The sequence below is a fragment of the Pinus tabuliformis genome, chromosome X, assembly GCF_031772625.1.
Source record: "Pinus tabuliformis cultivar Carrire ecotype Pingquan chromosome X, CPIR1, whole genome shotgun sequence".
NCBI classification, from domain to species: Eukaryota; Viridiplantae; Streptophyta; class Pinopsida; order Pinales; family Pinaceae; genus Pinus; species Pinus tabuliformis.
The window spans coordinates 1,305,813,499-1,305,957,677 of NC_142308.1; the positions used below are offsets into that span (position 1 = coordinate 1,305,813,499).

A 144,179-nucleotide genomic window follows, 5' to 3' on the forward strand; every position below is an offset into this window, starting at 1 on the left:
AGAACGATGGTGAGATTGTGCACATAAAGCTAGTGTTTATGTTGAGACAAACCTTACTAAATGTCTTTATAAAATTATTCTCAAATTAAAAAACAATAATAATAAATAAATAAAGTCAAGTATTCAATTAGGAGAACATAACAATTTGGTGTTAGATCTATTTACATACATGATATATAAATGATACTTGTCTCCATGTATAAGATCATCCTTCAAGAAAAAAGAGACCAAATGAACATAAAAAAATTTGAAATTTTCTAGAATAATTGGTGTTGGATAATGACTATGATTAGAATGAGGCCATTTAGTAACAAGAAGCACTAAGTGGGGATCCAAAAGAATGACACCAAATGAAAATAAACAAATTCGAAATATTTTGGAATAATTGGTGTTGGATTATGAGTATGATTAAAATGAGGCAAATTAGCAACAATAAGCACTAATTGGGAATCCCAATCCTTCCTAACGAGATAAAGTAGAAGATTTGAATATTGAACTTCATTAGTTGAGGGAGGTAGTTGTACTTAAAGCCCCTCTATGTGGAATAAAGAGACTTCATGAAACATATATATATATATATATATATCTTATTCCAATAAGGAATTGATTCATTAAATTGACTCCTTCATAAAATGTGATTTTTCATTTACAATGGAGAAGCTATTATAATCTTTTTTTTGTTTGAAAAAAAGAAGAAGCTATTATAATCTCTTTTTTGTTTGAAAAATAAAATTAAAAAATTGAGAACAAGAGTGACTTAACTAAAAGTATGTATAATACTATTTTCCCAATAGTATTAATTTACCTAACATTGCTTTATAATATTGTATTGTAAAATTTTATACTACTTTTCTCATAAATTTATCTATATACTTATTAAATAAAATAAATATATTTATTATGAAAAAAATATTTTGTAATATAAAAACAATTTTATCTAACATTTTAAATTGATAGTGATAGGAGAAATTTGTCTTCACAATATAAAATAATGATTCTAATTAACTGAATGACTAATGACTAATTATTAACTAAATAAATAACAACCAAATAATTGAAAAAGACAACGCTCTGACAAAAATTTGTTGTAATTATTTCATATCTTATTTTAATAATTATAAATATTAAAATAAGTTTTATAACATTTTTATCTAAACATCTAAAGAAAATAATTTTTCATTTTAACATAAAATGATATATTAATACATATTGATATTTCATATTAACAAAATAAATCAATTAAAAAAAAAAACATTTTTTAATTAACATTTTCTTACTCTTCTTTACATAATTATATTAGAATAATTTTTAAAATATCAAAATTTCGATCTGAAACAGTAACACTTTCAAGTGAGTACCTTTTTAATAATTAAAACTTGCCATAGAGATTATCCTGACTTCTTTTTACTTGTTTTTTAATGATTATAAATATTAAAATAAATTTTTGCCATATCAAAACTTTATTTCTAACGTAACACCTTATGTTGATTGAAAGTCAGATGGTATAAAATTATGTCTCCGCTTGACAACATCCGAGATATATATATATATATATATATATATATTCACCACACAACATTCAATCTAAATGAAAGAAATAAATATAAAAAAACTAATATAAATCCAGGTTAACGTGACCACCAAAATGAAGATGTACATCAAAGGTTTTCTGATTGTTTATGATTTTTTTTTTAATGAGTGTTTTTATAAAAGAGATATTTATCGTGGTTGAAGTTATAGCGGCGTTCCCTATAGATAGAAATACATGATACACCTCCACAATAGAAATTTAAGATTCGTATAGTTTTCTCTGGGAAGAAATAGAAAATACCCAAAACCCAGCCATCAAGCTTTTGTGAGGCTTGATTGTAAATATCATCACATATTGATCACTGCTTGTCTGCATCGATGACAGGCTACAGGTCTTCAAGTCACTCCTCCAGTACATCACTGTAACGGAGGAGGAGCGACGACTTACCTATGAAATGCTTACATTCTTGTAAATATTTTCCAAACATAGAAAAATCACAAATCTCATAAAAATAATTCGTCGAGTTAAGGAAAAACTAGCAGTTGGTTGTTTGATGAGCCTCGGTGATGGCTTGCTCGGTGCGCACTCTATTCTTGCGCTTCTCGACCTCAAGGCTGACGGACGTGGGATATCCGCGGATGCTGTTAGCCCGATGATCAGAATCTGTTCTTTGGCATACATTTTTTGCTGCGATTCTGGATCTTTGAAGGAGCATTTTTGCTCAATGATATTTGATGGCTGAGATTTTAAAATTTCAACGATGACGTCTTTGTCTTCTTAGGCGTAAAGATCCCCCAATTTGGCGGTGCAGAATTCATCCAAAACCTTGCTTTGCCAGCTTCCAACGTGTATATTTTGCAGTACCATGTCGGGAGCCAAAGAGAAAAAAAGCTTCAACTACACGTCTTGCATGACAACGCTGAGCAGGCCCCTGATGTGTTCGACGAAGGTGTCTCTGGACTGAAGCTTCAACTTTCTTGAATGAAAATGTACCGCCGAATTTTTTGAGATGCCGCCGTTTCAATTTCAAATTTCAAACCAATTTAGAATAATGAATGGTCGGGTTCAGTTCTTGTTTCGGTGGGTTTCCAAATTCAAATGAGTGTACGGTCTGGTGGTGGCATTCAAGGCGGAGGCAACCGACTGACCGGAAATCCCACGAGAGCTGCCGGAAACAGTAATTATCATATGCCATGATACGTATGATATCTTTGCAATGTCACATAGGGGTGTATTGAATGCTCAATATTGCTTGCCCATGCTCATGCCCATACATGATGATCTGCTGATAAAGACTTACTGTAAGACTGTAAGGGACTTACTGTAAGACTGTAAGGGAGAGCATAAGGGAGCATTAATGGATCAAAAAATTTGGAAATACGCTACTATGGGACCATGCAGTAAGCCAATCAACAAATGATTGGCTTACTTCATCCCGCTAATAATAAACTCTCATAATTGTGTGGCAAAGATAAACTAGGATCGTGCACATCACTATCAGGCGGCAAAGTTCGTTGCAATATGGTGATATAAATTGTTGGCATGTGGATGTACATCCGGAGGATGGTTTGTTTTATTTAAATTTTGGATTGTGATTCACAAGTTTTATTAAAAATAATTTAAGTTTTGAAACGAAACGTGAATTGGTTTTGATGATGAACTACACTTGTTAGTTCTCTACAAAAAGCTTTTCTTAATTCATTATGGATCCAAAAACCTAAATTCAAAAAATTTAAATTTCGTTATATGTTATTATAACAAAATACAAAATATTTATAACCATGTAATAGATATATTATTGATTGGTGTTATTAAAAAATTATTAAAAATAATTTATAAATTTAATTTAAAATATGGATAATTTTGAGATTTATTTTTTTAGATTTTGTAGTTTAATATTGTTATCTTATTTATTAAGAGTCCGTCTTGTTAAAGTGAAAGAGTCCTATATTAAAGATTATTTAATAGTTATATTAGGTGGTATGGTTTTCTTTAATAATGATGATAAATTAGTGTATATTCCCCTATAACAATGACTTCCACCACTTAATTGACAATTGAGTTAGGATAGGATTTTCAATTATTTGAAGTTTATAACAATGACTTCCACCACTTAATTGACAATTGAGTTAGGATAGGATTTTCAATTATTGAAGTTTATGTTTTAAAGTATAGTTTAATTATTTTATATTTTGTCTTTTTTTGGGTATATTTTTTTCGTCAATTTTGCTCAAAATCAAATGGAGGTTTGTTGGAATGGCACATCTCACATCTCAGTTATATAGTTTACATAAAAGTTTTTCAAGAGGTCGAACTACATCTCAGTTATATAGTTTACATAAAAGTTTTTCAAGAGGTTGAACTACATCTCAGTTATATAGTTTACATAAAAGATTTTCAAGAGATTGAAGTTTTTGATCATTGGAAAATGCAATTTAAATAACAAAAAATTATTAACTCACAAATAATTATATAATTAAATTTTGACAAAAAAAAATAGAGAACATATTACACCAAACCATAATTTAATGTTTTAAATAATTTACCATTAATATAGTTTTTTTTTTTTTTTTTTTTTTCCATTACTTTGGTTAATTTGAACATTAACCTATTTTTTTTTTCAAATACTTTGGGTAATTTGAAGATTAACCTATTAAAAAAAAATTACGAGGGAAAAAGGTTATTTATTTATTTTTATATTTAATTTATTTATTCTATATATAAAAAGTTCACAAAACAAAAAGCAACAGTTAGCAGTTTTAATCATTTATATAAATTTAAAAGTCATTTGGAAACTTTTTTCTTGGATTTTTTATCTAAATTTTTTTTTTAATTACAAAATCAAGTTCTTTAAAAATACAAATCTAAAAAATAAATTCTCATAATTTAAAATTATACAACATTCAATCTATCTAATGCCTTCTAGTTTCTTCAAACCTATTCTAATTTAACACTATGCATATCACACCTCGTCGAATCTATATTTAAAATGCCAGACAACAAATTGAGCATATTATCCAGGTTTAAGCATATTATCAAGGTTTTACTTCACTATTGGATGGGTTATGGTCTAATGATAAGTTGGTTTCATTGATTAGGGTTGATTTTCAATGCATTTGGTATAATTTTATTTAATGATCTCTAAAGCAACACATAAGAGAGTGATCTCACTTAGCAAAACATTAAATCATTTCAATTGAAAAAGAAAAGATCTCCCTTTCCAGAATGCAAATTTATTTAACACTTGTAACTATATTTGAGATTTTCCACATCAACTTGTTTAGAAAGATTGATTTTATTTTAATAAAAAATATGATTTTTTTTTTAGAATCTATATACTATTGTAGCTATAAAGTGCAGAGATCAATTGGTTTGTGTGGGGTTTAGTCCCCATTAGGTCATTGGTTCAAATTTCATTGGAAGGGGTTGAGGATGAGAGCCATCTTTAGTGGAATTAAACTATTCTAAGGGGTGTCCAAGCTCGATGGAGCTTTACACAATCTTAGTGATAGCATCCTAGCATCCTATTAATGAGAAAATTGTTCTTCCATAAATAAATAATCAAATTTTAATCAATATACATTGCAACCACCTAGTTTGTTTGATGATGCAACAATACTAATATAATTTGTTATACACCATGTTGTTTGTTTTATGGCATATTGGTGTTTGTATAAAATTGTTATGCATCAACCCATTCTTTTGGTTTATAAAATTTTTGATGCTCATACACCTAAATACAACATCAAGGCCTATTGAACTTTGTATTGTACATATAAAAACCCTAGTGTCTATATTGCCATGTGCACTAGAGCAATCTGAAATTTCAAACACTCATCGCCATTCTTTGTTATTAAGCACTAGTGCACTATTTTTATGAAATATTATTATAAAAAAATATTTGATTTTGAGATGATTATTTGATTTTTTCCAGACCCATTCATTAAAAAATAGTTCAAATTGTTTGTAAAATTCTTTAACTTTATGAGTAAAAGCTTTACATGGTGGATATATATTGTCCCTTTCATAAGTCAAATTAATATCTTTATGAAAGGTGGAATTTGATAGTGAAATTGCTGTTCATCGCTTGTTTTGGTCATCAAATGACAATTTTTTTATTGACCATGACTTTTGAAGAATGATTTTCGAATTTATAAAATAATATTCCTACCTATTTATTTCTAATCTTAAAAAAAATAAGACATCATTGTAGATTTTGACTCTGTATAATTGATTATAGTCCTCTTTTTTTCTAATCTCTTGCTTTCCAATTTTACCTTTTTTTCTTCTAGTTTTGGTTTTAGCTTTCTGCATGCACTTATATAGGCTTTCATTTTGTCAAATCTTCATAGTTTTATACTTTAATTTAGCTATATTTAAATGGGGTTGTGAGTACCTCTTTTTTTTCTAAGCAGTGATATAAATTTCTATTTTTCCAAATCTTCATAATTTTTTACTTTAATTTAATTATATTTAAATTAAACAACAAATAATCACTAATATATAATTTATTTTAAAAAAACATAAAAAAAAAAAAAACGATTTGAAGAAAGACATATCATTTAAAACTCACAAATACCATTTAAACATCAATAAAACTCTGGTTAAATGAAGAAGATAATAATCAAATACGAACATCAATAAAACTCTATGATTGAATGAATACGATGTTTCACTAAATATGTTTCTTTGTGAGAGGTTAATGATAAAGGGATATAAATAATTCATGGACAATTTATTATTGAGCTTCATAAATAAAGTTTCAACTAGGTTAACCCAACGAAGAGTGCCAGTGGGTAAGTTTTACATTAATATCTTTCAACGAGGGATTCAACATATTTACCACAACACTGCCAGCTCCATGTTGCTCGCTCAACCTGCTTCACATCATGTGAATTAAACCATTGAAAAAGGTCGTCAACGCCAAATATTGAGGACAAATTTAATGCACAAAAATGGCGTGACTTTCATCCTATTCAAACTAAAACCCACGTTGCTCAATACAGGTGGTATATATTCTAATTTATATGAGAAGGCAAATAATGCATAAACTTCGGATCTATAGAGCGCAACAAAAACAATTTTTTCCAAAACAAAAACAATTTTTTTTCAAACCAATGATAACTACAAATAAGAGTTTTATGATCTATAATATTATTAATACCAGAAAATATCACATAAAAAATATTTTTATGTACACGTTTTAATAATATTTTCCAGAAAATATCACAAATATTTTTATGGATGCGTTTTAATAATATATTCCAGAAAATATCACATAAAAAATATTTTTATCGAAGCGTTTAGAACTAATTAGTGTAATTTATCTTTAAAATAAAATGAGATACTACAAAGTTTACCTGCATTGTTACATAATGAACCATGTGAATTGGAAAGGTTTATTTTTGCACACTTGAAAATATGGTAGCACACTTTCCATTCACTCTGCATACAGGTCATGCTGCCAGTGTGTATCTTACTCTGCGCTAACCTCAACAGAAAAATATTTCGGTAATTAGGAACCTTTACCTCGCATTTTATTTACCATCTAGCTTTATTGACTATGTAACAAAATATTTGATTAACCAAATGTCATTGAATGAGCAATCTGAGTACCAAATTGACGAGGCAAGTTTACACGAGCTCACAATCAGATGGATGAGCAAAAGTTGGTTAGTGATAAGGTTACCATCATGTTCTCTTTTAGGTTGATTACATGTGATTATTCAAATTCCAAAGAAGGCAACACTAACTCATGGGAAAGCATCATGACTTGATCCAGGAAGATTTTGCGTAACAATATCCCACTGAATCTCATGATCCCACATTGATCTTTACTGGGGAGATATAACAATGTAATTTGATTTGGTTCAGTTTGAAATCATGAATCATATTTTAATCTTCATCTATATGTTCATTGCAGGAAAAATGAATTTGATTCAATGTCGATTTTCAACTTTTCCAGCAAATATTACCAACCAGAGCAACCAATAAGAAGATCATTTCATGTACCAAATGAAGATCTCTTGTCCACACAAATATGATCAACCACATAAATCAAATATGAAGACTTAGCACGAATCTGGGAGCAAGGGAACGAAGGCCTGATCAAGAAAAATAGATTTGAGACCAATCAAGTGTTTTGACTTTTGAAAGATCATATCCACATCAATGAAGGAATAATACATTTCTAGATGTTGAAGGGAATAATTCAGGAGGGTTTTTGTTGATTATGGTTTTTCATTGTTTTTTTTTTTCAGTACTAATTATGGTTTTTCATTGTTATGAGACTCAAGCATCAAATATTATCCTCATATCTTTTGTGAAAATTTTGTAAATTGTAAAAAGAAAAATTATCATCGAATTCTGGAGGATTTGATAAATGAAATAATATTTATATATTATTGTGAGGTACATCTTTTGTTGTAGGATTCTTGGAGGATTGGTGCAGAGGGAAGATGAGACTGATTACATTATTGTAAGGACTCAAAATATTTTATGTGGACTGCGTGTAGGTCAAAGTCCTGGAGTGAAAGGATCTCAACACTATTGTAGTGTTGTAATTTCAGGATTTTGGCTATCTGTTGAACTAGTAAGAGGAGAATCCTTTAACTATGCAAACAGAAATGATCACTACTATTTGATTATGTTGGTTAATAAAAGAAATCATTTAGCCATTGTTTTATTCTCTGTTTTATGAGTGTGTTTGTTTTTTTCAATACTATTGTTGAATAAGAATTATGCATGTATGTTTAAAGTCATTGATAAGTTATCTTACCAGATTGAGCGGAGATAAACTTATGGCTGAATGTTGCATTAAAGATGATTGATATGACATAAGCTTCTAGCTATCTATCAACTTTATTTCATGTATTTTTCATATCAGTTTTGTATTTTTCTTATAACCTTGTAGAACTATTTTTATGGTCTCACATGATTTATTAGTTGTAGCCCAAAAATCTATTAAATCTGAATACAAGTGCACAAAGATCCTATAACTATTTATAAGATAACTATCTATACCTGTATGCTTAAACAGATCACAAGTCCTAGAACTACTTCTTTGACTTGTATGGTTAATATTACTTCAGATTCAAGCTGGTCCAAGTTTACAATATTGCTCTCGATTGGGAGAAGGATTATACCTTTTCCTATTTAATACAACCTAGGATTTATCTTTTGTTGTTTGCATGGTAGATTGGGATACATTTGCATTTAGATTAACCTATTTCATTTCTTTAAGTCTCCTTTCATATGAGCAAACTTTCATGTGGCTTAGCTGAGCCCTTGTTTCAGCTAACTCAAAAGTATTATCTTCTTCAAGCAGCTGCAAGAAGGTAACTTCTCTTAGGTTTGCTGATAAAAATTTAGTAATATTAAATACAATAATAGGAATAAGACAATGTATATATAGATTATTATATATATAAATTTGTTAGTTTAAATTAACATTAGTTTAGGTTAGTCTTAGGGCAAGGGTAACTGTGCCCATTTTGAATCAGTTAGAATCACCATTCTAAATGGATAAGAGATTTATTGGGGCCTTGATTGGATGATTTCCCCATTGTTGATTTCGGTCATTTTTAGCCATCAACATTTTTAGCTTTAGAAGGAGGGTCACAGATAGATTATCTGTGTAGAGTCTTATTTGAAAAGTCTTTTTTTTTAATTAAACATGGCTCCTGTGTACATTCCTACTTTGGGTCAAGCTGTTAGCTTATGTAGGCCTACCAAAAATATACCAACAAAGCAGCTTGAATCCTTGGGTAAATTGCAATGTGATGGTGAGAGCGGAATTTCTGTTTTAGATCATCTTGATCAATTTATAATTAGATGAAATTCTTTCAACATCACTAATGATAATGAAATTTGCAAGTTATTTACTCTCACATTCCAAGGACGAATTAAAGAATGGCATAAAGCGCATCCAAATAAATCTATACATTCTTGGAAACATTTTACGAAATTTTTTTTGTTAGCTCATCATAACTACAATTATGAAGATTTGTGTTCAGAAATTGGAAATCTTTCAATGGATATAGATGAATCTCTTAATGAATTTTATGCTAGATTTAAGTCACTTTGTTTTAAATTTCATCGCGAAGATTTTCCTTCAACAAAAAATATGTTAGAATGTTTTCATTCTGACATTCTTTTTTCTAATGAATATAAGAAATTAAATCAGAATGAACAAGATATACAAGATTCACTGGTTAATTTTGATTCTTCTACTGATTTTGTTGAACCAATAAATGAATTAGAAAGTACTTTAAACTTACAAACATTAACACATTTTCAAATTTTAGAAAATGATCACATAGACCCAGATCTGAAATCTAAAAATAGATATGAAACATCCCTTAATGATTGCGATCAACTTAGAGAAGGTTCGATAGAAATCAATCATACTCGAGACTTAACTAATATACTTGATTCTGATGAATCTCCTTCAAAGGAATATTCTAAACTAAATACCATTTATTCAACAGATAGTTCATCATTAAACCATAGTTTTGATTCTATTATTGATGCTTGAAATCATGATAATGAGAATCTTCAGAAGGCATATATTTTATTGCACTCTGGTAATCACTAATTTTTGTATCCAAATCTATTTTCAAATCAAAATTCATTTAGTAACGATTTCTATGTTGAAACCTTTCTTGTAACTAGTTCAAATTGTGGTAAATCATTTTTTTTAATGAAAAGGAACATAGTTAGTTCAGTAAATACTTTTCCTATGAATACCCATTCCGAATCTCTTTCTTATTCTTTTATTGATGTTGTTGATTCACATCAGTCATGTGATTTACAAGAAAGTGAATTTATATTTGATTAATACCTTGTTGTTGATGACATATTGTCACATTCAATACAAAGTGAAATAAATTTAGATACAAATCTAGAATCAACAACCAATCATGTTCTTTCTCCATTTCCTATAGCTAAACACAATATAAAATCTGAATATTCTGATATGCTTGCACCTATTTTTCAAGTTTCCGATGAAACTTATTTTCATAATCTAATGGAAGCTTGTTTTGATAAAATTTCATTGCCACTCTTTCCTAGTAAAAATTATATAATGTGAGTTGGTGCAACAATTACCTTTCTAAATTTATTATTACTAAATTAGAAGATAATGTACATATAAAAATTACCCTAAAGAATCAAATTTGTTTCTCCCTTTCATATAGTTTTCAATACCCTACATAGGGAAAAGAAAGTTCTTTAAAGCTTTTGAAGGCACCTAATATGAATTCTTTAGATCCCGTAAAGTTTTCAAAAAAGAAACTCCTAAATTGATTCTTCAAGGTAATTTTACTAATCCATTAAGTTGTACATATCACGATAGAATTGCTTTATAGTTAGTAGAGTCTTATATTGGGAAATTTCCTATTAAGAAGTTTCTTTTATTAACATAATTAGAGATACATGTACATAACGGGTTAAAGTTTTAGTTACTTAGTTTAGTATTGATTCTATTTTTATTAATGATTTTTAATGTACATCTCAATGCAGTAATTAAAGAATTTGATTCGCTACACTAAAAATAATACTCAGCCAATTTTTATTCTTGTAAACTATAATAAAAGTATGAGTAGGATAGTTTAGTTGTTTTCCTTCTTACTTTTTATATGATAGAATAGTTGTTGAATAAGTAAGTGACAATTTTTTTACAAAAGTCTACCTTAATTCTTGAGTAAGATAGGAAAGCAATTATTTTTCTTTTTGAACAAACCACAATATTCATACTGATATTTTACTAATATGCTTATTATGAATCATTGGTGGCTCTCTTTTGTAGGCTTGATGCTTTTGATCGTTTAGATTGAATAATTAGACAATCTTTGAACATATTCAAATTTTGAGGAAAATGCAACTTTTTGTTGCCTATTTTATATATCCTCCATGGGAGAATATCAAGATTTACAAGGTAAATTTGCATTCAAATTCTTCTAAGTATGTGTACATATGTTGATCTTCATCTAATGTTAGTTTTCATTTTAGTCCTCAGTCTCTCGTTTAGTCACATTTTGTTTCTCATATTTTTTGTTCTTCCTCTTGCAGGTCTTCATCTACTTAATTGCAAGACTTGACTTTGGTAGACATATTAAATTCGCTTTAGAATAAATTAGTTGTGAAAAAACTTAACATTGTGTTGATGGTGTTGGACCCACCAAAATTCAAGGGGTCTCCTCGATATGTGGTCCCAATTAGACCTCACATTGTTTGGGATAGGAGCCCCATTCGAAATATGGCCCGGTTGTTGGTTTCTTAAAGATTTTCCTTGGCTCTAACTGTCAGCAAGAGAGAGGAATGAAAATGTGCCTTCGAAAAGAAAGTGAGTGTGCCTGGTGAGTGTTTGGTTGTAAGTGTGTCAAGGTTCTTCTACTATGGAGGGAGAAAAGAAAGTGAGCCTCTAAGAGAGAGGTAATAGTACCACCCTAGTAGAGACACACATAACCAAGAAGGATCTATCTAACATCCAGCAGAATAGTCCACAAAGATGTGATGGTCAATATAACCAATCAACAAGAGAGATTTGTCTAATATCCAGCGGAATAGTCCACAAGGATGTGACAATAATAATAACCATTACAACACATTCTCAATATGATAAGTACTAAAATAACCGAAATAGTTCAACTACTTTAGCACAAATGAAAGAAAACATGAATTACAAACATCCACAAAATAGTCTTACAAATATTCATAATCCATGCATGAAGAACATGTTGGCCATGAGGATTCTTATATTAAGTAAAAGTTCCAAGACACATGTATACAATGAACACCACTGGTTCTAATAGTGGAGTGTTGGAGCCACTCCTCTAATGCCTTGTGGGAGGAGCCAAGGTGAAAAGTCCTTTGATCATACAATGAGGGTGTATATATAACCAATGAGGTGACGCTTCACATTCCTTGTGACTCTTTGACTAACCTCATGACTCTTTGACTTCCTATGACTTTTCGAGTTTACATGACTCTTCACATTTAGAATGTGTCCTTTGGATTTCCACTTTACAATACATTTTGAAATTTTGAATAGATAACTACATAATCCATAATGATGATGTGGAATACGACAACTCATGGCATAACATGACATGACATTGCTAACATAAACTGTTTGATGACATGGCAATGTCAAGCCACTACTGTTGCTCCTTGGTATATGTCTTCTTGAGGATGCTCTTCTATCCACCTCCTTATGGATTAGAGGTAAGGAGTCTTCAATGGTATCAAGTCTTGAGTTGTGATCGCAAAATGGTATCCCTCCGCTTTCTCTTGGTTGATCAGCTTGCATAATAAGCTAAAAATATGTCCTTTAGCTTGTTTCCCTTCTACATCTCCTTTTTCATCATATTCTCATGATATGATAAAGTACCTGCATCCGCGATTCACTCATGAAGAGGTGACATCAGTTCGATAAAACCCCTAGTCTAAGATGGCACATGTTGATCCACTAATTAAGATGGAACTGGGTTGCAGGCTGGAAGAGAGGCTTAGTGACTGTGTAATTTTACAAATCAGGAGATCAGGGTTGAAGCTTGAGCCTTGAGACTGCGCAATGCACAGTAATCGTCAAAAACTATTCAGGGAAGTTTCCTTTCCTTTCTAAGAATTGTTTATTATATTTTAAAAGTTATTGTAAGACTTATCTCCAAATGTGATCAAACAAAGTTTCAAGTTTGTTTTGGAGAAAGATTTGCGAAAGAAATTAAACCTCTATTGAAGCGCTCATATGCAAGTTTTAATCACGTCTATGCTTTAGATTAGAGATTTTGTTTTGAATAAAATGCCTAAATAATAACCTACCATGTGAGACAAAATCATAAAATGCTTAACATAAGGCTAAGAACACAAGAATATATGTACTCTCTTTGTTAATATTTCTCTTCTTATCTCGTTTGGTTATGGTCTTAATTTTTGCATGGCTTATTTCTTTTGTTTACTTCCAAGACCATTCGTTTTTGCGTCACTTTGGTTTTACTCTGCTTTGCTTTAGACTTGATTTTTGCAAGGTTTGTGATGCATTTCACTTGCTTTATGTAATTGTTTGATTTCATGACATTTTCAAAAGTTATACAGGGAATTATTCCTATGTAACAATAGTTGGTGAACATGGGCTATCTCTACTCTATCTTTATCTAAAGGAAATCTATATCAAGTTTCTCTTTTTATCTCATACCAACCATGACCATGGGAAACATTTAAATATGAATAAAAACCTATAGTTCATCCATTAGAAATGAATAAATTGTTTAAAGTGTTTGCTTTGAATCCCTCCCACACCCCTCCACATTTAAACCTCTACATTGGTAGACGAAAAGAAAACTAGTGGGTCAAACTTAACTAGTATCACATATATTCCTTTAAATAGAAAACTTCAAGTACCACCCCACTCTCTTCAACTAATTAATAAAGCAATTTTTCAGTAAAGCTAATAAAAAAATGTAACATATAAGAGAGTTGAAAGCACACATGTGTGAGAAGTGTATGCAAACTTGTTAGCGTACTAAATAGGCTCGCTGACAGTGGGTCAATGCATACATGGTATCAAGTCAACTTCGTTAGGGTACTGAACAGGCCTACTGTTGGGTGAAACTATGTTCATTTAATTCCGTTGTAGTACTTACCCAACTATTTAATTTGTCAATCCGAGGTCCGTAGACTTACGAGACACATGCACTATATATGCAGGACTGAAGTGGAACTAATCTAATCTAATCTAAATTACTGAAATCAAATTAAAGCATTGAAACACTAACTAGGAAAGCAGGAAATTGCATAAAAGAAAAGTGATACAACATGTGAAGAAGTGAATGGCAAACAACAGATATGAGCTCATAACAATAAAACTATGTCAAATTATATTACAATAACTAAATTACAAATCATGAAAGAATCAAAGTTAATCTCCATTCTCTATTATTCCTTATTCCAATGAAGAGAGAGCACTCTCTTATATACATGAGGAAGATAACCTTTCCATAATTACATATCAAATATTCTCTCAAGCACTCTCAACTAGTTTCCCATTATTACAAGATATCATCGCACAAATCTCTCAAACATGATCCCATAAATCTCTCACATATCTTGGATAAGATATGTCTCCATGATTTTCTCCTTAGGATAAGATATGCCTCCATGATTTTCTTCTTAGGATAAGATATGCCTCCATGATTTTCTTCTTAGGATAAGATATGCCTCCATGATTTTCTCCTTAGAAAAAGGCTTGCATAATTATCTCCTTGATATGGTGGAGGAGATATTAATTCTTCACATATTTCCTACACATCACAAAACTCACATATTCTTGAGATATATAAAAATATGTACATTTTCTAATAATTAATCATAAATTCACTTATAATACAAAAATGAATAAAATGGAAAATAAGAAGGTGAAACCCAAATGTATGTATGAAAGTGATATGATAACATGTTAATGGGATGATGAAATGTAAGGAATAGTGAAGAAAAAGGTGGATGAAAATATGACATTTCAGAGTCCCAACATCCTCCCCAACTGAACTTGTTGCATGTCCTCATGCAACCATGCATGGGTATCTTTTAAGAACATTTGGCATATTGAACTTTGGCTTTACATGATGATGTCTTAAATGTTTCCAGGATATGTGAGAGACATTAGTAACAATTTACATTTTCTTATGGTTGGTTCTTGTGTGACAACCATGAGTATGGTTGGTTCTTGTGTGACAACCATGAATACAAAGAATGTTGGTTCTTGTGTTAACAACATTCATTTCATTTTATGTTCTCTTTTCTTCAATAATGTAAACATTCACTGGAAATCATAATGTGCATAAGAAAGCCCTTTCTATAATATTAATGAAGCATGCCAATATTGCGTATGAAACAAAGTGCAACAAAGTATCATTGGAAAATAAATGTTGGTGAATGGTAAATGGAGTGATAGTGGTGAAGAAATGGAATCATGGAAGTGAATATGTAGTGAATGTAGTTCTCCCCCCCTCAATTGAATTGGTTGCATGTCCGCATGCAACTTAACATGGCGCATGAAAGGAAATGTAGCATGGTGAGGGAATTTTCCAAAATATTCAAGTTAGCATATAAGGAATTGCATGATTAAAGATTAGAAAACAACATACCTCTACTTGCCCAAGAATGATGAAGTATGTAATAGGAATGTAGCTGATGTTGCTGCTAGATCAGGAAAATGTGACTGACGTAACTGGATCCTGGAGAATGAAGGAATCTGAACTGCTGATGCTAAATCATGGAAAAGATAAAAGCTGAAAGTGGTACTGTGGTACTCTCATAGATCAGAATGCATACTGCTGTAACTGCTGAGGGAGTCATGAAAAAGTGTATAGTCTTCACCCGCTACAAACCCGATGGTACAATTCTAAACATGCGAATGAATATGTTGATGTCGAGCATGAATAGAAATCATTGGATTACCGGCCATTGATGTATGCCGTTAACCAATGCGAGGCAACTCACCATTGATGTCAATGAGTGCCAAGGTACCGGAGTACATCTTGCAAAGTGCGAATGGATGTGTTGAGGTCGAGCCACTTGCAAGATCTGAAGATCAAGGGACATTGATGTATTCCCATGATCGCCAGCGAGAGAGCTTGCCATTAAGGCATGCAAGCCTCTAGGTACTCAAAATGAACTCTAGTCTATTTCCCAGATAAGGTGCTGAGGTCGATGGGGCAAGACTTGTTGAAAGGTGGGCCTTAAGGAATCCCACATCAGTCAACGCGAGTTTGTACAAAAAGATTTGGTAGGACTATAGATGGAAAGAACTCATGGACAAGCAGTGTGGATCAGCATGGCTAGGAAATCAAGGCAATGTAATCATGGAGAGGGAATGAGTTTTATTCAAAAGGAAAACTAGAAGGCAAAACTAAACTGAAAAGGATAAATGGATGTATGCGATTCAGAAAAATAGGTGTGCATGAAGTCGTGAAAGATAAGGAAATGAAAAATGGGCTTCAACATCAGGATGGTTGATCAGCTTTGAAGGAGAAATGTTACAGTGTCACAGCATGGATAATGGAAAAAGTGGAAATGTTGGTGTATCAGTATGGTCGCTGTGTAACAACAAACATCAAGAGGCGCAAATAGTTTCTGGATAACAGCAAAGGTCATGATGTTTATCACGAGTTACAGCTCCTTCAAGCTGTTTATCAAAGCATGTTTCTCAAAAAGTTCTGTGATCTTTGAAAATCACTTCAGCAGCAAAATGCTATCATTTCCAAAACCTGTCGCCCGCGCTGGTTTCATCATCGACGGCTGTCAAAGTGACTTCAAGAAAACAAATTAGTGTTAAGCGTAAAAACATGCATTCGTATTGTTTTCAAGAATTTATTAAAAAGTCCATTTGCAATTTTCATGGTTTTTTTTTTTTTTTTTAAAGAGAAAAATTAAACAATCGAAAATTTAAATATACAAATAAGGAGGCTGGATAGTTCAATACAAATGGTGGACTGCTACCAAACCAGTGGAATGTTCGATTACTATACTACCGGATTAATATGATGAGAAGCCTACTAGTGCTACTTCTCCTTGGAATTTTCAATATTTGACATTTTATATAGTTTCCTCATTATTAGATCTCTAAGCCAGACTGGTAAATAATACAAGATCGCAGCAAGAGTGGAGTATCGACCGTAAGAAAACCAAGCGGGTGGTTTCGTTTTCTAAATGGCATCCACAGTTTTCTCTGCAAAAACGACTGTTGGAGTGTTGCCAGGCTGTTGAGAGAATTCAATCTGTTCATAGATTGCCTTTGCAAAAGGTTTGTAGAACCTCCACTTTGGATTGTTCTTGTAAACAACTGAAGAATTAGCCCCAATATTGGATTTGATTGCCCCTGGAGCCACTGTGATAACATCTATCCCAAAAGGCTTCAATTCAACTCTCAGAGTGTCGGATAAAGAATGAACAGCTGCTTTGGAAGCGGCGTAAGCACCAGCCCACGGTCCAGGAGTTCGGCAAGGATGTCTATGCGCCCATACTTGTCAACCACGGCCCGCACTGCGTTAGCTACTCCCTGGTCTGAGCGCACATCGACTTCCAATAGGTGCAAACCAGGATGCTTGTCGAGCCGTCCCATGGATGCCAGGGATCGAGCCGTGGCCACGACTCGGTAATTCCGTTGAGCAACCGCAAGAGCCAACGCGTGGCCGATGCCTCCAATTGTGCATCCTGTGATTACAACCACATCCTGTTGCTCTGCCATGGAAAGAAACGATCCGGGTGTGTCAATAAGAAGCAATCCCGTCAATTTTAAATTAGCATCAGCCTTTAGAGTTCATGGAAAATACGTTGCTGCAATCTGCTGAGTGATCCCTAATTAGGTATGAGAATTAATGATGGAAGAGAATCCCAGCTTTCGAAATATGTAAACAAAGAAATAAGAATTGCGCTTTCATTTATTGGTTGCTTATCGTTTTGGTTTTGGTTTGTTGTTGCGGATTGCAGGTTTATGAACAATGGGCGGAGAAATGGGTGGATACTGGTGCATGATGGGAGGATGGTCTCTCCAACGTTTCTATAAACAGGACATTGATGATTTTATCCGTAAAGCTGTAAATATGAGTTTTTTAAACGAATAAATTGGGCATGGAATATATTTTTTCCTAGAAAACTCAAGAGAACTTCAAATGCGGAGATAGCAAAACAGAGAGTGAAAATGATCCTTTTTTCTGACAGATGTGCTGTAACTGATGATGCGAAACGAAAAATCGTCTATAATATTGTGGGTGCACTCTCAGATTTTGTGGAGATTGACTCGGATCTTGGAACTGTCTATTTTGTAACAGTGCCAGTTCGACGTGTAAAGCCAGAGTATCAGGAGTACAGTTATTATTTTTTTTTTTTTTTTTGAGTCAAACCACAATCGATTGGATAAGAATATTCTTCCATGGTGATGCATCGCCACGCTACGGCTCAGCGATAGTTGCAGATTTATGGCATGGAAGGACATGGACATGGACGCTTCTGAACCGAGGATCTTCACTAATTCATAGGCTACCTGAGTATGAAGCTATCTCAGTTTGGTGATATACAGGTTTACAGAACATGAAGTTTGGAGCTGGAATTATTCGGCGAGACATAGAGGTTTCACTCAGATGGAGACCAGATGGAGCTATTAGGAGATACAAATATACATAAATATTTACTCAAAACTTACTATCGACATGGGCGATTTTAAACTGAGGAAATTGACTGATTCACAGGCCTGCTGAGTATCTCCTTTTGGGTAATATGCAGGTTTACATAACAAGATGTTTTGATTGGTCTTTCGGTGCAGTTAGAATTATCCAGCAAGATATAGAGGTTTCCACTTATCAGGTTATTGAATTTGGCCTAGTTCTTTTTCATCAATTAAGTGGCTGTTAGAAGCCGAATTAATTTTGCGTTTCTGGAGCAGTCTAATGGTGATCCAGCGCCTTTCACAAATCATTGATGCGGCAATGCACAGAGGAAGAATCTGCGATTCTTGGTCACTGTCGATGCAGCCTTGAATGTTCTATCTTGAACCTTTCACAAATTCCTTCTTCTTATTTGTTGTTTTAATCTTTGTTTTTTATTGTGAATTTTTTTTATTTTTATTCTTTTTTTTTTAATCAATTAAAAACTAAAATTTAAAAAGAAACTAAACTTTCTTTAAACTTAATTAAATTTATTTTTTCTTCCTCTCTTTTTTTTTTAACAAATGGACACACTGATTTGCGTATTGAAAGATGTTTTTGATCAAGCATATTGCAAAACATGAATTTATTCTTGAAATTAATCTATATCATCCTTATTTTCTGATCCTCAAGATCGTACAGAGACGCAGGAGGAGAGCATACTTATGAAAGCAAATGCTGAAACCTATTTTATGATCCTCGAGATCGTACAAAGACGCAAGAGGAGAGCATACTTATTCTAGGTAAAAGCAAAACTGAAAATGAAAGCAAACACTAAAACTGAAAGCCTACCTACTCTATACTAATTAGAATTTACAAATTAGTTACGTGTAGTTAAACTTCCAATGAAGCCATTCACGCAGCAGTAACAACAATAGATTCAGTAGCAATTTTTCAAATGAAAAATGAAAATATTCGAGAGTGGATGAGTCTAGTTGCTGTAACTGCAAATCAACTAAAAAATAAAAAGATGAATCTAATCTAATACTTACCTGGAACCATTGGTCGATAAAGCTTTGATAAGCACAGTTACTCTCACTCAGATCATGCTGTAACTTCTGTTCTTCTTCTCCAATTTGCTGCTCTTCTTCCTTGATCTCCTGTTCGAATGGTTGTTCGCCATCAGATACGCAGGATTCTTCAGACGTTGAGTCTTCATTTATTTCTTGGGGAGTAGTTGAACCTTTAATTCTTGTCAAGATCTCCTCTTCCAAGGAAGAAGAGATCCCGACTTCTGCTAGGATCTGAGTGAGTAGTTCCAAGCTGAAACTCATTGTTAAATCATGTTGAAAAAAACAAAAAAAATCAGCACACTAAAAATTGAATTAAAAACAAAAGGACCACAGAAATAATCTTGAATTCAATACTCAATTAAACCCTCTTACAAGGACTGCTCATTAATTGAGTAATCGAATGCTTCAATTATAACCATGAACCATGAATTCATCAAACACTCTTCACAGTTGCGAAAATCAAACACACTTGCAGAAATTAAAATTCACACTTGCATAAATGTAAACACACCCTACATGCCCTGATCCATAAGAGGTCGAGCCCATTACGGTATCTCGAATGCGATGCGTAGGCTGTTCCCCACGTCTTACCACCTTAACACCTCGGAGTTAGGAACATGTCTAAACACACTTGCATAAAAATAAAAAAATCAAACTAAACTTCAATCCATCGTGCCTCCCCGGCAACGGCGCCAAAATGTTGGGTGAAACTATGTTCATTTAATTCCGTTGTAGTACTTACCCAACTATTTAATTTGTCAATCCGAGGTCCGTAGACTTACGAGACACATGCACTATATATGCAGGACTGAAGTGGAACTAATCTAATCTAATCTAAATTACTGAAATCAAATTAAAGCATTGAAACACTAACTAGGAAAGCAGGAAATTGCATAAAAGAAAAGCAATACAACATGTGAAGAAGTGAATGGCAAACAACAGATATGAGCTCATAACAATAAAACTATGTCAAATTATATTACAATAACTAAATTACAAATCATGAAAGAATCAAAGTTAATCTCCATTCTCTATTATTCCTTATTCCAATGAAGAGAGAGCACTCTCTTATATACATGAGGAAGATAACCTTTCCATAATTACATATCAAATATTCTCTCAAGCACTCTCAACTAGTTTCCCATTATTACAAGATATCATCGCACAAATCTCTCAAACATGATCCCATAAATCTCTCACATATCTTGGATAAGATATGTCTCCATGATTTTCTCCTTAGGATAAGATATGCCTCCATGATTTTCTTCTTAGGATAAGATATGCCTCCATGATTTTCTCCTTAGGATAAGATATGCCTCCATGATTTTCTTCTTAGGATAAGATATGCCTCCATGATTTTCTCCTTAGAAAAAGGCTTGCATAATTATCTCCTTGATATGGTGGAGGAGATATTAATTCTTCACATATTTCCTACACATCACAAAACTCACATATTCTTGAGATATATAAAAATATGTACATTTTCTAATAATTAATCATAAATTCACTTATAATACAAAAATGAATAAAATGGAAAATAAGAAGGTGAAACCCAAATGTATGTATGAAAGTGATATGATAACAGGTTAATGGGATGATGAAATGTAAGGAATAGTGAAGAAAAAGGTGGATGAAAATATGACATTTCTGAGTCCCAACACCTACTGACAACAATGTAATTATAGGAAAAAGAGTTTATTTAATATTGAATAGATGTAGGTTAATACTAAAACCCTCCTATCTATCATTACCAGGATTAGGAAGAAATATAAAATAATAAATATTCCCTTTTGATCAAATTCATTGTTTTAGAACTAAACATTCTAGTACTTTCACTTTTAAGAACTTATATTATGTTGATTTGTTTATATGCGACCTTAGGAAATGGTTTCATGTGCGAGAATATTTCAAAACTTTTATTTCAATCTTTGATAAATTAAGTCTTATTATCTTAACAATATATAACAACTTCGTCCCTGTGTGTCGCTAAGCGTTGTGGTCACAACATCCCCCTTAATTTTGAAAAAAATATGGGGTCCTCCATATGAATATTGTTAATGTCATTTTTGGTTTTCTTTGCTTTGCTTTAAGTGTTTTATACTTATTGTGATCACCCCATTTGGTGATGCCTCTCCCATCACATTTTGATCACATAAAACTTTCTTGTCTTTGAATGATCTCGGTGATTTTATTTGATGCATGAAATTTTAGTGCATCTCACTTATGATTTGAAAGATTGATTGCTTTTATCATTATGACGCCTTATTTTGGTGATTTCCTCCATTTAATTGCTTGATAAGTCTTTAACTTAGACTTGACATCACATGCCCCTTCACACACATAATAAATATTATGTATACATTATATCGTATTATATATATTATTATAACTTATATATAAATATTATAAAAAATATTACACATGTTAAATACACTACCAATTATATATAAAAACATTATGTATAAATATAAACCTTTAATGCATTATATTATTATATAAACTCACATTGTATGCTTTATATATATTATTATTTATTGTTTCATAATATAATATATACTTTACGTATTATATCCATGTTAAATATGTTATATTTACGTCAAAGGCCTTATTAGTCCCTGCCCTGACTATAGCGTTCGATCGAACGTTTGACCGCCTATTAATCCATCCGTTGACCGTTTTTTTTTATGTTTTCTTGTGTTTTAACCAAAGTTTAATCGTAGCAATTTTGTTCACTTAAATTTTATCCAAAGTTTTAACTCTGAAAGCGCATTGTACCTCTTATTGCAGGCTTCACGTGGCCCGATGCAAGAAAATTGTGGCAATACTATTTTAACCAAAGTTCTGTCATTTTATATACCATGTCATTTTATATACCATTTCCAATTTGTATTTTATCCAAAGTCTGGAAAATTATGGTGACAAACATGAAACTTAGGTGCATGCAAAGTTTATTATATAGCTGCCACCTCTCACGCAGCTTGCTACCACTGTCTGCCACCGTCTGCCACCTCTCAAGTAGCTCGCTACCACATTAAGGTACCTTCCTAATTTCTGAAGGAGGGCTAATGTTTCAGAGCCTTCACAACCTGCCATCTTCAGGCGAGCTTCCGGTGATAAGGTGACATTATTAGTTAATTTCTTAGCTACTTCTTCGCTTCCCTTTCTTTATATCGAATGACATCCGCTCACAAGTAATTGTGTTGCAGGTATGCTCTGCGAACGTTATCTCGTTTTCCCTTGGTCAAGATGCCAGTATGAGGATGGTCTTCTGTGAATGAAGCTTCAGGTTTTCCCTGATACTTTTGATTATTTTCCTTGTAGTTTATGCTATAAGGTTTAACTCCTCCGTTGATGTTATTATGTCTCCAGACCTCCCTCAGCTGGAACGACTCTCCTCAGGTAAGCTAGAGTTCATGTTCAGTCTTTAAATGTTTATGGAAGGTTATGAATTCGGAGTTTAATCCTTTGGTTGGCCTCACAGGTAACCCTCTGTCCATTATTACACTTGGAGCAGTATTACTCTTGGAACGTAGCTGTGAAAGGTAGCCTAACAATGTACCCCTCCGCTATGCCTCCAGGTTGGTCTATTAAGAACCCCCGATGGCATTGACCTGGAACTTCATGCTTAGCTGTTGATCTATGGTTAGATTAATTAAGGGTTTTTACAATTTATGATGGTAGGGTTTGCTGGCTCTCAACACAGCCAAACCCTCGTCACATTACCAGCAATTCCTATCTCTATTTGCTGGATTGTTATGAGGCCCAGACTATGTATTATGTTTTTGATAACATCTTAGTAATGATAACATCTTGAATTTAAGCTATGGATGTTAAATTTGGGCACAAATGTTTGTTGGGTTTTTCAGGTGTGGAGTATATCATATCAGAGCGTTTGTTTGAGGCTCTCCGTGAAGAAGAGCAGAAGCTTTGGCATTCTCACTGTTACGAGGTATGTGTCACTATATCATTAGATGAATTTCTTGTGGCTCCATTTTGTGTATCTGAATATGCGATGGTGTGTAGCATGGCACCAAAAAATACAAACTAGCATCAATTTATTTTAATCTTTAAATCTAATGCGCCAAGAACTCCTGCATTCTGAAACTGCTTGTTAAAATGGTACTAACAAAAAATACAAACTAGCATCAATTTATTTTAATCTTTAAATCTAATGCGCCAAGAACTCCTGCATCTAGAGGAATCTGAAACTGCGTGTTAAAATGGTACTATGTTGTGGCTCAGGAATCTGAAACGGTGTGTTGAAATGGTTCTATATTCTGAAACTGTGTTAAAATGGTTCTATGTTGTGGCTCAGGAATCTCCTCTACCTCTTGCAATGACTTGGTAAGCCACCACGGCTTCCTAACAATCCTTGAAGGTAAAACTATCTCTGTATCTGTACTAGAACTTGGCTGATCTGAATCTTCTCTTGCTGATTGTTGCTCAGCAATCAGGACAACAACTGTTTCTACCTCTTTAACCTTTGCTGGAGGTCCCTGTGACCCTGAAGACCATGCATCTTCATCAACCTTCAAATCTCAACTCACTAGTATCTTCCTCTTAGGTGAAACATATATCTTGTAAGTCGTAGAAAACTCATTATAGCCAGGTAGAATACCATTCAAAATAGAGGGTCCAAGCTTTGTCCTCTTCACCCCTGGAACATGAATGTAGATTGGACTCCCAAACACTTTGAAATGAGAAACATAAGGTTTTTCTCCTATAAAAGCTTCTCCTGGAGTCTTGTCCTTCAACACTTGGTGAGGACACCTATTTAGTATGCAGATTGCCGTACAATGTGCTTCTGCCCAAAGAAACATAGGCAGATTTATGTAATGAACTATGGAATTAGCAGTTTCTACTGTGGACCTGTTCTTTCTTTCTGCAACCCCATTCTACTGTGGGTTGTAAGACGCCATAAATTCCCTTTTTCTCCTGCTTCTCTGCGAAAAGAATCAAAACCATTGGAGGAATACTGTCTGTTATTGGTACCTTGATCTTCCTACATGTGTGGTTCTCAACAAGAGCTTTAAACTCTCAGAACTTGTTAAAGATCTCAGTCTTGGTATTCATTAAATATACCCAGGTTTTCTTGGAAGAATCATCTATGAATGTAACATCATAGAGATTGCCTGTCAATAATGATGATGGCATGGGTCCACAGAGATCTGAATGAATTAGATCAAAGATCCCTCTTGATCGGTAATCACCGCTTGGGAAAACAGCCTTGGCATGCTTGCTGAATTCACATTTCCTTGCACACTTGTATCCTCTCCACCTTGAAATCAGAAAATCCAACCAACATATCCTTCAGAAGAGGCAAGGATCCATAGTTCCGTTGACCAAATCTTCTTTGCCAAAGCTCACACAGATTGTCACTGCTAGTCAACAAGGCTTTCTGTTTCATGTGATTTGCTAGCAGTCTGTAAAGTATGCCTTTGCTGCAACTATTTACTAAGATGGTGTAACTTTTGCATTTGCCTTTTCTCCGTATGGTTGCATGTCATGTATACAGTAGCACTTGCAAAACTCACCACTTTCAACTATCTAATAAAATTTGCCCTCGAATTCATCTGCTTACAAAATACTAAATAGTGATAGAGGAGACCTGTCACACACCTTATAACATGGTTCTGATACCATGCTAGATTTTAGGGGTTACCATAAAATAATATGCACGCTAAACAGAAAGAGACATGCCCAAATAATACAATCTGTTTCAGTACTCAATTGATTATATTTTACAATTCAAGAGCTCAGATGTATACTAGTTTGGGCAGGGCTGCTTACATAACAAACAACTCGCTGACCTAATAAAACCATGGGTGGTAAATCTGTGTGCATACAGAATCATGTGGACAATATTAAACTATTAACATGTCAAACTGACTTTAAATATTCTAACAGCCTAGACACTGTTTTCATTCAAGTCAATTCAATGATTCAGCCTTGCTGCAAATGAGCTCTGATGCTTAAATGGTTTTATTATGTTTCAGGCTCCAGCTGCTTCCTCTGAGTTTTCCTCAAGCAACCGTTAGTTCATTTCCTATGGAGCCATTAAAGGAGCGCACTTTGAGAGAATGATGTTATCTTAATGGACGTCTTAATGCTTGGATTCTAACCCTGAAATTCAAGTCTATTATGACCAAGCTTGTGTTGTTAAACAGGTACATACTCTGACAGGCAGATCAAATTGTGAGTCTTTGGAGATGGCCAACAGTTCATATTTTGTCACTTCATTAAACTAACCTATTTTTCTCTGATATATATTATGATTTTTGTTGGTATTTTATATGTGCAGACTGCAAAGTGAAATTGCTCTATAAATAAGATATTTAAGTTTCTTTTGGTTGCAATTGGAAGCACTTCTTGGGATTATGCGATGTGCATTTACAAGGCCATTTCTTGGGATTATGCGATGTGCATTTACAAGGCCATAAAATAACAGGCAACAGAAGACAAATGGGTTTAGTATGCAGCCTATATATTAAACTCTTTAAGTATAAAAAATATTCATATGGTCACTGCTTAACTATATCCCTCTATCAGCTTTTATTCCAAGATCAGGCCTTGGAAAAACTCTTTTGTCGAGGCAAACAATAACTCAGCTACTCTCTAATGGGCATGCATTCTATTAATGGAATAATCTAAAGCAGTATGTGTTGCTGATGCTGGGAGAATGACATCCTCCTGGGTTTCACATCAGTATATCTGTCATTTGTGAAGATCATTGCCAAAGCTGGGAGGTTCTTCTCTTCAGGTACTTGGCAGGCAAAAATCAACCACTACTTTTCATTTACCTCTACGTGTTCAGGGCCAGTGTTTCTCAGCTAGTGCAAACCTCAAGGTAATTGATAATACTACCTTTCGAAGTGGTTATGCTACAGTGATGAACTGCGGTCTTTTATGGACAGAATAATGCCTTAACTGAAAATTATTTTCCTTTTACTGCCATCCAGTTCTTCTTGTGATTTAAATGTAATATTATATTGCAATGCCTCTCAAAATTTGTGTTTTCTTTAATTTTATTTTCCAGGAAATCTTTGAAGAATCAGACAATCAGGAATCTCTAGAAAGCTGTGGACCAACCTGTGATGGGGAATCTACAGGAGGTCCTTTACTTGTTGAAACGAACAAGACTGAGGGCATTCCATACACTTTGGATAAAAATTTAAATAGTTCAGGCTTAAAGCATGCAAATGGAAGGCTGATGGTAATAGATGGGACAGCTGCAATGTACAGATCATACTACCAGCTGATGGGTATGCGATAAATACATCCTCCATTTTCATCCTACCTTACAACTCGTGTTGTTCTTCACATGAATCAGGACAGCTTTAAGCGTTTGTATTGTATTGTCCCTGCAGACCCCGGCAGGGACTACCGCCACGGCAGTGGCTCCTTGTTTTAAGGGAAGGCTCTCCACCGACCTCCATCGTCCGTCGAGAGCCTATGAGAAACCACCACCTTTTTATCTCTACACATTTAATACTGTTGTTTCTGGGCATTTATCATTGAGTTTTAGATGGAGCCACCACAAAACTGATATGCCTGCACTTGTAAACCTACTCCGTTGACTTGTACTTCCACTCTTGAAACCACTGTCGAGGAAAGACCTTCACTGGCATGCTCACTGGTTCAGTCCTGACTAGAATTTGGTATGATAAGGTTTGGTCTTCATTGACCGGTAAATGTTCTTATATTACTGGCTCTTTAGAGGCTGTCTCTGCTTCCTTATCTACTTCCTTGAAGGGTTGTGCAATTGGCTAACTCTGTGAAGATTTTGGTAGGGTCGATAAAACCACAATCCTTACAAATCACATGGCCAAGCAAAGTACCAAATGGTTTATTAAATTCAGGGATATTGCAAGACCCTTGATCCTTTGCTTGCCCCATGTTTTTCAAGGGTAAAAAGTTTTTGTTGATAGAAGTATTATTATTTTACATAATTAATTATTTATTTATTTTTGTTATTATTTCTTTATTATTGTTATTTTTTGTCAAAATTTTTATTTCTAGTGGTTATTACTCATATAATTCTTTTACAATGAGATCTTTTTTCCTTCTCTTTTATTTCATTTATTTGTATTGAGATGTAATTTTTATTTGTATTTATAATTAAAACTACTCTAGATCCATCTTAACTATGAAGCACCAAGAGAGAATAAATCTCTCGACGTGCAAACATTTCCTCAAGTTTTACACTTAGAAAGAGATTTGCACCTGGAAAGATTTGATTCTTTAGAGCACTTAATAGATCCAAAGTTAAAGCAGATCTAAGATGGCTTTTATAGTATTGAAAAATATATATAGTTTTTATAAAATTAACATACATCTTTTGGAGATAATAACAATGTTAAAAATAATATTAAAGACGTACGAAAATTATTAAACAAATTTAATAATGAAATTTTATACATTAAATTGGCGTTTAATTTAATCATAATTCTAAAATTAGGTTATAGCTTCTTGGGGTAGCAATGATTGTGATATGAACTCTTATGAAATTATAAATTTGTTATAAAATTTAATTAAAATCACACACACACACATATATATGAAATGAGTTATGGTTTTTTTGGGCATATGATTTAAAATGTATATATATGTTTAACTCATATTTTAATTCTTTTTATAATTATTAATAATAAAATTTAAAATAAAATTATAATTTAGTTAATTTTTATGATTTTTCTATAGTGTATGATGAAGTAAGTGTTTTGATGTTTATTGGTGTTTACCAACCATTTAGTTTATGTATCATGGATTAATGTCTATAAATATTTACAAACCATTTAATTTAGGCATAGTCTAACTAATAGAGGAAATTATTTTTTGGTTGGAATATGGTAATACAATTTCAAGCAAGATTATGATTTCTTGTTGTTTAAAATGCACATTTGAATACATAAATGGATTTAACACTCTTAAAAACCCGTTGTACACTTAAACTTTGCAAATTAAAAACTTAAATTTATGATTAAAAAAATTCTCTATCAAATTTTGAGCAATTGATCATAAAAAAAAATAATAGAAAAAACCATTTCATATTAATTAAACTATACTTTTAATTTATATATTTACATTAATTATAAATTATAACTTAACATAAAAAGAAATTACATATATAAATATAATATAGTATATGCATGGTCAACATAAGGTCTTTTATTAATTCAACTATGTTTTTAATTTATATAATTACATTAATTATATTTTATTATTAACATCAAAAAATTACTTATACAAATATAATATAGTATATGGATGGTCAACATAGGGTGATAGTGTATGCATGGTCAACATAAGGTGACTCCATTGTGACCATTTTGGAAAATTGATTTGCATGATCAATCGTAGGAGTGGTTTAGTTCATGTAATGAATTTTAAAGGGTTATTTTTTTGGAAAGAAAAACCGATTATATTTCATTGAAAAAACAAAAGTAGTTACATATTAGTCTTTGTTCCAAAAAGTTTTAGTACACAATAAAAGTTTCTTAAAAAAGGGAGATCTTTGTAAAACTCTATTCACCAAACTAATTGTCTAGTGAAAAACATAGAAAGTGATCTAATAATTTATATCGATCTAATAATTTATAATTTGATAGACAATTAAAACAAAAGTACTCCTAAGAGGCTTTACAAACGCTCACAAGAGGATTCTAAAGGGTTACTTACATCTATGGGCAGGGGAAATATAAGGAAATTGACAATACACACTGAAGCTCAAACCCAACCATAGTAATCCGGTTGTCCTTCATTCAAATTGTTTGGCACGAAACAATTGTAACAAGAGCTGCAAATATTGAAGTTGAAAATACAACATAATATCACCATTGATTTTCTATTAGTATGTTTGTTTTTGAAAGATAATGAAGTTGTTTCTTTTAGAAAATATATTAAAAAATTTGGACATGTGACCCTTTCGAATTGTCGAGAATTTCATGATGAGAGACATGTGTAACACATGCATCTAAAATCTAATATCTGGCAAGGTGCATGACAATCACAATTTAAAGATAATTGAAATAATTATTTCATGTTTTTTATTTAATCAAATACCAATTACAGTCTACAAGATGACCTGTATTATAACCACGTATCTCTCATGCCATGAGACCCCCGAGCCCCTAAGCAACATGATTATTTCCCTATAAAACATATAATCTTCAGAAAGCTATGGAAAGGAAATCATGTCCTTTCTACAACCATAGAAAGACTTGTCGCTATACCAACAATATTCTTTCTCGATTGGCTGGTACTTTAAATAGAAGCAACACTAGTAAAGGTAAGTAGAGCTTACTAGTAAAGAAACGAAAACATTGATTTCTTGAAAGGGAAAGGGTTATGATTGCACTTATGTGGCTCCATTGACGCCTTTTGCCATTGTAGGGTTAGAAATTACAAGTTCAAGTATGGTCTGTCAAGGATGAATTAACGACTCAAACTGGCAATTAATGGTTATGGTATTGGAAAAACAACATCACATTTCCTCTTCCTTACCATTGGTGGGTGCATGTATTCCACAACGTTGCTTTCATCATTGAAAATTGACGTAAAATTTTATAGACTAAGCATTTCCACTACTAGTTGAGTGAAATTGATTCGTTGCAACATTTTCTCGTACTAGGCTTTCACCAACAACGTGTGGAGCCTTTACTTTTAGGCTTGAAAAGGGCCTAACTTCCCTTGAAGAAAAAGGTGATGCAAACCAGAGATAGAGGGAAACTCAAAACTTGTGATATGAATCTTAGTATCTACACATTTAGTGTCTCTTTAAGAGAAAGCCTAAACCTAATCATTCTCCAAAAGCCAAACTACACAAAAAAGGAAACTAACAATAGTTGAATGCATTTCATTGGTTGGTTCCTAAATGCATCGAATTCTTCTTGCTTCTTCCTTGTAAGAACTGTTAGTTGTCCATTTGGAAATAGAGGATTGTGTTAGAGTTGGTTGGTTTACATAGGTTATATGCACCAGGTATAAAGGGCACTTCTTTATTGTCAGGTAAAAAACTACTTTTAAATCTTTTAATTAATATTGGATAGAACCAAACCTACAATTTTCCTAGTTGAAGAGGCTTATGAATAAGAATGAACAAGATTCATGAGGCAAGCCCCATACATATCTCTTTGCCATTGGGATGCAGATTAGAATTGATGCTAGATGAAGAGAAAGTAGCAATTAGGGAGATTACTAAGTTGCAGAAACCAACATGAAGAAAGGAAACATATATTATCTTCTAAACTTATTCAAGTAAATGTCCATCCCATAAATTCAATTTATTTTACTCTGTTTCTAAAAAAATTGATTAGGCATAATTTGAGCAATAATCGGTGATAGGCTTCATTCGAGTGAAATCATAGACAACTTCACTATCTACTTAATTTCAATAACATTTGAATTAGAACCATGGATATACACCCTACCCTTAATAATTACAATTAGAGACAAGCTAACCAAACTTAATATCTAGTGGGTAAGGTATTTTGACTCATAAAGCATTAGTGCTCACTACTATTGCAGAGGACTTGGACATCCTGGTGACCAGAGTACGCATTCTAATAGATTTACATCGATCTTAGTTGAGAATTTATGTTCTCTGGCCCAAAAATACAGAGAACAATGCAATTGATATCTAGTGATTGATTGATGCAAATATTGCACCTTTGATGAGATAAACAACCTGGTGTTATCAATCTTAATGCTATGTACAAAGTCCCAATTGGAGACACCCCCTACTGCAGAGCCAAGCACCTTCCAGTTAAAGCTCTCTCCCTATTTCATCCATTTTTCTTATATAAAGTATATTACTCATGACTTTTGTGTGAAAGATGAAAGTAATTTAAATTTTGTCAAAACACCACTTCCAAAATGACCCTGCTAGTGCCATTGCCTTGTTTTGGAAGCTATAAATGTAGGAAACTATATTGACAACCCATTGGCGGATATGGATGCCGACTTCTAGAACATAGTATCATCGACAACCTCCCCTCTTCTTTAACTATTTATGTGTAACAATGGTACATAAGATCATCATCAACCTTCTATGTTCTATGAGTATTTATGTATAATAATGGCTAAAGGAGAATTTTAGTATTTCTAGGTAACATTTGTTGAAAGAGAATGTTAGATGAAGACATCTATATTTAAATAAAGGCATTTGTATCAGGCTATAAAATATTAATTCATCATTTTAAAATTTGGAAAATATCTCTATATCAATACCTTTGTACTTGACTTGTTGTTGTTTATTCTTTTGATTCATTTAGAGATTCATAAAATTATCCATACATGTGAGAACATACCTTCAATTTGTAATAGTGGTAAACTTATCCAAAAATGCCTAATTGGGAAGATATATGTAAGAGCATACCTTTAGTTTGTAGCAGTGGTAAACTGATCCAACAATGCCTAATTAGGAAGATAAATGGGAAGATATATGCAACAACATACCTTGTAATGAACAAAGTTTGCATACTCAGAGGAATGCTCTGATACCAATGTAACGAGCAAAGTTCGCATACGCAGCAGAGTAATATTCAGAATACTTCAAAGACATCCATTGTAGGACAAGTAATTGTATATTGATTAATATATATTGAATTGATATGAGATGATTACAATGAGGGTGAGGGCTTGCTTATATACCCTAGGCAAATACCTCTTCACCAATGGTCATGTCCTTAAGGACATACCTCTTCATTAACTAATTACTAGTTAATTAATCATTATTTATTATTATTAATGTTTACATTATTTGTATTATTTTATATATATTTTATTCATAACATTGCCTTCCTCTTCAAAAAGCTTTGTCCTCAAAGCTTACTGATGAAAAAGCTTGATCTCTTTTTCTGTTTTGAATGTCTTCTCGTCTCGGAACTGTCATCTTTGTTGATACAAGACGATATGATCCTTTGAGTGATAAATAAAATTGTCGAATTGAGAATGGATTTGACCATCCTAGATTAATCTTCTATGGAATATTCCGATCACTGGAAATTTGTAATGAATTGTTATCATAGGACTGGATTATGCAAACTTCAATATTCCCTGGAACATAAATATGATGTTTCTATTCTGAATGGTTCAAATATGTAGACTAACTTGGTTGTCTGCTCTTGTGATTCAAATGTCGATAAGGAGTTCTTGCGGTTTGATTTCGCCCCAATCTGTTCATGGTGATTTCTCGATTTACTTCAAGTATTTTTGTTGTTGGGTTGATTACTGGATCATCATTTTGAATTTCCATTGTTTGAGCTACAAGATCTGAATATGATTTAACTTCTATTGGTTTCTCGTTTTCTTGAGTTGTGATATTAACTGGATCGGTATTTGTTCCTTTATCTTCAACTTGGACTGTTATGACTGGAGACTTCAATACTTCTTCTTGAGTAAGTTGTTCTAACTTGTCATTTAGTGACTTCTTGTCACTTTTAAGCTTCTTTATTTGCGTAAGTAAGAATTGATTATGATTCCATAGACATAAAATTTCTTCGCTTTCTGGATTGTTGACTTTATTCTTAGTATCTTTCTCATCTTTTAAATTTTTTATTTGTTCTAATAACCTTTGATTAAGGGTTTTTAAACACAAATTTTCTTCTTCCTTTTCTGATAGATTCTTTTTGAATTTCTTCTTGAAACATTCATTTTCTTCCTCTATATTTTTTCTAGTATTTTCGGACTTCTTGACCTTCCCAAGTAATTTTTTATTATGGTGGCTTAGACGCCAAATTTCTTCATTAATTTCTGTTGATTCTTCATAAAATCGATCTTCAAGATATTTATACTTATTTTCTGTTGCTTCATTTTTCACTGAAGTTCTGCAAGTTCTTCTTCTAATCTTTTTATTTGCATATGCTCTTCACCTTGACGTTCTTTTGTACTAAATAATTTCGTACATATTGGACAATATAAATTGCTATATTTTTTAATCCACTAATACCCAATTTCTGTTTTACAAAATAGACATCTAGTCCAAAATATTGACTTATTTACGAAATTCATCTTTAATTTAAATTCCCCTTATAACTTGATAACTTCATCAACACTATTGAGTTGAATTTTAAATTTTTATTTATTTTATTTTATTTTTATTTCGTATAAATTATTATTATTTTTTAACTATATATATTTTTATTAATGCCCTTTAATTATATCACCTTTCTATAATAATGAAATATATTTTTTTCAAAATCTTTTTTATAACTTTTTTTCCTCTTCTTAAATCACGTTTCTAATAGGCCCACTTTATATAACAAATTTCAACTACTCTTAGCTTTTGGGATGTGGGCTTGGCAAATTTAAATAATAAGCTCTTCTAAGGTGAAGTATATGCACTTAGTAAATCATTTGTTGGATATAATTGCTACTTTGAGAAAACCCCTTAATATTTTTATAATTCCACTTAGAACTATTCACCTTAACAATTTTTGACTTACACAATAAAATTATCATTTTTTAATAAAAGTTCACTCTAACTAAAAAACGTGACCGTATGAATCGTCAGTTCACACTATACAAAGGGATAACTTCACACACAAAATTAATGTAGGCTACAGAAAAATTATACGAAGGGCGGGGAGTGGTGGTCGATTAGGCTGCAGAAAAATTATATGGAGGGTGGCTTTGATTAGGCTTTCGTTAGGTCGATGGTTGATGTCCTACACCGGAGGCAGGGGTGGATGGCTGACAGTTGGTCGGTCAGTAAGATGCCAGTGAACTGGAGTCTGTTGGGCAACCAGTCAGAAGTTGAGCGAGGTAGAGATTGGGTTACGACGGCAACAAAAGAATGAACTTCTCGTTCGGTTCCGCAATGTGTGAAGGTGACGAGAAACCTGGGAGTGGAGGTGGACGATGGCAACGAAAGGGCCAGACATCAACAACAATAAGTGGTCATGTGCAGGAAAGATGACCGGCCGTGGTGGTTTTAACTGGTAAAATTGTTTTTATTTATTTATCTTTATATTTTTTTGGATATATATATATATATATATATATATTATTTTTTTAATATATATATATAATTTATTTTTTTCACCAACTTGTTTTGTTATTTACTTTTTTTCTTAATATATACTTTATTTTTATTTTTAATTATTAATAACTTTTTTATACTCACTTACTTTTTTTAAGATTATTCTTTTATCCCCAAAAACTTAAATGACGATACTGGTGAAATGGAGAAACTTCAAAATTATGGAGCAAAACGCTTCAATCGTGATGACAATGAAGTTGATAGAGAATTTAATGACCAAAGGCCCAGTGATCAGCGAATGTGATTCTGATATCAATGTAATCAACAAAATTTGTGTACTCAGAGGAATGCTCTGCTACCAATGTAACGAACAAAGTTCGTATATGCAACAAAGTAATCTTCAGAATTGATATATTTATTAGTGTATATTGAATTGATATGAGATTATTATAGTGAGGGCGAGGGTCTGCTTATATACCCTAGGTAGATACTTCCACCAACGGTCATGTCCTTAAGAACATACCTCTTCATTAACTAATTACTAGTTAATTAATCGTTATTTATTATTAATAATGTTTACATTATTAAGATTATTTTATATATTTTTTATTCATAACGCTTCAGTTTGCGGCAACGTTTAAATGAGAATCCATATAGACTTCCATCTTTACAAAAATAAAATATATCATCGCATCATCACATGTAGGAAGGGATCATAATCTAGAGTTTTAGTGGCATCAACAATGCTAGTCAGGTGCTAACAACATCGAAGCAATCAAGCAATGAAGAGAGTGAGACAACTAACCAAATGCTAACACCATGGAAATGATTAGGCAGTGCCAACAATGTGCAAACAACATTCAAGAAAGTACTTTGTATTTGTTTTAGAAACTTATCTGAGCATTGATAGTATTATGTAACTTTTTAAGAAATACTAGTTAGCCAAAAGTTAAGATATCCAAACATGGAAGGTCCCACTCTTTCGCTTTGGCAAAACATGCAGAAGTGACAAACAATCACATCTTCATTGAAGAGACGAGGGTCATTGCAAGGATCGATCATTTTCATCACCGTAAGTTTAGGGAGGCCTTAGAGACAATGGTTGGAATATTAACAGGTGTTGGATCCCTACTTTGTATTACTAAATTCTTATAATATTTAATTATTTATTTTAATCAGAATTTATGGTATTCCTTTATTTCTTATTTATTTACTATTCATTTTTATTTTATTTTTAGTTTTATTTTTGACCACATTATTATTATTATTATTTTGGATTTAAACAATAAAATTGAGTTAATTCATTATTTTGATTTATATTTTATATTTTATTCATTTTCTTATTATTATTTTTAGTTTTATTGTTTAGAATAGTTAAATTTCACCTTATTATTTATTTTGATTTATATTTTATATTTTTTTCATTTTCTTATTACTATTTTTAGTTTTATTGTTTAGAATAGTTAAATTTGCCCTTATTATTTTTATTTTGTCTATTTATTTATTTATATTTTTTTCCATTTTCATATTACTATTTCTCAATTTTATTGTTTAGTTTAATTAAGTTTGATTTTCGTTTTGATTAAAGTATTAATAATAATAATAAAATTAATATAATTCTTTATTTACAACTAATTTCCATCTATTATTTTATTTTATTTAAAAAATTGTTTATTAATTAATGATAATTTTTTAGTTAAAACTAGCTCTTATATTCTAATGGCTAAAAAACATTTCTTTATCTATGTAATCTAATGCCTAGTTCTTCATCTTGCTCTGAAGATGAACCACACTAGGCATACCTGGTTCTTCATCTTGCTCTGAAGATGAATCACAATAGATGGTTTGAAACACTTCGACTTATAGTTTATTTATGTGATTTTTACTTAAAAAAAATTTCACAATATCCAATTTTTTTGGTTTTAACATTTATATAATAATTCAAGCTAAATTCATAATCCAAAATCAAAATATCCCAAGTTTACCAGTACTTCCATGGATACTTAAAATATCCCAAAAGCATTGAGATACATGAATTTTGTAATAAGACTCCAAACCTTATCCACCCATAAAAATTAACATAATAAATTTCATATTATTTTCTTGTATTAAAACTCCAGTGCAAATAAATGTTTCTGGTCGAACAAAAGATTAAGCCGAACATTAAACCCATGAATAGGAAACAAATGGAAAGCTAGGTTAAAACAATATCTTAAAACTATTACTAATTTATTTTGTTTGTTCAAATCTTGACTTTACTTATTTTTACGTATTCTAGTTAAGGATTTAGTTATTCTAACTTAAAGTATCATGCATGCGAAGATTCAAAATCCTATTACAAGTAAATGATGGTGGGTAATTTTAAGTTGTGGTACATCGAATTCATAACGAAGATATTGTTAATTTTATTATTGATTTAATTGGAAGTTAAAAAAATATATAAATTTTAATTTTATATATATAATATTGATATTTGTTATTTGTTAGGAGGGTTAGTTTAAGGGATTTAAAGTTAAAGAAGTTTTTTTTATATTATTGTTGATTTTTGAAAAAAATTTGAGTTAATAATTTATTTAATATATATCAAAATATTTGAAATTTAATTAATAGTAAAATATTGGTGTTAATATGATTTTTTTTTAAGTCTAATAGTTAAGAGTATGTGTTTTTTTAGAATTTATTTATTTATTTATTTAATTTTTTTCCCTAAAAAATAAAATATTTTTAAAATTTTTATTTGTTAATATTATGTGTTATATTTATATACAGTTTGATTGAGCATGTGTTTCCTCTTAAAAAGTCATAAGTTCAAAACTAAAAAAAAGTAGAATATGTATATTTTCATAACATTTATGGACTTACCAATCAAATCTATGTGAGGAAATAAATCCTTTATCCCACAAACATAGGATCTCATACACTCTATTTTTTTCCTCAATATATTTGTATCCCTCATAAAAAAATAATTTATTTTATTTAATAAATAAAATTTCAATTATTTATACCTACAAAAATTAATATAAAACATTTTATTTAAAACGATTTTAAAATTTTATTTAAATGGTATAAGTTAATTTTATACTAGCATTTGCACCAGATGTTGCAAAGGAAACGACGTAAAACATAAATTGAAGAATGCAAATATTTAATTTTTTAAATAAATGAGAAATTTATATTGAAAAATATTAATTAAAGTAACATTTTAAAGCTTAATCCAATTTAAGCCATGAGATGAAAAAGCTAAAACATGGATAGTTGACAGTATTTGGTAGGTCGGGGGTGGAAATTTAAGTTTAAATGCATAGCAATGTAAATATTATTATCTCATCTCATTTTATTTTGCAGCATATGTTCGTTTGTAAATTCCATGAATTCCATTGCATATGTTCGTTTGTAAATTCCATGAGTTGCATTCCATCGGTTGTCTGAACCAATATTTAACTGTGCATATTATCATTTTTTGTTTTATGTACATTGTTATTATGAACTTCTCCTTCTCTCAGAGTTTGAAATGGAATTCATTCGTTCTAATTGCATGCTTCCAAAAAAAATTGATATTTTGAGTAATTTGATTAGACTTACACAAAGGGGTCTTCTCTAGTTCTGTAGGATCTTCTCTAGGATGTTATTCCAGTATGGAGTTTACTTTATATCACTGTTAATACATTATTAAAAACTATCACTAATTATTTTAATGAAAATATAGAGAAACAATTAATTTCCCCTTCCCGCACCTAAAAAATTATAGAAAGTAATGCATGCATCCCAAAAATTTATGAAAACAAGCATTTCGATTAAAAATGAATGCAATGTAACCCAAAAAACCCTATTTGTCTCATCTCATTTTATTTTGCAGCATATGTTCGTTTGTAAATTCCATGAATTCCATTGCATATGTTCGTTTGTGAAGTCCATGAATTCCATTCCATCAGTTGTCTGAACCAATATTTAACTGTGGATATTATCATTTTTTGTTTTATGTACTTTGTTATTATGAACTTCTCCTTCTCTCAGAGTTTGAAATGGAATTCATTCGTTCTAATTGCATGCTTCCAAAAAAAATTGAAGTTTCCCTCCTGCCCTAAGTTCGATGGCATCTCCTTCTTGCCTGAGGTGTAATTTCAACGTTTTGGCTTACTGGGTTCTTCTACCAGGGTTTTACTCTTGTTGAAGTTTCACCAGGAACAAAGTTTGTATTTGTTTAAACAAGACCTATTCCGGCTTGCAAGGAACCTTTGTCTCCTGTTGCGGTTGGATCGTTCCATGAGCTGCTTGAGGGTTTTGCGCTCAAGTTAGGGAGTTCTTGGGAAATTACCCAGGTGAGGTTACCCCATTTTCTAAATAACGTTGCTATTAATGTCAGCTCAGGAATTGATTTCAGTTTTCTTTTGTGTGCTAATATTTGGAATTATGCTCCGTAGGTTTGGCAAGGGCTCTTGACCGCGTTGAGGGAAAAGCCTCCTAAAGATTTCTACCTCCTCCTTACAGGGCTTGCACTTCTGGGGTTTTATTTGGGTAAGCTTGTAAGGTTCCCCTCCTGTCCTAAGTTCGATGGCATCTCCTTCTTTCCTGAGGTGTAATTCCAGCATTTTGGTTTACTAGGTTCTCCTACCAGGGTTTGACTCTTGTTGAAGTTTCACCAAGAATGAAGTTTGTATTTGTTTAAGCAAGACCTGTTCCGACTTGCAAGGAACCTCTGTCTCCTGTTGTGGTTGGATCGTTCTGTGAGCTGCTTAAGGGTTCTATGCTCAAGTTAGGAAATGAAAATTCCAAGAGCATCTGAGCAAAATCCACTGTAACTCTATCATATAAATATATTACAGTCCAGTATGGAGTTTACTTTATATCACCATTAATACATTATTGAAAACTATCATTAATTATTTTAATGAAAATATAGAGAAACAATTAATTTCCCCTTATTGCACCTAAAAAATTATAGAAAGTAATGCATGCATCCCAAAAATTTATGAAAACAAGCATTTCGATTAAAAATGAATGCAATGTAACTAAAAAGACCCTATGTCCCAATTAATGACAGTTGAAACTTCTGACAAGAGTTCAACAAACTTGTAATGGAAATAGTCAGCTTGCAATAAAATAATCCAGTTCTAAAATGCAGGGACTAATAATGATTACGCTTGCTTCTGTTTCATCTTTGCCCTTTCTTTATGCCTGAGATATGCCTAATTCCAATAATATCTTGTTTACATAATTTTTTATATATAATTTTATTTTCTCCATGTTATTATGAATATCAAGTATTTTATGAGGCATTTGAATGGTTTAGCGAAATATTTGTTTTTCCAGTTGTATCTGGAAACTTATATTGTAACTAAAATAGTACTTTGCCGAGGAATTTGAATAGTTTAGTAAACAATTTGTTTTTCCAATTGCATCTAGAAATGCAGTGGAACTGAAATAAATAAATCTAGTGTTGTGACTCGTAAAATAGTTATATCTGATGTCGAGCAGAGTTTCCACCAACAGGTTATTATCATTAGAAGAGCTTGCTATACTGTAATGGAAATAGTAAGTGAGCATAAAACGAATACTGAAGATCTGGAGAAGCCAACAGCGTCTGATGAAGTGACTATGAATGATCGGCTTGTTGATGAGAGCAAGACTGGTGGATTGAGGAACGCAGTGAAGGATGTTATGTTCCCTGATCTGTTTCGACGATATAGGAATCAATAAAGGATGCATAAATATATTACTGGTCTTCAGTATGCATTCCCCATCCTCGAATGTTTGCCCACATATTCTTTTGGTCTCTTCAAATCCGATATTATCTATCGCATTATCATTACCATCTTTTCCATTCCACAGGTATAAGCTACCCAAAGATTTGGCTTCTCTACTTCGGTACGAGAGATACATATGTCCCGAAGGCATTATAGTATATTCACATTCTCTCAAACCATGTTAGATGTTTCTTAATGTTTTTTATTCATCTGATCTCGGCTTCAAATGAAAATGGTAAACAACTCATAATACATACTAAATCAATGGGATGATACTGCACAAAATTTATAGAAATAAACTGTAAATCTCATTCAAACTCTAGCTTTTTACTGCACATTAAAAACTCTTCCCCTACAATTAACCAGAGCTTTGGCTTGAAACGCATTGGAAGAAATAGAAACATTGGAAGAAACAGAAACGCCAATGTCTGAAATGCACACCCAGAAAGTTGTGTCGTTGTACTTGTCGGGCATCACAACTCCAGTTTTCCTCCTGCGCTCCGTGGCAATTGCTCTCCTCCTGCGCTCCGCGGACACTGCGATGCCAAAAGTAACGAGAAACCACGCTGTAATTGGTTATGCCTCCTACGCTTTACAACCACTGCTCTCCTCCTGCGCTCTGCGGACACTGCAATGCCAAAAGTAATGAGATACCACGCTGAAATCGGTTATGCTGACCAGTGCACAAACCATTTCCCAAATGAATTTGTAACCATTTTGTAACCATCCTGATCGAATAGTTAAAACTTTTGCAATCGTCTAACATAGGATCCTATGGCGTACGAGGATAACAGGTGGGCAAAGAGGGAAGTTCATTTAAGAGGGAATGCCTTACGGCATAAAAAATAATAATGAGAAATTATAAATGAATGTTATAAATAATGATGACCAATTTATTATGGAGGAATTTATTATAATTGGAATAATGTCAAATCCCCGGAAAATTGGTGGGATTTTTTAAATTTATTAAAAGTAATGGACCATTTTGCTAAATAATATTTTCTTATATATAAATAAATATTATAAATAATAATGAGGAACTAAGACATTTGTGATCCATGATGGAGAATATTCTTTCGGATTAATCACATGTAAGGATTGGGTTGAAGTTTCGAACCAACTAATGTTGTTCATCCTCAGGACAAGGTGAGAAACCAATGAATATGAGAGAATTAATAGTAGGGATGCATCAATGTTCAGGGTAAGCCATTCAAAAAATAGCCGTTGGTGAAGAATTATTAAGTGATAAGATGTTTATTAAAATAACAATTATTTAGTTACAAAATAGCCGATATGTAATAATTAATTATTTCATATCAAAAATGTAAATAAAATAATATTATTAGGGTTGACCTATTCAATGTGATTTAGGTAAAAGATATAATAATCTAAAAATTAATTAATATATTTATCGATTAAAATGACAATTATTTTATATAATATTAATATTATTTAAATAATAATATTAGGTTGAAGATAAGTTGTTATGAATGAATTGGTTAGTGATAATATTAAAAAATATAATTTATTTACCAATTCAAATAATAATATTATCATTCTAAAAAATAAAATAATTCATATGACATTATTAGGGATGACTTGTTCAATGTGAGTTAGGGATGTCATTAAACTACATCCCCAATAGCCTTCATTATTTTATTCAATTTTGAAGCCCCTTTCCAAATCTGCAACATGTCCATGTTCTCTGCCTGCATCATAAAACGGGTGCTCATCAGGAAACACAAAGGGGCCTTTCTTTAAGTTGAATACAATGAACTCATAGAGATTGCATGATGAAAGATTAATTGTCCGTCAAAATAAAAGATATGAGATTCACAATCAGATTCTTCATTATGTTCACATTCACCAGCAAGACAACCCTAATAGCTTCCTCCTGGATCTGGCACATTATTGTCTTCAAGATGGTGAGGGATAGTTTCTTGTAGAATATTTATCCCTAGAGCAAACAACATTGTTCAGTCCCAATTTTGGGCCTATGTTATCCTTTAGAGTAGTAGATTTATCACAAGGAGGTTTTCCAATAGTCTCCTTCAAGGTGAGCAAGAAGACCTTCCTTTTCTAAGCCTACCAATAAGTGTTGGTGGGTGTCTCCAAAATATGCATTTCCGGGCCCCAACATTTGAGAAAACATTCAATGAGAGCTATCATAGAAGATATGCTCTTCAAGATGCATAAGTGCTTGAACCCGTCTTTCTGCGTGTACTCCAAACAAAGAAGAAATAATTTTATGATGGCAAGCTAGAGGAACTAAAATTTCCTTTAGAGATGAGAATTGTTGTGACAAGGTCTTACCAAAAACTTATCACCAATTTTAGAAACACTAAGGTTTAGTTTAAAGAAATTAATTGTAATATTGGATTTAATCAAGATGTTCGCCTATCCACTGAATTATTTTCACACATATGTTGAAGAATTAGAGGGTTGTTTAGAAAAAGCAAGTTGTGTCAACTTAAGTATAGCTAGTGTTTTCATCCCGCTTCTTATGTTGCTGATATTGATTTTAGAAAAATAAGCCCACATAATCTCAACAAGAAACTAAAAGCTCTAAATATGTGGTGTACAAGACCGTGGTAAACACTATGGAAAACAAGAAGCTTTTGTGATTTCTTCAAGCACTAGCCAAAACCAAACAAAGGTTAAATTAGGTTGGCATTAAGATGTCAAATATTTTATTAATGATTAGGCTATAAAGGAAGAGGTCCCTCTATGGATTGACAATAATATTAAGCATGTTATTGCAAATTCTACATTTGAGTAATGATTTTCGTATGATAATGAATTAGAGGATGAGAGAAAATATAAAAACTATAAGAAGGTGATCAACATGAATATTTGGACTAGCCTAAAGAAGTAAATCAATATTCCCCAAATAAGGATAAACTCTCACGACATCCATATTGAAACTGGGGATTGGACAATTTATAAAACGACACAGTGGAATAATTTGTGCTCGTTGTAACATAAGATGGGCCTCTTAGAGTATTCTACTTCCAACTACTTTAAACCACAATTACAAAATGTTTGTTATAATACAACATTTCTAACATTTTCACTTATAGAACCTATAATGATTTATCAATGTTTGGATTAAATTTTTTGGAGTGCACAATAGCATTTCCTTATCTTTCCTAATGTCACATGAACTAAATTTGTTGTGAGATATCAATCATCCTTCTCATCATGAATTAAAGATATTTAATTAATGTTAATAAGAAAATGAACATCTCCAAGATAAAAAAAGCTTTATATTGAGTAATTGTCAATTCCCAAAATGCCATGGGATTAGAGAAAATAAGGACTAATATTCCCAAGTGGATTAATTCTCCATATTTTTCCCAACAAAGAAAAAACACAAAAACTCCACTTTCCATTTTTCTAAAAATGACTTCCGGGACTTTATAGTGTAAAATTATTTTACTTTTGAAATCACTAAAATTTTGTAGAGAATATACAAAATCATTAGAAATTTCAGTATTTTTCTAAAAATTTAGCAAGACATTTTATAATTTACATATTAGAGACTAGTAACATTTGTCAAATTTTCTATCATAAATTTCTATGTTTAAAATTTTCCCTACATTTCCCTTAAATTGTCCAATAAAATTTTCAAAATGTTTACTATATTATCAACCTTCTTAATCTTTTAATCTCATAAAATATTTAAAAAAAAATAATCTAATTAATCTCCTACCATGTTAACAGCCTATAAATTATTTTTAACTAATTTCTTTAAAATATCACTCTTCTAATAAATGTTTTTAATTGCAAATCAAATTTCCCTATTAACTATAAATTCAAAATTTTGAACTTAATAATGAAAATAAATTATTTTTAACTAATTTCATTAAAATATCACTCTTCTAATAAATGTTTTTAATTGCAAATCAGATTTCCTTATTAAATATAAATTCAAAATTTTGAACTTAATAATGAAAACACAACGTAACGTTGATGCATTTCAATAACATTCAAGTTTGTCTAACATTCATACGTTCAACGGCTTTTTTGGAATTTATATTTCACTCTTCATTTGCAAAACTATAACTACTCTCTTGCCCCTATGGTCTCTTAAACAAAACCTGTTTAGTGTTTTACTGCGGGTCAGACTATCGGTGCGGTGAGTTAAGAAACTAAAGATCAAGGAGCGCGACTTTCCATATGGATTCTTGAAAAACTATTAAGGGAAGCCACCAAACAAAACCTAGCAAGCCAGTTAGTCGGAGCTCTGAGGAGACATTTCGATATGACGGGAGTCAGAAACGGATCAGAAATGTTGTACGGCAGAGTTGAAAGTGTGGAAACCCTAAATTTTTAAAATAGGTGTAAAAATTATAATAATATTTTTTTATTTCCATGTAAGTTAATTTTATATTAAACCTAAACAAAAATACATAATTTAATTACCCTAAATTATAATAAATTGATTTATTAAAAAATTATATTTTAAATTAATTAATAAAAATAATAATTTGTAAATCAATCAATATATTGATAACATGTTCCTATCTCTAGTTGAGAGTATTTGTCCGTTAAAATTCACTGTAAAAGATATAATCCCTTTACAACTTAAAATAAGTTATGTTTAAATAAAATATTTAATATTTATTTTTATATTTAATATAAAATTAAGACATAATATTAATAAAATATTCACAAAATTGAGTATAAAAAATTAGAAAATCCTTCTACATGCCCGACCATTCCTCTTACGAACCCCACAATGGCAGCGGAGCAGGAACGACCGATTATCGATCCAAAGAGCGGCTATTGCAGAGACAATGGAATTTATTACAGCAAAAGAGATCCCATCCATCTTCCTCCACCCACTCAACACTTGGATGTCGCCAACTATATTTTTTCCCATCACCACCACACGCAGCAGGTCGCCTCCATCGATGCCTCCAGTGGCCACTCGCTCTCTTATCCTGCCCTCCGCCAAAATGTTAGAGCACTCGCTGCCGGACTGCATGGCCTGGGGATTCGAAAAGGCGACGTGGTACTGGTCATATCTCCCAATACCATCGCCCTTCCATGCATTTACCTCGCCATTCTCTCCATCGGAGCAATCCTGACAACCGCCAATCCGCTCAGCACAGAGGCCGAGATTAAGAAGCAGGCAGGGGATTCGAAACCGGTAATGGTCTTCACCCCACCAAATCTGATAAAAAAGGTCCGTGCAACGGGATTGCCATTCATTCTCATAGAGGGAAACACAGAGGAAGGCTTGGACTCGGGCTATATTTCTACTTTAAACCTCCTCTTGCAGTCCGATATTAGCGGCTTCCCTTCAGTGGACATCAAGCAGGAGGACACTGCCACGCTTCTCTACTCGTCGGGGACAACGGGCAAGAGCAAGGGAGTCATCTCCACGCATAGAAATCTCATTGCCATGATATCAGGAGTTCTGAGCGGTCGTGACGATGTGGAGGGAAGGGAGAATATATGTTTATGCTTCATCCCGCTGTTTCATGTTTTTGGGTTTTTCTATACACTTGCTTGCATTGCAGCTGGGAGTACCATGGTATTCATGCCCAAATTTGATTTGGCTGAAATGCTTTCGGCCATACAGAAGTACAAAGTGAATTCCGTGCCCGCTTCTCCACCCATTCTCGTCGCTTTAAGTAAGTCTCCTCTCGTTGCCAAGTACGTTTTGACTTCGCTAAGCTCGATACACTGCGGTGGAGCTCCTCTTGGCAAAGACGTCATAGACAACTTCACTGCTCGATTTCCAACTGTTCAAGTTCTACAGGTATTCATACCTAATTCGCGAATTTCCCTGCCTCTTTCTGATGTCAATTTGATTTTGATTTGATCTTGATCAGGATTGGAATTGTAACTCCCTGTTTATTACATTATTACACACCCCCATTTTATAACTCGTCCACTTCAAGCCCGCCATGTTCTGCCATGTTTATAGATTCCTTTATCATTGCAAGTTTGATGACGGGAAGTCACTCTCCCGTGGGGTAAATGAGAAAAGTCCATTACTTACCCTATATATATGCCCTGGAGAAAAACTAGGCCTTACACACAAAACATGCCTCCGTTTATCATCAGTGTTGTTCTTGTTCATGGTTCAAGCAAAACTATCCCTATGCTCCCAGAGACATAGCAGGCTTGGTTTCCTCTGTTTCAACTTGCCAAAACCCCCCAATGACAAAAGGCTAAAAGATTACTGTTATTGAAGGTAGTTATTATTTATTTTGTAGGGTTATGGATTGACAGAGTCTAGCGGGTCCGTAGCCATGACTATAACGGATGAAGAAAACGAACATTATGGAACGGCAGGCTTGCTTGCAGCTAATGTAGAAGCTAAAGTGGTGGACACAGCCAGTGGCAAAGCTATGCCTCCCAACCATAAAGGCGAGCTCTGGTTGCGAGGACCTACAATCATGAAAGGTACTTCCAAGTTATCATTTCATCTGTTCTTTCGAGACTACGACATTTTTTAACAAATCTGCATACCTTGCGGATTTCAGTCGTTTTTCAATTTTCCTATTTTGAGATAGTGTTTGGATAGTAACCCGATCAAATCTTAAACATTTAAATCATGAAGATTAAAAAATTCTAAGCAGCAAGTGCAGAACTCCATAGACATAGTGAGAACAATTGTGCATGGTAAGCAAGCGGTACCCAAAGCTCAAAATTGCATTCAAAAATCTATAGCAGTTCCACTAAAGACGCTTAATTTGTCTCCCCACAAGTGCACACCTTGTGCCTCTTGTGAAATTTTAAGGGTGGGTGTATGTTCAGTACCCAGAACCATCTTTTCAAACAGGAATGGTATTCCCCGGCAAATGAATCTAGCCTCTTGTGAATTTTAATGGTGTATGTTAGGTCGACAGAACCATCTTTTCATATAGGAATGGTATTCCCGGCAATTGATTCTATGTATCGAAAAAGTGGTCCATGCAACCAGTCCGATAGTTCTCCATCCCTACCTCCCAAGGCACACGTTCAATATGATGCCATAGCACTCTCATCGGTATATTGTTTTTTCCCAGCTTCTGGCTAGTAAATCTTAAACATCAAAATCATATAAGATAAAAAATTCGGCAGCAAGTGCAAAACTCCATAACCATTGTGAGAAAATGGGAGCATGGTAAGCAAGAGGTACCCTAAGCTCAAAATCATATTAAAAAATCTATAACAATTCCACGGAAGATCCTTAATTTGTCTCCCCACAAGTGCACACCTTGTGCTCTTGTGAAATTTTAAGGGTGTATGTTCGGTACCTAGAAGTTCCTATGTCACAGGATCCGGCAAACTCAAACCTTGAGGCTTGAAATTCGTAGAACCCAAAAGGATCATTAATTTGTCTCCCCACAAGTGTGCAGTTGTGCTCTTGTGAAATTTTAAGGGTGGTTGTTCGGTACCTAGATGTCACATGATCCGGTAAAGTCGAACATTGAGGTTTGAAATTTGTAGAACCCCCAAAAAATTTGAAACTCCCTCAGGTTCACTGAACCTAAAGGCCGAACATGAAGTTGAACTTGACCCAATACGAATTTCAAGGCAATTTTTTCCGAAATTTTTTAGATTCAAGGTAAAAAAATCATTAGCGTTTCTAGGTGAAAGTCAGCCGCACACATTCCCGCTGTGCCGCGCAGTATTACACTCTCGCCCCACTGCTTTTGCTTTCCATTCTTCGCACTTATAGGTCGAATTCTCTCGACTGTAAGTTTGTAATTGACGGTGTGCCCTTTCCCACTCAATCTCGAACCCTTGAGCCTTGTGTTTTTTCGTGACTGCACAGTAAAGTAATCAGTTTGTTTGGAAGTGAAACCCTACTCGATGGATCGTGCGGGCATGCCCTCTCTAGCTCGAGCAATAAGCCTCAAATGATGAATCCTTGAACCCTTGGCCTCATTTCTAATTTGCTACGACTGCGGGCTTGGGCTTGGATTTGCTAATGAATGTCATTGATGATTGGATGTTATTATGATTAAGTTATGGAGTTCAATGAATGCCTGCTAGATTTTAGAGAAATTAGACCAGAAAAACTTCCAAAAAGTCACACTAAAGACAACTAGTAACTCATGCATATTTATTGATCAGGATTCTTACTCATGCTTATTGGTGTTTATTTCTTCTTATTTTATGTTTTCTCTATATATATATTCGAACCTAACAGTGAACCTCATAAGAGGTTCATCAGAAAATTTGAATTGACTTGAACTTAATCATTGCCAAACTCAATTTTGAACCCCAACCATGTGACATATAGCCCAGAACCATCTTTCAAACAGGAATCGTATTCCCCAACAAATGAATCTATGCTTTCAAAAAGTGATCCATGCAAGCAGTCTGATATTTCTCCATCCCTACCTGCGAAAGTACACATTCAGTATGATGCCATAGCACGCATCCATATAATGATTTTTCCCAGCTTCTGGCTAGAAAATATATTAAAGTTTTAGCTTCTCCATGCAGGTTATTTGGGTAATGATGAAGCAACTGCATCAACTTTAGACTCAGAGGGATGGCTGAAAACTGGGGATCTATGTTACATTGATGAGGAGGGTTTCCTTTTTGTTGTGGACAGAATAAAGGAGTTGATCAAGTACAAAGCATTTCAGGTACAAAGCATTTCAAAGACCTTTTAAAGTTCAATACGAGACCCAACATAATGATCTTCTCGGAAAAAACATATTCTTTGGGCAGGTTGCTCCAGCAGAGTTAGAGGAGTTGCTCCTCTCAAACCCAGATATTAGTGATGCTGCTGTTATTCCGTGAGTAGCATTTTAGACTTCCTGATCTGATATTTTCAAAGGTCTACAGATACCTGGATTTACCACTTATTGGTCTGCTATATTTTGAAAGATTTACATATGGCAGGATTTACCACTTATTTAGCTAATAAATACTTTTTAAGCTTTAGTTAGAATTCAGCATTTGGGCTTATAGCACAGACTTTCTCTGCAACATTAGTTGATGAGTTTATTCGTTTGTACATTCATCCAAAGATTCTCTTATACATCTTATTTATTGAAGCATTCAACTCTCTGTCTTTTGAGTGTGTATGGTAGGTATCCTGATGATGAAGCAGGTCAAATACCAATGGCATTTGTTGTGAGGAAGTCTGACAGCAATCTCTCCAAAGAGGATGTAATAAATTTTGTTGCAAAACAGGTAAATGAAGCTCTTAAAGATTTTGTTTGTTTCCGTACCCACTCTCAACCTAAAACTTTAGTTTCTTTTGTTGGAGATCTGATAATTTCCAAGAGAAAATATCTCTTATGTTTGGGTGCAGGTTTCACCATACAAGAAGATACGCCGAGTAGCATTTGTCAATTCAATTCCCAAGTCCCCGTCTGGCAAGATCTTAAGAAAAGATTTGATTCATCAGGCTCTGTCCACTTCCAGATTGTGATTCCTACAGTCAACCTTTAATCTTTGTGAAGCAGTCATCTGCTAGTTTTTTATTTAAACAAAATATTTTTTATGTGTCTAGTTGGTATAATCTCATATAGGTGGCGATGAGCATCGAAGCATTGATTTATTTGTTTGATCATTTGTATCATGCAAAGTGTAATTCTGCAATCCGACTTCCCTGGCAATTTACTCTTTAGGTATAGATGGTTGAAGAAAATTAAAATATTTCATTACCATTTCCCTTTGTTCTATGGGACCAGCGTCTGTCATGTTTTCAGAACAACTAAACATACCTGTAGTCTCTGTTTGCATAAGTCTTGGATATGTTGACCTTTACGTATCCCGTTGAAAGATGAAAATTGAGTTACAGAGAAAATTTCTCTGTTTGCAGAACAACAAAACATCATTGAGTTACAGAGAAAATTTCTCTGTTTGCAGAACAACAAAACATGCCTTTGGCCCCTGTTTGGATAAAATCTTGGATATGTTAACCATTATGTCTAGCATCCTATTGATGAATGAAAATTGGCAACTTACAGAAAGCGTTTCTCTATTTGGTGTGCAGAACGTGTAACATTTTGATCCTACTTGTGATATTTCCTTTTTAAGAGGTTATAGGCTTAAATCCAGAGGGGGTTAGAGTATGTACATGAGTTTCTTGTCCCACAAATAAAGGGATCTCATACACCTATTCGGTGTCTGGGTTAGAGTATGTACATGGGTTCCTTGTTCCACAAATAAAGGGATCTCATACACCTATTCGGTGTTTGGCTTGGCCATGATTTTAAAATTAGATTGTTATAATTAAATACTTATCTCAAAACTTGTAACATTTTTATCTTTGGCTTGGCCATGATTTTAAAATTAGATTGTTATAATTAAATACTTATCTCAAAACGTGTAACATTTTTATCTTACTCATTGTATTACAATGAAATAGCTCTCAATTTTGGAAATAGAGAATTAATATCAAATCTTGTTTTTGATTTGGAAACTTGATTTTTATTTTAAGCTGGTCAGATTGTAAGCTCAAACATAACTGTACACTTATCAGATGCCCACCTTCTCCACACAAACCGGGAAGGGCTTTGGTGAGCATGCTGTGTAACAAGGGCACTGTCCAGTGACTAGGGATGTGTTTCAAATAGAGAGGGCTGATGATGAAAGCTCATTAGTGAAAGTGGTCATTGCAAGTCCAACCTATCTACGTCTTTTGAAGGGAAACCGCTTGTATTGTCACTCATACTCAAAGTATTCTGAACTAGGTCGGGTTAGCCGGCCCAAAAGATGTCATACCTTTGTTTTTATGTTATGCCGTTTAACTGTCATTTTCCATTTCATTCAGCGATGGAAAATGGAAACCCTTAAAAAGTTCAATTTGAATTTTACCTTGGAGTCTGGACACCATGAAGCCACTCAAAGCCTCCCATGAATATTAAAAAGGTGTATTTCAAGCATAGATCAGCCCAAATTGCCTCATGTGGCAGCTGCCAAACTATCATTTATGATGTCTCAAAGTGAAAGTCGAATATGTTTTAGGATGAATTGAGTAAGTGGAAGCAGGGATCTATGGTGGATGAGGAAATTTATAGATCCACAAAACTATTAATGTGATATATGCCAAAATAGAACCGACTATAAAAGATATACATTATAGACACTTGGATATTACATGGACTTAGAAGATGGACATGTTCCGAGAGTGAACCCAAATAATTATGAAATTGATGTCAGCGATGAGAAGCATTGACCTTTGACAAATGAAAATTAAGCTCAATGACAAATGAGAATTAAGCTCTCACAATCGCTCATCTCAGGTCAGAAATTTTGAACCAAGATATTGCATATTTAATTACAGAAGACATTGCTCCAGGGAGCAGCACTCGTCGAAACCCTCCTCCGAAGTCATTTACTGCATATTTACTATTGGATATATATATATAACACAACGTGAACAATGATAATAATCCTAATAAGGTTGATAATAACCCTAACAAGGTTGCATAGTTAGCTTTTTTTTCAGTTCAATTTAATTATTGGATTTTGAAAAGTATGAATGAACTTTCACATTTTAATAAGGGCTATATTGTAGATACTTCAGCTTAGTGTAAATATAGTTAAATTAAAATAAAAAATGGAAGGGGTGATTCTGTTTAGTTTAAATATAGTTAATTAAAATAAAAAATGAAACTTTCATTAGGGGCGATTGAGAGAGATGTAATCATAATAACAGGAAAGTACAAGTCTTAGTTTTAGTTTTAAATTTTATGTGCATAAAATGTTGAGTTTGATTGTATTAACTTTCAGTTAATCATCTTTTTTAAGTTTGTTGTTTCATAGTTAATATTTTTTTGACCAAATTATTTTACAAAATCACCAAATTTTGGAAGTAGAACACTCATAATGTAACATTATGTTGTTAAATTGAAATATTTTTATACTTGGGTTTAATGTGGTAAAACCAAGTGCCTTGCGTAGTCACAAAAATGACTAAGTTGGAATATCTCGATGTTAGTTATAATGTAGGAACTCTTCATATTATTTTTAAACGTTATTATTAATATTATATGTAGTGAAATGGATAGTCACTTATGTTAGGGCCTTATTCAATACCTAGAAAATGATATTAGAGACTAAATGTTTTTTTTTTTTTAGTCACTTATGTTAGGGCCTTATTCAATACCTAGAAAATGATATTAGAGACTAAACGTTTTTTTTTTTTTTTTTTACAACATGGTGAATCGGTAACTGCCTGGCCTAATCTAAGGGAGACCCAGGATCAAACCTCAACGCTGCCACTATAACACCAAGAGCATAACCAACCACCTGCAGTCGGGTATACTAAGTCTCTATGATTTTAGCAAGAGCAGATTCACGGGAAAGGGGAATCCGCCCCTCTAGCCGCCACCACAGCAGGTCAATGTACTCAATGAGATTTGAGATATTAGAGACTAAACGTTATTATTAATATTATACACAGTGAAATGGACAGTCACTATGTTGGGGCCTTATTCAATACCTAGAAAATGATATTAGAGACTATTACGAGGATTTTGTTAAAACCTTCATATGTCTTGTGTTTTGAATATGGCATGTTATGAATTATTTAAATGTAATTTTTTTTAATACAAAAATTTAAATTTTTAAATTCAGTTGGTGAAAGGATTTAGGAAATAAAAGAAATGTGATTTTTTTAATGTGTTTTATTATAATCAGCGAAAATTTTAAAATTTATACTTATTATAAAGCATAGGAATATTAGTGAATTTTACTAATTAAAAAAATAATTATAAAATGTTTAACAATATATTTGTAAAAATATTTAATTTCATAAAAATTTAACATAGTTTCAAATTTTGATGTTTTTTTTAGTAAAATATATTTCCTTTTTAAAATATAAAATTTGGGTAAATTGTTTTTAAGAAATAGAAATTAATAATTTTTTTTGACTTATTAAATATAAAGAATAACTTTTATAAGAAATTTAGCCCCTAAAATTTTGACAACATAATATAAACTTCAAAGCTTCTCAAGTTTATAGTTACAATAAATGGTCCTATCCCACATGTTATAATTGATTATTCTACGTTAGAATCAAATTCCAAATCAATATCCTCATAATTATTACAGGTCACACATAATTACGAATCAAGAGTCACATCCCTTATAATTCACCTTTGTATAATTATTACAGATCAAACATAATTATGAATGAAAAGTCACATCCCTTATAACTCATCAATTTTGAACCCACATGTTATAATTGATTATTCTACGTTAGAATCAAATTCCAAATCAATATCCTCATAATTATTACAGGTCACACATAATTACGAATCAAGAGTCACATCCCTTATAATTCACCTTTGTATAATTATTACAGATCAAACATAATTATGAATGAAAAGTCACATCCCTTATAACTCATCAATTATGAATGAAGAGTCACATCCCTTATAACTTATCTTTGTATTTGATATATATATATATATATATATATTTTGATAAAACCAAAATCAAATACTTTAAAAATAAAAATAAAATATCAAAATTTTCAAATTCATTAAACATGTTTTTATTTATTAAGCTTTATATTAACCACAAATCATATTATAAACCATTAATTGATATTAAAAATAAAAATAATATAACCGTGATGCTTAATATGGGACTTAGAAACATGTTGATTTATCAACAACTTTGTAAATATATATACATATATATAAAATTGCCACGTCATTACTTGCCTCGAGATATTCCCATTATCACGGGATTTCTTCATTGTTCATGGCTAAATATCTTTACACCATAGCGAAACAGTACAGGGATAGGTTTTTTGGGTTTTTTGAATTTATGTTTTGAGAATAAGGGTTTTTGTGTTTATAGTTTTTTGAATTCGTGTTTTGAGAACGTAAGGTTTTTTGAATTTATGGTTTTTGATAACGGAAAATTATTGTTGGGGAATTTGAATGGAATTAATAATTTTTAAGAATATATTTAAATTTTGTAAAAATTTATAATTTTATTTGTTTGGGAAATTTTTTGTTGCCAAAGTGTTAAATTATTTTAAAATGGTGTAACTCTGAAACATCTTACAAAAAATTAAAGTGAAAAAAATGTTCAATAAAATAATTTTACTGTTTATTAGCTAAACCCCAAATCTCAAAATCAGATTTCCGATATGATAATAACTTACATAAAAAAATATTTGTGATGGGTCATTCATGGGTTTTACTGATTTTAATACAAAGACTCATTGGAAACAAAACAATTTGTGTCTCATCCATCACACAAGGAATACTTTCACAGTTGAAGGAACATGATGGCATTAATTAATTTTGAAGTTTGCCCCCTTCTTTATTATAAAAAGGGACTAATTGTTCCACCTATCAGATGTATGGTTATAAAGTCCAGTTCAATGAAGGAGGACGAAGCGTGGCCCAACATTCGCAAGGAAAGATCTTCGACCCCCGAGTGAAGGTTCCACGTGGCATGATTTCTATGGAATATGCAGAGATGTCCTTATCGGTTTCCAGCTACAAAAATGCCGATAGGTGTCTTTCACTGCGGGCTTGGGGTCGGCAAACCCTATTCACCCGAGCTAATCACAGACCTTGGTTTTCGTTGTCCTCAGCCCAATTGTAATATTCCATATGGAACTGCTGCGTGGTGGACTCCACGGATTGTCAACATGAAAGCTCTTGCAATTGTCGTCATCCCCATCTACAACTAAGTTGTACCCATGTCTTCACCTACCGCATGAAAAACATGAGCAGTGGATTGGGAAATTATATGGCTTGCGTGAAAATGAACATGGCCGGATGAAGACTTTGTTGGAGATTGCCCCGAGTTATTGTTACTCTCAAAACTGTCATCATCGCCATTTACTGAAGGAGACTAGGTGCTTGTGTATGACCAGGATAAGGATGGGGGCATGCAAGTTTAGGTGCCAGTGAATAAGCACCCATTTATCCAAAATATCCAGAACCAGGGAATGATCCTGCAGAGGCAGAGTCAGCAACGATAGAGACAGAGGCTTACAACATGGCATAGTCGGTTTCAAAAACATATAATAGGGTTTACTTTACTTTACCCAACTCACCATAAAGAAATAATACTGGCGCGAACAAATAGGAGTTCTCTATAATAACCACTTGTGCCACTTTGAGAAGTTAAGAGTTTGAAAGCCATTCATTTTAGTAGCGGGTTGAACCATAATCCGTATACCCAGTCACAAAGTGCCACTGCTAGTCAACTTTGTCAAAGTGCTTACCATGTCTTCACCTACCGCATGAGAAGCATGAGCAGTGGATTGGGAAATTATAGGGCTCGCTCCATGCCCATTTATAACCCATGGCCCAATCCTGGTACTTACTCCATGCCCATTTATAGTGTTGTTAGGTTCTGTGCCTGAACTAGGTCATCCATTTTTCTTATGGTCGTTCCCTGTATCTGAAATGACCACCCATTCCTACACAGTCTCCTGCCCATGCTCATCATGCTCATCACCTCAGTTCATTTATTTCCAGGCTCCCAGCCTGTCTATTCCTGTATTAAATTGCATTGAACAGGCATGGAAGCATGGCCTTTGTTCAGTTTCATCATTCAATTTTCCTTACAGTGTGGTTTGCAGGTGCAAGTATATATTGAATAGAGGTGGGGTGCATTATTACCTATTGTTGTTTCAGGAAAATCATCTATTACCTGCTACTGTTTCAGGAAAATCATCGAAGCTGAAGAACATCCAACTTCATCGAACCTCAAAGACCTGAAGGATTTGCTTTCAAAATCAACAGGTAACTTGTCTGTGCCTGTGACAAAATTTGTTTTGAATCTTGTCTTTCTCTATGCCTCTGCGAAAATGTGTATGCTAAAAAGTAAATAAGCTTCGATCCAAAGAAATCATAAGCTTAGATCCAAAGAAAACCAAACAAATGTGCATAGCCACTCTGTATTCACTTGAGAAAAGTTTATATACTTCAAGCAAATATTAATTGCTTTGGTTTGATATTAGACTGCCTTAGATGGTAAGTCAAACTGGTTGTATCTATTAAAAAAAACTGATAATTATTGACAACTCAGAACATGTCTTTGTTACATATATTATGCTAGTTGTGCTCATACTCAAGTCTCACTTCAAGGCGTAGGTCTCAAATTCACCTATAGTATAAGCTAAGAATGCGAACCACGAATTGGCCATTTTACTGTTCAATGATAAACATTTAAGTATTCAAAGCAGAACAGGGGTCAACACTACAATTTAACAACACCTATTCTTCAAGGTACTAAAGTATAAAATTTGGGCATGCAGACCCACCAACATGACGCCACAGCCAATCGAAACATCTGTGAAACAAAAGTGGGCCAGATTACAATATCGAAAGTATAAACTTGTTGACGGTGCTGGATTCACCAACATTCAGGGGATCTCCCTGGTATGAAGTCCCAACTAGACCTCACATCATTTGGTGTAGGAGTCCCATCTGGTATGATGGCCCGATTTCCATTGTCTTAAAGGTTTGCCTTAGCTCTTGCTTGTGAGCACATGAGAGTGGTTTGATTTGTCTTTGAACAACGAGGTTCGCGTGCCTGGTGAGTGCTTAGTGTTTCTTGTGTCAAGGTTCTTTCACTATAGAGGGAGAGGGTGAGAGTGAGTCTCAAGTTGAAAGAGAATAGTGCCAACTTTGTCAGAGACACACAACACAATAGGACATGCGCATCTTCCAGCAGAGTATTCAACACGGATGTGGTAGTCACAAACACACAATGAACAGATAGCACGTACAACACCCAGCGGAATATTCCAGACGTGTGTGACGATCATTATAACAAGTTTATGAGAATGGATCTGTCAAGTGTTCGGTGGAATAGTCCACACAGGCGAGACAACGTTAACGACTGATACAACACATTTTCGAAAGCATATGTACTTCTAGAACAACCGAAATAGTTCAATCGTCTTAATACAGGTTAAAGCAACATGCATTACAAGCGTCCAAAGAATAGTCTTTCAAACGAATACAATACATGTGTGAAAACATGTTGGCATGTTATCAGGCTTCTGAATTAAGCGAAAGTTCCAAGACACATCGGTACACATCACTAACCTCGATAGCGGGGCGCTGGAGCCAATGCTCGCTCCTCAAAGAAAATACTACAGACTCTCAAAGTTATGTGGGAGGAGCCAAGGTGAAAAAGTCCTTTGCATGTACAAATGAGGGGTATATATAGCATAGGGTGAAACTAACCCTTATGATTGTTCGACTTTCATCATGATTGTTTGACTTACATGACTCTTCAACTTTACATGTGGTTCTCTTGGACTTCCATGTTACATTAAATTGATTACAATAGTATGGCTCAAAGTAATGATGTGGCCTATTAGTGTTAGTCTTGTCTGCCTGTCACCAGTGATCAAATATGCTTTTACCAAGTCTGTCAGGAGTCTCAAGGTCAAATTTTACCATGTCACTAGGTTTTCACAGTAAAATTTGGTCACTGGCTAGTTTGTCTAGGAATGTCTCCATCCTTTTCGAAAAATCACACATTCTGGTCGCCTACCTCACTCAGATGAAGGAATCATAATAAAAATGATGTTTTCATTATATCAGTCATCATCATTACCATTGCACTCAGTCTCATGTCTTCATTAAGTCATTGGGGTTTCCAAGTCCATCCTCCTTCCATGTGTAAATCCAGCATTAAATGAATCATGATAAGCAACTCTTTGCTTAAGTTTTATGAATTTTCATAAGTTCTTCATGGTTGCAATCTCAAGGTTCCAGAAGAAGAAGCCTCACTGTTCAAAAATATAAAGAGTAACTCAGGTTTTAGCTCTCTAAAGTGGCCAAGTTTAAAAGGTGAAAAATCAGGTTTTGGAAAGGTATGTGGGGCATATATTTTGCCTATAAAAACCCAAAAGGTTCCAAACTCATTTCATTTACTTCCTATTCTCCCTTGTTCATCGAGCTCTCCCCTCCATTAGTGAAAAAACACAGGTTTTCTGGGCAAATTTGGTCAAAATTTGGTGGCGCTGCGCTTCCAGAGACTGCGCTGCGCTTCTGAGGCTGGCGCTGCGCTTCTGGACACTGCGTAGCGCTTGTGCCAGAGCAACCCAAAACTCTTCCAAACTCACCCAAATTTGATTTTGAAGCTTGCAAACTTATTTCTTGCTACCCTAAGCTTGTTCACAAGTAAGTATAACTCTTTTGATTACCTTTTCCTTTGGCAAGATGAATTCAAATGCAAGTTCTCTTCATCTAGGGTTTAGGTGAAATTTTCATGCTGCAAGCTAGTGTAACTAATGGTTTGGTTAGTTTTGATATTGAAAACATGTAAATCTTCCACCTCACACCTTTGTACATGTTTAAAACACACTTTGATTCACTAAATAACCTATCAATCCTCAGATTTCCTTACATTTACCTAAACCCTAGCTCATACCTAGCATTTTGAGCAGATTTCCTAGTAGCTCTGTTTTTCAATTTCTCCTAGACATTTCTTTCCCTCATTTCACTCCATTTAAGATTCATAAGTTGCTTGCAGCCCCTATTCATCTCCTAAAAATTTCCCTACCATCATTTCCTTTCCTCAAACCCCTCATTTCATCATTTCACTCATTCCTCACTATTTTTCCATTTTCCTGTTATCTAGGGTTTCTACCATCATGGAGGGAGATTCTTCACCAGAGAAGAAAAAACACCATAAAGGAGGAAAAATCCTCAGATATGAGCCTAACAATTGCAATGAAATCAACTCATCACCCTTCATCAATCAATGTTTTGAAGATGTAAATTGTCTAGAGTTTTGCAAAAGGGTATGTGAAGTAGGTTTCCATGAACAATTGACTGATTGGATTGCCACTCATCTGAAAGGGGAAAGGGCCATCATAGCATGGGTTGAGTTTACATTTTCAGTGGTTGCCATTTCACTTGCTATAGGGATACATGATCTTGGAGAATACTGGCTTAAAGGTATGAATTTGGATCTTGAACATTACAGGTCTTTCTTGAAATCACCCTACAGGGAGACCCATACACACATCATCCCATTTAGGTACCTATTGGAGAAGTATGCACCATTAATGAAGGTTGTCATGAAGTTTTTCACCTGTGAGGGAAGGTTTTCTAGATTGTATGCATATCACATCCAACTTCTAATGCACTTCACAACTAAAAAACCTCTCAACATGTGTAATTATCTATGTAGAAGCCTTGTTAAAATGTTTGAGAAGGTACAAGTGAAAAACAAAGAACACTACCCTAGTATTTTTCATCATAACTTGATAAATATTGTAGTTCTCCATTAGCTTGCAGAGAAGAACATGACATGGGATTCATTCATAGAAACAACTTTGCAATGGCATGAAACTACTGTTTCGCTTCAGCATCAAAACATACCAACACAACAAATGGACGTAGGATCATTAAGAAAGTAAGAGGAGGTTCGTAAGGCACCTAGACCTGAGGTAACTAGAATATATCAAAGAGGAAAAAGGCTTGTGTTTACTTCTCAGGTTGAGAAAAGGTCCAAGCCTTCTACATCGGAAAAACAGGGATCACATATGCAAGATGAAGACTTGATTGAGCATGAATTTGAGTTGGTGGACTTGGAAACAACAAATGAGCCTTCAAAAATGCAACAAACTATCAAAGAGAAGGATTCTCATATAAGAGAACTCATGGAAAACATGGAAAGATAAAGGTTTGTTATCTCATTCCTTGAATAAGAAAACATGATATGTAACATCAAGCTCAAGCAGTGGGAAAACAAGCTAAAGGAAACCCTAAAGGACAAAAATGAGAGGGATAAATTGGAGATGCTTGTTGAAGCATCCATGAGGGCTTGACATACACCATTTTGCATCTCATGACCAATTTTGAAGGATTTCTGAGCATTTTTGGTTTTTTGACTATTTTGGTGCCAAATTCAGAAAATTAGATAGTCACAGAAGCGCAACGCCTTGGCGCTGCGCTTTTTCCTCAGGCCTTCAAATGACAAATGGCTTGCATTTTTGGAAAGCTAATGGCCTCCTCTCAAAACCAATTTCATCATATTTCTTAGAGAGGGCCCAAATTTTGAAAAAAAGGAGAAAAAGGGGTCAAAAATCAACATTCTACCCCTCTTTTTGACAGGCGCTGCGCTTTTGGAGACACCTTGAGAGAATGAGTTTTTGAATGCCTTCCCATGGGTCATTTTCAAAAATTAAAGGTGTTCTGTAAACTAGAAAGGCAAGGCTAATTTACCGTTCTCTCATATCTCAATTTAGATGTCAGGAAGGCACCTTAAAGTGGGCTCAAAGTTGGCGCTGCACTTCTGCAAATTTCTAAGTTTTTTATTTAAATTTCATTGTGTAATTTCCTAGTTTTCAGTTTGACTTGGTCAAAGTCAAAACTCTTGATGTAATTGAAGTAGTTCAAGGTTATATGATGTAATCATGAAATAAATAGACATGATAGGTTGTTTTTATGGTTTAATAGGCCTCATTAAGGAAGCAAAATCCAAAACAAAGTCTAAAAGAAGTGTTTGTATTTGACCTTCTCACTCTCACCTGTTGGTTGAGAGAATCTTGGAAACAGTTCCACCACCTAGGAATTCGACTCCTGAAGGTGGGGAAGTGGTTCAATTGAGTCTATATGTATCATTTCTCATTCAGAGAGAAGGGTTGGACTTTTGTGGAGAAGACTTGTATCTTATGTTCTCTTGCAGCTAGTACAACAACAATTGCAACTACATTTCGGGAATTCTAGTTCAGTGAATCTATGGTGTTGTTTTCTTTTCCTATCAGTTTCTAATGGATAAATCATCTCTTTTTACATGATTTATCTTCTTCCTATGAATTTCCTTATAGTTATATAGACATAAATCTTGAATTTAAGCTATGTTTATGTGGAAATCATACTTGTGTTTCTTTTCTTCTAAAACTAATGGATCCATGCTTTCACATGCTCATTAGGTTCTCTTAAACTCACAAATCTATACTACATTGACAAACACTATAAGTGCACCATAACACACTGATATCTAGCTCCTTTTTATACTTATCACTGCATACTTGAAGCCTAGACCTAATTACTTGATCTAAACCCTAGTCCAGCAAACAAAAAACCCTAAATTCACAAATACTCAAAACAAAACTTGCATATCTAGCCTAAAACATTTTTCTTTACATTTATTCATTAAAAAATCCTTTGAGAGATCCCTCTCTGGTTTAGTAGGGCTAGCTACCAAACTGAAAGTGGTTCGAGGTTACCTCTTTTGATCTCCTCCTCAGCCTAGGAAATTGTAGGGGATAACATTTTGGTGCCGTTGCCAGGGAAACGACTGATAAATCATTCCTGGGAGTTATTTTAGAGATTTCAAGAAAACTGGTTCTGTAGTTGACAGTTTCCAGTATCTAAAGATAGGTTGATTTTACAAATTTCATCAAGTTTAAGGTGGGAAAAAATTTTGGCTCCTAAAAGACATACTAGGTCAAATCCTGACCCAAATCCACCTTTTATTGTTGAAGACCTAGAAAAACTGCTCAGAAAACTCAAGTTACCCATCTCTAAAAGTGTAGTTCGAAAAATAAAAAGGACAACTTCTTTGCCTAAAAATCTATTTGCTTTTGAGCAACTTCCTTTTGATATTCAATTAGAATTGTCTCTTTCAAGGTCAAAATCTAAGTCTTTCATTTCTGAAGTGATATCTGAACCTCTTCAATTTGAATCTCATTCCCATTCTTCAGAATCTCTATCTGCTAGAGTTGATCATGAGTTGTGGTTTAATTTTGACAAACTTCAAAGTCTTGTTGACCAGCTCCAAATCACTATTGAAAAAGCCTATATCCAATATCAGCTTGAATACTTAACTGTTGTTTCATCCTCTACTACACCTCCAATACATCTACTACATCTCCAAATACCTCAGCTACCTCATCCCTTCTTCCACTACCTCCATTAGTGTCATAATATTTACCTACACAACCCATTGTAGTACCTCCACCACTTCCAGCAATCATGGCATGATTTTCACCTCTTATGCTACCTGCTCAACTTGTTGCTTTGCCTCAAAACTATTGTCAAAGACTCCCTCTATTTGATGGAAGCTCAGAAATCACAGCCCAACATCATGTTGATAGATTGATAGATTTTATTGATTTGGAAGAAATTGATGAAGATGATGCTAAGATGAGGATAATAGTTTACAAAAGATTCTTCGGCGAAGATCACATGAAACATCATTTGTCGACACGTTTCGAACCAACCAGTGTGGTTCATCGTCAGGACAAGTTGAAGAAACAGATCCAGCTAAGCAAGTTAAATAGACAGAGCAGAGCCTCCACCGGCTAAAGAGACCAACAACTACTTTTGACTAGGTACCGGGGTCAAAACCCTTTTTAATAATTGAAGGGAAAAAATTACCCTAGGGGAACCAATAAAAATAATTTTATGATAATAGTTAGTTAAAAATATTAATAAATAGTTAAAATATTAAGTAAAAATTAATTCATGATACTAGTTAGTTAAAATAAATAGCTAAAAATTATATTTTAAGGAAAAGAATTTTCCTAGGGGGACCAATCCCTTAAACTAAATTAAATAAAAATAATTTAAAGATAATAGTTTGTTAAAAATATTAATAATCCATGATAAGAGTTAGCTAAAATAAATAATTAAAAATTATATTTAAGGAAAAGATACCCTAGGGGACCAAAAATAAATTAATAGAAATAATTTAATAATAATAGTTAGCTAAAAATATTAATAAATAATAGAAATGTTAGTTAAATTAATAACTAAAATAATTCATAAAAATCATTTAACGATAATAAAAAATATTAATAAATAATTGAAATGTTAGTTAAAAATAATATATAAATAATAAGTTAAAAATAAATTAAAATTTTATAAAAATAATAAATAATTAAAATGGTAAGTTAAATTAGAGGAATTAAAAACAGGACTATTCTTATGAAAAAAATAAATAATAAATAAATAAATAATAATAAATAAATAAAAGTTAATAAAAAAAAATAATAATAATAATAATAATAAATAAATAAAATGAAATAAAATAATTAAATAAATAAATAAAAGTTAAAAAAAAAGGGACGACTAGGTCGAGAGTGCTGGTACCCAACGCCGACTGATCTTCCAGCCATCATCTCTATTGAGATTATTCGGCCTCTTTTCAATCTCAAGCGCCTCCCTAAATTTCCGATGTTGGAAGTGCAAAACCTTAGCAATAACACTAGCTTCCTCAATACAAACATGATGATTGGTCAGAACCAATCATCATGTTTGTATTGAGGAAGCTAGTGTTATTGCTAAGGTTTCGCACTTCCATCATCGGAAATTAAGGGAGGCGCTTGAGATTGAAAAGAGGCCGAATAATCTCAATAGAGATGATGGCTGGAAGATCAGTCGGCGTTGGGTCCCAGCACTCTCGACCTAGTCGTCCCTTTTTTTTTTAACTTTTATTTATTTAATTATTTTATTTCATTTTTTTTAATTAATTAATTAATTAATTAATTAATTAACTTATTATTATTATTATTGTTATTATTTTTATTAACTTTTATTTATTTATTTTATTTATTTATTTATTTTCATAAGAATAGTCCTGTTTTTAATTCCTCTAATTTAACTTAACATTTTAATTATTTATTATTTTTATAAAATTTTAATTTATTTTTAACTTATTATTTATATATTATTTTTAACTAACATTTCAATTATTTATTAATATTTTTTATTATCATTAAATGATTTTTATGAATTATTTTAGTTACTAATTTAACTAACATTTCTATTATTTATTAATATTTTTAGCTAACTATTATTATTAAATTATTTCTATTAATTTATTTTTGGTCCCCCTAGGGTATTTTTTCCTTAAATATAATTTTTAATTATTTATTTTAGCTAACTCTTATCATGGATTATTAATATTTTTAACAAACTATTATCTTTAAATTATTTTATTTAATTTAGTTTAAGGGATTGGTCCCCCTAGGAAAATTCTTTTCCTTAAATATAATTTTTTAATTATTTATTTTAACTAACTAGTATCATGAATTAATTTTTACTTAATATTTTAATTATTTATTAATATTTTTAACTAACTATTATCATAAAATTATTTGTATTGGTTCCCCTAGGGTAATTTTTTCCCTTTAATTATTAAAAAGGGTTTTGACCCCGGTACCTAGTCAAAAGTAGCTGTTGGTCTCTTTAGCCGGTGGAGGCTCTGCTCTGTCTATTTAACTTGCTTAGCTGGATCTGTTTCTTCAACTTGTCCTGACGATGAACCACACTGGTTGGTTCGAAACGCGTCGACAAATGATGTTTCATGTGATCTTCGCCGAAGAATCTTTTGTAAACTTGATATGGATCACAGAAGCCTAAACTCTACTATGAGGATAATAGCTCAGAGTTTTTCCGGAGATGTGAAGAAATGGTTTCACAATTTGGATGCTAATTCTATCAATAATTCTCAGAGACTGATAGAATTGTTCTTAGCACGTTGGCAAGAAAAGAAAAATCCACTACAAATTTTGGCTGAGTACAATTCTATGAAAAGGAATCAAAATGAGACAGTCCAAGAGTTCACAACAAGGTTCAATATGGTGTATAATTCCATCCCTGATGATATGAAACCTCCTCCTGGTTTGGCACTTCTCCACTATCCTGATGCTTTCGACCCAGACATGGCATATCAACTTAGGGAGAGGGACCCTGCAACTCTTGAAGAAATGCAGCGAAATGCAGTAAGTGTCGAAGCTAATCTTCTCATCAAGAAATCTAAATCAAAACCTAAGAGGTATGAGAATAAAGTTGTTTTAAAAGAAGAGCCCTCATCATCTTCAGATGTAAAGCTTGACACTCTGATCAAAACCATGGAAATAATGATGGACAGAATGTCCATAACATATCGACAAGTGAAGCCTTCAGTAAGGAATCTGAACCTTTGTGACCAGTAGCAACAACAGTTCTGAAATAGACAGAAAGAGCAACGAAATCAAGATCCTCAAAGACAAGTAAGAGCTCCATTTCAGCAAAATTATACTGAAGGGAAGGAAGAAGATGAAGAGATTGTAGAAGCTAATCATTTCTTTGAAGAAGATGAGCTACCTACCTTTTTAACAGAAGAAGATCAGTTTTCTGAAGAATCTTTTATACCAAGTGATCAACAACTTGTACTTGCAAGTGATGATCTATGGGCTGTGAAAACTGAAGAATACCAAAGAGGATATCAGAATGCTCTTAGTCATTTGCAAAAACAGTACAACTTAAGGAACATAAATGTACCTGTTACATTGAACCAGAAGAGGAAAAATGCACAGAAAGACACACAAAGCAAAGAAGTAGCTCCTGCAAATCAAAATAAAGAAAAAGAAATTTTCATACTGAGCCGAGATAAAACCAATGAGGCCTCTACCAACAATGTGAGAAAAGATAAGGAGTTTCAAAGTGAAAGTCATAAGAAGGAATCTCAAGCTAAAGGGCAGATTGAAAAGAAGGACATCGCTGCAAAAGAGGTAGAAAAGCAATCTAATTTATTTAGTTTGGAAAATGAAATTTCTAAGTTGAAAGTTTCAATTCCTCTCACTGAATTAGTGAAGAATGATAAGTATAAGTTTTAGATTGCAAAAATGCTTAAGGTTGACCAAATGTCAGATACAGTAAATGTGGCTGATGATGAGCCAACAATTCTTTTTGGTCTAGCCTTAGAAGGAAGTCCTGAAGATAGTGAAATCCCACCTTTTTATCTTAGTCTCAAACTTCATGACTTTATCCTCCATAACGCCATGCTAGACTCCGGTGCCTCACATAATCTTATGCCCAAAGTCATCATGGAAAAACTAGGACTGAGTATCACCCAACCTTATCATGACCTCTACTCTTTTGATTTGGGTAGAGTGAAATGTCTTGGCCTCATTAAAGATTTAGTAGTGTCCTTGGACCAAATTCCGGCCAAGAATGTGCTGATGGATGTAGTGGTCGCTGATATTCCTCCTCGATTTGGTATGTTGCTTTCAAGGTCTTGGGGAGCAAAATTAAAAGGCACTTTACAACTTGACTTTTCATATGCTACTATCCCAGTATTTGGGAAACTCAGAAAACTCTATCGGGAAAAGAAGATGAAATTTATGATCAGCAGCAAGGAAAAACCAATAAATCACCCTATACATGCTGTACATACTGATCTTGATTCTTTCATTTTGTATAGTGATATGAATTCAGTCGATGATGAAAGTCAACTTGTAGAAATTTCAGATGTTATAACCAGTGTGAAAAAAGTTATGATTGCTGAAGGAAAAGAGATGAATGAAGAGTGTTTGCAGCCAGTAAATCCTCTTAAAAAGATTGTTGAGATAGTGCAGAAAACAGAGTGTCTTGAGATAGCTAACCATCTTCCAAAAGATCAAACAGTTCAACCTTCAGAAATTATTTTTCTGGATGAAGAAAATGGTCTTTGGACCATGGAGTTTGATGGTGCATTGGGAAAAGAAGGAGCTGGGATTGGTGTTTGGATTCATGGTCCATTACATCATTCACGTAAAATTCCACGCAATGTAAGAATGATTTCTTACAAGTTAGCTTTTGACTACTCAAACAATGAGGCAGAGTATGAGGCATTGATTGCTAGCCTCAAGATTCTGAAGAAGTTAGGAGCAAAGAAAATTTATTTTTATGGCAACTCCGAGTTGGTAATCAAACAAGTAAAAGGGGAATACCAGGCCAAGCATCCAAGAATGAGAGCTTATCGCAATGTTGTACTAGACATCCTCAAAACTTTTGTAGAATATACTTTGTCTCTTATTCCTAAAACTCAGAATGTTATAACTGACTCTTTTGCTACTGTAGCTAGTATGGTGAAGATCCCCATTCACTCCAATCAAAAGTATTCTATCCATGTTAAACATCGCGTAACTGTTCCTAATAATATGATATTTTGGCAGGTGTTTTGGGATGAAAAACAAATCAACAATTTTCTGCAAATGGAAGGTAAATTCCAGAATTCTGCATTGATGATACATCCAATATGAATGGTCCATAGATTCAATCAGTTGAGATTGATATATTGCAGCTGAAGGAAAACAACATTCCAAGAGGTCTTGTACCTTTGGAAGAGTTGTTTGATCGTGACGATGTTGCCAAAAATCCCACCATGGTCCCCACGGAGAAAGAGGTTGAAGATGTAAACATTGGTGCAGCTGAGAAGCCTGAGATGGTAAAATTGTCAAAGTCATTATCTCCTAAAATGAAAAGTAAGTACATAGCTTTAATGACAAAATTTTGTGATGTATTTGCTTGGGACAATTCAGATCGGAAGGTTTGTGACAAGAATATCATTCAACACACCATTCCGATCAAGCCTGATCAAAAGCAATTCCTTTAGAAACTAAGAAGGATCAATCCTAAGTTGTTACCATCAATTGAAAAAGAGGTAAATAGGCTTTATAAGTCTGGTATCATAGTTCCTATTTGATTTTCTGAATGGATGTCTAATCTAGTGCTGGTAAGAAAGAAGACCGGGGAGATTCGTCTTTGCATTGATTTCAAAAATTTAAACAAAGTGTCCTTGAAAGATAATTATCCCTTGCCAAAGATGGATCATATACTTTAGAGGGTAGTTGGGTCTTCCAGGATGTCATTGCTAGATGGATATTCCAGGTACAATAAGATTTTGGTGCATAAAGATGATCAGCTGAAAACAACCTTCACAACACCATGGGGTACATTCATGTACGCCAAGATGCCATTTGGATTAAAGAATGTAGGAGCGAATTTTCAACGGGATATGGACATATCTTTCGCTAATGAAAAGGATGTATTTCTGGTTATATATTTAGATGATCTCACATTTTTTTCCAAGTTTGATGAAGATCATTTACATCATTTGAGAATTGTTTTTCAGAAATGCAAAAAATTTGGTATTTCACTCAATCCAAAGAAGAGCCTATTCACCATGGAAGAAGGTAAGTTGTTGGGACACATTATCTCCAAGGATGGCATTCGCATTGATCCTGCAAGAGTTCAAGCCATTCAACAATTAGATTTCCCAAGGAACAAGAAAGAAATTCAGTCTTTTAATGGGAAAATCAATTTTTTGAGAAGATTCATCCCCAACCTCGCTGAACATTTAAAAGAGATGACAGACATGCTGAAGAAGGACAGTGAGGTAAAATGGTCTTTAGAGGCTAAGAAATATTTCCATGCAGTCAAATTTGCATTATCTATTTCTCCTATTTTGATTAGTCCAGATTATACTTCAGATTTCATCATTTTTTCATTTTCCTTTGAGCATACATTAGCAACAGTCCTAATGCAAAAGAAAGATTAGAAAAATGAGTAGCCTATAGCATTCTTCAGTCGCACAATAAGAGATGTAGCACTAAGATACAACATAATTGAAAAGCAGGCTTTGGCATTGGTGAAAGCTCTCAAAGACTTTCGAGTTTATATTCTGCATTCTCACACCATTGCTTATGTTCCCACAACAGCGGTAAAAGAAATTCTTGTGCAAACAGATCTTGAAGGAAGAAGGGGAAAATAAATTACATCCATTTTGGAGTATGATTTGGAGATAAACCCCACAAATCTCATTAAGGGACAAGGTTTGGCTAAGATTATGGTTGAATCTAATTTGCATGCAATAGATATCAATTTGATTGAAACACTTTCTGAAGAAGACGATTCATTCTTACAGGTGTTTGATATGTTCATTTCATCCCCATGGTATTCCGACATTTTTTATGTCTTTCAGCATTTAAATCATCCACCAGAAGTTCCGAAAGGTAAAACTAGATCTTTAAAGTTGAAAGCTTCAAAGTATTGTGTTATTGATGGTGTTTTATACTCGAAAGACCCTAGTGTTGAACTGTTTAGTAGAAAATGAAGCAAAGGATGTGATGAAATTTTTTCACAAAGGAGACTGTGGTGGCCATCACTTCTGGAAGACTACAACAAATAATATTTTGAGAGCTAGTTTCTATTGGCCCACTCTTTTTTCTGATGTATATAAAACAATGATGAGCTGTCATGAATGTCAGATTTTCCAAGGAAAAAGAAAACTTTTGCCATTACCCTTGCAGCCCATTTCAATCACAACTCCTTTCCAACAATGGGGTCTTGAATTCATTGGAGAGATTCATCCTTCATCATCAGCACAACACAAATGGATCTTGAAAACCACGGACTACTTTACAAAATGGATTGAGGCAATCCCAACTAGGCAAGCTACTGATTCTGTTATCATTCAATTTATTGAATCTAATACCTTGTCTAGATTTGGCTGCCCGCAGAAAATAATCATTGATAATGTTGTTGCTTTCAAATAAAAAAGGATGGTGGAGTTTTGTGCTAAGTACCATATTGTATTGGGACACTCCACTACTTATCATCCACAAGGGAATGGTCTGGCTGAATCTTCCAACAAATATTTAATCAACATCATCAAAAAAGTTTTAGAAGTGAACAAGAAGAACTGGCACAAAAATCTCATTAATGCTTTATGGGTGGACAGATTCAGTACTAAGAAATCAATAGGTATGTCTCCTTTTCAGTTGGTGTATGTGATTGACACAGTTTTTCCTTAATCTCTTGTTGTCCTGGTCATGAAAATTCAGCAGGAATTGGAAAACGAAACTAATGATGTGCAGCGAAGGATAAACCAGATGATCCATCTACAACAAACTAGAGAGGAGGTTTTTCAAAACACCACTAAACTTAGGAAAAAATAAAAAATATCTATGATCGCAAGACAAAGGAAGACAATTTCAATTTGGGAAATGTGGTTCTTCGTTGGGATGCAAGAAATGAAGAGAAAGGCAAACATGTCAAATTTGAAAATTTTTGGAAAGGACCATACATAATTTCAGCTTTCAGAGGGAAGAATTCTTTTCTATTAGAGGAAATGAATGGAGAAGATTATTCAGGAGGAGCGATCAATGGTAGGCTTCTCAAGCACTACCATGTTTGAAACAATTTCTGCAAATTCTCACCACCATTGTACATACCGTTTTTTTTTTTATTTTTTATTTTTTATTTTTTATGTTCCAATATCTAAGTGCTATCATAGGCATTTGAAGCCTGAGGCAAAGGCCATAAGGCTTCTTTGATCAGTTGCTGCTTTTATTTTACTTTTACAGTCCTATCATGTCAAATAGTCAGTCAATTTTCAGTTTCAGTTTAGTTTTCTGCATTTTGACTCCATTGCCCAATGAATAAGGCTACTTGGTCTACGGTGTTCTTGACACCTCCAAGGAGCTTCCATCCCCAGCTGGAGCCAATGTTAGTGTCAGTCTTGTCTGCCTATCACCAGTGATCAAATATGATTTTACCAAGTCTATCAAGAGTCTCAAGGTCAAATTTTACCATGTCACTAGGTTTTCAGAGTAAAATTTGGTCACTGGCTAGTTTGTCTAGGAATGTCTCCATCCTTTTGGAAAAATCACACATGCTGGTCACCTACCTCACTCAGATGAAGGAATCATAATAAAAAGGATGTTTTCATTATATCAGTCATCATCATTACCATTCCACTCAATCTCATGTCTTCATTAAGTCATTAGGGTTTCAAGGTCCATCCTCATTCCATGTGTAAATCCAACATTAAATGAATCATGATAAGTAGCTCTTTGCTTAAGTTTTATGAATTTTCATAAGTTCTTCATGGTTGCAATCTCAAGGTTCCAGAAGAAGAAGTCTCACTGTTCAAAAAGATAAAGAGCAACTCAGGTTTCAACTCTCCAAAGTGGCCCAGTTTAAAAGGTGAAAAATCAGGTTTTGGAAAGGTATGTGGGGCCCATTTTTATTCAAAAGGGAAATATATTTTTCCTATAAAAACCCAAAAGGTTCCAAAATCATTTCATTTACTTCCTATTCTCCCTTGTTCATCGAGCTCTCCCCTCCATTAGTGAAAAAACACAGGTTTTTTGGGCAAATTTGGTCAAAATTTGGTGGCGTTGCGCTTCTGAGGTCGGCGCTACACTTCTGGACACTGCGCTTCCACACACTGCGCTACGCTTGTGCCAGAGCAACCCGAAACTCTTACAAACTCACCCAAATTAGATTTTGAAGCTTGAAAACTTATTTCTTTCTACCCTAAGCTTGTTCACAAGTAAGTATAACTCTAAGTATAACTCTTTTGATTACCTTTTCCTTTGGCAAGATGAATTCAAATGCAAGTTCTCTTCATCTAGGGTTTAGGTGAAATTTTCATGTTGCAAGCTAGTGTAACTGATGGTTTGGTTAGTTTTAATATTGAAAACATGTAAATATTCCACCTCACACCTCTATACATGTTTAAAACACACTTTGATTCACTAAATAACCTATCAATCCTCATATTGCCTTACCTTTACCTAAACCCTAGCTCATACCTAGCATTTTGAGAAGATTTCCTAGTAGCTCTATTTTTCAATTTCTCCTAGACATTTCTTTCCCTCATTTCACTCCATTTAAGCTTCATAAGTTGCTTGCAGCCCTTATTCATCTCCTAAAAATTTTCCTATCATCATTTCCTTTCCTCAAACCCATCATTTCATCATTTCACTCATTCCTCACTGTTTTTCCATTTTCCTGTTATCTAGGGTTTCTACCATCATGGAGGGAGATTCTTCACCAGAGAAGAAAAAACACCATAAAGGAGGAAAAATCCTCAGATATGAGCCTACCAACTGCAATGAAATCAACTCATCACCCTTCATCAAGCAGTGTTTTGAAGATGTAAATTGTCTAGAGTTTTACAAAAGGGTATGTGAAGTAGGTTTCCATGAACAGTTGACTGATTGGATTGCCACTCATCTGAAAGGTGAAAGGGCCATCATAGCATGGGTTAAGTTTACATTTTTAGTGATCTCCATTTCACTTGCTACAGGGATACCTGATCATGCAAAATTATGGTTTAATGGTATGAATTTGGACCTTGAACATTACACGTATTTCTTGAAATCAACCTACAGGGAGACCCATACACACATCATCCCATTTAGGTACCCATTGGATAAGTATGCGCCATTAATGAAGGTTGTCATGAAGTTTTTCACCTGTGAGGGAAGGTTTTCTAGATTGTATGCATATCACATCCGACTTCTAATGCACTTCACAGCTAAAAAACCTCTCAACATGTGCAATTATCTATGTAGAAGCCTTGTTAAAATGTATGAGAAGGTACAGGTGAAAGACAAAGAACACTACCCTAGTATTTTTCATCATAGCTTGATAAATATTGTAGTTCTCCATTAGCTTGCAAAGAATAACATGACATGGGATTCATTCATAGAAACAACTTTGCAATGGCATGAAACTATTGTTTCGCTTCAGCATCAAAACATACCAACACAACAGATGGAGGTAGGATCATCAAGCAAGTCAGAGGAGGTTCCTAAGGCACCTAGACCTGAGGTGACTAGAATGTATCAAAGAGGAAAAAGGCTTGTGTTTACTTCTCAGGTTGAGAAAAGGGCCAAGCCTTCTACATCGGCAAAACAAGGATCACATATACAGGATGAAGACTTGATTGAGCATGAATTTGAGTTGGTGGACTTGGAAACAACAAATGAGCCTTCAAACATGCAACAAATTATCAAAGAGAAGGATTCTCAGATCAGAGAACTCATGGACAACATGGCAAGAGCAAGGTTTGTTATCTCATTCCTTGAACAAGAAAATAGTCAGCTTAAAGCTAGACAACTCATCATGGAGAAAGAGAAAACTAAATTGTTGCAGCAAGGTGGCAAAGGAAAAGCAGTGTTGGAACCTACTGAACATGAGGAAATTGAAAAGAAAGTCAGGAAAAAGAGGCCAAGGACCAAGGGACTCAAAAAGGCATTGAAGGAGGAGAAAGGACACAATTTTCTAGATGAAGACCTAGACATGGAGGACAAAATTGCCTTGGAGATCAATGAGGATAGAGAGTATTGGCTAGATAAGGTCAATGACCACTTAGAAAAGCTTCTTGAAAAAGCCAACAGAGATAACCAACTACTAAGGCACATGGCACATCACTATCAAACCAGAAACATGATATGTAACATCAAGCTCAAGCAGTTGGAAAACAAGCTAAAGGAAACCCTAAAGGACAAAAATGAGAGGGATAACTTGGAGATGCTTGCTGAAGCATCCATGAGGGCTTGACATACATCATTTTGCAGCTCATGACCAATTTTGAAGGATTTTTGAGCATTTTTGGTTTTTTGACTATTTTGGTGCCAAATTCAGAAAATTAGCTAGTCACAAAAGCGCAGTGCCTTGGCGCTGCGCTTTTTCCTTAGGCCTCCAAATGAAAAATGGTTTGAAGTTTTGGAAAGCTCATGACATCCTCTCAAAACCCATTTCATCATATTTCTTAGAGAGGGCCCAAATTTTGAGAAAAAGGAGAAAAAGGGGTCAAAAATCAACATTCTGCCCCTCTTTTTGACAGGCACTGCGCTTCTGGAGACACCTTGGGAGAATGCGTTTTTGAAGGCATTCCCATGGGTCATTTTCAAATATTCAAAGTGTTATGGAAACTAGACAAGCACAGCTAGTTGACCGTTCTCTCAGATCTCAATGTGGACTTCAGTAAGACACCTTAAAGTGGGATCAAATTTGGTGCCACGCTTCTGCAAATTTCTAAGTTTTTAATTTAAATTTCACTGTGTAATTTCCTAGTTTTCAGTTTGACTTGGTCAAAGTCAAAACTCTTGATGTAATTAAAGTAGTTCAAGGTTAGGTGATGTAATAATGAAATAAATAGACATGATAGGTTTTTTCTTTATGGTTTAATAGGCCTCATTAAGGAAGAAAAATTGAAAACAAAGTCCAAAAGAAGTGTTTGTATTTGATCTTCTCACTCTCACCTGTTGGTTGAGAGAATCTTGGAAACAATTCCACCACCTAGGAATTCGAATCTTGAAGGTGGGGAAGTGGTTCAATTGAGTCTATATGTATCATTTCTCATTCAGAGAGAAGGGTTGGACTTTTGTGGAGAAGGCTTGTATCTTATGTTCTCTTACAGCTAATACAGGAGCAGTTGCAGCTACATTTCAGGAATTCTAGTTCAGTGAGTCTATGGTGTTGTTTTCTTTTCCTATTAGTTTCTAATGGATAAATCATCTCTCTTTACATGATTTATCTTCTTCCTATGAATTTCCTTGCAGTTATATAGACAAAAATCTTGAATTTAAGCTATGTTTATGTGGAAATTGTTAACAATCAGGTTGTCCCTAAGCTCCTTAAGGGATACGGCCGAGGTAACCACAAACCAATCTTTGGGCCGCAGGTCATAGCCTACCTGCAGTCAGAGAGGGCTCTCTCTTTATGATTTAACTTTGTTTTGGGTTGATTTTAGGCTAGTTATGGTGTTCAAGGGTTTTGTTTTGATTTTGGTGGGAAGGAGATGTTTTCAAGCAGAGTTGGGATGCATACTGTGAGAAGTTCAAACCATTGGGTATGGAGTCATGGATTAGGGCTTGTTGTTGTGTTTTCTTGGTCACAAGAGGAATATAGAGTAGGATAGCTACACATAGAACAATATCAGGCTGGAATAAAGATGGAATGAAGGTTAGAAATGAAAGGCAACTAAGAATATTTCATTAGCTAACATAGAGGGAAGGTGGATGAAAGTTTGTCTAGGAGCAATAAAGAATTCCTAAAAAACAGTCATATATGAAAGAAACAGGGTAAATATGATCATTTAAGTATGCATATTCATAACCATTTATGAGGAAAACATATAGAAATAGCAAGAACTGAGCATAAGGTGCAGTTAAGCAAAACTCTAAGCTATTCTTTTTTCTTGCTATTTAGATGGTAACACAATTGTGCATGAACATAATAAAACTGTAAACAGAGGTAGAAAAACTTATTGAGCCATGTAGTAGCACAGGAATTCCACAATCACTCTTTAACCATTAATAACACAACATTCATTTCTTCATCCAAAGCATTCCAGCAGTCTTTGATTACAGAGCTTCTAAAAAATACAGCGCAAGTCCAGCATGAGGAATATCAACCAACCAACCCTTTCAACAATGAATTAGGGTGGTTTATATAGGGAAAATATCTAAAATATCTATTACAGCAAACCTAAAACAGGTCTGAGGGAAATAACTTCTTTAACCTAATTTTTTCCTAAAATTAATGCAGGAAAATATCTTTAAGCTGCGCTAGAGGAAGCAGAATCAAAATGAGTTAATATGGTGTCCTTTTGGCTCTGCGCTGTTCATCTAGCCATAACTGTGCATTGGGCTTTGATCCCCTGCTCTCGAGTGACTTTGATGTGCATTAACTGTGATCTGAGAGCCTTAGATGACTTCACCGTTTTCTTTGACTTTGCTTTGGGGGTCTTTAATGTTCACCTGCTTTGGTATTGCCGATCTGATACTCTTTGTCGCTTCACTGATACTCTTTAATTTAATCTGGGCTTCGTCTTTCCTCTGATACTTTTGAATTTGTCAAATCGCCCCTTTTCTAAACCTTCAAGAAGAAATCCTGTCAAACTGCGCATTTTCGGGCCTGCTGGTAGCCTAGCCACAGGCAACTTTCCATTTTGACCATTTTTTCTTAGCGATGCGCTAATCGCGCATCAAAAACTGCCTCAGTTTTTCATTCTGGGCATCCTTCGCTGCGATTTCGCCCTTCGCGCCTTTTTTCGGTGATGACGTCAGCATGACGTAAGCATTGGGTCCCAGTACGGCGGTGACGTGGCAGGGTGACATGGTAGTACGACAGGGTGATGTGGTGGCAGTGACACGTAGCAGTGGGGGGGGTCGACGCAGAGGTGACGTGGCGCTGACCTGGTGTTGTCGTCAGGGGAGGAGAGACAGAAGGTGGTTTGTGGTTTCTTCGGACCGCCCTTTGTACGAGGGTGGTAAATGTCAGAGGGGCTCCGATGCAATCAAGGGCGGACACGCGTCCCTCTGTACAATGGCAAAACTGCCAGGCTATCGGACGCTAACTGTCGAATGACGGGGCGGCTCTGAAATCGTCGAGAGCCGTCGGATCTGGGAGCGCGGATCGGAGGGCTGACGGAGCGCGGAGCTGGTGACAGGTTTGTGCGCGGGGTCTGCTGGAATATTCAAATATTTATACAATGCTGCAGGGGTTTAGACTTTGGGTTTGTGGGTTTTATACATGGTTTGTGTGCCGAGGATAAAATATTTAAGGTTTATGGGTAGATGGGTGAGGAAAGAGGTTATTAACCTTAACCAAATGTTAAGTTAATCCCAGGGTTAGGACGCGGAAGGCTAATGCTAAGCCCCAAATGAACTCAACATTTCCCCAAACAAATATTATAGGGCTATAGTGCCAGGGGATGGGAATATGTACATAGGGGAGCTATTTAGTGCTTTTAGTAAGGGGAAGGGGAAATAGATAGGGATTTACATAATAATGTTTAGAATTTAATATGAGTTTGTGAGGTGAAGTGTAGGCGGCTAAGTTTGTGAACTGAAACTTAGGCATAGGAAGTGAATAGACTGTGGAGAAATGATTTCTACACAAGAAATGTGGCTTCTTTTCACTGAAGAAAGTCAAAGCTTGACTTAGTATGCTACAAAAAATGAAGTGGTAACAGGACTGGTTGGGCAGATCCCAAGGTCCTCAAGGGGATGTTAGTGAGTGATTTGGGGAATGAGAAGAAAGGGGAGTTAGACATGCCTCGCTTAAGCTCCTCCAAATGAAAAAGTGCCTCATAATTGTGATCTGAATAGATATAACACTTAAAAACATGAAATGGATCACATAGCTTGATTCTGCAACCACAAAACTACTTACCCAGCCTACTTACCTAGCATTTTTTCTTCTTTTTGCATGGGTGCACTTGGACTTGCAGACCCTGATTATCTTCTTTTCCTTTGACTGCCCTCCTATTTAAACATACCCTTATATCTTCCAAGGGCCCAGATTAAGCAGTTGGGCTCCTTTACTTCTCTACCTAGCTACTAATCTGCCAAGATTAAACAGTTTGGACAGATATTCATTCTCTATATTCTAAAACAAGCAATTGAAACCTAGGGAAGCCAAGATTAAGCTATTTGGCTTTCCTTTAACTAAAAAATTCTTCAAAATGGAATAACTTCATCAAAATTGGAATACAGCAGTGGCATTTAGACTGGCACACTTTCATGGCCTCTTCTTTGGCCTCTTCTTTGACCTCTTTCTGGAAATATGGAACCTTGCAGCATGAAAAGATGACATATTTGGCACTTTCAACTGTCAATCATGAAATATGAACACCTATTGCAATAGGAGGCTAACATAAATCATACTTGTGTTTCTTTTCTTCTAAAACTAATGAATTCATTCTTTCACATGCTCATTAGGTTCTCTTAAACTCACAAATCTATACTACATTGACAAACACTATAAGTGCACCATAACACACTGATATCTAGCTCCTTTTTATACTTGTCACTGCATACTTGAAGCCTAGACCTAATTACCTGCTCTAAACCCTAGTCCAACAAACAAAAAACCCTAAATTCACAAATACTCAAAACAAAACTTGCATATATAGCCTAAAACCTTTTTCTTTACAGTTATTCATTGACAAATCCTTTGAGAAATCCATCTCTAATTCAGTAGGGCTAGCTGCTGAACTAAAATTTGTTTGAGGTTACCTCTTTTGATCTCCTCCTCAGCTTAGGAAATTGTAGGGGATAACATGGCCAAGATGACTCATGACATGACTCGACACGACATAGATGGTGTGTTCATGTTGTTAGTGTTGTCCATATCGAGCTGCATTGCTGCTGAGTGATGAATGTGCTCTTGGTGTATCATAGGTTCACCTCGGCATGGAAATGTGTGTGGATTATTCAATGGTATTGGTGTTCGCTCGATGTTGCACGTGCATGTCTCTCCTTCGCTTGTACTTGGCATTCTTCATGTGTTCATCTATTCGCGAACAAGTCTCCTAGCATGTGCTCCTTGTTCATCCTGTTCGTTGTCACGCCATGTCTCATCCATGTACCTGTATCTGCAATCACTCATGAAGAGATGACATCAAATCCAGAAATCTCCTAGTCTAACACGATGCATCATATTTCATTTCCGGGTGCAGGTGACCAAGAGAGAGGACAAGGCTCTTAAACTGCGCAGAGCACATTTCCGGACGGGATGCAGGCTCTGAGCACTGTCAAGGAAAATTGCGCAAAGGTCACCGGGAGGCTGAGATGGGCAGTCTGGATCACCAGTGACTGTCTTTGGGATCTGGCTCAGCTGGCTCGGCTGAAGGGCAGATCCGCACAAATTCTCAATGCAAGTGGTGGAAGTAGTAGGGAGGACATTGGCAGTGAAAACTACGTAGATTATCTAGGGAGGCTAGTAGCGAGCTGCTAGAGCTTGCTGGCCAAAATTGCACAGAACTGGGAGGCTGGCCTACAGGACATCTCTTCGCAGTTTCTGGGCTAAGCGGGGTGTCGGGCAGCTGGAGGACAGCTAATGAAAATTGCACAATTTTCAGGAGGAGCAGCAGGCCAGCTGACATAAATGCACAAATTTCGAGGACAGTGCAGTGACAGGCAACGGGTGCCTGTCCTTCATGTCTACGTAATTTCTTTAGTCAGTGGAGGCGGGCATGTTGGCAACTTCTACACAATTTTTTGGAGGAGTGAAGCCCGGGGTCACTACCTGTTCAAACTCTTTGGTTGACCAGTGGGAAGCTTGATAGATTTTCTTGCAGACAGCACATATTGAGATGGCTTGCTAAGCAACTTCTACACTGTTCTGGGTGACAGTTAGTTGGGTTGATTCTAGGATTGTGCAGTGCAGACTGCCTGGGAGGTAGCCTCAAGCTCTGCGCAATTCTGGGCAGCAGCACATGATCATTAAGGGTTGAGACTGCGTAGTGCAACTCAACGAAGGTCCGACTAATGGAGGGTGGTTCAGTCGACAGACTTTCAGAAAAATGGCTAAGTGTGTGAGCGAGTGAACTTGTGAATACATGACCTTGCGAACACACAATCAACATGACTTGACGACAAGACACCTCAAACCAACAAGACAACATATGCTCAGTGTGACTGATTGTGGGACTATCTAATGGTGAAAACGATAAGTGCGACACTTTAGATAGACCTTCAGACGAGTGTGACGACACCTGTGCGACCATGCTTACAACATTGTGTGTGAGTGCGATAGATGTTTAGTTAACAAAAACAACTCAAACAAAGACCTTCAACATCACTAGAAAAAGGTTGCAAGCATGACATAGCAATCAACATGTCGAAGACGACAATTGGTCAAACGAGCGAAAAGAAAGCAAGACATGTAGAGGAAACACGTGAGATGACCTTTTTGTGTTTGCACACATGCATGTTACTGAACACAGGATGATATGACAATGACAAGTAATCCTGCAAACTCAACTAAGAGGTGTACTTCAAAAAGTGTTCTTTACTTACCATACTTACCCTCGAGATTATCATGCATCCGATTGAGTTTGAATGCGTTCCTAATATTTTCCATTACTTGGTCTCTTGGTCCTTCTCCTCAAATCCTTGGGAGCGATCTCAACATGTCACCTTTTCCTGTAGTCACTAGGCGATGGATCAACATGGTTTCAGCGAGAAGTTCCTGCTGCCGGGATGAGGCCATGGGAGGCCTGTATGCACAGTTTCTGTATGCAAGACCGATAAGACAACTTGGAAAACACTGCGCAGTTTTGAGGCAGAAGACACTGTTGTGGGATGGGGGTACTGAGAGGACACCTTTGCACAGTTTCTGAATGGAGGGAAGCTGGACTGCTCTGCGCATTTCTAGAGAACATTGTTGGCTACCTGACTTCTCTGTGCATTTCTGGAGATCAATGCTGGCTAGGGTCTTTGCAGGCTACGAGGTTTCAACAAGCAAGGGGGGAAATTGATGGTTGCAGAAGAAAAGTGCAAAGTTCTGAGAAGCTGAATGAAGCTAGGTTGCTTGGGAAATGGTTAACTGTGAGATCAATGACATAGATGTAAACAATGATAGGACTAGACTATGATCACACACGAACACTTAGTGACACAACGTAGACCATCCAAAACGCATAAGACATACTTCGATTGATGCAACAACCTTTGTGACAAGAGTGCGTGAAGTGAGTGTGAAACATGTCTATGTGATGACAACCACTTGTACACACACAATTCCCTTGAAGTAAAACAACATTCCCTTTGCATGACAAACAATGACCCCTATGCCCAATATGATACATGCTGCATAAATATGTGAGCATGAACAACTCTTAAGGTCAAGGAGGGGATCTTGAAATCATCAGCTTATCAACAAGTGACCAAGGATGATCGATCGTAGGATCTAAGGTAGGCTCTGAAATTTGCATCTGAGCTAAAATTTTGGAGGGTAGTTGTAGTTGCTACAACATTGGTGACACAATGGTATAATTTCAACTCTCTATATGGACCTTATTTCGTGGAAAGTGAGTCTAACCCTTCTGGAAGTGTTGTTCGATTCTTTGATCGTGATGGCTTCTGCACTAGCTTGTGTGAAAGATGTAGTCCCTTCCATTCTCTTGATCGGTTAGCACACATTCCAAGCCAATTCAACTTAGTTGTTTCGATCGGGGATGAGGGGTATATTGATGCACAAGTAATATGAATGTCAGAGTAAAAGTTTCATATCTGGTGTTGCTCCGCTGCTAGCAGGCCTAGACAGTACCCCGACCAAGTCACACAAGAACACAAGCATCGCTCCGCTACCAGCGAGCCTAGTCAGTACCTCGATAGAGTTACTTGTATCACCTCTCTACGCAGGAAGCCTTTCTATTATTTTTCCTGATTCATTTTTCATCTTTTTCATTTTTTGAAAGAACTATGCATAGGCACTTATTTATTTTAGAGGAAGAAGATGGATCCCGACTTATTGAGAGAAGAAGAAGTTGTTCCTTCAGAGAAGTATGTTATATATACCTCTGACATACTTGTTAAGGTTTTCCCCCTCACCTTACTCTACTTGACTGAGATGACAAGGGTTAACCCAAAGGACCGAATAGAGTAGGCAGTACTAGTTAACAGTGCAAGTGTTTTGTTTTCACCAAGACTCACTCTGAACATAAAGTATTTTCCATCAAGGCATCATCAATTGAAGATAACAAGTTCTTCATGAAGAGAAAGGACAACATATAACTAGATGTTGATAGCTTTACAAGTCTTCTTATATTTGCCTAGCTTGTCTCGAGAGAAAAATATGGTTTCACGAGAGGCTAACCTACGGATACAAGCAAGCAAAGAAAACAAAAATAAAAAAGTAGAAGTAGAGTGAAAGAAAAACAAGTAAGCAAAGAAAGAAAGCAAGCAAACCAAACCAAGTAAGCCAGCAAACAAAAATGCAAAACTAGAAAGAAAAGAAAAGCAAGACAACAAATACTACTCCTACTCCAATGCTAAACAATGCATGGGCCTAATCACGTGAAGTGATATTTCCAATGCAGCCGCCGTCTCATTGGCTAGACCATTTTGGCGAAGGCATGGTAAGCAAGAAAGATATGCACGTAAACCAGTGAATAAGAAAGATAGATTAGTGAAGACCAACACACTCCGAGTTCTAAAACATCCACAGAAAAGAAAAGAGCAAATGCACAAAACAAACATTCTGCAGAAATATCATGGTGTTGTGACGCATTGTGTGCAGATGGTAAACATACACACTCTTTGGACTGTGGCATACGAGTGAACATGATTAAGACCAACAACTTATGCTTTGCAAGCACGCTCGTTGTGTAATATTCCTCCAAGGCCTGAGCGATGGGATCATGTGATTCGAGTGGAGGAAGCGAAATCTGGGTGTTTGGTTGATCTTCAGTGCGAAGAAGAGAGTGATGAGGAGCCTTGGGATTTTAACAAATTTCATGATGGGAAGTGGAACCAGCCTCAGGACAGTGAGGGCTAGACATAACCATCAGGCCAGGCTGAAGTGCCTAGACAACCTGTGGGTTTTCCACTTCGTCACTAGATAGATCATTGGAGACCAGTGGCTTAGACAGATTAATAGCAAGTGAATCAACATCGTGATCAAATTAAGAAGTATAGAGATCACGACAACCACAATAAAAAAATTTGGGTTGCTCGTCGACATCCTCATGATTTGATGAATCATGCAGAGGGGTAGATGAGAAACAATTATGTTCACCCTCTGTGTCTTCAGAAATGACAAATGACAGATGGGATGGTTTTTTAGAGGAAGATGTGTCCTCTTCGCAATGTAATGACAGGATGACAGCCGGTGTGTCCTGTGAACGATCAAAAGTAGAAACATACGGAAATGAGTTTTCACAGGGAGAATCAAAAGTGGCAGAATCACAAGGGATGTCAGAATAGAGAAAACGAGGCACGGATGTAAGGGAGTCATCCTTCACTGTAGGTTCTTCTTTAGATTCCCACACACACTCATCATGGATGATAGCGCAGGTTGGCTGCACAACACCAACTCCGTCAACAACTTGATCCTCATTCACAACAAGTGTGGAGTCTGGAACAGAAGAACACAAGACAGTACAATCCGAAGGATCAGTAAAACGCGGGGACAGAGGTTGAGGTAACAAGTCCACATGAAAAATAGTAGGCTTGCAAGCCAAATCTATGCAGATATGAAGAGAATGTTGGGTAGGAGGATGTGATAGTTCAATAGATGTGTGCACACCTTCTCCCACCTCGCACTACGAAGCTAGAGTTGTTTGATGAGAAGAGGACGGACAATCACTCATGACAATGACCTTGTCCATCTTAGATTTAGAATCTCTAACACTGAGGTATGCTGGGAGGGGTTCGAATTCCCAATCAATTTCATATTTAGGAAATCGAAATGTAAGATTACGAAAGTGCATGTAAAATTGTTCAACGAATTCATCAGGTGCTTTCCATAATTTCATAATTTCTTTATTGAGGATTGAAAGCATGGTCTATCTCTATGATCAAATGATGGAAAGAGTGAATAAATTTTTAGGGTAGCGTGGCACACCAATGAAGTGGGTGCCCTCGAAGTGTGTATGCAAACAACGCGTAGGTCATGTAATCTTCAAATATTTCATGCCTTCCATAAGAGCCTACAATGCCAACCACGTGTCTAACCAAGGCTACTTGGCCTCCACCATCGTATGTTTTAAGCGACAAGTTATTCTAGAGTTCTTCTAAGATTTCAAATTCATTCCATAAGACATACACTCCGGAAGAGAAATTACATGTTTAGTCATGATAAGTATGCAGAGATTCAAAACAAATTGTGAGGACTTAGATTTTCATCTGGCCCTCCTTCTAGCACAAGAAATGTTGACGGTATTGGACCCGCCAACATTCAGGGGATCTCCATGATATGAAGTCCCAACTAGACCTCACACCATTTGGCGTAGGAGTCCCATCTAGTATGATGGCCCAGTTTCCATTGCCTTAAAGGTTTGCCTTAGCTCTTACTTGTTAGCACATGAGAGTGGTTTTCTTTGTCTTCGAACAACGAGGTTCACATTCCTGGTGAGTGCTTAGTGTTACTTGTGTCAAGGTTCTTTCACTATAGAGGGAGAGGGTGAGAGTGAGTCTCAAGTCTAAAGGGAATAGTCCCAACTCTGTCAGAGATAGACAACACAACAGGACATGCGCAACTTCCGATGGAGTAGTCCACACGGATGTGGTAGTCACAAACACACAGTTAATAGATAACACGTACAACACCCAACGGAATAGTCCACATGAGTGTGACGGTCGTTATAAAAAGTTTATGAGAATGGTTCTATCGAGTGTCTGGCGGAATAGTCCACATGGGCGAGACAATGTTAACAACTGATACAACACATTTTCAAAAGCATATGTACTAGAACAACTGAAATAGTTCAACTGTCTTAATACATGTTAAAGCAACATGCATTACAAGCATCCAAAGAATAGTCTTACAAATGAATACAATACATTTGTGAAAACGTGTTGGCATGTTATTAGGCTTTTGAATTAAGTGAAATTTCCAAGACACATTGGTACACCATACATCACTAACCCCGATAGTGGGGCATTGGAGGCACTGCTTGCTCCTCAAAGAAAATACTACAAACTCTCAAGGCTATGTGGGAGGAGCCAAGGTGAAAAATTCCTTTGCATGTAAAAATGAGGGGTATATATAGCCAAGGGTGAAACTGACCCTTGTGACATAATTCGCTTGATGCAACAACCTTCGTGACAAGAGTGCATGAAGTGAGTGTGAAACATGTCTATGTAATGACAACCACTGTTAAACACACAATTCCCTTGAAGCAAAACAACATTCCCTTTGCGTGACAAACAACGACCCCTATTCCCAAGATGACACATGCTGCATAAAGATGTGAGCATGAACAACTCTTAAGGTGAAGGATGGGAGCTTGAAATAATCAGCTTACCAACAAGTGACCAAGGATGATTGATCGCAGGATCCAAGGTAGGCTCCGAAATTTGCATGTGAGCTAAAATTTTGGAGGGTGGTTGTATCCGCTACAAAAAAAAACCTATTCACATGGAGGGCCAAGCTAGTAATACAATGCTAATATGGTAATTTTGTTTGTGCCTTTGGGACTGGTGTCATGTGTTAGAGTGGTTTTTGTTCATATCTAGAGATATTTGGTCATTTTGAAAATCCATGAATACTAATATGTGAAACCTAAGTAACCTAGTGCATTGTTCATTTTCAGAAGTCATGAATACTTGTATCTAGAGCTTAAAGCCTAAGTCATCTAGTGCATGCTTTCAAAAAAAAAATCCCTGTGCAAATAAAAAAAAAAAAACATTCTTTTCCATTAAGTTTGATCAAGATAATTTAACAAATTCCATTTCCAAATATATTTTAACTTCAAATTGGATGAAAAAAATGTCAACTTGAATGTCAAGACTAGTGCACTTCAAACTGGTCACAACAATGCATGAAGTCCAAGGCAAACTGAATCTGCTAGGTACTGTACAGACCTCCTGCCCCCAGAATTGACTGATTAACAAGGTAAAATTTTTAACTTTTCAACTTGTAACTTTGTAAATGGAAGTATTGTTGCACTAAGTGGTGTTGTTTATTAGCCTTTTCACTGCGTAAAGTCCAGTTCTTCATTGCCTTAGAAATTTAGTGTTCTTCCATATGGAGTTGCTACTATTGCAAAATTTAGTAAGGTTCAAATTAGATCTCGATAACAATCCAATCTGCTATATATAAAGGCATAATTCGAACTCTTATTTTTATATCAGGTTGTCTCATTAATCTAGATGTAATTTTGGTGTACTGCTTTAATACAAAATGAATTTAAGTGAAAAATGGTCAGATGGAAATAGAAATTTCAGTGAAAAATGGTCGTTTGTAAGATGTAAATAGACTTAAATAGAGAATGGAATCCTTCAAAACTATTGATAGGCTTTAGATTTCAAAAAATCACAAAAAGGGTCTTAGAATTATAAATTCATACAACTATTCTCAGATATATAATCTCTTAGCATTCCCTCCTATGTAATTGGATAGAAGTTTGATACTCTTTGCATTTTTATTTCATTTGCAACCAGAGCCCTGCATGGTTGGTTTCCAAGTGTCTTTTAATTCATGGAAGCAACTCTTGCATCACCATTTCTAAATTTCATCAATGTTTTAATGAACATGGACTTCCTTATAAAACTTTGGACCTTGTCAATCTAGCCAATCCCAACATTATGGTTCCTCTGTGTGGAGGTTCCACTTACAAATATATTTTAACTTCAAATTGGATGCAAAAAATGTCAAATTGAATGTCAAGACTAGTGCACTTCAAAAATGGTCAAAACAGTGCATGCATTCCAAGGCAAACTAAATCTGCTAGGCCCTTGTGGTGCAGGTAAATTCTCAGTGCGGACACAAACAATTCCTCTAGCCCGAGAGAGCAGGTCTAGCCACAAACAAACAATCTATGGAAAATCTCCTTAAGCTAGAATCAATTAAGAGAGCCTACCTCTTAGAACACTATTCCGCTTGGTGATGATCTTGCTTCCTTACTCCAGCTATCTTTCGTTTCCTTCCTTTGAATACCTGAAACAAGCAAACAAACAACAACAACAAATGTGATAACATACAATATTGTATTCAATCTACTTAACAGGTCATTAAACATTAAGCCATAAAGATGTAAAATAACACTTCATGTAGTAAATCAATTAATAGTTGTATTCATATAAATCAGAAAGAGATTACAACCAATACCTTGATGTTGCTGGTCTCCTCCAACGTATTCGGCTTCCCACACTTCTGCTAGCATCTCATGGATGGCCCCAACAATGGAAATTTCAAGGCCTCTTCCCTTTAGTCTCAAACCAAACCAAAACACACTATTCTCCCTCAAACATACACTAAAAAGCTACAAACAATAGATGTCTTTCTGATCATTCAAACTCACTCGAAAACTAGTTTAGCTTGGGAAAAGAGAGGTTTATATAGCTTGGATGGATGGGAGATGGTTCCTCTCATCATGGGAGAAGGTATTATCTCTTGAGTTTGTTCCATCCTAATAGGGGAAATGAGCCCAAACTGACTTCTTCGGCTCCATCCAGCCCAACCATCTACCAGACTTCCATTACGAAGCTTCTAGACCTGGAAGCTTCGACTCCATATTTAAAAAACTTTCCAAAAGAGGATCGGCGCGAATGGAAAAGGGCTCAGTCACTCTGTACGGTGCTAGTGCTATTTTTAATCTCTGCAAATTGGCATGAGGAGGAAACTGGTCAGTAGCGCTAGTCTTGTAAACTGGGGTAAAAGGAAGATTCTTGGGAAATGATGCAAAGGGGAATTATTCTGCTCATGAAGAGGGACATACTAAGAGTTTCTTCATGATGGGAAAGCATGTAGGGTTCACTGTAGAGGTCCTCCAGGATCGTGGATGGGGAGTACAGGGACAATGAAAAAATGTTGTGTAACAGATGCCCCCTAAAGCATGAAGGCCAAACTAGAGTGAGGGGTGAAATGCTTTACAAGTGGATGCAGGGAACCGGAGTCCGTCGTCGGAAAACCTGCAAGCAAGCATAGATACATATACATCACTAAAAACTCTGAAAAATGATACATGAATTGTGGTATGGATGCAACCATCCAGAGAATGATCATGTAAATGGATCTAAGGCATGGGTGCATCCATCGAATAGAAAGGATCATAACAAAATTGAGGTATGGTCGCAGCCATCCAATAATGAGAAGGATCTCATATAAAAACTCATGGTATGGTTGCAGCCATCCATATGAAAGAGACATGTATATCAATATGATCATGTCACACCGCCTCACAAGCTAGACTAGTGTAATCTGAGCCCAAGGTCTTGCGCTCCAAATGACCTGATCAAAGTACAAATCCTAACATGTGAATGAATGTGTTGAATTTGAACATGCTAGAAAGTCGCTTGATTACCGGTCAATGATGTGAACCGTTAACAAGCATGAGAGAAATCACCAATAATGACAATGGCTCTCAAGATACCAGCAACATAGTTCACAGAATGTGAATAAAGGAACTGATGTCGAACAACTGTAAAATCACCCGATCAAAAGCAAATGATCTAAGCTTGTCATCAAGTGCGAAGAACTTTCCATTAGGGCATGCAAGCTCTAAGGTACTGGAAGGGAGTCTCTTGGCCAGCTTCCTGGATAATGAGTTGAAGTCGACAGGAAGTGACCATGTCGAAGGAGGGCCATGATGTATCCCACATCATCGACATGAGACAAAGGGATGAAAATGATTTCAAATGATACAGAGAATTAGGAGTAAGTGTAACTGCAGAAGGACTAACTCTTGAACATATCGACGACACAACTCCGGAGTTTGGCAGCTTTTGGATCCATAGGATCGATGGTCATGATGATGTGGCAGAGATCAAATGGAAGGAAAAAATGAATGGACCAACCTAGGAAGGTCAATGATGAAAAGGAGGATATCCCAACCTGACACGAAGCAGAAAGTGTCATGTTCAAGAGTGAGTTGCTGACACGACTGATAGGATTTCCAATTTCCCCCCACCATTTCTAGCAGGTACCCCAATTATTTTTTAATCACAAGCTTGATGGGGATAGCATGTGATTACACTGTAATTTCATCCTTCGGATGAATCCAACCTAGTAAGTTTAATGAGCCCTAGGAAGGAGAAGCTCATGTCCATCATGGTGACGAATCCAATGTCGTTTAATATTTTAACAAGTCTGACAAAGGTGTAACTCGGTATCTTTTTCATATTTAGAGAGTTTGAAAAAGGCACGGAAAAGAAAATTCCACCTGGTCCCTTTTCGTACATTTGTGTCTCTCGAGTCCGAAAAGGTAGAAAAACGATACTTGAGAGAATCGCTTGACCATTTCAGTCAAGGAGTACCTTTTTCGTAAATAGTTTATCCCAGCCCGAAAAAGGGGTAAACATATATTGGGTAAACGACATATCATAACCTTTAACGAGTTAAAAACGAAAATAGCTCGAAGATCTTTTCGTGTTTAAAGAATCAGAAAAGAGCTTGAAAGTGAACCCCCTATTTTTATTCTCTTTTATGAGTCAACAAGGAAAAAATATTCGGCGATATTTTCATTGAGTTTCACGAGTCGAGAAAAGAGCTTAAATGTGACTCCAATACCATCATCAGTAATCCATCACCTATCGTTGCACAAAAGGTAAATGCATTATCCAGTTTCTAAGGCAAAATAGGTCAAAAAATACTTTAAAAACCCTAATATTTCATGAAAAATGAATAAAAGGAGGAAAAAGTAATTATTTTTTACCATTTACCATTTTACCTTTGTGTGAAGAGCTTTTCACCCATTTGTGCCCTAGTTTTTTAGGAGTAGATTGTGGGAGATCCAGGAGGCCATTCGTTGATCCGTCAATTGAAGGTAAGAGCCAAGACCTTAAGCTCCATTTTCATGCTTTTTTTACTTTTTTTTGGATATTTTGACAGAAAAAAATTCACCCTCGGCCAGCACGATTTCCAGGCACGAAATTGCACCGATCGGGGGTTATTAAGGCTGTCAAGCACACCGTTGGCGCTACTATTTTTAAAACAGTTGTGCTGGCGCCATGAACAATTTTTTTCAAGTTTTTGCCTAATTCGTCTGATTGAATCCAAATTTTTCTAGCCAAAGATGTTTATTGACTTGCTTGTATGGTTTTTGCAGGGAAAAAATTGCGAAAAATGGTGGATTGGAAGGAACGTGAGCATGAGGACATTGACACACAAGAAATGGCAGACCCAAATTGCTTGAATGCTCTGAGGAACTGTGGGCTCCTCAAATTCTTCCTCACACCATGTTTGCATGCTCAACCCGAATTGCTACAATATCTGATCAGTCTCTGGGATGTGAATTAGGAAGTTTTCATGATCCATGACCAAGAACTTGAGTTGGAAACTTCAAACATTTATTTCATCACAAGACTGTCACAAAGAGGGGAAACAATCAATCTGGATGGGTCAAGGCCTATTGGGGCCAGTGTGACCATGTTACCTATAGAACACTACCCAGAAGCACTCAAATCAAAAAGAGGCAAGATCAAGATCATGACTGTTCGACATCTTGTGCTAAGAGTGTTATTGTTGACCATAAACAGAGTGGTTGGTGCTCAAGCACAACATGAAACCAACAAGTCGAAGTTTTAGTATGTTATCGACTGTACGACGCTAACTATTTGCAACTTGGGGGAAGCCATGAAGGTACATGAAGCGCCAACTATCAAAAGCCAAGGCGGGAAACTTGAAGAAGTTCTGCTATGGGTCTGTTTTAGTGACCTTCTTCCTGGAGCGGGTTCTAATGTTTCACTACCAGTTGGCCGAGGTGGAACCGTCATTGCCACGAGACCCACGGATGGTTCATTGGAGTGCATTGACGCGCAAGATTACTGGGGCCCAACAAATTTCCTATAAGCCCACCTTCTTCTCGTGGCTATAACGATAACTGATTGTAGTAGAGGATTGACCTTACAACGGTACTGACTTCCGTGGTGATCCAGATATGCCACTCCTAGAGGGGGAGGATTATGACGATGGAAGTAAAACAAACATTTTTAATTTTTGATTTTTTATTGTTTTTTAGATATATGTGTTCATGACATTTCGATTTTATGAATGCAGATGTTGGACCAGAGCGTCCTGCCAGGATGTCCCCAATTTCCAAGCGTGTTGCTCGGTAGTTCGATGTCGCTCCTTATCAGGAAGGAAGTGATAATGAGGAGGAGATCACGCGGAACCTCGAGGGATTGACCCACAGTATCCCAAAGTATGCCCGGATGGGTGATGTCCCACGCCAGTATCAGAGGCATACAGTGGGGGTATCAGATCAGATCCACCGACTACTGACTCGTGTAGTATGAGCAGTTACATGCTACCATGAGCATCATGCTGTTTAGTTCATAGGTCTAGCATTCCACATTTTTTAGGCCTGTGAGCCACAAATGTATAAGGCCTTCGAGCCACAGATTGTTAAGGCCTGCGAGCCACTAATGTATTTGAACACACATATTATTTTTTGGGGTTTTGATGTATGACAAACATTATTGACATATATATATATATATATATATATATATATATATATATTTCCTTGCTTACTATGGTACAAATGTTTTGTATTTTGCATTTTTACATGTTTCACAAATGTCTATCTAGCACATAATTAGCTAATGCATTTGTTAATGTATTCATGTGTCTAGGAATATGATGATATGTAATGTAATCAAAATTTCTCTCCAATAGACGAATACGTAGATACATTCTCAATATTTGAGGGTTTCTGACAGAATATTTCCCATTGATTTGAAGGATGACAAGTTATGAATCAAGGTTAACAACCAATTCCCGGATGTCAAGAGCGATAACTTCTGACAACAATTCGATAACTGCACTATACTCAACGATGTTATTAGTTGTTCGACCTAGACAAATACCTTGAAGATCAATCAACTCACCATGGGGGTCATAAATGGCCCATGCCATGGATGATAGATTCTGGGTACTACGACAAGCACCATCAGCGAAACCGATGTGAGGAGACACCGACATCTGCAAAGTAGGTAGAAACATAATAAGCATGAAAGTTGCTTGCAAAACAACACACCAAACCACACTGTACAAAAATGAATAACACACTATTGTACAAAAGTAGCCATGCAAGATGACCTAAGCATAATACTTTTTGAGATAAAGCCCATTACGGGGCTTGTCTAAGGGATTTCCCTCATAGTCAATAAGCTCATAGGCCCCTTTCTATAACACATGTTTAACAATGTAGGGCCCATGCCACATAGGTTCTAACTTGCATGCCCCCAGCTTATCATTAGCCTGAACATATAGAGGAACCAAATCGCACTAAGAAAAAGCTCGAGGAGAGACAGACTGGTCAAAATGGGATTTGATCCACTTTTTCTATGCTTTGATGACCAAAGCAGCAAGACGGCAAGTCTCACCCTGTCATTATAAGTATAAGAGGTACTCTTCTTGAGGTGAGGTCTCGAGGAGAAGTTCGACAACCAGCTTGAGGGATGGAATTTCACACTCAATCGGTAAAGTTGATTCCAAACTGTAGACTCGTTGGAATGTTGTGAATCTAGTTGTGTCCTTGGTCAAGGTTCAGTAAGCCCACAAAGCCGAAAAGAGCATGAGATGCCAATTTGACTTGTGCATCCCAATGGTGCACTGAAGCATTGTAACCAAGACTTTGTTCACAACTTCAACTTGGCCATTGACCTGAGGGCAATATGAGGTTGAGCCATCGTGGCACAAACCCAACATAGAAGTCAGCTCAGCCTTCATGTAGTCTCGAAAATGGAGGCACTCTAAACCTAGAAATAACGTGATTGAATAGAAATTGAGCTATCGTTTTATCGTTCGCAAAGTATGTAGGCATTGCTTCAGCCCATTTGGTGAAGTAATCCATAGCAACGATAATATACCCATTCCCCCCAGCTGAACGAGGGTTATAGGTCATATAGTGGATGCCCCATTTGGCAAAAGGACCAACGGTAATAACGGGGTGTAGGTGAGCGGGTGGGGTGCACATTTTACGCTGATAAATTTGGCACTCATGGCACTTGCGAATAGAAAGGATGCAATCCTTGAAGATGGAAGGCCAAAAATAACCAACACAAAGGATTTTTTGAGTAGTAGCATATCTAGACAGGTGACTACCACATGCACTAGAATGGCAGTCATTCAAGACTCTCTCAGCCTCCTCGAGAGTGAGACAACAACAAAGAATTGAATCGACACCGATGCGGTATAGAGTATCTCCAAATATATGGTAAGGTTGAGATTGATGCCGAATGCGTAGGGACAAGAACTGAGAAGAGAACTCCTCGAGACAAGTAGACATGACCGTCGAGCCAGGCAAGAACGAGGAACGATGATGAGTGTCATTCCAAGGTACTTCCTCCAGAGACATTACTTCCATGATACTCTCATCAGAAAGAAAAGTCTCGGCTAAGGGATCAGGAGATTTCAAAGAACCAAGCCACAGGGATTGAGAATACGCATCGAGAGATGTTCTCGAAATAGGATGATCAGAGGACACTGAAGGTGAAGCTGAAACAATTTCCACGTAATTAATTTCGGCGGGACTTAATGGCATAACGTCGCCCCATGTATCAATAAGGTCCGACGAAGGAATGACCCAAGGGTTAGACTTGACTAAAATCATGTTGACAAAGGCAACATGAGGAGGTGGGAGCAGAAAAATGCCCATCAAGGAAAGATCTTTAAAGAGTCTTGGCCCCACACTCTCATAAGGAGCACTGGTGTGCTTTACATATGGAACATTTCCATCCGAGGAGGAAGAGGAAAAGAAGGAAAGTTGGTCAACTGTGACTATATTCCCTTGATGGGGAAAATGAATCACACAGAAAACAAAGGAGGCTACAGCATTCATGGCATGGGTCCAGCTCTGTTCGAGTAGAAGATTGTATTTAAGATTAGCGTCAACAATCTCTACTTCGACGTGTACTGTCTTTCCCTCCAAAGTAATGGAAAGGTTTGGAAGGACATTGAATGGTCGCGAATCGTGTCTGTCAAAAGCTTCAAAAGTGTTAGGGGATCGGTTCAGAGTAGGAGAACCAATTACCTTCCAGCAAGCAACAGACATGATGCAAGGAGAAGCACCTTCATCAATGACGGTCCTATGAATGGTTTTCTCATTTATGATCACCTGAATGAGAAAGGCAATCTGATGAAGTAAACGTGGAACATGGTTTTCCAGGTCAAAACAAATGAGATAAGAGTTAGTTGGATCAATACCCCCAATAGCTGACAATAACGATTTCTACTGAGAAGGACAACTTTGAAGGACCTCGAGAGAAGACATAGATGATGGCACTCGAGCCAAATCCTCAACAATGTTATAATGATGAGCGGCTCGAGTGTTAGGATTGTACGAGGACTTTTGTAGCACACCTCGAGAAGGTGGTCGAATGGTGGAATTAGGATTAGGTCACTCTATATGGAGAGGACCAAAACTGGACGGGGCAGAAGAAGAAGGGGTACCTTCTTTCTCTTTCCTTGTTGTTGAGGTAGGAGTTTGATAATATTTTGACCTGGTAGCCACGTTAATCGGTGTACTTATCATGAACACTTGTGAACCTGTGGAAGCGAATGATTGAGGCTGGTCTACCATTTGGGTCTGTTGGGACAAAAAGGGCTCTTTCAAGACAACTGGGGTCCCTTTGAGCAAATGACTAACTTCAGATCGTCTAGGACAATCCTTAGTATAGTGATCCTCCTCACAGATGAGGCATGGATATTTGGGCTTCCATTGGGAAGCATCACCAGCAGATGACTTAGGAGGACCCTACTTCGAGGCATCAGTTTTACCCTTGCCTTTGCATTTCTTCTTACCTTTAGAGGATTTGTCCACTGCGGTAGACTGGACAGCGTGAACCTTTGAGGTTTTACCAAGGCCGGATGAATTGCGAGAGGAATCATTGGGAGCAGTGTTGGAGACCGACTTCTATTTGGAAGAAGATTTTGCAGGGGTTTGAGTCACTGAACCAATTACTCATTCAACAGGAGGTGTAGCCGAAGACTTAGATGTCATTAGATCAGATGATGGTCTGGGCGCATTGGGTAACACATCATATAACGTGCTAGATTTTGAATAGATGAGGTCTAGATACTGGGCACACATGATGGCTTGTTCCTCAGTGACACATCCACCCATAGAAATGTCCTCAGCAATTTTGTTGACGAATGATTTGGTGAACCACTCGGTCAAAAACTGATCAACAATCTCAAACTTAATCAGACAGCGCCTACGTCTCCATTCATGGATGTGATCGGAGATGTGGGTCGTAATGTCTTGCTTGAGCGACATTAGTAGATGGGTGCTAGTTTCATAGCGAACCAACGGCTGGAAATGTGTGAGAATGTCCATGGCGAGAGTGTTAAAGTCATGATAGGTATTTCAAGGTAGCTCGATATACCACTTGGCTGCATCACCTGTAAGAGTTCATTGGAAAAGTCGAAGACGAATGGAATCATCAACATAGGAATTCGAGGAGCACCAAAGGTGATATGTCATCACGTGGGCTTGTGGATCCTCTTTTTCTTTTCCTTCAAACTTCGGACAATCGCTCAAAATCTTGGATGGAACTGGAGGCCAGTATGTCGAATGAAGAATTGAAACATTCATGAGTCTAGAAACATCTGACAATTCCAGTGTAGTCGAGAACAACAATTGGGTATTGAAAGGAATTTGAGGTCGATAAGGGGGCCCAACTGGTGGGGCCCATCCCTGCTGGTAAGGATTTTGTCCCCATAGTGGAGGATTTTGTCCATATGGCATTTGATTTTGCCCCCACTATAAGTTACCTTGCCTGTAGGGAGGATTCTAACCTTGAAATCCTTGAAACTGTCTGACCATAGGCTGTTGATAAGCAACATACGGGTTAAAAGGCTGTTGAGCCTGCTGGCCTTGGACATATGGATTTTGCACCTGATGTCCTTGAGCATAAGGTTTTTGGACCTGCTTCCCCTGGACGAAAGGCTTTTGGACCTGGTGCCCTTGAACGTAAGGATTCTGCACTTGTTGCCCTTAGACATAAGGATTTTGGACTTGTTGTCCTTGGAGAAAAGGAGGTTGAACTTGTTTCCCTTGGACATAAGGATTTTGTGCCTGCTGCTACAGGACTTGACCTTGGCCTTGCCCTTGGAAGGGTTGACCCTGTTGATATGAGTATAAGGGTTGCTGCTGCCCGGGTTGACCTTGTTGCTACAAGGGTTGACCTTGTGGTTGTAAAGGCTATCCCTGCAGTTGCAGAGGTTGACCTTGTGAAGGCATAGGATGGGAGGATTGCGGCGCATACTGCACTTGCAAATGCATGGTTTGCTGCAACTGTTGCGAGGGTTGCCCCTGCGGTTGTTGCAGTTAGCATGGATGGCCCTTGTTGCAACGAAGGTTACCCTTACTACTGCAGAAGTTTTCCTTGCTGCTGCAAAGGTACTTGAACAGTTCCTAGAATGATGCCTTGAAAGTTTTGAAACTATATCTGGCCATATACACCAGGCGCGGCAGACGAACTAGGCTGGACATAAGGTCCAGGCTGAGGGATGTAGGGCAGATTAACCATCGCTTGTGAATCATATGGTACATAAGGAGGTTGTTACTGAACCTGAGCCATATTAGGCTGCTGGTACTAGATGTTACTTGACCCAGACAGACCAACAGGGTTCGGTTGTTGGTACTGGACATTACTCAATCCAATAGGACCAACGGGGTTTAGAATGTCACCATAAGAGGGCTGGTTCATTCCAGCCATGTGAGCTTATGAGCCACTTACATTGGTTGTACCAGACATCATAGAGACATTCAGACTTTCCCCCCAGGAGGTGGCATAGCCTGTCCGCTTACTGGAGGGATCGAAGAACTGGTAGAGACATGACTCGAGATTGTCAGTTGAACTGGACGGGTTACTTGGACCAACGAAACAAGAGGATTTGGAATGATGGGTTGCACCGGGATTGAAGTAACTGTAGAATGCACCATCGGTTGGGAGGTCAGGTTTTGAATGAATGGACCTAAGGTAGGCATAGTGCCATATGCCCAAATAGGGTTGTGATATAGTGATGAGGGAGTAGGTGTGCTGGAAACCAACTGAGCTAACGTCACTTAATTACACGGTAACTCAGGATGAACATTGGTTGGAATGCTTCCCATATAAGGGAAACCTTTAGGAGGGAAAGGATATTCCTGCTCCTCAACTATGCATGGAGTGGAGACCTCCAAATGACCTGGAGAGGAGACTGGGATTTCGCCTTTTGATTCCATGGGTGAAAACAAGCCACGACAGACTACCGAAGATGTTCGAGGGGATTATTCCAGAGGAATAACCAGCTGATCATATAGACTGTACGGATGTTGCGGTGATATCACAACAGGTTTGAACAAAGGATTCAAAGGATAAACAACTAGTCCAAGCTGACCTTCAAAAGTCGGTGGACTCTCGGGAGTCTGGCTAGGATTATTCGGAGATTTCGAGCCAATGTCAGAAAGTGACCCAGTATCTGAAGGAGGGGGAGGACGAGATGAAAAAGGTTGAATACTCAGAAAAATTCCAAGTTCAACACCTTGGTCCTCAAGTGACTATAAAAATTCAGCAAACGGCTCCTCAAACAATCTTTCAGACAGAGGAGAGGAAGAGGAACTGGGTGAACCAGTTGGTTCAGGCACGATGATTTTATCTCAAATAACGAGAAGAGAGATTGATTCCAAGGCTTTAAAATGTATTTATAGGTATACTCATGATGTGGTCCGGTAAAAGACTAACAGGGATGTTATATGATTGTGGACAACAATTTTTTAAGACGCAAAGACAAACTGGTGCTCTTTCATGTTTTAAGAGTCGAGAAAGAAGCAAAGGTGACTCTATCACTTTTATTTTGAAACGAGCTCGAAAGGACAAGCGCTTGGGTGATATTTTATGTTTATGGAGTCAAAAAGATCAAAATGACTACTCAGGATGATCTGGTCAAAACGATTACCAGGTAACCGTGAACAATAGAATACCTCCCGGTGAATCGAGAAGTACGGGCGGGCAATCTCCCCGAATGATATGTTTGGTGTATCACGTTTTCAAGGTGGCAGACTCGAATTCCTATGGATAAACGATTGCAACCTAGTGGGGTCTCCCTCTATATACACGACGGTACGGGGAGCACAAGTCCGTACTAGCATTGTTTAGTACCGAAGCGAACAACAACTGCTAGGTTTAAAGACGTTCAAACACGTCTCTAGATTAGACCTTCTAAATGTGATTGTTAGGCTTCAAATGCGCCTTAGGTTAATGGAATACATTTTAGAGTTTATCTTGAAATTATGTCTCGGTTTTCAGGCCTTATTGATGTGACTCGAAAAAAACCTATATGTAGCTAAATGAGACGAGACCCTTTCAATTCGATGAATTGTTTACACTAATGAGAGTAGAAAACACACCCAATGCAACAAACAAGCAATTGAAAGCAGAATGACCCTTTCACTATTTCACTTTTTGAAAACAAAATGATGAAAAACTCTTTCCAATTCCTATCTTTCCTATCAAACGCACTTCAAGTAGTCCTTTCACTAGTAAAGAGAATTCATTTCTTTTGCAATGCAAATGACGATGCAACTCTAGTCTTCAATGATGTTAAATAATGTAACATATTGATTCAAAAAACTAGAATTATGTATTTTTCAATGAAATGAGAAAATGAATCTTTCACAAACACTTCAATGAAAAATTTCCAATATAATCAATCACAAGCAAATGCAAATCACAAAAAAGAATTCCTTTCAAACTAATAATGCAAAGAATCAACCAAAAACAAGATGAGCAATGTGATCTATGCCCAAAAAGAGACACCCAAACAACAACAAAAAACTTTTCAAAATTGTTAAATTGGAATCAAAGCAACAAAAGGATTAACAAACAAAACGCAAGGAGCAACCTTGACTGTCAACTTGACTTGTTGAGCACACAAACAGGTGAATGGATGACGACCTAGATGCCCTAGGGTTATAAACCATCCAAGAACTCAAGAAACCAAGTAAAGAAAATGGAAATCAAACAAGCATATAAACCTAGATAAAAGAGCTTTCCATCCTGGGAGAACACAGTCAAAACAAGCTAAGAGATAGAAATCAGAAGGGAAAGACATGTTGGTTATGATCTAGGGAAAACCCTGATCTTGACCTACAAGAATTGGTGCGATTTCCTAACTGAAAACAAGCGCCAGAAGGGGGTCGACACCACTGCTTCTGAGAAACTCGCGTTGATCAGCGCGACTGTTAGAAAAATAAACGCGCTAACTGAGGATTCAAGGAAAAAAATAAAAATTTTCAAAGACTAAAACCAAACTTGCCACTGTAAATTTTAGGCTCAGAGCAGTGAACCAGGCAAAGTAGAAAAAACTTAAGGGAAATGGTGATACTAGAAAAGTTCACACAAAACCATAAAATGACAATCAATCAAACAGAAGGATTGGCTCCCACTGTGGTCGCCAATTTGTGGTGCAGGTAAATTCTCAGTGTGGACAAAACAATTCCTCTAGCCCAAGAGAGCGGGTCTAGCCACAAACAAAAAATCTATGGAAAATCTCCTTAAGCTAGAATCAATTAAGAGCGCCCACCTCTTAGAACGTTATTCCGCTTGGTGATGATCCTGCTTCCTTAGTCCAGCTACCTTTCATTTCCTTCCTTCGAATACCTGAAAAAAGAAAACAAACAACAACAACAAACGTGATAACATACAATATTGTATTCAACCTACTTAACAGGTCAAGGAACATTAAGCCATAAAGATGTAAAATAACACTTCATGTAGGAAATCAATCAATGGTTGTATTCATATAAATCAGAAAGAGATACAACCAATGCCTTGACGTTGTTTGTCACCTCTGATGTATCCGGGTTCCCACACTTCTGCTAGCATCTCATGGATGGCCCAAAAAATCGAAATTTCAAGGCCTCTTCCCTTTAGTCTCAAACCAAACCAAAACACACTATTCTCCCTCAAACATACACTAGAAAGCTACAAACTATAGATCTCTTGTCGATCATTCAAACTCACTCGAAAACTAGTTTAGCTTGGGAAAAGAGAGGCTTATATAGCTTGTATGGATGGGAGATGGTTCCTCTCATCATGGGAGAAGGTCTTATCTCTTGAGTTTGTTCCATCCTAATACGGGGAATGAGCCCAAAATGACTTCTTCGGCTCCATCTAGCCCAACCATCTACCAGACTTTTGTTACAAAGCTTCTAGACCTGGAAGCTTCGACTCCATATTTAAAAAACTTTCCAAAAGAGGATCGACGTGACTAGAAAAGGGCTTAGTCGCTCCATACGGTGCTAGTGCTAGTTTTAGTCTCTGCAAATCGGTGCGAGGAGGAAACTAGTCAGTAGCATCAGTCTTGTAAACTGGGGTAAAAGGAAGATTCTTGGGAAATGATGCAAAGGGGAATTATTCTACTCATGAAGAGGGACATACTGAGAGTTTATTCATGATGGGAAAGCATGTAGGGTTCATTGTAGAGGTCCTCTAAGATCGTGGACAGGGAGTACATGGACAGTGACAAAATGCTGTGTAATAGTGTTGTACGGACTTGCTGCTACCAGAACTGACCAAGCGACCATGTAAACCTTTTAACTTTTCAGCTTCTACCTTTGTAAATGAATGTACTATTGTACTATGCTGTGATGTTTGTTATTCTTTGCACTGGGTAAAGTCCAATTCTTCAATGCCTTAGAAATTTAGTGTTCTGGCATATGGAGTTGCTACTATTGAAAAATTTAGTAAGGTTAAGGTTAGGTCTGGATAATGATATCTGGATTATGGATAGTAAGTTGAGGTTTGGATTATGGATATTCCATTGAAGTATCCCTTGAAATCTATTTTAATTGTCGCTATTCATATATAATTGATGAGTTGATTTCTTAATCTCTCTCTTATGGACACGATAAGTGGATCTTTGAGGCTATTTCAACTATTGCCCACAGTTCTTTTAAATATGAGGCTTCTTCCAACAACTATGTCCATTCCACTTCAAGAATCCAGGTGCTTATCTTGATGTGAAATTATCACATTCTCTGGTAATTGCATTTCACTTTATTAGATAATTGTGTTATGTGTACATTGTGTTTTCAAAATGAAATTTACATATATGGTTACTGCGTAAAAGCTAAAGGTTTTCGAAGCTATGGGAAAAAAATACCAAGAGAGGGTTATGTGTAAGTAGAATTACAGATCTTATTTAAAGAGGGAGGTTTGAGGAACTACCTCATTGACATGAAAAAAGTACCAGGTTCCCATTTTTTGGTTATTTATTGTAGTTGTTGCATTGTTGAGATAACAAAAAACTCTATCCTTAAGCAATTATTAACAAGACCCGGGTTAGGTATTTTGGTCAAAGATCCATTGAAGGGAATACCGTTTGTGGTGAGAATGGAGAACCCCAATTGGTGAATGTTGTAGGTTGAAATTCTAAATTTTACATTACAATTGGTAGACGAGGACAGGGGAAAGAATGCCTAGCAATTGAGGGTGTTTCTTCTTAAGTCTCACAATTTTGCAGGGTGTCTTGCCTCGCTTGTTAGAGGACTATGGAGTCTTATCGACAACAAAAGCCTATTTTTAGAAAAGGGTTGGTGATGGAATCTGAGCAATCCAAAAAAAAATGTTTAGGTTTCCTAAGTCATTTATTTTTGTGGTTTCACTAGAAGCACTTGTGTTTCAAGCATTTTCCTACCTGAATAGGTGAAATTTCTCCACACACTATTTTTACATGTCAACTTTATTCGGGAATGAATATTTATTACAACTAATATATCTCTACTAGGATTCATTCAAATCCATTTACATTTCTAACCCAGTTCAAGATATGGCAAACATTTGCATCATTTTCTTTTTTATTAGTCTGTACAAGAAGATAAAGCCAAAGCCAAAAGATGAATCTTTTGAACTCAAGGATGTTGAAGAGAAAGGGTCTACCTATCCTAGGGTCATGGTACAAATTCCCATGTTGGTATGAAACTCATTAAGTTTTTAATTTTCATTAAAAAAATTGGAACCTATATTCTCAATATTATGATTTCTGATGTTTTCACCTTATGGAAAATATGTTTTTAGATGTCAAAAGAATGAAAAAGAGAAGATAGGTTTTCAACCATCCTCTAAACCACATAAGCGATCAAAGCTAAATTAGACTCTCTCCATTAGATAGTGCTCGGTATAAGCTTTCCAATGGTATGTGGAAGTCCAAAAATGGACTTCTAGATCAGAAGATATGGCCTATTGAAGTTAGGGGTTTTGTCAGGTCCTTTGAAAGGAAGAAAGAAGAGCGATTTGGAGGTCCCGACATACTGAAGGTCCCGCATATCGGAGGTCCCGCATATTGGAGGTCCCGCAATATCAGAGATCGCAATATTGGAAGTCTCGCAAATCAAGGTCTCACAATATGGGAGATCAAGGTCAAATCGATGATCGATAGTCGGCGGGTCTAGGCATGTCGCAAGTCGGAAATTGACATTCCTTGAGGGAACACTATAAAGGAATTGTGGGGAAAAAGTGTCGGTAGTGTAAACTATCGAGAGAATGTCTTGAAGCATTTACAAAGGAATTCAACTGCAAAAATAAAAGAGGGAAAACCTTTTCTCTCTCCTCTAGATGGCCACGTGGCTAAATACCATTGGTCCCAATAAAGCCATGTGGCATATGACATCATCATGACGTGGCAGTGTGGTGGACATGTGGCATGCAGATTTTATATTTTAATGGGTCATAAGGGGCCAAAATAGGGTGACACATGTCACCACTCACAAGGTGACACGTGTCACCACTCACAAGGTGACACGTGGTAGAGGATGACGTGAGGTCGCAAATTGACGATCGCATGTCGAGGAATATCGCTACATCAAGTTAACATCTTTTGATTGAATACTGCGATAGAGGAGCTTTGATGTCGGGGCTGATACACGGTCACCAATAGTCTTAAGAACCAAAGGCAGGGCTGAGCGCAAAGGGGTGATCACAATCGACGATCACAACAAGGTAGCAATGTGATATCGACATTTCATAGAGGAGCATATCGGGGTTTATTCCGATATGCATATCGACGAAAATCCTCATACCATGGGCCCAAAGAAATGTGGACAGGTGGCACAGGCGGATGGAATAAATATGCACGTTTCATGCATGTTGATCAATGGTTGGGTTGAAATTCAATCAAAGATTTTATAAAGCGGAGAAATATTGTTAAAGGTTTTTATGTGTTAAAGATTTCACGTTGGCCCTCCCTTATCCTCTTTCCACGTGGGCCAAACCACATTGCACATTGCATGTCGCAAGTTTTTGGAGGGTACAACCAAAGTAAGAATAGGAAATCCCTGATCGCCGAGTTGTGATATTTTAAATGGGCCTAAGTGCATAAGTGTGTGGTACCATGTGTTACACATGGGGCGCATTAGTGATATAATGTTTTGAAGAATCGGTCACTGTCCTAGCTAAAGTGATTTTAGTTCCTAAAGGCTTAGGCCTTGAGTCCCTAGGCCTCTATCATATAGTTTCCACCTAAGCCCCTGGGGCTAAGGCAGAAGGGGCCAATCGAAGATTGACATTCACAGTTTTATAAAGCCTGTTCAGTTTAAAATTCCCGAACTGTCTGAGCACAAAATAAATCTTCATTTAATAGCAAAGCAGATCTCCTAGACCAAACTTCTTCTCCGACTATCTTCAAAAGGATGAACACAATAGATAGCAAAGCTCATACACACCAATGTTCGAAGACCCATAAGAGATGAAGGAGATGCAAGATAAAGAAAGTTGGAAGACTTTAGAGAAAAAAAAGAAAGCTACATCACCAATCTCGCCAAGAAAGACGAGGAGCTAGACAATTAGAAACTAAGAAAATTATAGGTCCAATAGACCAATTTGGTCTCAGTGGACGTTAACCACCACCATCATCATCATCATGATTGTTTCACAGGGAAATATTGGTTCCAGTAGATTGTTAAAGAAATTAAAGGGGATGGATGAGTTGGCAGCTGTGTTCAGAATCTGTTATGGCCATCATGGGTGATCACTTCCGGCTCCTGTAAGTAAAGAAATAAAGCTGTTGAGACCGAAAGCGATAGGTGAACTGTCCGAATCATCATGGTAGAGACATGACTTGATCAGAGGCGATTACATGGATGACTAGTGATGCAGGAGAATTCTTCAAGGTTTATAAGACCTAGGAGTCTTATCACACATTTACTAAAGGGAGTGGGTTCCCTTAATTATTTATTTATTTTCCTAAGTTTATTTTGAGTTTTAAAGAGATTGGAATGTAATTTGATTAATAGGGAATATCTCGTGAGTTGTAGAGATCTGAGGAATGAATGAGTAATCCTAGGAAGAGTGAGGATTTTAGGGATTTGAAATATCTAATTTAGGATTTTGTTGAGGGAAAATGGAGCTGAAAAGATACTTTAGGAGAAAGTGAGAGAATTGTGGGATCAGAACTGAAATGGTTCATGAATCCTTTTCTTTTATATATTGTAAGCTTTAGAAACATTCGAGAGGTTGGAGAGGTTTTTATTAAATAAAGAGTTCTTCCTTTTGGGAAGAGAATTGGAGGTGAGCTATAGGTTAGAAAGAGTAGTAGAGGGATTTGATGGAAAAGAACTAAAACAGTCGAATGTGATGGTTTCCTTTGTAAATATTTTATAAATACCAAAACAATGTGGATTTGTATATATCTGTGTGAAAATCGAGGTTTCTTCTCTTGAACAGTTGAATTTGTGAACTGGTAGTGAGAGTCTGTGATTATTAATTTCCTAATTGGTATCTTGCTGCATCTCTATAATTTATACACATGAATGGTCAAATTCCGGAGGTTTTAGATTCCTTGTGAAATGATTGAACTTGTGTTCCTTATGTTTCGAACTCACACAATTCTGTGTTCGTTATGTTTTGATTCTGTAATAATCCTTTTGGTGATAGAGGTTTATGCTGGTAACTACCCTTGGCTTGGTGGTTGGATGTTCTGTAAACTCATGTCTGGTTATTGATTAGCCGCAAAGGAATAATCATGACAGTCTAAAATCTGGCGGATTGAAGATAATCGACAGAAATTGTGTGAATTTGGAGGAGTATTGTGGCCGTAGAGTGCAGACTGGAGTCAAGGTAAAAGTGGCAGATGAGAAAGAAATTTGGCAGACTGCTAAAATTGACGGAAATCGCAGGGAAGCGGTGATCGTCCGATCAGAGGAGATCGACGCATATCGCATCAGAACATGCAAGTAGGTTAACATTTTAAATGGACGTGATGTGGTTATTAAAAAGAGTTTAAGGTTTAGAGTGATCAAATCGTTCGTTTAATGGGTGATCGGACACATATCGCTTCCGAAAGTGCGTGCAGGTTAACGTTAGAAATGGATGCGATAAGGTTTTATACAACGGGATTAAAACCTCGTTGAGTTCCGGCCATCAAGACTATTCGTTGGTTGATTGATCAAATGATAATCGCGCATGAACATGTGCGTGGGTGAACGGACCTGTAGTGACCCAATATGTTATCAAAGAGAATTAAATTTTACTTGAATTTCAGTCATACAAGTCAAATGATCGTTTCATTCCGGCTGTGTTTAAGCATATTACATGCGAGAGGAGTCACACGATTGTGTGAGCTACGATATTGTGAAGGATTTTTGTGAAGGAAACCATGGGCCACTGCAATGAAAGCGTCTCATGATAAAAATTAACCATACAGTGGACTCATAACCCACCGACCAAGGATTAGGTCGCGAAAGACGCGGCTTTGCTACATCATTTATATATGTGGCAGACTGGAGTCAAGGTAAAAGTGGCAGATGAGAAAGAAATTTGGCAGACTGCTAAAATTGATGGGAATTGTAGGGAAGCGATGATTATCCAATCAGAGGAGATCGACGCATATTGCATCAGAACATGCAAGCAAGTTAACATTTTAAATGGACGTGATGTGGTTATTAAAAAGAGTTTAAGGTTCAGAGTGATCAGACCGTCCGTTTAATGGGTGATCGGACGCATATCGCTTCTGAAAGTGCACGTAGGTTAACATTAGAAATGGATGCGATAAGGTTTTATACAACGGGATTAAAACCTCATTGAGTTCCAGCCATCAAGACCGTTCGTTGGTTGATTGATTAGATGATAATCGCACATGAACATGTGCATGGGTTAACGGACCTGTTGTGACCCGATATGTTATCAAAGAGGATTAAATTTTATTTGAATTCCGGTCATACAAGTCAAACAATCGTTTCATTCCGACTGTGTTTAAGCATATTGCATGTGAGAGGAGTCACACGATTGTGTGAGATGCGATATTGTGAAGGATTTTTGTGAAGGAAACCATGGGCCACCGCAATGAAAGCATCTCATAATAAAAATTAACCATACAATGGACCCATAACCCACTGGCCGAGGATCAGGTCGCGAAAGATGCGGCTTTGCTGCATCATTTTTTGTATTAGAGCCTGACTAATGCTCTGTGGATTTTGTTCAGAGATTGAATTTTATTCCGAGCAGGTATATAATTTGCATTATAATGGATCTGATATAGAGGGAGAACATGACAAATGATTCATGCATAGAGGAAACCTGAGATGTTGCTGACAATGAGGACTTCAACATTTCATCAAAGACAGAATCAGGTAGAGGTTGTGCAGGTTTTAAAATTTCAATGATATATATGAGAATGAAAAGTAACAAAAGATGTTCCAGCACGTAGCTATGAAAAAGAAGCAAATGAAGTGAATATGGATGTACTTAGGATAAAAAGAAATTTAGTTGAAAGAAGAACTGAAGTGAAGACAGTGAAAAGAAAAGTAGCATGTGTATTGCCCAAGCCAGTGAAAGGTTAAAGAGATAGATCATTTGAATATCTCTCAGGTATGAGTTATATTTTGATGTCAGTTTCATTTGAATTGTTTTATAGGGAAGACAATGATAGTAGAAACACATAGTAGCAGACTGTGTAATGAAAGAGAGGAGTTGTGTTAGTGGCAGTGAAACTAAATGTTCCAACTGAAAGTTGGACAGGGAGGACAATTAAAGTATTATGAACAGAGGTGAGTTGAGGATATAAGCCTAAAGAGATCAGAAGAGAGTGCTCAAGAGGTTCCAGAGATAGAGAACCAGTGTTTACCAAAAGACCAAGTCCAGAGAGGGGATTGGTGAGGTAAATGATAGCAGGGAGGACTTGTTGTTGCAAGAGGCTTAGTGTAGCTTGTTGGACCTCAGAATTACTCTCTCTTTGACAACTTTTCTCACTTCTTTCTCTTGTTTTTCCATGAAAGACAGATCCCCATCACTGATAAATGATAGATTTTGTCTCAAGGAAGACATTAAATTATTGACATGTTATACTTTTATGTTTTTTCTATTTGAAATAAGTTTTTGCAAATTAGCTACGGAATGTAGCCCATTCTGCAGCTAACCGTGTGTTCCGTAGCTACTTCCATGGTTGAACAGGTTACAGGTGTCAAGCGAGGAAACCGACCACATGGGCATCTTTGGAATGGTCATGACATGGATCCTATCCTAGTCACCCAACCCAGATTAACAAAAAAGCCAGCTCAAGACCACAGTCAAAGGTGGAGTCAAACGAAGAAACCCAGGAACAATAGGACTTTGTGTCCACTCTTTTGGCTAATTAATAAATCCGACAATTTTGTTGTAGCATTAACTCGAACCAGCCACCGGTGATAATAGTTTCATGCAACCATCTTGCTGACTTAAAGTCACCTGTAGCTGATCAACCATTTACGCAGATCTGTTGTAATACGTGGAGACCACCTGTAGCTTAATTCTCTCAAAAGACAGTTAAAATGTTTCTTAAAATATCAGTTTTAAAGAACTGAGAAGGGTTCGAATTTCTATATGTATTAAGCTCAGACTTACAACTCTGTAATTTTGAAACTTATTTTCCTGTTAATAATATGAATCCGTGTTTGACCAAGTGATCATTTGTAAGAGTATCTTCAGCTAGTTAGAGCTCAACCCAATCAGTTGCAGAGGGCCCCTGCATTGAAGGAGGTTTTTCTTTTATTATTTTGTTTACTGTTTAGTTTAGTTTCATTATTTACTTTTAGTAGTGTTTGTAGTTTAGGTTGATTTCCCGTACTTTGTTTCCATTTAATTCTGTTCAGTAGCATAATGTTAGAATTCGATGGTGTAGTCTTGTTTCTCCTATCTATTTCATAAATGAAACTTGTTTTGTTTTAATAGGGTAAGGTGGAAAAGTAACAAGGATGCATTGTTGATTAGTTTACTTACTGTTTGTTTCCTCTGTTATTTATTTCCTAGTTCAGATTTCCAATGCACTGTGTGGATAAATTTTTTTGGTCACCATTTCAAGCTGATATCCATCCTAACTAAATGGTTATACATTCACTTCACACAAGGATTGAAATCAATTAGTTACTCTCTACATATTTGATTTAGTTCTCTAAATTATAAAGTACAATAAGTTGCTTGTTTGCCATCTCAAGAAAGTTATCTTTCAAAATTGGAGGCTTGGACAACTAAAAGTGCTTTAGTCAGTTTTCATTCTATGTAATTATTTCAATTTGCCTTACAACTTCACCTTTTAATTTTTGACTTAGGAATAAATGACAAGATAGGATAGATGCTCTGTTTTTTCCTTCCTTTAACTTAGATTTTGATTAGTTCACCTTTAGGAAATTTAGACTCAATTTCTCATAATTTAGATTGTACATCATTAGAAATCAAGGAAACCCCCAAAACAAAACAATATAAAAATACAAAACAACGAAGTAAGAAGGGTTAACTAGCACATACAGTGCACTACACTTCATCAACTTACGAGCCTCAGTTGATAATTTATGCAAAGAAATTTAGGAAACTAAATTGACTAAACATTTTGGCGTCGTTTCTGGGGAAGTGTAACTAGGTAACTTTATCTCTTACATTAAAAAAAAATGATATGCATAGAGAAAGAGACTCTAGGGGTAGATTTATAGCTAGAGGCAGGAGTTCAATTCCTACAACACCACCTACTCCACCAAGAACAAGAAAAGATACACCTCCATCCCAAACTCATACTCCCAGCCATAGAACTCCTGAAATTCCAGGGGCAGAAATCCAATCAAAAGAATCTCCTACTTCATCTACCAAGTCAGTCCTAGAGGAGAAAAATCTTGAATCTCCAACAGCAGGAGTAGCCTTTTTCACCTCCACAGGGGAGCACATTTTAGTTGAAGAATTAGGAATACCTGGTGAGGAAGAAGAAGTAGAACCTCTCTCCCATATCCCATTAATAGAAGAACCAGAGGAGGAGAAAGTAACCTTGTAGGTTGAACCCTATACTGACCCTGAAGAAACTATAATGGCAGAAGAAGGAGAAGATGGAGAATTCACACTGTTTGGAGGAGGGGGTAGAGGAAGAGGTAGAGGAAATAATGGAGGCAGAGGAAATAGGGAAATACATATTTCTTTTGGATTCCATATAGTGGATGAAGAAACAAATGCCACAATGAAAAATATCTCACCTTCTATCCTCCCAAACTTCCATGGTTAAAAAGTGAGGATCCTGAAACATTTTTATTTGAGTTTGAAGTCTTGTGCAGAACCTATGATTATCTAGAAGACTCAAAAACTTAAGTTGTTTCCTTCAAAATTGAAAGGAGTTGCTTTGAAGTGGTTCATGGGGTTAGTCACTCAGTCCATTAAAACATGGAATGGCATGAGGAAAGTATTTTTGGATAGGTGTTTGGATTATTGCATGCCTACCAATCACAAAGATGAAGTTTTCAAAATGATGCAAAGAGAGGATGAAAACTTAGAAGGTTTGATTGAGAGATTCAACTATAATTTGAAAAGAGCAAAGATGGACAATTTAGGAAGATACCTTAAAAGCTCTTTTATTAAAAGCCATTAGAGATGAGTGGATATATATCCTTAACATGATGGGGAAGGGAGATATCTCTCAACTCCCATTAATTATGTGTTCATCTCTCAAGAGGGAAATCCAAAACTTGGAAAGGTCCAAGAGATCCTTCTCTTGTTAGAGTAAATAAGTCTGCAATTGGATCAAAGAGTAGGGTAGAAATTGGTAATATTCTTGATGAATTCAAAACATATATCGTTGGGAGTCTTAGTGAGAAAATAGACACCCTTAAGTTGCAAAACAAGCAGAAAACCGAGGCTGATGCTTTAGCTATTTTTTGTCCAAAATGCAGAACAAAAAAAAAAGAGAAAAAAAACATGCTCTAAGAGAATGCCCTTTAGATGCAAAAATTATAGAAATTTGTATGATTTGCTCAAAGAATCATGAAACCAAGGGTTGTCCTTCGATTCCAGGTCTTAAGGTTGTTTTTCAAGAAGAAACAATTCCAAATTCAACAGAACCTCTTTGCTTTATATCTAGAAAACCTTGGTAGGGGTCACAAAATCAGGGATTTAACAATCAAATGTATTTTCAGCCCCCACCAAATTGGAATTCTTGGCAACAACCTTGGCCTCAACCTCAATCTCAATCTCAACCGTGGGCACAAGGAGTACAAAATCCTTATGGGATATTTTCCCAATATTATCAATATCCTCCATCATATCAGAATTATCCTCCCCCACACATTCCACAACAAAATCAGCAGCCACAACTTCAAAATCAGAACCCTCAACTTTCATTACCATTTCCACAACAAAACCAAAATCCTCAACTCTTACTGCCATTTTAGCAGAAACCAAATCAGCTACCTGCCCAACCATTACCAAACCGAAACAATAAAAATCCTCAGAATGCTTACATGGTGGAAGGACAACAATTTCCAACTTATATGATCACTCCTCTAGATCTCAATGATGTTCAACTAAGATCTGGTAGAATATTAGAAAAGGAAAGACCTTCTGTAGTTATTCAGGAACAAGACAATTCTAAGGAAGATTCTCTACAACCCAATAAAATTTTTGAGGGAACATCTCTCCAAAACCAAAATAATGAAAATGAAAAACAGAAAGAACCAGTGAACTCAACTCCTATCATTGAGCAGCCAATATCTACTTCTGCACCTCCTTTTCCTGAAAGACTACAAGTTGATAGAGGAGTAGAAAAGCAGATCATGTTGCCCAATTATGATTTTCTAGATGAATTGAAAAATGTCTATATCAAAATTCCTTTGTTACAAGCCATTAAGGAGATTCCAATCTTAGCTAAAACAATAAAGGAGTTGAGCATAAATAAACCAGGAAGAAAAGTAAAAGAAACAAAAAGAATTCACCTGGTAGGAAAAATAGCAGATATAATGATGGGAAAAATTGCCATACAAAAATATGTAGATCCAGGAAGTCCAATTGTGAAAACACATATCAATGGAGTTGAAATTCCAAATACATTGATTGATTTAGGGGCAACAATAAACATCATGAGTAAACAAACCATGGAACAGCTCAAGCTTCCTAATCTTCTTTACACACCTACATTATTACAATTAGCGGACAGATCTGTAATCAAACCAGATGGAGTGTTAGAAGATATTTCGGTATCCTTAGATTCTTGGGAATATCCTGTTGATTTTATGTTCTTAAACTATAAGAACAATAAAGGAGGACATCAACTCATATTAGGAAGACCTTGGCTAGCCACAACTGATGCTTTGATTAGCTTTAGATCTGGTGATATGTATATTTCTTATGGGAATTCAACTAGGAATTCACTCTATATCCTCCAGCAATAACAATCACAGAAATAGATGACAAAGAATGGATTGATGATGAAAATGACATTCAAACTCTCTTTACTATTTCAGATATTAGTGAAGATAGTCAAATCTTAAATACAATGGAAAATTTTGAATCATCTCTAGAATATGAATATGATCAATTTCAAGAAAAATCCAGTATTAATTATTTGTCATCTAGGCAGATGTCTCTTTATTCTATGGAAGAATTTGGTAGCTCTATAGTTGAAATCTTTCCAGGGAGAACATTGAACATAAACAATAACTTGGAGAAATTACAATAGGAAAAGCTAATCAAGACATTACAACAACATTCTGCTGCATATGCATGGGAATATATTGACATGAAAGGAATTAGTCCTAAGACTTGTATTCATCACATCTACATTGAGGAAAATTGTATACCTATCAGACAACCTCAGAGAAGAACGAATCCAAATCTTAGGGAAATTGTGAAAGAAGAGCTGCAAAAACTGTTGAATGTAAACTTCATTTACCCAATTTCAGACAACCAATGGGTTTCCCCTTTAGTGATTGTGCCTAAAAAGAAGGGTAAATGGAGGGTGTGCATTGATTACCGAGAATTGAATAAAGCTACCCTTAAAGATCATTTTCCTTTGCCTTTTATAGATCAAGTGTTAGATACATTAGCAGGTAAGAAGTATTTGTCATTCTTGGATGGTTTTAGTTGACTGGGTCCCGACCCACCGGTCGGTAGGGGGGAAAAGGCGCAGGCACCCCCTTGGGTGGGGGTGGGGGGGCACCCACCTTGCGCAGCTTTGGAAAGGAGATAATTCGTGAAACTACGTCACTCTTGTCAACTCTTATTGATTTCACGAGAGAGAGTCAATATGATACTGGCGTTGGTTTTACCAACGAAAAGTTGGCGCTATTCGATTCGAAAGGTTTCCAAAGTTCTTCCTTTCTTTCCCGTTATCCCTATCCGCAAGGGGAAACTCCTATATTGATAAGGGAAGCTCCTCTATTATATAAGGGGGGGGGCGGCTCGGTTCCACACTCTGACCTCAACGAACGAAACAACCTTCGCTATTACTATTATATAAGGTGAAACCGAGCGCAGGGGAAGGGGGCGCTCCAATACCAATGAGCAACAATTTGACTTCTCTTTTTCCCCTAAAAGAGCCCTCTTTCTTATTTTGAAAATGGCCAGATTCTTTCATAAAAAAATGGATTTCTTCCGGTCATGAATTAGATATGTGTCATACCAGATTCGGCCCCCCACCCAATAAGTAACTCAAGGTCGAAGGTTTCAAGCTATGCATCCTATTAGCAAACGCCGGAGACCTACCTCGCGTAGAAGTACTTTGGGCGGCGTTTGAACTAAACAAGACACTTCGCATTTCCACCCTCGCCCTCTTAATTACTTATTGGTTAGTGGGGGTCTTTAGAGCAGCTCGTTTGCTTCTCGCCCCTCTTAGGACATCCCTGTGGCCCTTTTATTACTTAGTGAGGGCTGTTGGTCATTCTTTATCTACGTAATTACGCTTTAGTAGACAATGCATATATTATATATGTCATTATGCAATTTTGAGAGATCGATTTGGTTCATTTCGACCAACTCCGATACTCCGGGAAAGCGTCGTCAATTCATTTCTTTTGAATTCACTTTTCCGATACGAGTTGACTTAGAGTGAGGGGGAAAGTAGTGTAGATCAATCCTTCAAAAATGCTGCTATTATATATGTCATTATGCATTCATTCTTTATCTACGTAATTACGCTTTCGCAGACTTACCAGAAGAATGAACTTGATCGAATGGGGAACTTATGCCTACCGAGTACTTCCTTTTAGGTTATGTAATGCACCTGCAACATTCCAAAGAGCAGTACTAGGAATTTTTTCTGATCTAATACATGATTGTGTAGAGTTATATATGGATGATTTTACAGTCTATGGGAATACATTTGAAGAAGCATTGGAAAATTTGGAAATAGTTCTTAAAAGATGTAAGATAACAAACCTTTCACTAAGCCATGAAAAATGTTTTATGATGTTTACAGAAGGTATTGTTTTAGGGCATCACATTTCAGGAGATGGGATTAAAGTTGATAAATCTAAGGTTGAAGTCATCTCTAAATTATCAATTCCAAATTGCCAAAAGGATGTTCGAAGTTTTCTAGGATTCACAGGATACTATAGACGATTTATAGAAAATTTCACTAAAATAGCATCCCCACTCTTCAAATTACTCACCAAGGATTGTGAATTCAATTGGAATCCTAACTGCCAGTTAGCATTTGAGACTTTAAAAACAAAAATTTCTGAAACACCCATGTTGAGAGGTCCAAATTGGAAACCAGGGAAAATTTTAAGAACCCCCCCAAATTTACATGTATAATAAATGGGCGAATCTCCATGGTATATAGGAAAAATGGAAGGCGATTTTATCAATAATATGATATGTATATATAATTTTTTGGCGAATCTCTCTCTAGGCATGGCGAATATTTTACTCAATTATAAAATCTTGTGTTTATTGAATACACAAATGAAGTCATTGCATTTCTTTAAAATATCTTTTGAAATCAAAATTACCGAAATTACATATCGATAACCTAGTGGGTGTAGGATAAAATTCACCCGTGCCATTCACAGAAAGCATGAAAAAAACCTAATACTATATATAAAACCAATAAAAATTCAAATTCATCACTTCTAGGGACCTCGTAACCACCCTGCCAATACACAACTATGTTCCTGTTTGCAATTAGAAAAATTACCCAAATTACAATCTGTTTACTCGAGCATATGTTGGAAAGTTATAGAAGGATGACTAGTGCAATCAATCCATTCCTTTTAGCCCTGGATTTGTTTCAGTTTAAAACAAAAGTATACAAATATACTTGTCCAATGTCTACGCTTTAACCATTCACCTAAAGATGTTTTTACAATATAATTTCCTAAATCTATTTAATAACTGCATTATCATAAAAACCAACCTATATCCATCTTAACTCCACATCTACCACTCTTAGGGGGATGAAATCTATTTATCCCACTGAGTACTTGGTAGACCCAGAATTAAGATGGATCTAAGATGATAGAATTTCCCCCTTAAATAGTCTATGCTCACATGAATACCATGGTATTACCATGGGTCAATACCATGGGTTATCATAAACCCGGAGCTTAAAAATTACTATTAGTAATTTATAAAAGTTAATAAAATTAATAGTTGATTTTTATTTTATTTTTTATTTTAACCAAGCTAAAATGTTTAACATACATTAAATTACATCCATTTTTACTCTTGATCAGATCAAATATTTGTTCACTCTATGCTAGTTTGCATATCACGATATTTGATACCTCTCGGGGGTTAGTAGATCCAGATTAAAGATGGATCTACTAATTCCCCTATTTAAATAGGCTACATTCCAGGTGAATACCATGGGTCAATACAATGTGCCATTTTGGTGAATACCATGAGTCAATACCATGTGCCATTTTTATTTTTATTAATACTAATAATAGGGTTAATAATGTTTTTTTTCATGGTATTAATAACAATCTAGTCCATGGTATTTGTCCCATGGTATTTTGCCCATAGGTTTCACCTAAATATAACGCATTTTTTGAGTGTTCGTAAATATAAGGTGACTTATGGAGTAAATATAAAAAAAATGTTTTATTTGTTTACCATGCCTTTGGTTTATTTATATTTTTATTAATTTACCATACCTCTTTTACAAATATGGTATTTTGCCCATAGGATTCACTTAAATAAAACCTCTTTCTTGAGCCTTCATAAATAGAATGAGGGTTATGGACTAAATATAAAAAGAGGTTTTATTTATTTACAATGCGTCTAGTTTATTTATATTTTTATTTATTTACGGACTAAATATAAAAAGAGGTTTTATTTATTTACAATGCGTCTAGTTTATTTATATTTTTATTTATTTACCGTACCTTTTGAGTAAGTATAAAAAGATGTTTTATTTATTTACCATAACTCCACTTTACTTATATTTTTATTTGTTTACACCCTTGCATGTATATAAGGTGACTTATGGAGTAAATATAAAAAATGTTTTATTTATTTACCACACCTCTCATTTATTTATATTTTTATTAATTTACCATACCTCTTTTATAAATATGGTATTTGGGCCTTTGGCCCATAGGATTCACTTAAATAAAACCTATTCTTGAAAATGGGCAAATGGATTCACTTAAATAAAACCTATTCTTGAAAATGGGCGAATGGAAGGTTGTAACTCCTAATTTCAAGGGCTAAATTTACCTTTTTTACACTCTCCCTTAAAATAAGGTGGGCTATTTGAGGTGATTTGTAAAAATGTACTATGATACAAAATATTCGCCCACTAAAAATTTAAAACCCCTTAATTTCGCCAAAGGGTGAACATTCGCCCCTAAAATTTTCTATGTTGGAAACTACCTTTTCACATTTCAACAGATGCTTCAGATACAACTCTGGGAGCTATATTAGGACAAAAAGACTTGATTCCCTATGCCATCTACTATACAAGTAAGAATTTGATTCCCACTGAGTTGAACTATACTGTAACTGAAAATGAATTTTTAGTTGTTGTTCATGCAATGAACAAGTTCAGACATTATATAACAGGGTATGAAACCTTTGTTCATACAAATCACTCTGCAATGAGATATTTAATGAATAATCCTATTACTAATGGAAGAGTGACAAGAATTCAAAATATCAAAGATGACACTCCGGTTGAAGATAAGTTTCCTGATGAATATCTTTTTGCAGTGACTACTCAAACTCCTTGGTTTGCAGATATTGCTAATTACTTAGTCACAGGGAAATTGCCTTCACATTTGTTTCCTAGAGAAAAAAGAAAAATCATTCAGATAAGTGCAAGATACTCATGGATCACTAATGAATTGTATAAAACAGGCCCAGATCTTATGATCAGAAGATGTGTTAGGGAATATGAAATGCTCGAGATTCTTAAGGCATGTCATGATGAGCCGTGTGGTGGACACCTTGCTGACAAGAGGACATCCTATAAAATCATTTCTTTAAGATATTGTTGGCCATCCATCTTCAAAGATGCCAAAGAATATGTCAGGAGGTGTGACAACTGCCAGAGGGTAGGGAAACCTGCTCCTTCAAATGAAATGCCACTACAAATTCAGGTACTCATTGAACCTTTTGAAAAATGGGCCTTAGATTTTGTTGGGCCAATTAATCCTTCATCTAAGCAAAAGAAGTATATATTGGTATGCACTAATTATGTCACTAAATGGGTAGAGGACAAAGCATTACCTTTTTCTAATGAAAAATCTGTAGTTAATTTTATTTTTGAGGACATCTTCACTCGTTTTGGTGTTCTAAGAGAAATTGTGACAGATCAGGGATCTCAATTTACATCTAAAATGGTGAAGGATCTTGTGGAAAATTACAATATCAAACATAGGAAATCTACTCCCTATCATCCACAAGCAAATGGTTAAGTTGAATCTACAAATAAGGTGATTGAAAGAATTCTCACTAAGATTGTGCTTCTACATAGAAGAGATTCGGCATAAAGGATTCCTGAAGCCTTATGGGCCTATAGAACTACATGGAGGAACACAACGAGACATACACCCTATGAATTTGTTTATGGGAAACAAGCCCTGTTCCCTATAGAGTTTCAAATCAAAACCTTCAAGATGGCAGTCCAATTGGGATTGGATTTATCAGAGGCACAGAAACATAGATTGGAGCAACTCAATGAACTTGATGAAATCAGGCAAGATGCAGTCCAAAGAACCAGTATAGTCCAACAGCAGAGGGCTAAATGGCATGATAAATATATTAAGGAGAAGAAATTTCAAGCAGGAGATTGGGCACTGTTGTTTGATTCAAAGTTCAAGGATTTTCAAGGGAAGTTTCAAACTCATTGGCTTGGGCCATATGAGATTGAAAAAGTATTTAACAATGGAGCAGTGAGAATAAGAACAATAGATGAGGAAAAGGTACCTCTTCTTGTGAATGGTCATTGGTTGAAGATATATCAAAAACCAGTTTCAAGAGAGGAGTTCATTAGGATTTTCTAGGATAACTCTGAAATGAAGCTAGTGAAGAAGAATCCTTCTTCTCCACTAACTTAGTCTTTATTTTTCCCAAGAAATGACTGATAAAAAAAAAATGATAATAAAATGTATAAGGTTGAAAACCAATCATTGATTGGCATACTTATACAAAAAATACAAGGTGAAAATCAGAGATTTCTGACATCCTATATTTTCCATTTCCTTTCTGTAATAAGTAGTGACAAAAAGCTACATTTATTTGTAGTATAGAGTCTACAATTTCATAGTCTCATTCCATCTCATTCAGTTTTCATTATGTTTTACAGTTCCACTTCATCTCACTGTCATTTTTCATTTACATTTTATTTTTACAGTTTTACTCCATTTCACCCTATTTTTCATTTTATCTTACATCTCATTCCATCTCACTGTCATAACTCATTTCCATTTTATTTCTACATCCATATTTCATAAGCCATATTTCACTTTTCCTTCTTTTCACATTCTGCAGCTAGTTCCATTCCACAACTAATCTGATTCTGCAGCTACAACTTACTTATCAGCTCTGGCACAATTGTACAGCTTACAAATAAATCATGAATGCAAGGAAATTGGAGAATCAAGTTTTGGGGATCAACCATGCCCAAATTACCTACGGATCAACACCAAAATAATTATCAAACAAAAGGTTAAGTTCTAAGGTAAAATGCAAATTTATTTCAAATAGCAAGTCATAAACATAAGTTATGTATAATATGAATGATCATATGTCTCCTTAACAAGTCATCATTTGATTTGACTACCACATCTCCGCCACATCTTCCACATTCGATACCCAACGGTCTATAATGATTTCATCATACCACACCTCCGCTACGGTCTCCATACTTTGTACTTAAAACGGTCTCTAATAACTCCATCTGCTAATGGTCACAACCACGATATGACCAAAGTATTCACGTCTCTCCAAACCCTCACTGTCTACTTATTTCACACAAACCCATAGTTATTTTTTACCATACCCGCAGACAGTCCATTTCATAGACCAGGAGAGTAATTTTGAAGGTTAGAAAATTCTATGAAACAGAGACCATGGGACTCATTGTCAGGGTAGAGCCCGTAGGGGCAAAGTTTATGGAAGGGTACCCACAACTCAAGGAGATTCTACAGAAGACTGGATGACTCAAATTCATTGAAAATTTTGATGGATATCACAAGGAGATCACAAAATCTTTTGCTAGATCATTCGATGGTACAGAAGTAGAGATTGGAGACATTAAGTTTGCAGTAACAAAATCTTACATAGCAGAGGCTACAGAACTGCCAAGACTTGGTGAGAGGTGGTTCAAAAACAAAGAATTTCATAGTCAATCATGGAAGGCAATCCTCAGGAACCCAGGTATAGATGTCACTGTGTTTAGAAAAGGAATTCCTATTTCAACACTCAAAAATAAATGGAAAATCATCCTTTTGATATTACAAAAATTTATTACCTGTGAGGGAAGATTCAGATGTATGTATGTTTATCATATACGTTTATTGATGAAATTTCTAGAAAATGGAAACAACAACCTCCCTTTCTTCCTTCTAAACAGTCTAAGGAGAATGGCTTCAAATGTACAGAATAAAATAGAATCACTGGAGACAACCATGTACCATCATGGGTTGGTCAAAATATTGGTTGAGTATCATATGAAAGGAATAAGAGATACCTGGGAAAAATTTCTAATAAGAAGCCACTTCCATGAGGCACCGGAATATCCTAAAAAAGATAGTAACAAAAAGAATAGGAGAAAGAAGACTAATCTAACCATTCAAAGCAACCCTGAGCCCTCAATACAGAAAAATGTTAAAGAACCAATCTCTGTAAAATTAACAGAGATCAGAGAGAAAATCAAGCAGAAGAAGATAAAAAAGAAAGTTGGTGGAATTACTGAGAATAAACCTGAATCTCCATTACAACGAGATGATGAACAACCAATCTCTGAAAAAATGACAGATATTAGGAAACAAATCAAGAGGAAGGAAAAGATAGGAAAGGAGAAAAAGGGTACAAAAGAGGAGAACATAAACCCCCTGCAACTTAGAAGGAGCTCTAGACTCCGAGGTATGGTGAAGAAGGTATCATCAAAGGGAACAGAGTTCATAAATATAGAAGAAGAAACTCCAATACCATCTCCTCAAAATGCTCCATTTACATACAGTCCTCAAAACTCTCCTAGACAGTATTTTGAAGGCAGCCCCAACAAAGGATCCCCAGGTATAGACCCAGTACAACAACAAATTTACGATTACATAGTATTACTAGAAAAGAAAAGTGCCTCAATGGATCTAGGATCCTTAGCCAATCCAAAACAACCTGTCAATCCACAAGAACCTCTGACTGACTCTCTCAAACATGAAATATATGAGTTAGAGATATTGAACGGGCATATCGAGACAGAAAATGAAACCCTGAAGGAACAGAGAAAATTGGATAAAGTCATTCATGATAATACAATATTGCACCTAGGGCTATGGTACAAGAAGAATAGGAAGTTGAAGAGGAAGAATAGAAACTTGAACGAAACAATGATCAACCTTAAATACAAACTTCTCATGAAGAAACCCAAGATGGCAGTCACTTCAAATAGGAGCAAGAGAAGAAAGTTAGATGTAATGGCAGAGGTATCTGAGCAGATGCACTAGAAAAGAAGAGTTCACAGTTTTGGAAAAATTGTATGGGGACATGCAATGATTTTGCAGTAGGGGTATGTTGGACCTCAGAATTACTCTCTCTTTAACAACTTTTCTCACTTCTGTCTTTTGTTTTTCCATGAAAGACAGATATCCATCACTGATAAATGATAGATTTTGTCTCAAGGAAGACATTAAATGATTGACATGTTATACTTTTATGTTTTTTCTATTTGAAATAAGTTTTTGCAAATTAGCTACGGAACGTAGCCCATTCTGCAGCTAACCGTGTGTTCTGTATCTACTTCCATGATTGAACAAGTTACAGGTGTCAAGCGAGGAAACCGACCACATGGGCATCTCTAGAATGGTCACGACATGGATCCTATCCTAGTCACCGAGCCCAGATCAACAAAAAATCCAGCTCAAGACCACAGTCAAAAGTGGAGTCAAATGAAGAAACCTAGGAGCAATAGGACTCTGTGTCCACTCTTCATGGCTAATTAATAAATCCGACAGTTTTGTTTTAGCATTAACTCGAACCAGCCACTAGTGATAACAATTTCACGAAACCATCTTTTTGAATTAAAGTCACCTATAGCTGATCAACCGTTTACGCAGATCTGTTGTAATACGTGGAGACCACCTGTAGCTTAATTCTCTCAAAAGACAGTTAGAAATGTTTCTTTAAATATCATTTGTAAAGAACTGAGAATGGGTTCGAATTTCTATATGTATTAAGCTCGGAGTTATAGCGCTGTAATTTTGAAAGTTATTTTCCTGTTAATAATTTGAGCCGTGTTTGACCAAGTGATCATTTGCAAGAGTATCTTCAGCGAGTTAGCAGCTCCACTCAGTCAGTTGCAGAGGGCCCCTACACTGAAGGAGGTTTTTTCTTTTGTTATTTTGTTTACTATTTAGTTTAGTTTCATTATTTACTTTTAGCAGTGTTTGTAGTTTAGGTTGATTTCCTGTAGTTTGTTTCCTTTTAATTCTGTTCAGTAGCATAATGTTAGAATTCGATGGTGCAGTCTTGTTTCTCCTATCTATTTCATAAATGAAACTTGTTTTGTTTTAACAGGGTAAGGTGGAAAAGTAACAAGGATGCATTGTTGATTAGTTTACTTATTGTTTGTTTCCTCTGTTATTTATTTCCTAGTTCAGATTGCCAATGCACTGTGTGGATAAATGTTTTTGGTCACCATTTCAAGCTGATATCCATCCTAACTAAATGGTTAAACATTCACTTCACACAAGGATTGAAATCAATTAGTTACTCTTTGCATATTTGATTTAGTTCTCTAAACTATAAAGTACAGTAAGTTGCTTGTTTCCATCTCAAGAAAGTTATCTTTCAAAATTGGAGGCTTGGACAACTAAAAGTGCTTTAGTCAGTTTTCATTCTCTATAATTATTTCAATTTGCCTTACAACTTCACCTTTTAATTTTTGACTTAGGAATAAATGACAAGATAGGATAGATGCTCTGTTTTTTCCTTCCTTTAACTTAGATTTTGATTAGTTCACCTTTAGGAAATTTAGACTCAGTTTCTCATAATTTAGACAGTACATCATTAGAAATCAAGGAAACCCCCAAAACAAAACAATATAAAAATACAAAACAACGAAGTAAGAAGGGTTAACTAGCACATACAGTTCACTACACTTCATCAGCTTACGAGCCTCAGTTGATAATTATGCAAAGCAATTTAGGAAACTAAATTGACTAAACACAACTCATATTGAGTGAGGAACTCATAGAGTGAGATGAGAAAATGACTACTAATAGTCATAGCAGGGGTTCAGAGAGAAGCCACAACAGAAGAAAGAAAGGTGCCAAGGCAAGTGGCATATGGAAGCAGTGGACTGATGAAGAATATGAGAGGGAGAAGGCTGAGATAATATTCCATCTTGAAGTACTAATGGAACTGTTATAGAGGAATGAGAAAGACCAAAGGTATGGTTGGACTATGAAAAGAAAGAAAATAAAATGGAAGTTGCTGCAGAGATAGATAAAGAGGAGAATGTACATCAGATTAAGTGAGGAACTCAGAGCAGCTGAGTTAGAGGTGAAAGATAGCTATTGTAGACCTGAGCAAGAGGTTTACCTTGCTGAGGAAGGAATCATTGATGATTTTCTGAACTGTTGGACAAGTTCGAATCAGCAGAGAGATGTGATGATTGAGACATCAAAGAAAGAGGAGCCTAGTGTTTTTGAAACTGATGATTTGTGTATGTATGCAGGTAGTGAACAACCTTTAGAAGATATGTTTATGTAGGTTGCTGAAGAAATGAAGTTGTTAGAAGAGATGGTCGTAATAGAACAGTTTTTAATTGAACATGTGTTCAAAGACACTGAAGATGGACAATTGTTGAAGACTAACATGGAAGTTGAAGATGATGAGTCCAGTAAGACTTGGCAAAAAGATGGCAGACAGTCTGAAGACAAAAGAAAATTGCAGATTGCAAAAGGAGAAGTAGAAAAGAGGTATGAAGATAACCTTATGACAGGAGCAAACAAGAGTATATGTGCAGTACAAACACTTGAGGTAATGGGATTATCTCTTCAATTTTTATTCAAAAATTATGAACCTGTATTGATAGTTAATGGGCAAGAAATTGTCTTGGGAGGATATAATGAAGCATTAATGGAAAGGACTCTTATTAAAGATTGCACTATGGAAGATGACAAAACATAAATTTATAAGGAGAATTCAGTCCAAGGAGGTACAGTTAATCCATTAAAGGCTGTGAAGAAGAAAGGAAAAGAGGACAATCAGGAACTTAAAGAGAGGTTGGTAGAGATTGATGCACAACAAAAAATTGAAGACAATGTTATTTGTACAAATTGCAAAAAGAGTAAGGGTGAATGTAATCAACAACTTGGAAAGAGACATGCAATCTCAGAGGATGAAGGCAAGGATGCTTTCGTGAACTATGCATTTGCAGTAAGCAGCAAAGGAGTTCAGTGGAATGTGATATTCATGGTGTTGACAGTAATTTTTACTGTTGTAAAAGGGACTTTATAGTGGAATGGAAAATTTGTTGTATATGGTGATTTTGCTTCCTGTATAGAAACAAAGAGAACTTTAGGTTCTAAAATCATAAATTGGAAGATTTTGATTGAAAAGAAAGAGGAATGAAAAATGCAACTTAGCGGCTTACATATTTGTAAGGAAGAAACACGAAGAATGAAAAGGAGCGTGAAAGGAAGGAAGGCCAAAGAGAAGAGCAAAGAACAGAATTCAGAAATTAGACAACATTCAGGGAAAAGTAAAAACAAAGAAGACCATTTCAAAATAAGACAATATGGAGGAGGATATGACAAGTTTGACATGTCATATGTGCATCAGGAGGATGACAAATCAGAGAAATTATGGAGCAGAATTAATGGAACATGTAATGTATTTTCTGATTTTGAATTATTAATTGTTGAATGTGGTTTTCAGGATGAAGGACAAATTTCTCTTGGAGATATGTTTATTTGTGCAAACATGAAGGAGTATGTAAGTTCCAGAATTGCAGAAAGACAGTTTTCCTTATGGACACAAGAAGATGGGAATAGAGGAAGGAGAGTTGGCATAGCTCTTAAACAAGTCATTGCAGAAGAGAAAGAAGATTGCAAAAGATGTGAAATTATAGTCCATGAAATTTTTTTGTTTTTGATACAAAGAAGATTTGAATGTCAAGAGTCTATCTTGAGTTTGCAATTGGAAAATTGGGTGAACAGTTCAGTTAAATTTAATATGAATATGGAGACAATTGAACAAGGTTCAATAACTAAAAATTTTGCAGCTGGTGGACAATATGTGGTTGAAAGGTTATATGTTCTTGTATCAAACAAGAACCAATCTTCTTTTGAAATTGAGAGGGTTCTACTCAAGCTATTGGATAGGTGGATGATGAAAACTACAAAGGTGATGAGCATGAGAAATTGTCAAAGTCAGCAAGTCAAGGAAAGATGGAAGGATATACAGGACAACGTAAAGGAAATGGTTTATAGATAGAAGAAGATGCTGGTGATTGAGTCAGAAATCAGAATATACAGTCAGGCACAAGACAATGAAACTAGTGGAGAATGCATGGAGTTTAAGTTCAATTATGTTGAAATAATGACAAGTCAGCAACACACAAAAGTACAAAAATTTATGTTACATGAGGAGATGCTTATGTTGAATATCAGTATCATAACACTATGTAGTGAAAATGCTCATGACAACAGAGCAAAAGGACATCCACAATATAGAGTTTGGCATCCAGGAGAAGGAGAGAATGCAAAAAATACACCTACAATTGGAAAAGGTCAGACAACCAATTGGAAGATGAAATCTGATGAAGTTTACAACAGAGGAAGTGGGAAGACTCATGAACAGGAGTCCATGAATTATTTCAACCTGGGGAGTCTGATGCAGGAGCATTCTTCAAGGTTTATAAGACCTAGGAGTCTTATCACACATTTACTAAAGGGAGTGGGTTCCCTTAATTATTTATTTATTTTCCTAAGTTTATTTTGAGTTTTAAAGAGATTGGAATGTAATTTGATTAATAGGGAATATCTCGTGAGTTGTAGAGATCTTAGGAATGAATGAGTAATCCTAGGAAGAGTGAGGATTTTAGGGATTTGAAATATCTAATTTAGGATTTTGTTGAGGGAAAATGGAGCTAAAAAGATACTTTAGGAGAAAGTGAGAGAATTGTGGGATCAGAACTGAAATGGTTCATGAATCCTTTTCTTTTATATATTGTAAGCTTTAGAAACATTCGAGAGGTTTTTTTCAATAAAGAGTTCTTCCTTTTGGGAAGAGAATTGGAGGTGAGCTATAGGTTAGAAAGAGTAGTAGAGGGATTTGATGGAAAAGAACTGAAACAGTCGAATGTGATAGTTTCCTTTGTAAATATTTTATAAATACCAAAACAGTGTGGATTTGTATATATTTGTGTGACAATAGGGGTTTCTTCGCTTGAATAGTTGAATTTGTGCCCTGGTAGCGTGAGTCTATGATTATTAATTTCCTAATTGGTATCTTGCTGCATCTCTGTAATTTATATGCATGAATGGTCAAATTCTAGAGGTTTTAGATTCCCTGTGAAATGATTGAACCTGTGTTCCTTATGTTTCAAACTCACACGATTCTGTGTTCGTTATGTTTTGATTCTGTAATAATCCTTTTGGTGATAGAGGTTTATTCTGGTAACTACCCTTGGCTTGGTGGTTGGATGTTCTGTAAACTCATGTCTGGTTATTGATTAGCCACAAAGGAATAATCGTGACATTGTAAAATCTGGCGGATTGCAGACTGGAGTCAAGGTAAAATTGGCGGATGAGAAATAAATTTGGTAGATTTCTAAAATTGACGGGAATCACGAGGAAGCGGTGATCATCCGATCAGAGGAGATCGACGCATATCGCGTCAGAACATGCAAGCAGGTTAACATTTTAAACGGACGTGATGTGGTTATTAAAAATAGTTTAAGGTTCAGAGTGATCGGACCATTCATTTAATGGGTGATCGGACGCATATCACTTCTGAAAATGCGCGCAGGTTAACGTTAGAAATGGACGCAATAAGGTTTTATACAACATGATTAAAAGCTCATTGAGTTCTGGTCATCAAGACCGTTCGTTGGTTGATTGATCAGACGATAATCGCGCATGAACATGTGTGTGGGTTAACAGACCTGTTGTGACCCAATATGTTATCAAAGAGAATTAAATTTTATTTGAATTCCATTCATACAAGTCAAACGATCATTTCATTCTAGCTGTGTTTAAGCATATTGCATGCGAGAGGAGTCACACGATTGTGTGAGCTGTGATATTGTGAAGGATTTTTGTGAAGGAAACCATGGGCCACCGCAACGAAAGTGTCTCACGATAAAAATTAACCATACAGTGGACCCATAACCCTCTGATTGAGGATCAGGTCATGAAAGATGCGGCTTTGCTGCATCAACTAGGAGATATTTTCCTCACCACCATTCAATTTTCCTTATTTTTGTTTATTCTATATTTCTTGCATTTGAAAGGAAGGAAGCAAATCCTGATTGTAATCATTTGGGTAGCAGAGATATCGCACACCGAGACATAATCAATCAGACAAATGGAGCTCTGGCTGAGATATTTTCTAACTAATTTTCAAAGCTCTCACTCTCCTTATAAAAAGAGGAAATAAACACTTAATAGGGGCTCCAGAATTTTGCACCCAAGGGGTTCAAATTCTGTGATTCCACTTTTGGTTCTAATTGCATGTTCATGAGGGACTTGAGCTATGTATTTCTATATATAATGGATTGGTGAATTGGACTCATTTTGAGGATGAATGAAACTGTTTGGTGATTCTAATCAGAGCAATGCACAATATGTTTTTCTCCTTTGTATATCACTTCATGTATGTTCTTTCTCCCTCTAAAATAGAGTAATGAAGCTATCGATTTCACTCTTATTCATGGTTGTATGTTTGCTACTAAGTAGTGAGAAGTACCTGCGTAGTTACATATTTACTTCTGTTATTTGATAGCCTGTAGTACCTGTAATGTGAACAAATTTACTAATTGTTGTTTGGTGATAAATGTATCCATGATGCATATAGTTTGGGACCTTAATTAGCGCTCCATTGTTTCTTCCATTCCACCTCTTTAGTCTTCCATACTTCTGTCGAGACATTGTTTCTTAGGATCCTGTTTTGTTTCCAGCCCTATGCACCGAATTCCCTCCTCTCTTTCCTCCTCTTCACTTTTACTACAACTCCAACATTAAACTACTTATTGTTGTGTGTCAGCCACCTAAACTAGACATTTCTCTTTGATATTAGCCTGATTTACCCTCTGTGTATTTAGATCCATGTATTGGCTTGAGTTTACCTTGATGAAGGACTATTGAACCAAGCCCCTTTCATTATCTTTTCCAACTACGTGACAATTGGAGTGCAATAGAAAGCCCTACTCATAATATCCAAAAGCACTCCTCTCTTTAAGATGTCCTCGGCACTGGTCTATAATCAACCTAGAGGCTATCTCTAGGAATCTTTCATATCTCCTGAATCACATGTGCTACAGGTGCTATAAAAAGTGACAACATCTGCGTTAAAATTTTCTTCCCTGGGATTTGCACTTGTGTTTGAAGCACTTTCCTGCGGAAATAATTGACATTTCTCCCTGTGAACTGTTCCCTCTCAGAAACTTTTCATAGTTTTAATGCTTGTCTTTCTCTCAGGTATTTAGAAGATGAAAACAAACTCTTTTCTAAGAGATCAATATGTTTTAAAGGTAATCAATATTGTCACAAACTCTAGAAAATGGTTATTTGTCTTTTTGCTACTATAAGCTTGATAGATATTTTTTGGATAACAGTCCAGTGTGCTATATATAAAGGCAGAATTCAAACTCTTATTTTTATATCAGGTTGTCTCATTACTGTAGGTGTAATTTTGGTGTACTACTTTAATACAAAATGAATTTCAGTGAAAAATGGTCAGATCCAGGTGCTTATCTTGATGTGCAGCTATCACATTCTTTGCTAATTGCATTTCACTTTATTAGATAATTGTGTTATGTGTACATTGTATTTCCAAAATTAAATTTACATGTATGGTTGTTGGATGAAGGTTTTCGAAGCTATGGGCAACAATACTAAGAGTGGGTTATGTGTAAGTAGAATTATGGATCTTAGTTAAAGAGGGAGGTTTCAGGAACTACCTCATTGACATGACAAGAGTACCAGGTTCCCATTTTTTGGTTATTTATTGTAATTGTTGCATTGTTGAGATAGAAAAAATATCTATCCTTAAGCAATTATTAACAGGACCCGGGTTTGGTCTTTTGGTCAAAGATCCATAGAAGGGAATACCATTTGTGGTGAGAATGGAAAATCCCAATTGGTGAATGTTGTAGATTGAAAATCTAGATTTTGCATTACAACTAGTAGACAAGGACATGGGAAAGAATGCCTAACAATTGAGGGAGTTTCTTCTTATGGTTCACAATGTTGCAGGGTGTCTTGCTTTGCTTGTTAGAGGACTATGGAATCTTCTCGTTAACAAAATCCTATGTTTTAGAAAAGGGCTAGCGATGGAATCTGAGCAATTCAAAAAAAGAATTGTTTAGGTTTCCTACTTCATTTCTTTTTATAGTTTCACTGGAAACACTTGTGTTTCAAGCATTTTCCTATCTGAATATGTGACATTTCTCCACACCATATTTTTACATGCCAACTTTATTCGGGATTGAATATTTCCTGCAATTAATACATCTATACCAGGATTCATTCAGATCCATTTACATTTCTGCCCCAGTTCAAGCTATGGCAAACATTTGCATCATTTTATTTTTTATCAGGATGTACACGAAGATAAAGCCAAAACCAAAAGATGAATGTTTTGAACTCAAGGACGTTGAAGAGCAAGGGTCTACCTATCCTAAGGTCATGGTACAAATACCCATGTCCATATGAAAATTACTATTTTCATTTTCATTAAATTGTTTTTGGAACATATATTCTCAATATTATGATTTTTGTGTTAAAATTTGCTTCCCTGGGATTTGCACTTGTGTTTGAAGCATTTTCCTATCGGAATAGTTGACATTTCTCCATGTGGACGTTCATTGTTAGAAACTTTTCATAGGTTTAATGTTCGTCTTTCTCTCAGGTATTGAGAAGATGAAAACAAACTCTTTTCTAAGAGATCAATAGGCTTTAAAGGTAATCGATATTGTCACAAACTCCAGAAAATGGTTATTTGTCTTTTTGCTACTATAAGTTTGATATATCGTTTTTGGATAATAGTCCTGTGTGCTATATATAAAGGCAAAATTCAAACTCTTATTTTTATATCAGGTTGTCTCATTACTGTAGGTGTAATTTTGGTGTACTTCTTTAATACAAAATAAATTTAAGTGAAAAATGGTCAGATGGAAATATAAATTTAAGTGAAAAACGATCTTTTGTAAGATGTCAATAGACTTAAATAGAGAATGAAATCCTTTAGAATTATTAATAGACTCTTGAATTTAGAAAATTACAAAAAAATCTTAGAATTATAAATTCATACAACTATTCTCAGATATATAATCTCTCAACGTTCTTTCCTATGTAATCAGATAGAAATCTGATACTCTTTGCAATTTTATTTCATTTGCAGCCAAAAACTTGCATAACTAGTTCCCAAGTGTCTTTCAATTCATGGAAGCAACTCTTGCATCACCATTTCTAAATTTCATCAATTTTTTAATGAACATGGAATTCCATATAAAACTTTGGACCCTGTCAATCTAGCCAATCCCAACGTTATGGTTCCTCTATGTAGAGGTTGAGACTAGCTCACTTTTTTTCTTTGCTTTTTTCCAAATGGCAAGATTGGACTTAAAAACAAAATATATCCTTATGTATTTTTAATATGTATAGATTTTAATGACTTTGAGATTTACTAGAATGTTGTACTCCCTTAATTTTCACAATAAAAAAACATACATTAAATTGCTTTACTTGTTTAATTTCAACCATGCCATTTATTGTTCTGGCAACTCTTCTAACTGCAACTTGGAACTCCTTTATTTATTCGTTGTTGTTATTGGTGCTCGATTCCTACAAGCTATTGCTACTAACCTCCTTGTTCTTGGCCTTTGGATATATCATGTACATGCCTTATCATAATGTTATTTCCCAATATATTCCGGTTTCCACTATTTTACTTTAGATTTAAGTCACCCATGAGCCAAACCATTGTGAATGCAATAAGAGATTTTCTCTAAAAGGTTTTTGTATTTACTTGAAATTTTATTATTTAATCATGCTTTCTGTTACAATTTAGCATTTTTGAAAATGGGGACACACACAATTATGTTCCGACTACAAACATTTCCTTTCCCCCATTTGCCACATGTTTCTTCTTTCATGGATAACACAAACCATTTCTTTGTAGCACTCTGCTTACTTGTCAATGTCTTATAAACACACCTCTATTAGTTACATGCCCATTCGTTTCTTCTCACTATTTTTTATTTTTTTTCCTTGCTTTCCTTCCCTTTTTTCTTATCTTCTCACCCATTTCCAAACTTTACAAAAAAATAAATTCTATACAAAACATGCAAACTAACTTTTCACATTACAACCATACAAAATAAGACAATGCACATGACAATACATCTAACAAAATTGCTAAGTACACGTCCAAAACCAACTCCTGCCATGGTACTACAAATAGCAAACAATACATATCTAATTATCTATTCAGAAGCTAAATAACATTAATTCCCTTTTTCTTTTACTTTTTTCGTTCAAAATTTTGGTGCCTTTAAAACACAGTTGTTCTTATAATACAAGAGGAAAAAAATAACTTCAGTGCATGAACATATCAAAATGAACCCTTTCCCACTAGAAAGCATGCTACCTATTGCCACTTCAATCAAAAGCACAAACAACATCAATCACAAAAAAGGCCAATGCAATCATCTACTCCTAACTCATAGAAATACCCAACTAATTAGATAAACAATTACAACTTCCACATTGAACGTGTCTCTTCTACAAAAGATCTAAATGTGTGGGAACAACCAGTCACTAGTGCTACTTAACACATTGATACAATAGGTGAAATATGACACTCATTGCAAAAAAATGGCATTTTTAATTATTTATAAAGGACAACTTTAATAAGCATTTTCCAAACTACATTGCCAATGGCAAAATTAATCTAATTAACATCCTTGAAAAAAAACTATTCACACCCATGGAAATTAGATTTATATTATTACATAGATACCAAATATTTTGCAAAACAATTCAAATTTACAACTTTATAACACTTTCATATACAAAAAAATAAATAATGCTTTGCATCTCTTAGGGGAATGTTGGTCATGGAAAATCAACAAAAATGACAAAAAAAAACAAAAAACAAAAATAACACGCATTTTCACTTTTCAACCTTAACTACATTCCTTTTATTCCCTATATCACTCGCGTGTCTATGTATTGCCCTTGGGGTTAACTACTGACGCTCAACTAACCTACAAAAAAATATACAAACTCATTATTCTTTGAAATATGTTGTCTTAACCATTGCCTTCCACATTCCCCGCTCCTCCTATGGGCGTTACTTTGCACCTATGGGTGCAATTGCTAGTAATAATACTCTGCGGATAACTATGCATAAAATTGATGTTGTCTAACACGTCACAAATTCTCCCGGACAACAGATTCTTGTTGGAATTCAACAATTTTTTTTTCAAAAATTCAGAATGTTGAATTGTTTGAATCATTTTCTTAATAGTGGAAATGGATTCAACACCATCAAAAACCATGGGGCACCCAAAATCCTAAAGTTTGACAGCTACATGCAGAAAAATCATTTAATTTAATACACAAACTTTGAAAATAATTCATAGCTCTCTGCTCTCTGCTACTCTGCGCGAGGCCTTCTACCATGAACCATCTCCATGCGCGTGGCTCTCAGTGATAAACCATGACCCTGTGCGTGGCCTAATTCATTAACCTGCTGCTCAACATGTGTCCATGTTTAACAGGTGAGATGTTTCATGTCTCATTAATACTATTTTGTCGTCTTGCTTGCCATTCAGTTTTCATGCTTCGACGTGTGGCCCTTAGATATGATCCATGCTATCGCGCATGAACCATTATCATGATCCATGACCTTGCGCATGGTGAACTTACTGTTATATGTGTGTTTATGATTCAACAGGTGAGAGGTTACATGTCTCATTAATATGCGTTTTGGCGTTTAGCTCGCTTTTTGTTTCCCGCTCTGAGTCGTTGTGCATTTTCTGAGAATCGCCATTCCTTCCTACACTCCTTTCTGCATAATCCCCCACGCGTCCAAGACTTTAGACAAGAGTCATGTCTATAGGTAGACATTTACCAGTTTAAATCTGCACATTTTCGCCTTGAGCAGGTTTCCTTCATTGTTCCTGGTAGGGTGGAAAGGATCTTTCCTTTCTGTTTTTCACACTAGTACATTCCCGGAGAGCATGTGTTACCCGTAGTCATTTCCACCCTCTATCAGAGTTCTGCTAACCTTTCTTATATGTTTTGAAATCTGGTGTACTTCCTCTGTTTTTGAGTTTCTCTGGAGTCTTGTTGACAGCTCTGGTTCATGGGAAAAGAAAAAGTTGATATATTTGATGGTTCAGGCTTTACACTATGAGGGCCTTGCGTGGAGCACAAAGGTATGTTCTTTGTTTTCCTGTCTAGTTTTATGCCTTGTAGTGCCTCATAATACATGTTTTATAAATCTCTTTGTGAAAGAATAGGCTAGTTTTTTTCCACTTTCTGGTTTTTGCAATTTTAGCATGGTTAAGAAGTTATGTTATTTGCTCGCTTAGAGTATATTTTACAGGGTTCATTACTGTTAATTAAGCAAATTTTTTCTTTTAAATTCTCGTGTGCAATTTTTTCAAAATATTTCATAATCTCCCATCCCTGTGTAGTGTAGAATTGATAACTGTTGGTGTATATGCTACAGTTGTATATGTTGTTGTCCTGACTTCTTCTAACCTCTATGAAATGTTAAGAATTACATGGTTATTTTCCTTCTCTTTTCATTAGTTTTCTAAATTCATTACCCATGACGGTTCATGCCTTTATGGATAGTCCTTAGGGTTCTGAATTCATGCCTCGGCTCCATGGGTCGATGTGATGGTCTGGTTTTTCCAGTGACGTCTCTCGTTTTCCGTTTTCATTGCTCTGAAAGATTAGTGGAAGAAATATGTTGGATTTGCTGTCTGGTACGATTGACACGTATAGGATGACTCTTTAAGCTGTCAATTTTCTTAATATTTTTGAAAATTCCTCTTATCACATTTATCTTCTTTGGTTTTTTTAATATCCCGCATTTTATCTTGTCAGCCCGTATGTACTTCATCGAAGATTTTTCTACTTTCTCAAAGATCTCCCTTTAGGTGAATCTGATCTAGTCAGAGTTTCTATCATCATCCTTCCTCTCCGTATTACATCACACCTACAACTTTAGCTGTCCTGTATAGTTTTAAATACTTCCTAGCTTTCTGTGCTCATATGCGTCATTACTTTTTTTTAAATCTGCCGGATTTTCCTGTGCTAATGCCATAGTCTTCTCCCCGCATTACACATGGAGATCCTAGTCTTCTCCCCGCATTACACATGGAGATCCTCTCTGACGTGTCCGCTTCGTCAGCCTTAGTGCGGGCCGCTATTGAGGCTGAAAAAGCTTTTGGTGGTGGATCTTTACAAAAGGACTGGCAATCCGAGGTGGAAAATACTCTCATTCCTCCTGTTTCCATGACGGCACGTGATAAAGAAGGTGGCGGGGATGATTTCCCGCGACGTAGAAAGAAACAACAGCCTATGAAGACCATTCCGCCACCCTCTGCATGTAATCTCGATAGTGCTTTCCTTGCTGATAGAATTACAAGCTTACAAAAGAGAGCTCTGGTAGGACAGTGGCATTTCCCAGACATGGGGGAGTCACAGATGCGATCGTGGCTTGGGAAACGGTGGAACCATTTGCTGGGATATATTCCAACAATTGTGAGATTAATGAAAGACTGGTACAGCTTTCATTTTTTAGATGAGAAAGATCTGAAGAAAATTCTCTCTATCCCATGGGTACATGAGAAGAGCTTTCTAGCTCTTCACAAATGGTACATTGGATATAACCCTCTAAAAAATACCCCTACCAATAATCTCATCTGGGTAAAGCTCCCTGGTCTCCCTATAGAATTATGGACCAAAGAGACACTATTTGATATAGGGAACGCAATTGGGAAGTTTGTTTATGTTGATCCAAAATGTTTGGGTGCTAAAGATAAAAGAGTTGCGTGGATTCTGATAGAAAAGGAATTTTGTGACAAGTTTCCAGATCACATAGAGCTTATGTGGGGAGATTTAAATATGAGACAAAGATTGGATTTTTGGGGAGTCCCATTCCGATGTTCTACATGTCATAGAATGGGACATTTGAAGGAAAACTGTAACCGTCATCGATGGGATAGAAATTTTAAAAGGAGAAATCAATTCATACATAATTCTTCGGAAGTAAAGCAGAAGGACTCGGCGGGAGGTCAGAATTCTATTGATAGTAGATCGTCGTCTCGAGGTATGGAAAAATCCTTATCTACTTTTCTTTCTCCTCAATCAAAGGCATGTGACTTCCACAGAAAGTTCCATCGTTCTGCATCCTTGTCGCCCAAAAAGTTTTCCTCACAGGGTTTTGATTCTGACCTTCCGATCATATCACCCCCTCCTGAACCACTTCCATGCAGTGAAGTTCCTCCTCCACCACAATTTCCCCAACCTAGTTCAAATATGCATTCCACATCACATATTACTTACGTCCCTTCTACCTCCCCCTCTCCGAAAAATCCTTCCTCTCTCACAAAAGGAAAAGAAATTGTGTCTGACATGTCACCTCTATCTGAATTGGGGAAGGTTTTTGGACCTGGTCGGAAGCCACAGTATTCAAACAGGAACATTCCATGCCCCTCTGTCACCCCTCCAAACTCCCCGATTACTTCTCCTACAAACTCTGTAGGAAGTGATTTGGATATGCTTCTAAAGAAAAAATCTCTTGCTCTATCTCCTCTCACCATTCATAAACCGGGATCTGCTTCATCACCTCATATCAGTCCAAATTCTGCTCGGAATATTACAGTGAGGAGAAAACATAACAGAGGCACAAGACACTTCCGGGGTAGATCTGATGCCTCTTCTAGGAACTTGGACCATACCTTGATTGATATTCCAATTATTGAACTATCTGATAATGGGCCCCTTGGAGCAAGAATGGCCAGTGATCGTCAGCCATGACTAACATCATCTCAATGAATATTAGGGGTCTGGGGGCGGACCAGAAATTCCTTGCCCTAAAGGAGATTCTCTCTAACAATCATCCTAATATTATCTTAATTCAAGAAACAATGCATTCTGCTGAGGTTTCAATCAGATATTTTCGCCGTATGTTTTCTCTATGGCATATAGTCGCTACTGATGCTAATGGTCTCTCGGGGGGTCTTGTTATTCTATGGAATCCTATATGGATAGCGGCAAAGGCTTTCAAATGTTTTGCTGGAATTCTTTTACTTGCAAACATCCGGGGTTTTTCAGGTTCTATTCATATCTTAAATATATATGCTCCATATAAAGATCGACGCCCTTTCTGGAATAGGTTTTTGTCTTCGGAGTGTTTGGAACTAGAATACCTTCTTATTGGAGGGGACTTAAACTGTACCTTATGCGGTGACGAGGTATGGGGTAGGGGTAGGAAGGTGGATCCTTTAGCTGGTCGTATTAAAGAGGCCATTCTTCATCACAATTTGACAGATATATCTCCCCAATCCATGGGTCCCACATGGGATAATGGAAGAATTGGTCCATCCTATCTGGCTAAAAGATTGGACAGATTTTTGATCTCTGATAATCTGTTGGTTCGTATGGGTAGGCCCATATCCCATATTATTAACTGCTTCATATCTGATCATAGACCAATTACTTTACAATGGGGTAAAAGGGGATATAAGAAAGGTCTTCCTTATAAATTTAACAGAGTCTGGCTGGAGGATGAGGAATTTAATGTTCTTGTAAAAAAATTCTGGTATGCTAGCTGTTCCAAAGAGATTATTTCCCCTTCACAACATCTCTTGGATAATCTGAGGGAATTAAAAGTAAAGGTCAAGGACTGGCAGAGGAAAAAACAAAAGGCAAACAGGTCTGTCTTGAAAGAGATTCAAGCTAGTTTGGATGAATTAGCTGGGAATCTAAAAGGAGGAAATATTTCTTTTATGGTTCGAAATAAGATACATGATTTGGAAAAGAAAAGGCACAAATTACTTGCAATTGAGGAAGCCACTTGGAGGTTGAAAAGCAGGGCGTTGTGGCTGAAAGAGGGAGATAGGAATACAAAGTTTTTCCATAGATTTGCAAATCATAGGAGAGATATAAATTCAATTTGGGAAATTCAGGCTGAAAGTGGATTCAAGTATTTCTCACAAGAGGAAATTTCAAAGGAAGCAGTTTCATATTTCAAAAATTTCTATAAAAGGAATGATAATATTAACAATGAGGACATCTTATGGGGAATTGCTCCTTTTCCTTCTATGTTTGATGATGATCAAAACAATTCCTTTTTCCAGCCTGTATCTGAAAATGAACTTTTTGAAGTAATGAAATCCTTCAAAAAAGATAAAAGTCCTGGCCCTGATGGCTGGACTATTGAATTTTATCTCCATTTCTTCGATATTCTTAAGAAAGATATCCTGGCAATGGTGGAAGAATCACGCATGAGGGGGTCTTTCCATCCTCATTTCACGTCTACCTATATTTCCCTTATTCCCAAAAAGAAGAAAGCAATTGCTTTTTCAGACTTTAGACCGATCTCCCTTTGTAATGCGATCTATAAAATCTCCTCTAAGATAATCGCCAATAGAATCCGAAGCATCCTGTCAAATCATATTTCTTTAGAACAACATGGTTTTCTCAAGAATAGGAACATCATAGAGGCTGTGGCAAATACACAAGAGTGTTTGCATTCCCTTCATCACAAAAAGCTTGAAGCGGCTGTACTGCAATTGGATTTGAAGAAAGCATATGATAATCTGGATTGGGGTTTCCTTAGGTGTATTCTTTGTAAGATTGGCCTAAGATATGAATGTATTGAATGGATTATGGCCTGTGTGGAGAATGTAAATTTTGTTGTCCTTATTAATGGTCTCCCCACAAAGTTTTTTGCAGCTGCCAGAGGTCTTCGTCAGGGCTGTTCTCTGTCTCCACTTTTGTTTATCCTTGCTATGGATTCTCTTAGTCTTCATATTAACTGGGCGGTCAAAGAAAATAATTACAAACCAATCAGGATATGTCGTGGCTCTTATATCTCCCATAGCCTTTTTGTTGATGATATCATGATTTTTGGTATGATATGTAGACTATCTTGGCAATGCATTCATGATTTACTTAGAAATTTTCAAAAAGCTTCAGGTATCTATATAAATGAAGGAAAATCTTCCTTCTTTTCTGATGTTGAAGATAAGGAATCTTTGGACTATCTGTCGGCTCTGTTTAATATTGGAACTAAGTCTTTAAAGGAGGGCTTTAAATATCTGGGCTTTCATCTCAGACCTGCAGGTTACAAAAATGCTGACTGGATGTGGTTGTCGGACAGGTTTTATAAAAGAATTGAAGGATGGGAGTTCAAATGCCTTTCCATTGCAGGCAGAGCGGTTCTGGCCCAATCTGTTTTGGCCCAGATAACTGTATATTGGGCCCACTTATTCTATTTTCCCTCTAGTATCATTGCTAATTTGAATAGGCTTATGGCAAATTTTATATGGGGAGGAGGTAAACATAAAAGCAAATATCATCTGACCAGTCTTTCGAAAATCTCCCTTCCAAAGATCCTGGGAGGATGGGGCATTATGAACATAAGGAATTTTGGTAAGGCCCTTTTATGTAAATCTATTTGGAGATGTATTAATGGGGATAGTTTTTGGAGTGCTACTATCAGAAGGAAGTACATGGAGAATAAAGACCTTACTTTCTGGTATAGAGAAGGTACAATTGGAAAATTACAGGGATCAGCTATTTGGAAAAGCTTTCGTAGAATTGAATCCTTCTTCCTTGAGAATTTATTCTGGAATATCCAAAATGGGAAAGATGTGTTTATAGGCTATGACCATATCACTGGTCTGGGGGTGGATTTTAACATCCCTCAATCTATCATTTTGGCTCTTCATAGATCTGGGATCTTTTTATGGAATCAACTAATTGATAAATGGCAGGGAAGCTTTCCAATTTGGAAGAATTTTCAATCTTTGGGCCTTAATCAAACTCATGCACAGATGTGGGACAATATTATGATAACAATAAGGGGCTTGGGAATATGCAATTCAGATGGAAAGGATCATCTTACTTGGAGAGGTGTGAAGAGTTGGGATGAATTGAGGGTCAAAGATATCTATCTAGTTCTGGCAAAGTTGATCGCGCTTCCATTTCAATTCATCTTCCCCTTATCATTATGGAAATCTGGGGTGCCTAACAAAATAATCCATTTTTCTTGGCTTGTATTTCATAACAAAATTCTAACCTGGGAAAATCTACAAAAAAGGAATTGGTCAAGTCCTAGTATATGCCTTCTTTGTAAAAAAGGGGAAGATAGCAGCAATCATATTTTTCTCACTTGCAGATATACTTATCAGTTGTGGAAGGATCTTGCAGTTTTCTTTGGTTTTCATCTTGTAGATCATTCAGATGTCAAAGGAGCTATATGCTGGTGGAGCTCGCAGAAAGTCTCTCATAGACCTATTCCTCTACTGCTATTCTGGACAGTTTGGAAGAAAAGGAACAACACCATTTTCCGCGAGGGGAAAGATTCAAATATGCCTCTGTTTGAACAGATCACTTCGATGTATTTTTCTATTCCAAAAAAATGGTCTTCAGGCAAATCCAACAATTCAGGCATCCATACTATGCGGTTGATGGGTTATCCAAGGGAATTTTTTGATGGAGCTGCACAAAGAGGCAAGTGTGCATGTGGTGTTTTTATATCGATGTCCGAAGATCTACATTACTATATATATTGGCATGGTGGTAGTGGGACAAACAATAAGGCCGAGGCAATGGCTTTAGTGGGTCTTTTACAGTTTTCCACCTTCCTGAATATCCAACTGCTGCAGATATATGGGGATTCTAAAAATACAATAGGTCTGGCTACAGGGAAGCTAATTAACAAGAACCCCAGTCTTTCAGGATGGATTAATAGGATAAAAATGTTATGGAACAGTCTTCCGTCTTTTACTATCAGCCATGTGGACAGGTCTCTGAATGCTATAGCAGACAACTTATCTAAGAAGGGCCTTTCAATAGATCCGGGTATATGGAAAATGGAGGTACAATTTCAAGACTCTATATATCTGATAGAAGAGTTCTCCATTCCAGGTACCTAGCTCTCTTCTGGTTCCTGCTTTCCTTAATTTTCTATCGCCTTTTGCTCTCTCATAGAGGTATGTTGTCTATTCCCTGTCTCTTATGGTGATGGATCTGGTACATTTTTTTGTTTTTTTGGCTCCACACTATCAGTCTATCTTTTTGATCCGAATCATGATCCAGAGAATTGAGTTTTCTATGTTTCTTATGATGGCTCTGATGGCCCTGACTTCTTATCTTATAGCAATCTCTCCAGCTTCAGCAATTGATTTTGCTCTTTATAGTAGCACTATGTTGTAAATACCACTTATATTAATACAAATCATGCATTTTTTTCATACTGAAGAAAAAAATAATAATAAATAAATAAATAAAATAAAATAAAATTTTCTGATATAATCTTATTATTTTCCAAGCTAATTTGTGGGTTTTTTAAGACCACCGGTAGGGTTTTTTAAGACCACGGGTATAAAATTCACCCTGATTTTCCAAACATGACAGATTACACGATAAAAGGGCCAAAAAGGGTTAGAGTTCATATTGGGTTTTCCATCAATCAAGAGAAATAGAGAACATAAAACTAGTCAGGATCACCTGGGGAAAAGCCTTGCAGAGATCAAGACGATTCCTAACAGTTCTATTCAGGCCGATTTTCCCAATATGACATAACCCGATAAAAGGGCAAGAAATAGTTGTAGTACATGTGTTTTCAATCAATTAGGAAAACGAAAGAACGGAAAAGTTTAACTGGTATTCCCTGGGAAAAGGTATGCACAGATCAAAAAGATTCCTGACAGTTCTGGGGGAATTCACAGCCATCAATGACCAAGACAAATCTATCAACGAAAATACTAATTACTGAAATATGGAGAGCTGTAGATTCTTATGATAAAATGTATGGCCGTCTGCCGGTTTTATTTCAAGATCCAATCTGCCTATGGAAACACCAGATTGGAAAAAAAGCAACGCAGAAAAACACACAATATGCACACACAGCTAACAGCCGAGGCCTGATCCTTTATTATTTAACCTTCCAAAACTCGATTCAAAAGTGTTCCCCATTCTACAGTTTGTACGCAGTCAAATTTGTTTTAAAGTCATATTTTCTGCCATATCCCTTCAATTTGGAACTGCTAAATAGAGTTAGCAAAACAGAATGGAAAATGCCGTTTACCTCTTAGCAGTAGCGGTTGCCATGGCCCTTTCGCACTCAGAAATGACACATTTTCGAGCGCTACTTTTCATCATGAAAACTCTTCTCCGATGTAAACAACACATGCAAATTTGTTAATCCGCGAGCTTGCTGGTGAAAACTGCAGAGTTTTTTTAGCAGAGGGGTTTTGTGAACACGCTTCCAATGTCCAATCCCGGCTAAAACCGATGGTCTTGTGGGATACGCAGACTACTTCAACTTTTAAACATACAGTTGGTAAGCTGCAAGGATATGTGGTTTGGTGAATTTAGTTTATAAGATATATATGTTAACGAGTGGTTTGGTGAATTTAGTTTATAAGATATATACGTTTACGAGGATGGTAAAAATTATTATATTTTAGTGATATCTTAATAATAAGGAGAGTTAAAAAAATTTCCTCGTGGTAAGGGTTGAGAAAATGAAGTGTTATGTATTAGAAAAATAGAAATTCAAATTCTTACTTGTGTTTGTCAAAGGGGCATATTTAGAAGTTATAGTGGTAGGGTCTGAATCAAAGACGCTGACTATGAAAAAGTTATTATATATATATATATATATATATATATATATATATATATATATATATAAAAGAAAACAAAGTTATTTGAAATAACTATTATTGGTTGTTGTTTATTTAATTTTATTTTCTTGATAGAAAACTAGGAGTCTGAATCAAAGACGCTGACTACTAAAAATTTATTATATATATATATAAAAGAAAACAAAGTCATTTGAAATAATTATTATTAGTTGTTATTTATTTAATTTTATTTTTTTAATAGAAAACAAATTCATTTGAAATAATACATTTGTGATGAGCAAGTGGTAGAATTTCACTCTTATTTATTGATGTTCAATAAATGGGTAGACTTTCACTCTTTCAAAATGATTTTGTGTTGTGGGTCAAACAAAGTCATTAAAAATAATAGATTTGTGGTTAGTAAAAGGTAGACTTTTTCACTCTTATTCATTGGTGTTCTAGGGTTTCATTCTTTCAAAATGAATTTTGACTTTTAGGTTATTATAAAGAAAAGCTTTTAGTTATGAGACTTAGATTTAAGACTACTCTGCTTTAGGTAATGTCATTACAAAGATAAACTTTTAGTCATGAGACTAGTTTTAGATGTTACTCGAGATCAAAACACTATTTCATTCTAAATAGTATTTAAGCCAATGTCCCTAGTGGTCATTAGTGAGACTACCTCTTGAGTGAAGTTATGTGCTTTATATTAGCATTTAACCTTGATCCCATAATATGAAATAATGCACTTTCAATTTAATCTCTAGTCTGGTGGATAATACAAAAGTTTTAAAGGATCAAACTATTTTTTTTCCCGGAATTAGGTAAAATTATTTTTGATCCAAATCATAATTTTGGAATGGTGAAATTATTAGGGAACTAAGAATAAGAGTAGTATTTTATTTGATATATGACACTTGGTGCTACTTTTAAAACACATGGTTACATTGATAATAAAGGAAATTAGCTTTCTTGTATATAATATTTAGGATGACATTTTGGGTGTGGAGTATGACTTAAAATTATCTTTTCTATTAGTTAAAAATTCTTCCTCTTTAAATGTAAGGAAGTAAATAAATGATTCAAAACTTAAAAATATTTTCGAAGTTAGGAATTTATTCCTTACAAATCAACAAATTTTATTTCCAAACCATAATATCATTATATATCTAAATCTTAAAATTATATCAATAAAAATATATTATTAAATCTAAATATTATAGATGTATTTTTATTTAAAAAAAGATTTGGATAAACACTTAAACTACACATAATAATTGTAGACAGTAAATGCTCAAAATTCTAATGAAATATTCTTTCACAAGAGAGTTTGGTTGGAGTAACTCTTATTTGTGATACCAAAAATGAAGAAAGTTAGGCATGAACCATTATGGATTTGGTTGGAACAAAATAACTAACCTTAATCTAACTTTTATGGTCACCTATAATTATATAAGGGACCATTTTTACTCAAGGGCAATAACATGGAGATGGGTTACACTTTTTGGCAAGAGAGCACACATTTAGGTGAAAAAAAGAGGGCACGATCGAGCAGTTTAAGTCCTCGATCGAGCAATTTAAGTGCTCGATCGAGCCATTTTTAAGTGCTCAATCAAGCTCCTCGAACGCTAAATAAATAGCTCGATCAAGGGTTTAAAACCCTCGATCGAGGATTAAGGCTCAGTCGAGCTCTAATGCTCAATTGATCCATTATTTTCTATTAAAACCTGTGCCCACGGTCTGTGCGTGTCATTTGTGCATAGACCGCGGGATAATTAAGAGATCTACAAATTATGGGATCTACAATTTTTTATAGAGGCTCGATCAAGCTACATATCTTGATCGAGCCATATAAATTGATCAAGTCCCTGGTAACCACGCAAATGGATCGATCGAGCTATTTGAATTTAAAATTGAAGTGCTCTATCGAGTGTTTTAAGCGCTTGATCGAGCTTCCGATCTCCTAAAATACACAATTTCAGCACCCCTTCTATAAAATTTACTGCAACACCATTTTCTAACCTAGCGGACTGTTATAGTGGCTACAACCACCCTCCAAAATTTTTCCTTAGCTTTGTTTTGGAGCCTCCCTACCAACCTTTCACAGCATCATGTCTTGCCTTGTCAAGTACACAAGCTTCAATGATTTTCTTGTAGAATGACAGCATGTCCATCAAATCTTGTTACATTCCCCTCACAGGTTGTTTCTCCGGACTTGGTCCAGCTGTAGGCTGAGCAACTCCCTGAAGAAATTGCACAATTTTGGAGGGAAACCAACCTTCCCTCTAGAAATTGCGCAATTCTGTCTGGCGGCCTGCTGGGCTCCAGAATTGCGCAAATTTTCCTGCCACTCTTCACTAAGAAAATTGTGAAATTCCTCCCAGCAGGGCTACTCAGCCCAGAAATTGCACAATTCTAGGCAGTAATCAGCTGCTCTACCTAAAAATTGCGCAATCCCTCTGGGCAGCCAACCTAGCTCCCTCCCAGAAATGCACATTTTTTCCTCCCAACTGAGCAGACTGTTGCATGTGCAATTGAGTTGACCAGTTCCACCCAGGACCAAGAAACTTGACTTGCATGCATGAGCTGCTTTTTCTTGGAATAGAAAAAAGGAACATGCAAAAATCATCCCTAGATTTTAGGGAGATATTTTTTGCAGCAGGAGGTTACATGCAAAGATCATTTTAGAATCTTTCCTCCAAGTGTCACTTTTTCCTAGATTTGTGGCATGCGTGTCATGAGCCTCAAACTTATTTATTCAACGCTTCAGAGCTCACTTATTCACATTGATCTTGGAGCTCTGACATCCCACAACACATCTAGGAGTCTTAAACACATCAAACTCAGCTATTCATGGGTAAGTCGCCTTAACTTGTATTTTGCAACATTTCTGTCGCTTTTTGTGTTTTCGCTTGTGTGACTGTTGTTTGCTTGATTTCTGTGAACGCTTGTTGTTGTTTACATGCATACTAGCTTGTATTAGCATCGTTTCAGTTTTTGTTAGCATCTCACTGTTGTCGCATGCCTGAAATTATTTTTCATGAACGGTCATCGATTCAGTGACTCACTTCACTCGCATGCATGTTGTTCTATTTTCTGAATCCTTCATTCAATATTTGCATGCACAATCATTCACTCCTTCTTACACTGAGTATCTCCATGCATTCACTTTCACATTTGCTTTCAGTTGCCCGTTGGTGGGTCTGGGCAGCCTTGGCCTAAGCTCTGCCTCACGAAGACAACATTGCGCAATCTTGAGAGGGAAGGCTTTGTCCTCCTCTTAGGAAATGTGCATTTCTGCCCATTGACTGTCCTCTAGTCTTTCATTGTGCAATTCTAAGGGATAATGATTGCTGGCCCAGAAAACTGCGCAATACAGTCACTGGGCCTGCAACCACTGCCAGCTGAAATTACACATTGCACGGTTCCAACAGCTAGTAGGCCAGCCTGGATTGCGTATTGCGCAATTTCAGCAGCCAACTAGCCTCCCCAGACAACCCAAACTTCCTTTTGCGTAGTTTTGGCAGCCAATCTCCCAGCCTCCCAGAAAAAAATTGCTCAATCCTTGCCAGTGAATCCCCAGGTATGTTGCATGTCATTCCTCCAATTTGCTTTGGTTTTTGCTGACAGATTTATTGCCATGCATGTCGCTTTGTCTCCAAATCTAGGAGGTGTTCGTCCACCTCTTAGCAGTTTAGGATCAATGGCCTCCAAGAGTGCAGGATCAAAGGACATTGACGGAAGTGCAACTTGAGCAGCAGTTGAGAGATTGTCCACAAGTCTGTCAATCTATGAAGACACCAACCTGATTGTAGACAAGGACATCAAGCCAAAATGGCAAGAGGTCAATAATGCATTT

General features: G+C 35.8%; 1 protein-coding gene, 1 long non-coding RNA gene and 1 pseudogene across 3 annotated transcripts; 2 read left to right on the forward strand and 1 right to left on the reverse strand.

Annotated features, from left to right (window-relative positions):
- Window positions 1–17,091: 17,091 nt before the first annotated feature.
- LOC149144859 (short-chain dehydrogenase ptmH-like) lies at window positions 17,092–17,790 on the reverse strand (annotated as a pseudogene).
- A 5,433-nt stretch (window positions 17,791–23,223) lies between these two features.
- LOC149144860 (uncharacterized) lies at window positions 23,224–25,871 on the forward strand. The gene is made up of 3 exons (XR_016264742.1): window positions 23,224–23,323; window positions 23,612–23,694; window positions 25,742–25,871. It is a non-coding gene; the product is annotated as an uncharacterized LOC149144860 (long non-coding RNA).
- A 19,301-nt stretch (window positions 25,872–45,172) lies between these two features.
- LOC149144861 (beta-phenylalanine coenzyme A ligase-like) lies at window positions 45,173–50,101 on the forward strand. Of its 2 annotated transcripts, none has more exons than XM_089448622.1 (6): window positions 45,173–46,239; window positions 46,700–46,889; window positions 48,924–49,069; window positions 49,155–49,222; window positions 49,508–49,622; window positions 49,744–50,101. In XM_089448622.1, the coding sequence occupies exons 1-6, from the start codon at window positions 45,211–45,213 to the stop codon at window positions 49,861–49,863; spliced, it is 1,668 nt and encodes a 555-aa protein (XP_089304748.1). In that variant the 5' UTR covers window positions 45,173–45,210; the 3' UTR covers window positions 49,864–50,101. The 2 variants fall into 2 exon arrangements, with proteins under 2 accessions (XP_089304748.1, XP_089304749.1); XM_089448623.1 differs by having other exon boundaries at window positions 45,174–46,239; window positions 49,520–49,622.
- Window positions 50,102–144,179: the final 94,078 nt, after the last annotated feature.

Coding starts and splice junctions, on each gene's coding strand:
- LOC149144861 (XM_089448622.1), top strand. CDS start 45,211: ATGGCAGCGGAGCAGGAACGACCGATTATCGATCCAAAGAGCGGCTAT. Junction 46,240..46,699: donor CAACTGTTCAAGTTCTACAG/GTATTCATACCT, acceptor TTTATTTTGTAG/GGTTATGGATTGACAGAGTC. Junction 46,890..48,923: donor AGGACCTACAATCATGAAAG/GTACTTCCAAGT, acceptor TTCTCCATGCAG/GTTATTTGGGTAATGATGAA.